At 43.6% G+C, this 144,179-nt stretch overlaps 3 protein-coding genes across 3 annotated transcripts in view; 1 reads left to right on the top strand and 2 right to left on the bottom strand.

Moving 5' to 3' along the window:
* LOC142736331 (EF-hand calcium-binding domain-containing protein 6-like) overlaps positions 1-44,913 on the bottom strand; it is a 159,577-nt gene extending 114,664 nt beyond the window's left edge. The window contains exons 1-9 of the mRNA XM_075849637.1: positions 44,705-44,913; positions 41,082-41,395; positions 11,959-12,068; positions 11,722-11,822; positions 7,042-7,119; positions 5,875-6,042; positions 4,683-4,820; positions 1,659-1,759; positions 533-675 (exon numbers count right to left, since the gene is read on the bottom strand). Coding sequence (XP_075705752.1) covers positions 533-675; positions 1,659-1,759; positions 4,683-4,820; positions 5,875-6,042; positions 7,042-7,119; positions 11,722-11,822; positions 11,959-12,068; positions 41,082-41,376 — 1,134 coding nt within the window. The 5' untranslated portion in view covers positions 41,377-41,395; positions 44,705-44,913. The remainder of the gene's footprint in view (positions 1-532; positions 676-1,658; positions 1,760-4,682; positions 4,821-5,874; positions 6,043-7,041; positions 7,120-11,721; positions 11,823-11,958; positions 12,069-41,081; positions 41,396-44,704) is intronic.
* Positions 44,914-72,947: 28,034 nt separating this feature from the next.
* Positions 72,948-83,235, top strand: SLC25A4 (solute carrier family 25 member 4). The gene is made up of 4 exons (XM_075849636.1): positions 72,948-73,131; positions 79,254-79,740; positions 80,051-80,191; positions 82,795-83,235. Exons 1-4 carry the CDS (start codon positions 73,021-73,023, stop codon positions 82,950-82,952), a joined length of 897 nt encoding a protein of 298 aa, XP_075705751.1. The 5' UTR covers positions 72,948-73,020; the 3' UTR covers positions 82,953-83,235.
* An 18,208-nt stretch (positions 83,236-101,443) lies between these two features.
* CFAP97 (cilia and flagella associated protein 97) lies at positions 101,444-141,122 on the bottom strand. Its single transcript, XM_075860185.1, has 6 exons — positions 140,980-141,122; positions 138,363-139,176; positions 137,997-138,068; positions 112,932-113,200; positions 109,962-110,121; positions 101,444-101,616 (listed from the first exon to the last, which is right to left on the bottom strand). Exons 2-6 carry the CDS (start codon positions 139,153-139,155, stop codon positions 101,507-101,509), a joined length of 1,404 nt encoding a protein of 467 aa, XP_075716300.1. The 5' UTR covers positions 139,156-139,176; positions 140,980-141,122; the 3' UTR covers positions 101,444-101,506.
* Positions 141,123-144,179: the final 3,057 nt, after the last annotated feature.

The raw sequence follows: 144,179 nt of genomic DNA, 5'->3' as shown, positions 1-144,179 counted from the left end.
TAATCAGTACTGTAGTCACTGTATGATCTGCAGTAAGATAACGGGTGGTATGATTTTTTTTTTTTTTGTGAGGCTGCTAGTGATGTAGAACAGCCAGGGGGATGTCAATCAAGATCGGAGGGGGGGGGGGGCGCGCCATTTAAATGTTTTAAACAGGCAGCAGAAAAGCTAGAATCGGCCCTGGTGAGAAATACTCATTGTAACCATTCTCCATTCTCCATTCGGACTAATAGTTAGTGGTCTTGAACGGGGAACTCCCCTCTATTTACTCAATACCCTAATATGACATTTAAAAAAGGGTTTATTAATCCGGCAATCCTTTGAACTGTTTCAAAAGCAATATATTGGATGACATTATTAGAATAGCATTTTTTGTGTTATTTTATTTATTTTTATTTTATTTATATGCTCTCCAGACCCGCATACTGTAGGGCAAGTGATGTTATAGCTGCATATCACTTTTAATTGCATATTGGGGATGCACACAGACTTTTGCTTTACAACACCTGCCTCTCTGTATACTGCCATGTACCTTGCCAATTCTTTGTGGATCATGTCTTTCAAATTCCTCTTTCATGTTCCGAAATCCTTCTCTGAATTTATCTTTTAGCCACTTCTCAATGTTGAGTGAGGCTTTCCGTTGTAGTTCTGCCTGAGACATTTCTCTAGATTGTACTATTGGAACCACAGGAGAGAATTATGAAACACAAACTGGTTGGGGACAACCGTTAACTACAGTAAATACAATAGATTAAAAAAAATACCACAATACAACAGGGTTATATGTACAGCAATCACATCTATAAAAACATACTGAGGTTTACATGTCTGTATTGTCTGACTTTTCTAGGACACGGTCATGACTAAGTAAGTGGCATATTATGGATCCATGGAGTACAGATCAGTAGTACAGCACCCATAATCTACCATGGGATTATACTGTATTTATGTGTGTCTTTATTTTACTGATTCTGTGGAATGCATGAGACAAAATAATTTCTTAATGTTATATTGCAAAACTGTAATGCCCGTTGCACACGACCTACCTAGTGCCATTCGGGCCGTTTTTCACGAAATCCGAGTGGTACCCGATAGTTTTCACGGACCCATTCAATTTAGCGGGTGAAGTCCAAGAAAACGGACGCAACATTTTGACCCGTGGAAAGATAGCACATGTCCTATCTTTCCACAGATCACAAACGGGACCCAGCTGGCACACACAGTCGTGTGCATGGGGCATTATGCACTATGTATTGTGCAGAGGCATCATGCAGCAGCACACAGAGTGTCTATGAGTCTGTAATATGGACCAAAAGGAATTTCTTGTGCTGCCATACAGGCTCCGCAAACACTCTAAAGCTACCGTACCTGTTCATCATTATAAATTCTATTACTATAACAATAAGTTAGCTGTTTCCTGTGTTAATGATGAGAAGAAACGCAATAAAAATAAAAAAGAAGTATTTGAAAACCCTACATGTCAAGTGGATCAAGACCTATTGCAATCAGTTTAGTCTATTTCTAAGGGGAGAAAGTGGTGACAGATTCTCTCTCCATGTTAATTCTTAATTTATTTCTCAAAGGTTCATTGCAACATAAGGAAAAAATTTTGGCGAGAAGTGAGTGGTATATAAAGGTGCCATTTTCTGTCTTTTTACCTTTAGTTTTTATATTGCTTGAAGACTGGTTTTGGATTTCATTTCCAAGTCTTTTCAGCAGATAATCTGCCTTAATCACACTAGTTCCATCGGCGTCGTACCTAATGTAAAGTTACATGACCAATTATAATGTAATCCAAATGATTTTACCACATACAGTAACACAATAACTATAGCAAATTGTTGAACAGCAACACAAATCATTTCTATACATATAGACATACAATTGCTGTGTTTTTAAATGTATCTGTAGACAGCTTTACATAGCAGTGATCAATAAGCTTTCCTATGCTTTTTACTCAGATTCCTCGGAAGTCAGAAGCTGCAAGTCAGTAAAGAAAGGTGAACTGATTTCAGCCTGTTTAAAGATGCTTAGTATGTAGGCAAGAAAAGTGGTCAATAAACCTTGTCAGAACAAAGCACTGGCCAAGATTTATGGAATGCTTTTGTCTATCCCCACAGTAGTCGACTGCGCTATTGATTCCGTCAAAACAACGGAAACCTTACAGAACGGTGACAAACGGAGACCATTTACAACGGATGCGTTACCATTGAAATCAATGTTAATGCAAACGGAAAGCTATGGTTTCCGTTTGGGCCCCGTTCATGGGTTCCCCTGACGGAAAGGTCCGATGGAACCCATGAACGGAACCCCTACGCAGATGTATACAAATGATTAGAGATAGAGGGGGGGTTGGAGTAGTGTGACATAATAGAGAGGTATATTGGAGATAACTGCAGTTCCAAATATTATTTATTTTGAGTGAATTTAGGCTTTTAAAACAAGTTAGGCCTCATGCACACGACCTTAGCCATGTGCACGGCCGTGATTTTCGGGTCAGCCGGCCACGGAGTGTCAGTCGCGAGCCGCCCGCAAATCGTGGACTGTGCACATGACCGCGGCCATTATTTTCAATGACCCTGGAATAAATGGGGCGGCAATTCTCCCGTGGATTTTCGGGGGAATTGCGGCCGCAAAACCATGTTTGTGTGCATGGGGCCTAGGATAAGATCTAAAGTTTTCAGAGAAGGATTTCCAAGGTATCTTGTTCATATGGGTTCCTCAGAAGCGTGTATTAAGAACGCCCAAGACACCTGGGAGTTCTTAAAGGTGTTTTACCAAAATTAATATTTATCACCTATCCACAGGAGTGTATGACCACTCTTAATCTTCATTAACCCCTTAACGACATACCACATACATGTACGGATGTAGCCATCTTTATCTTGAGTCTGATAACTTGCTGCAGCGTAATATCACACAACAAAAGCCATTGAAAAGTAATTTATCTATTTTTCTATTAAGCAAATAGTTTTTTTTCTAAAAGTGGTAAAACATAAAAAAAACATAAATTTGGTATCACTGTAATCGTATCAACCTGTAGAATAAGGTGAACGTGTAGTTTTTACCGCCGTAAAAACGAAATCCCCCAAAAATGTCGTAATTTTTTTTTATGCCCATTTTATGCTACAAATATTTTTTTTCAGCTTCCCAGTACATTATGCGGTACAATAAATGGTGCCATGAAAAACTACGAAAAACTACAACTTGTCCCGCAAAAAACAAGCCCACTTACGGACATGTTGACGAAAAAATAAAAAAGTTGTAGGTACCAGCAGTTGAACTTGCACCAATCAGATATTTATCACCTATTCTGTGGATAGATGGTAAATATCGAATATGGGAATACTCCTTTTATGAAGATTAAGAGTGGCCATACGCTTAAGATAACTTTTGGCAAACTCCACCATAAATGGTTCAGCCAAGCATGCATGTGTTTTTAACTGGTTCCCGACCGCTGGCTGTGATTTTACGGCCAGCAGTCAGGGTCCTTAAAACCTGCGCCATAGACTTTTTACGGCACGGGTTTTAACTTGCTGCCTGAGCGATCGGGCAGCTGAATGTCGGGTCTCCGGCTGTCAGTGACTGCCGGGGACCCTGAGGAGAAGATAGAAGCAGCTTTCACCGCTTCTGTCTACTCCGATCTCTTTTACATAGCGCTCAATGAACGCTGTGTATAGGAATAGAGGCAGCGGCCACGCTGCTGTTTTATTGGTCCCGGTGTTCATGTGACTGGTCACATGATCGCTGGGTGCCGTTAGTGATAGATTGCTGCTGGGTTTAACTAGACCCAGCACAGCCCTATTAGTGACAATCGTCTATATGAGAGGGCTGATTTCCCCTGTAACTGGGGCTGCTGTGCAGCTCCAGTTACAGTAGAAAGAGATGGTGTAAAAGAAAGAAAAATATATATAAAGTTCCCCAAAGGTCTTTTTTGACCTTTGAGGGACAGACCATAGTAATAAAAAAATAAAAGTAAAGTGCAAAAAAATGAATAATAAATACACATAGAATACCCACCCCAAAAAAACTTTTTCCCCCCCACCAATCATTGTCGTAACGCCAGCCCGGACCCAATTACCCTAATATAGACATGTAATATATTAAAATTTACGGTAGACAATGACAAATAAAAGGTCTATTTTAGGGTAAAACTATGTTATTACCCAAAAAAATAAATAGCTGAAATGTAAAAAAGCTTATTTTTTTACTATTATTTTCAAACTTTAAGAATAAAAATTCTAAAATATCAAAAAGGATGTGTATAAAAATGATAAAAAAGAAACCTGCATTGTCTACGGAAAAAAACATCACAAAAATCACGTCGCTAGCCCAACAAATAAAAAAGTTATAGCCATTTAACTAACGCATGCTAAAAAGGGCTAAACAGTGTCTGGTCCTGAAGGCTCAAAATAGCCCAGACCTGAACTGGTTAATTGGAAACAGGAATAAGCCACTAGCAGACTCCTTTGTCAGTGGCCTAACTCCCACAGGAGCAAATGATCGAGCATGTTGAATCCAACATGCCCAATCCTTCTTTAATTCGTTATCTGCCATTCTGGGTGAGTTGGAGATCCCCATCCACACTAGAAAATTAACCGATTCCACTAATGTATATGACCACATTAAGACAAACAAAAAATCCCTATTTTTTCGAACTATAGATAAAAATGGAGCACAACCTTTTATAAAGTTTATTAAATTCTTCATGTTCCATACAGAATCCAAGTTGTCTAAGAATATCTCTGAACTCCGGGCGTAAGATCCTTGTAGAACCATCAGGCTTCTTCTGTGATATCACTTCGGAAAGTTCTGCATACCTAGTTTTAATAAATAAAAGGAAAAAATAAATAAATCAATTGTATGTTGGATGTAAATTGTGCAGTTTAAACTTGTTTTACAATTATACTTTGCATGTGGGAACAATGAAAGCTTATTACTGCTTTGCCCACAAAAACATAAAAACGTGGTCAACCTCAACACAAAATTCAACAAACTGATATTGTTTAGTACAATCACTTCTACCTCCAGTTTGTTACGACTTTTAGTTTTTTTATATGCAATCATATCAGACCTGATAAATTGGACAAGGATTAGAAAAGTCATGTGATTGCATTAGGGATAACCTAGCTGGATAGTTAACCCATCCCTTCCTCAACACACTTATTTAGCAAAGGGATGGTTTATAAATGGACAAGTACAGACCACAGTATATCACATGACGGAGTTCTTTTTATGCAGCTCTGATGCAGCTTTTCCTCTACAGTAATTTTAGTTTACTGCTAGGTATATGGACTATATGGCTCAGCATGCCCTGCAGTGTTTAGTATGCTGATCAATCTCATGCTATGTAAAAGGGAATGATAAGCTAATGTTTTCTCTCCTCTTCTTTCTCCAAGTTTAACGCACCTCCTGCTGACAGCTTAGAAGTCCGTATTTTTTACTTTAATTTCCTGGTTCACCAAGAACAAAGGGGTTTCGACCAAAAAAAAAGAAAGAGTTAAATCTACAATTAATTTAAAAAAAAAAAAATTGTTACAGAATTACAGAGAATGTATTTTATGCTTCACAGGCTAAAAGTTGTCTAACAGTGTAGCTTCAACTGGTTGTCTGGTTCAGAAAACCTATTTTTAAATATGCCATTAGAGAATTCTAACTTTTAGAGGCGAGTCCCACATTCAGAACCTCCATCGATTAGAGTAGAGAGAGGCTACACAGATTGTCTTTTACGCTGGAGGATCCAACATATCCCTGAATTGCTTGGACAACATGTAATACTTCATTTCCCCTGTGGTGGCACTGCAGGGATATGGAACACTTGCTGCTGAGGGGTCCCTGTCTTTAGCTTGTTTAGCTGAAAGATGATGTTCCTACTTTTGTTTTGTTTTCAGTTGTGCATGGACTTGGGATGCTGTCATGAAAACTTCTTCTGTTTTCCTGTTAACTGGATCCAGCCATGTTGGACGTCCTGATGATACTGGATCCCTTACTGCTGCATACAACTCTTCAAACTTTATTATGGTTTTTTCATTGAGTTTCAGCCTAGAGAGAAGAGAGGTGAGTTAATTTAGAAATTGTCTGGAGATGTGCCACTTTTATATAGAAACTCCAATAGGAAAAACTGATCGTTTCAGTGAAAATAAAATGATTAAGTAAATAATCAGGAGCTGGGTATTTTAACTAATACCAATGTAACCCTGTTATCTACCATGTCAAAGGACTGGCATAAGGGCATATATGCCATGGCATAGATACAGACCGTGCAGCTGCTATTGGGCCCTTGGAGAGGGGGCCCTGCTCACGTGAGTCCCATCTCCTTTGCTATTGTTTGGCAAGTAACTGTGTATGACTTTTATCTACAGAGGAACTTTATTATATCAAACAAGGCGGTGGGGAGTTTGCCCAAAGGTCGCGGAAAAGACATGGAAACAAACCCCAGGCCCTTCTGTCCTGGGCAGCAAAACCCAGCACCATAACGGGGAGCCCAAGTTTGATCTTTGCTATGGGGTCTGCTCTCTTCAATGTATGGCAATTGGATTGGCCAGGTCCACCCGAGCAGGAGCAGCTGATAGTCAGTAACTTTCTGCTCTGGCTGATAGAGAGAAGTCCTGAGCAGGGGACCCCATCTATTACATCCATGTGCCCTTGCCTCAGAAGAAAAAAAAAAAAAGTAGAACATTACTGTCAGACAAAACAAGAGTCTGTTTTATTATTTAGATTTCTGTTTTACAGTACGTTTGAATGTCTTCTGGCAATTATATTATACACAAGCAGACACAATGGCACCAAGAGAATATAATGTGCTAAAAAATTCACACAATTCTGTAAAATACAAATATAATCTGTGCGTTTATGCTGAATTATTGATATAATGGCCTCTTGGTACATATTTTATTCATGTGAGTTCTGAAACAAGCCAGAATACCAAAAACCTGGCAGAAATGAAAAAGGATTTAAAAAATAAATAAATAGAAAAATGACAATAATTAACAAGTCACATATAAAAGAGGACGTAAATACATTTAATAATAGATCACATACCTTAAAAGAAGATGTTGAAATGGTCTGGAATTTATAGGTCTTCCAAGAAATTTTGATAACATCATAAGAAGAACATCCCTGGAATACAGAAGATACCATGTTGACAATCATTGGAGTATAACGTTAGTAAGGCCTCCTTCACATCACGTTTTTTCCTTCCGTAAGAGGTATATGTTAGAAGACTCCCGATGAATACCTCTGAAGAAGGGCTGCAACGTTTCCCAATGTATAGGTACACAGTGGGATAAGTTGCCCCATCCGCCTGGGCAGAGGGCTACTCTGTTAGGAGCTTACCCAGTGCCAGAATTCTCAGGCAGTGCACTCCGAGATGCTCTTCCTAGGACTCCAACACTGGGGAAGCTCGCCGACGTATACGTTTTACATATACCTGCCGATTGATGGCTGACAATGCCATTCATCACCCATAGGGTCCCATGTTAAAAAAACGTACTCCATCCTTAAAAAAAAAAAAAAAAAAGGTATATTAACATATACGAGCCCGACGGAGGCCAAAAGTACACTTTTAGCCTCCTTCGAGCTAATGAAGCTCTATGGACACATTTAGCCTGTACGTCCACGGCTTTCCAAACATACACGCTAAACGTAGGGCAGAAACGAAATGTGAAGAAGGCCTAAGGCTATATTTACACTGCATATGTTCAAACTAAAAAGATTTTGTCAATTTATTCATAGATTTCAAGGAGGAATTACAGAGGAACAGCACAACGCAGAGTTCTAAGAAAAGATGCTCCAGAATTGTTATTTTATGGGAAATGCAAGCAATTACTAAAATAGACATTTCAGGAGAGCTGACATATCCTCTTTAAGAGGCTAAAAACTTTTCTGGGGCTGACATATTGAAGGCACATACTCCCTCCCTGTATGGACTGTATAGACCAGGGGTCTCAAGCACGTGGCCCGCAGGCCGCATGTGGCCCCTGAGGCTGTCATCTGCGGCCCGCGGGACACAGAGCCGCTAGTATCGGCTCTGCTCCAGTACTCTGTGGGCGGTCTCCAGGGGCGGTGTGATCTGTGGTCGGGGTCCGATTTGGTGGGGGGCCGGCACAGGGAGTGAATGTTTAAGCCCCTGCCTGCATACAGAGTCTTCTCTGTGTGTATAGTGCTGCTATCCTGCCTTATCTAGACCTCCAGTAATACAGAAGAGCTGTCATTAACCCACCTATCTTGTAATAAAAATGAGATAATTCTGCACATATTGTCCCAATCTATACAGTAAAGATTACTATGGAAAACAGGAACTGTTAACCTACTGTAACTGCTCTAGTGGCTAGTGTAAAAACTGAAATATGTCAGATTGTTGTTTTTTTTTTTACTTGATTAAGTTTTTCATAACATCATCAATAGAGGAAAAGTGCAAGAAGCATAAAAGAACAATGGAAAGGCACTACATATATTTAAATAGGGAAATGCAGTTCCCAACCATATCGGAATCAACAACAAATTTTTTTTATGTAGTTACGTCGAAAAATGAAAAAACATATATTTTTCTAATAAACACCTAATTTAAATAATATGCCATTTTCTTTATTTATTTTTAAAAAAATCTATTTTTATTAATTTTGTACAAATAAACTTTGGAGAAATACCAAGCAAATAGAAAAGGATATAAGGTTGACATATGCAAGTTCAGAAAAAGTTCAGTTAAAAACTATGTACACCTTTGAAATGTTTTTTTTGTTTGTTTGTTTGTTTGTTTGTGTTTGTTTTTTTAATAAAAACGTCTATCAGTGTGTTAGGTGCAACTTTATAAAAACTTTTTTTTTTAAGAAAATGTTTTTACTTTTTGAGATACAGGTGCTTTGTATCTTGTATACAGAGCGGCCGTATCTTGCGCTGACACCTGAATCCGTCAGGTTACTGGGACTGACAGGGTTCGTGCCCCCTTCACGCAGAATCCACCAGTTATCAATCAAATCTAAGTTAGGAACTTAGCTGTGATAGATAAGAGCTCAACCCGCTGTTACCGAACTCGTCAGTGCCGTTGACCTAACGGATACAGGTTTCAGCGCTAGATACAGCTGCTCTGTATACAGGATACAAAGCAGCTGTATCTCAAAAAGTTAAAATAATAAAAATTAAAAAAAAGGATTTAGAAAGTTGCACCAAACACACTGATAGAAAATATTATTTAAAAAAAAAACCAATTTCAAAGGTGTACATAGACTTTAAGGCTTCCCTGTTGCTAAAAAAATTGACGTACGTGTAGATGGGAGATTATAGATATATGGTGTTGTGCCCGCAGTCGCTGACCACCAGCCCGTCAAATTTACCGGCAGCCGCGACCACAAAGGAAATCATCATCATCAACTGCCCTGATTTCCTGTTCTATAAGAAGGCTCCAGGCCTTCTGATCCTTGCCTGAGCGTTGTTAGTTTTCCCAGTCTGTCTTGCAAATGGTCCCTTAGTGTTTCCCGTTCCAGTTGTTACCCGTGCCTTGTTACCTGTTCCTGTATCCCGTGCTGTTATGTTTCTGTGCCAATTAGTGTCGGAGTCGTGTCATGTCCTGTGTCATCTGTCACGTCCGGAGGAATCCGCCACATCCTGTGTCATCTGCCACTTCCGGAGGAATCCACCACGTCCTGTGTCATCTGCCACGTCCAGAGGAATCCGCCACGTCCTGTGTCATCTGCCACGTCTGGAGGAACTCGCGACGTCTGGTGCAACCTGCGGCACTTGTGTCATCCGCCACATCTGGCGTTACCTGCTGCGCCCTTCTCCATCTGTACCAGAGCTGCGGCCACTGTCTGGACTACCCAAGTGCCCTTGTGCGGGACATTGTATTGCTGGGGTTTCCTGTTTGACCAGCTGCCTCCCCGCTATGGAGGTACGGCCTAGTGGGTCCACTGACCCGCCTCGTGACATCCCGTACAGTGCGCCATCCAAGCAAAGGCCGACCCTGTGAGGTAGTGGAGGGGTAGTGACCCCGCTCTTTACCAAGAACATGCATCAGGGCCATGATAACTATGTCTAAAACTCCTTCATGGATATCCCACATTTACGTTTAAATAAATCAACTATACTAATAACATATATTTGATATACTCTACCGTTCAAAAGTTTAGGGTCACTTAGAAATTTCCTTATTTTTGAAAGAAAAGCACAGTTTTTTTCAATGAAGATAACATTAAATTAATCAGAAATACACTCTATACATTGTTAATGTGCTAAATGACTATTCTAGCTGCAAACGTCTGGTTTTTAATGCAATATCTACATAGGTGTATAGAGGCCCATTTCCAGCAACCATCACTCCAGTGTTCTAATGGTACATTGTGTTTGCTAACTGTGTTAGAAGGCTAATGGATGATAAGAAAACACTTGAAAACCCTTGTGCAATTATGTTAGCACCGCTGTAAACAGTTTTGCTGATTAGAGGAGCTATAAAACTGACCTTCCTTTGAGCTAGTTGAGAATCTGGAGCATTACATTTGTGGGTTCGATTAAACTCTCAAAATGGCTAGAAAAAGAGAGCTTTCATGTGAAACTCGACAGTCTATTCTTGTTCTTAGAAATGAAGGCTATTCCATGCGAGAAATTGCCAAGAAACTGAAGATTTCCTACAACGGTGTGTACTACTCCCTTCAGAGGACAGCACAAACAGGCTCTAACCAGAGTAGAAAGAGAAGTGGGAAGCCCCGCTGCACAACTGAGCAATAAGACAAGTACATTAGAGTCTCTAGTTTGAGAAATAGACGCCTCACAGGTCCTCAACTGGCAGCTTCATTAAATAGTACCCGCAAAACGCCAGTGTCAACGTCTACAGTGAAGAGGCGACTCCGGGATGCTGGTCTTCAGGGCAGAGTGGCAAAGAAAAAGCCATATCTGAGACTGGCTAATAAAAGGAAAAGATTAATATGGGCAAAAGCACACAGACATTGGACAGAGGAAGATTGGAAAAAAGTGTTATGGACAGACGAATCGAAGTTTGAGGTGTTTGGATCACACAGAAGAACATTTGTGAGACGCAGAACAACTGAAAAGATCTTTCAAGCATGGTGGAGGTAATATGATGGTCTGGGGTTGCTTTGGTGCTGGTAAAGTGGGAGATTTGTACAAGGTAAAAGGGATTTTGAATAAGAAAGGCTATCACTCCATTTTGCAACGCCATGCCATACCCTGTGGACAGCGCTTGATTGGAGCCAATTTCATCCTACAACAGGACAATGACCCAAAGCACACCTCCAAATTATGCAAGAACTATTTAGGGAAGAAGCAGGCAGCTGGTATTCTATATGTAAATGAGTGGCCAGCGCAGTCACCAGATCTCAACCCCATAGAGCTGTTGTGGGAGCAGCTTGACCGTATGGTACTCAAGAAGTGCCCATCAAGCCAATCCAACTTGTGGGAGGGCCTTCTGGAAGCATGGGGTGAAATTTCTCCCGATTACCTCAGCAAATTAACAGCTAGAATGCCAAAGGTCTGCAATGCTTTAATTGCTGCAAATGGAGCATTCTTTGACGAAAGCAAAGTTTGAAGGAGAAAATTATTATTTCAAATAAAAATCATTATTTCTAAACTTGTCAATGTCTTGACTATATTTTCTAGTCATTTTGCAACTCATTTGATAAATATAAGTGTGAGTTTTCATGGAAAACACAAAATTGTCTGGGTGACCCCAAACTTTTGAACGGTAGTGTATATAGAAATATATTTACCAACCTGTTTACTTGCCCTTTTCCCTCAGGATCATTGTTCTTAAATAGTTGTCTGAGACTGAAATATCCACTGGACCTTAACTTCTCACGCAACGTATGTTCCAGCTGAAGAGAACAAAAATATAATTTAAGAAGTGAAATAATCTATACACTGTATTTTAGAAGTGATTTCAGATAAACATTCTCTAAAGACACAATACAGATGGAGTGCACTGCAGTGAAAAGGATATTAGCATTTTACCTCATCCACTTCAAGTCTGAACTGAGTTCCTGGCCGAGAAACAAAGCTGGACCTGCTGGTGTCAGTGCTCACTCCGCTCTCGGCACGACTCCCGATGTCAGCCCTTTGACCTGTGTATGGACATGAAGAAGTCATTCCTTAGCTTTCTAGTTAGAATAATATAATCTTTTACATAAAGAATTGAATGTTATGCTCAGATTTCGTTTTCATACTGTACTCACCTAACAGAAAAAGCCGAATTTTAAAGCAGCCAGGCATAGATGGCATTATGGTATTATCAACATTTAGCTGGCAACACTGACTCACCGTAAAATAACAATACCGGTGACTTATTTTGCATGACCTACTTGTCATGAAGCAGCATTACTAGTTGCCCAGCAACAGTAAAAGGTGCCGCATTCTGGGACAACCGCCTGTTGGTCAACCTCTAAACAGAAAACACGGCACTCACTGGCATTTAATCCAAGCCATTATATTACAGACTGGTGTGATGCACTGCAAAGGTCTATGGCCCCATTGGGATGCAATTATCACACTATGCGATGACCCTAATGGGAACTGGGATCAATATGTAAGAAAGAAGCTGTACTTCATCTTATAAAGTCAGGTTTAAATACCAAAATGGAGTTTAAAGAAGCTCTGTCACCAGATTATAAGTGCCCTATCTCCTACATAATCTGATCGGCGCTGTAATGTAGATAAGTGGTTTTTATTTTGAAAAACAATCAATTTTGAGCAAGTTATGAGCAATTTTAGATTTATGCTAATTTGTTTCTTAATGGACAACTGGGCGTTTTTTACCTTTTTACCAACTGGGCATTGTAAAGAGAAGTGTATGACGCTTGGTCATGCACTTCTCTCCATTCATGTCCATTTGTATTCACAGCACAGCGTGATCTCGCGATATCATGCAGTGCTGTCACATACACCCACATTTACTTTACTGAAGTGTCTTGAAAGTGAATAGGCATCACCTCCAGCCAGGACGCAATGTCTATTCACACTCCCAGCACTTCTGTAAAGTTTCTGTGGGAATGTGCTGTCATTCACAGCGTGATCTCGTGAGATCACGCTGTGCACTGAATACAAATGGACATGAATGGAGAGAAGTGTATGACGCTGATTGGTCAGTGTCATACACTTCTCTTTACAATGCCCAGTTGGTAAAAAGGTAAAAAACGCCCAGTTGTCTATTTAGAAATTAATTAGCATAAATCTAAAATTGCTCATAACTTGCTCAAAATTGATAGTTTTTCAAAATAAAAACCACTGTTATCTACATTACAGCGCCGATCAGATTATGTAGGAGATAGGGCACTTATAATTTGGTGACAGAACGTCTTTAAGGTTATGCTCACAGGCGACAGTTTGGTTGCAGAAAATTCTGCGACAATCTGTTTCATCTGAACGGGGCTTTCAGAACATTCACAACAGCGTGAGCACATGCTTCAGAAACAACCCAACTAGAATACAAAGATTCATTTTTTTTTAGTCACAGAAATTTCTACAACACACGGGGATACATTGCATTACTTCTAGGGGAGAATACCTCTGTACATATGGAGTCCGATGGAGCATGCCATTTGTTTTTTTTGTGTCGGATTCCATGTGAATATTGTTCAAGCCTCCATATGAAATCGTAAGCATACATAGGTACTGTAGAGAACTAATACACGTCTATGACAACTTTATGTTTCAATCGTTTTTATTGAAGGGATACGTGAAACACATATTGATATAGCATTGAAACAGAGAACAGCAAAATCCGCAGAGTCAACATATCCTCACAGGGTGAAGCATAAGAAACAAAACGTACGTCAGTGAGCAAAAGCACTTAGAGTTCTTCTGTAATTGGAGAGAAGATAAAAGTCGTTCCCTTGTTTAAAGACTATTAAATTGCAGCTTACTATGTAATCAGTGTAACAATATACAAGGTAAATAAATCATCCCCATTACCGACAAAGACCAGCCGGACCAAATGAGCAAGGATGTAACCAACAACCTTCAATATACTAACCTATCATTAGTGACCACATTAAGCAACGCTATATGGTGAATCGAGGAACTTGGCACCCTTGTAACTTGAAATGAAAGCATTAAAGGGGTTTTCCAGCCACTAAAAATTGATATCCTATCCTCAGGATAGACCATCAATAGACTTTCAGGACCCCCATCATTCAGCTGTTTCAAAGGGGCCGCAGCGCTTGTACGAGCATCATTTCTTTTTGCTCACTGTGAGTCGTCGACATGCATTTAGATTCACAGGTATTGCAGCCTTTTCTCCCATTCACTTCAGTGAGAGAAGAAGGCTGCAATACCTGTTAATCGCCGCTAAGTGAATGTCGACGATTCACAGTGAGCAAAAACAAATTAAGGCGAAGCAGCGCTGGTACAAGCGCTGCGGCCCCTTCAAAACAGCTGATCGAAAGGGATTCCGATAGTTGAACCCTGACCCTTCAGCTATTGATGGCCTATCCTGAGTACAGGCCATCAATTTTTAGTGGCATGAAAATCCCTTTAAGACCATAAGTACAGGACTGCACAATTTGTTTAATATATAGTTTGTTTTTTCTATTGTTGTCTATTGTGCATATGTGGGCAATACTTGAAAAATGTGCTAAGATGGGTCATAAGAAGGCATTGCCAGTCAACTGCAGACTGAGCACATCACAAAAATGTTTGCTGACAAATGTTTATATATTGTTGCTTATATAGTGGCAACTTAGTCCGCAGCGATTGTCACTGTCCCCCAAGGGGGCTCACAATCTAATTTCCTTATCTCACATACACACTAGAACCAGTTTCATAGGGCACCAGATAATCTATTAGGGTATGTTCACACGGCCTATTTACGGACGTAATTCAGGCGTTTTACGCCTCGAATTACGCCTGAAAAAACTGCTCCATTACGCCTGCAAACATCTGCCCATTGATTTCAATGGGTTTTACGATGTTCTGTGCAGACGAGGTGTATTGTCAAAAGACGGCGCGTAAAAAGACGCCCGCCTTAAAGAAGTGCATGTCACTTCTTGGGACGTAATTGGAGCTGTTTTACATTGACTCCATTGAAAAACAGCTCCAATTACGTCCGTAATGGACGCTGCGAAAAACACGTGCACTTGTAAAAACGTCTGAAATTCAGGAGTTGTTTTCGCCTGAAAACAGCTCCGTAATTTCAGACGTATCTGGCGTTGCCGTGTGAACATACCCTTAGCATGTTTTTGGAGTGTGGGAGGAAACCCACACAAACATAGGAAGAACATACGAACTCCAAGAAGATGTCGTCGGACAGATTCGAAACCCATGATCCCAATAGTTCCTTATATACCATAGTATTAATAAAACTATATCTATACCAAAATATATGATTTGTTTAAAAAAATAGGTTTATTTTCTACAATAAAGAAAATTACATTTTATTTATTCAAATTTCATGTAAATCAAGTAGAAAATCATACAGTGATAAAATATAAAAGATAGTACAGTTTTCGTGCAGTGTCATTTTGATTTGGGAAAGGATCAGAAGTAATCAGAGAATTTCCTTTTCCTCTATACGACCACTAGGGGGAAATAAAGTCAAATTGTAATGCAAGCATTTTGATTTGCGCCAGAATTAGGAATTTTCAGAGTTTTTTTTAATTGTGCCGTTTTACAGATTTTAAGCAGCCTGCGGATGGGGTAGACCTTTTTTTTCATTATTTATGTCGCTGTGCGTCCATACCACATTTGGGCAATTCAGGTAAAGTATAAGTTTGGCTTTTGTTTTTTTAAACAAATATATGCTGTTAAAAGGGATGAAAATGTATACAACTGTATGCTTATATAGATACACAACCTCGTTATTCATTTTTACAAGGAATAATTTACACCTTAGTGTATATTTCGTTTTATGGTTCTAAAAAGCGTAGAAGCCTGAATTTTTTAGTACCATAAAAAAGGAAAGGTATTCAGATGCACACCTGCCAAACATGTCCAAACGACACGCTTCTGTCATATGTCTGCACAATAGAAGTCTATGAGTACAATACATACATATATATATATATATATATATATATATATACACCAGCAAAGAGAATCAGCAGCACTCGGTTTTCAAACAAAATAGTCCAATAATAGAGGGTGCCAGCTAGTAGTCTTGATCCAAAGACGACGTAGATATCCCAGAAATAAATCCAACAGCCACTCCGGTAATCAAGGTGAAAAAAAATTTGGTTTATTGTGCCAACATGGCAAGTGCAACGTTCTGACCCACCTTGGGACCTTTTTCAAGAGTGCGGCTGGATTTATTTCTGGGATATATATATATATATATATATATATATATATATATATATATATAGTTAAAGATCCACATCTATTAGCCAGAGCAAGTAGCATTTACAAAGAGTGCCTCCCATTCTGGAGGACCCAGCATGTCCATGCATTACATGGACAGCCCATTGACTTCAGTGCCAACTGTGTAATGTCTCATTTCACCTGTGGTGGCACTGCAGGGAAATTGAACACTAGCTGCTAAATTCTTTCTTAGATTACAGCTGATTACTAGGGGGCCCAGCAGTGGAAAAACCTGTGATTCGCTTATTGTTTGGTGTCCCTTTTAACAAAATGAGGTTAGTCCAAAGTGGACAACCCCTTTAACTTAATGGTCTGTTTACACTGGCATCAAGGTTTAAGTATTTTGCCCGTGATGGGCAGTATGTGGCTGTCTACTTAATTAGTATATAAAAGACAAAAACGAAACCTAACAAACCCCATCTAAGTTATTTGGAGCATCAGGATCTATAAAAAAAAAACCCAGATGAAAATGGATCTGTTATATCCATATAGTTGTGTATATATATATATATATATAAATAAATATAAAATTATATATATAGTACCATCAGACATAGGTGTGTATTCACATATATGCCCATAGGAAATTGCCCCTGGTGTAACAAGACGAGACAGCTGGCTCCAGCCAGCTTATTGTTCTGCATTACAACCCGGGAGGAGCAGAAGATCTCTTTTGATCCTATGTCTCTTACCCTACCCAGGGAGGGCAATAAACAGTGGACACATCCTATAATGCATTCCTACGTCACAGGATGTTCCTATGCCCCCCCCCCTTCTCCTGCACGTGCATGAGTTTGACAAAGTGATGTCATACAGGAGTGCACGCACTGGGCTTAAATACTCCAGGGACCAACACTCCACCCCAGGGCCGCCATCAGGGCAGTACTAGGGGTACTGTCGTCAGGGGTCCAGATCAAATCAAACTAAGGAGGGGGCCCGTCTGCCTCTCGGCTGCAGATGGCAGAAGCCCGCCCCCTCTTCTTCTACTGAGCTCCTACTCCATGTAATAGCGCGTAGCTGTGTAACGTTATGCAGCGTATCAGCCCATGTGAACTTAGCTTAAGTACTAACATTAGGGTATGTTCACACGTAGCGTAAACACTGCAGATTTTACGCAACGGATTTCATTGCAGAAAATTTGCAGTGAAATACAGTAGCAGCAGAGTGGATGAGATTTCAGTGACCTACTTTCAATGTGAACGCTGGTAACCAGGTCACATTGAACTCTCCATTCTTAAGAAATTGATGGCCTATCTTCAGGATAGGCCATCAATATCTGATTGGTGGGGTCCGACTCCCGGCACCCCACCGATAAGCTGCTTTGAAGGATCAGCGGCGCCGATCAGCTGCTCCTTTATTCCTTGCTCCTACTGTGAATCGTCGTTATGCTTGTAGCAGGGGTTCCATCGGTCACATTGAAAGTAGGTCACTGACTAGTAATCCCTGTCACATAGCGAATGCAGGAACTGTCACTTTAGGAGTCCCTGCATTATCTTTTTCTGGCGCTTGGTACCTCCTTAATGGGCCAGCATTATTAATAACTTTTAATATTTGTGGCGTATCTCTAGGTCCTGTGCGCAACAATAGAAACTACAGTTCATTGACGTCTAATTTCTATTGCGGCGCAGGGGAAGACAGAAGTCTGCAGTAGGTGAGTATAAGTATTTTATTGATCATATTACTAATTTTATTTTTTTTGTTTTGCAGGTTCCACTGGACTGTTTGGACTACGCAGTAGATTGGTGGACTACTGCGATGATCTACGTTTTTGTTTTTTTATTAAAATAGTGAAAGAGGGTTGTGTGGGGGAGTTTTTATTTCAATTAAAAAAAAACATTTTTCTTATGTCTCTGCGTTTTTTAATACTTTATTAGCGCCTTAGTAATGGCAGTTGTCTGTATGACGACGTCCACGTCCATTACTAAGACGGGGCTTAGTGTTAGCCAGTAAAAAGGCTAGCACTAAACCCCCCCCCCTTGTTATTACCCCGATGCTTACCGCCACCAGGGGTATCGGGAAGAGCCAGGTACGATCCAGTACGCGACCATCTGCAGTGATGGTCCAGCACTGGGGTGGCCGCAGGTTGGCATTATTAGTCTGGGAAAGGCCAAAAACCGTAGTCCTTCCCACCCTGGTAATGCTAGGCTACTGCTGCTATGTTGTATTTAGCTGGTTGTGAAAATTGGGGGGACCCCACATCGTTTGAAAAAAAAAGAATAAATAATTGACGAATATGACATGTGGTCCCCCCCATTTTCATAACCAGCCGCCCCAGTGCCTGGCACTGCACATGGTCGGGTACTGGATTGTACACCGGCTCTTACCGATACCCCTCGTGACGGTGAGTATTAGGGTAATAACGGGGGGGGGGGTTAGTGCTAACCTTTTTACTGGCTAACACTAAGCTCCGCCTTAGTAATGGACGTCGTCATACAGACAACTGCCATTACTGAGGCGCTAATAAAGTATTAAATAAATGCACAGAGGCATAAGAAAATATATATTTTTAATGAAATACAAACTACCCCACACAACCCCCATTAACCATTTTGTTAAAAAAAGACGTAGATCATCGAAGCAGTCCAATGAATCTAGAACGTATTCCAAATGGGCCAGCGGAATCTGCAAAACAAAAAGAATAAAGTTAGTAATATGAAAAATTTAAAAAAATGATACTCCCCTATAGCAGACTTCTGCTCTTGATCTCACGCTCACAACGTCAAAATCTTTCAGGCCCGATGCACACGACCGTAAAAATCGTCCGATATTGCGGCCCGCAATTATGGACCCATTTGCTTCTATTGTCAATGGACACATTCGTATGAATTTACGAAAAAAGTGTCTGGGCCGTAGAAGTGTACTGCAAAAGATAGGACATGTCCTATCTTTTGTTTATTATGGTCCGTGCTCCCATACTTTGTATGGGAGCATGGGCCAAAAATTCGGGCATATGTCGGCGGCCGTCCAAGCCCATGTACATGAGGCCTTTATCAAATCAAAAGTTATTAGTTATGTATCACACAAAGAGCGTGATATAGTGCTGGACGGGGAACCGTTAATAGGCGGTGCCATGGGAGGGGGGCCCAGACAATTTGGCTGTATGGGGTCCTGAAATTCCTGATGGCTGCCCTGCTCCACCCCCCACCTGAGGAGAACTGCACATCAGCCCCCACCTGAGAAGACGCTGGATACCACAAAAGCAGGCCTGCTGAACGCACTCCAATAGAACCACCAACCATTTAAGCCACTAATAAGCCACAGGCCCTGTACAAGACTAGCAGTCTAAGTATCATTCCCAACCCTCCCTCAGCAGCAGACAGGCTGTTAACTGAATTAAAGGGGTTGTCCACTACCGGACAACTGATGATCTATCGACCGGATAGGTCATCAGTATATTATCGGTGTGGGTCCAACACCCCGACCCCTGCACGATTAAGCCGCTCCGGGTACCGGACGAACATGCAGTTATGCAGCACAGCCACTATGCAATGTACGGAGCCAACTGCTTCCGACTCTGTACATCATATAATGTGCAATAAGATCCGGTGCCGGAGCAGTTGAACTGTGTGGGGTCTAGGTGTTGGACCCGCACCGATGATATACTAATGACCTATCCAGTGGATAAAGCGTCAGTTGTCCGGTAGTGGACAACCCAGTTAACCCTTCCCTATCCTGCCATAACTACTCAACTGCTATATCCCTCCCCAGCAATAGCTTAACTCCTGCAACTCTTTCCCACTGCACTTAAAGAGGCTCTGTCCCCACATTATAAGTGCCCTATCTCCTACATAAGGAGATCGGCGCTATAATGTAGGTGACAGCAGTGCTTTTTATTTAATAAAACAATCTATTTTCACCACTTTATTAGCGATTTTAGATTTATGCTAATGAGTTGCTTAATGCCCAAGTGGGCGTGTTTTTACTTTAGACCAAGTGGGTGTCGTACAGCGGAATGTATGACGCTGACCAATCAGCGTCATGCACTCCTCTCCATTCATTTAGACGGCGCATAGGGATCCTGCTAGATCCTTATGTGCTGTCTTATACTAACACATTAACAATACTGAAGTGTTTAGACAGTGAATAGACATTCCACGGGATGTCTATTCACAATCTCTGCACTTCGTTACTGTTTCTATGGTAGTTACAGCAGAGGAGGTGTAATCTCGTTGTAACCTGTCATTTACTGCGTAATCTCGCGAGATTACGCTTCCTCTGCTGTAACTACCACAGACAGAGTAACGAAGTGCACGGATTGTGAATAGACATCCCGTGGAATGTCTATTCACTATCTAAACACTTCAGTATTGTTAATGTGTTAGTATAAGACAGCACATAAGGATCTAGCAGGATCCCTATGCGCTGAGTAAATGAATGGAGAAGAGTGCATGATGCTGATTGGTCAGCGTCATACACTCCTCTGTACAACGCCCACTTGGTCTAAAGTAAAAACACGCCCAGTTGGGCATTAAGCAACTCATTAGCATAAATCTAAAATCGCTAATAAATGTAGGAGATAGGGCACTTATAATGTGGTGACAGAGCCTCTTTAACCCTACTATAACCCTGCACTATAGCAACCCTGTAGTGACCTCTTTATTGCCATACTATAACCCTAGCCCTCAGCTCACATCCATAACCCACAGAACTTATCCGATTACACCCTTTGCCATTTCTCTTTCCCTACCGCCCCCTATTGCATTAGCCCCTTAGTTACAGGGACAGTTAGAGCCAGGTGGGTGCGGGGGTCACAGAAGTAAGCCTAAGTGTACTGTATTTTATATGTGTATTTAGGTACGTGGGTGGGTACTAGGATAGAATTGTTATATCGTGTTGATTTATTGTACCATGTATCGTGCTAGTGTATGTAATACATATTGATAGTTATTATATGTATTGAAGTATACTGATACTATACCGTGATTATATATATTTTGTTTATACTATGTTTTACATCTGAGCATGATTACTGTTAGTTAATAAACCTTGCTTTATTATACAATTGTGTCGTGAATCACCACGCACACACACTTAGCTAATAAGGCTAATAAAAAGCATAATACAAGGGAAAAGGTAGGGGAACAAGACATACCCCTAGCGAACCTAATAAAAAGAGGTAGTAACAGTGGGGGACACTAGCCCAGTGCATCCCACCAAATACAAGCCCTGTTACAATGCCATTTATTAATTTGACCCATGTCTTCAGCATATTCTTTTATGTCACATAACTGTCTCTTATAAAACAGACTTTTATTATACAGAAACAAGCGCGGCTCCAAGTCTATTTGTTAGGGCTGCAGTGGTGAAGCAGCTTTTCATACCTAAATTGATCTCCCATTGAAATGACAATAAATAAAAACAAATATAAGCACCATGCCATAAAAAAACATGCAGTTACTAACCACAGATGGGGAAAATTATCATAACTAGTGCAAGGGAAAAGTAAACTAGTTGCCATTTTCAGAAGCTTTTAAAAAAAATTAAATAGGCAACATGACGTTGCCCTTTTTATTTTAAAAAAAAAGTTTCTAAAAAATGAGAGCTGCAATCTGATTGATTATTATGGGCAGCTCCTCCACTTAGTTCTTGAACTAGCCATAGTGTGGCTTTAAGGGTAGGAACACAATGGGAGCATACACTGCAGATTTTCCACAACAGATTTCATAGTGGAAAATCCGCAGCGTAATACAGTAGCAGCAGTGTGTTTAAACAAATCTTATCCACACACAGCAGAAAAAAAATCAGCCGAAAATCCGTTCATAAATTGACCTGCGGTGCATTTTTTTTAATCTGCATCATGTGAATAAAACTTTTAATAAAAAAGTTTATACTTACCCCTTGGACATAGTGACGCAATCCTCTGTTCATTTCGCAGCCGGGCCTACTGGGATGACGTTTTATCTCATGTGACTGCTGCAGCCAATCAAAGGCTGTAGTGGTCACATGGACTGCAACGTCATCCCACGAGACCGGGCTGCACACAGAACAGAGTGGTGCGTCGCCATGACTATGGACAGGGTAAGTATAAACGTTTTTTTTTATTCCAGTAGGATTTCCGCAGCGAACATGCCATGCGCCCGAAAAACTGCTCCACAATTTGGTTAATTTTTTTTTCTGGCAGAATTCCCTGTGATTCCAGGACGGATACGCCGTGTACTTTTACGCTGTGTATCCGCGATGCTCAACCCTATGGGTGCTGTAGAGGGGAGGGGCATTTTTTTTTCTTAATAAATAAGAGGGTTAAAAAAATATATATTATCCAGGACAACCTCTTTAAAAATATCTTAAATGTGAAGCTATAATTTCTTGATCGGTAAGGGTCCGAGCACTGAGACCCCCACCGATCACTAAAACGAAGCTGCAGAAGCACTCGGGTGAGTGCTGTGCAGCTTTGCTTCTGATCGGCTTTCGGAAGCAATTCATAGACTTTCTATTGAGCCCGTTTTTCGCTCCAAGGGAAGCCGATCAGAAATGAAGTGTGACGGCGCTCACCTGAACGCTTCTGCCACTTTGTTTTAGCAATCTTGGGGGGTCTCAGTGCTCAGACCCCCACCGATCAATACTTCTGACATGTCACTATGACAATTCAGAAGTTTTTTTAAAGTTTAGTTAAACTACAGATAATAAAACATAAATGATATCATAACTTTATATCATTATAATAATTGTTACGTAATTCCTTATTCCCAAATATGCCTAGTTCACTATATATGTACTGCCAAATTATTCATAGGCCACCTTAGTAGATAAAGCTATGTAGTATATTTCCTTTTATCTTGTTGCTGGCCTACTTGTATAACTCACATATAATTTCACTAAACAAATTCTGTCTCGTGATCGAAGCGTTCACCCAGCACAATTCTAAAATAAGCGCTCTCCAACAGCCTCTTCTTCACATTGTGCTTGCATTTCGTACATGCTGAAACGTAATACAAACTCTCTGACCTCTGACCCGCTTCTTCCAGACTATGCATGTGAACTTCTCTGCGGTGCGTGTGTGTGGCGACCATTTTTGGAAATTATTATCTCATCAATGAAGAAAAAAATGCAAGAATATTAATCTAGTAATGTAGCAATCTAGGGTTTTAAAATAATTCTGTACTTTCACAGCACCACTCCCATCTTATGTTGGAACTCAGCCCCATTTAACTTTAAAGATTATATATATATTTATACATTATATTTAGATAAATATATATATATTGTCAGGATCTGTGCAGGGGGTTTTGATTGGCAAAAGCCCTGTATGCCGCCATATAAAATCCTAGGCATGTGCAGGTACAGTAAAGGCCCCGTGTATTTCTATGGATGCCCTATTATGGCTCCATAAAAGAAATACAGCTGTGCGCATGAGGCCTAAGTGTATGTTCACAAACGGCAGATTTGTTGCCATCATTTTGGCGAATGTCCCTTTCAACTGTATGGAACTTGCAGAACGCGCGCACGCTCTCTGCAGAAAAACAAGACTGTGTGATCGCGCAAGAGAGATCACACAGCACAAGCCGCTCACACTGTCCGTAGCTGATTAGACAGTGTCAGAGCGATACGTTACACGCCCTCATGCCATTCAGAAATAAGGAAACGCCCCATTGACATTTTAAGGGGTTATTTACATTTCGTGAGCCAAAAATTTAACGGCATCGATATCTAAATAACGGAGGAGGATAGATTTTTTTTTTTTTAAAGTAAGACAAGGTTTGTGCAGCAGTGCCTATTACATGGTTCACTCAGCTGCACATCTATGGGCAGGTGAAAGGTTCTCTTTAACTTGGAGTGGGAATATCCCGATCAGTGGAGTCGCTAGCATCGGTGCCCCGGATCCCCAAGCGACTGATGCTACAGTGGTCACAATTGCAAGCGGGCCGCAGCCCCCGGCACGGTGTCTATAAAAATAGTAACTAGGGCCTATGTAATAAAAAACACAGGCCCCAGTTACTACAGTAATAACACCATACTTACCCTCCTTCCTGACAGCAGCGGAAGGCCTGACGTCTTCTCGCATCATGACGTCACGACGCTGGATGGTGTCGGGACATCCGCTGCACCGGAGCCGTTAGTGTAACAGCACTGCCTGCTGGGGTCCTGTATCTAAGCCTATCTTGTGGTAGGCTTAGATGCAGGGTATAACAGACAACATCACACATGGACCCTGTATCTAAGCCTACCACATGTTGGGCTTAGATACATGACCAAGTATGATACTGCCTGATGAGCCCTCTATCTAAGCTTACCACATTACAGGCTTAGATACAGGGCCCCAGCAGACAGTAATCTTATACTGTATAAGATTACTGTCTGCTGGGACCCTGTATCTAAGCCTACAATGTGGTAGGCTTAGATACAGGGTCCAACAGACAATATCACACATGGGCCCTGTATCTAAGCCTACCACATAGTATATTTAGATACATGGCCATGTATGATACTGTCTGATCAGCCCTGTTTCCAAGCCTACCACATTGTAGGCTTAGATACAGGGCCCCAGCAGACAGTAATCTTATACAGTATAAGATTACTGTCTGCTGGGGCTCTGTATCTAAGCCTAACATGGTAGGCTTATATACAGGGCCCATGTGTGATCCTGTCTGATGGGCCCTGTATCTAAGCCTACCACGTACAGTATAAGATTACTGTCTGCTGGGGTCCTGTATCTAAGCCTGCCTTGTGGTAGGCTTAGATAAATGGTCTAACAGACAGTATCACACATAGGCCCTGTGTCACACATAGCCTACCACCTGTGTTACTAATGTTTTTTTTGTGTGTTTGTGTTTTTTTACAGGTTCGGTTGTTGGACTACGTCGGATTTGAGGACTACTTCGATGACAGCTTTTTTTATTTTCAATAAAATGGTTAGTGAGGATTGTGTGGGGGTTTCTTATTTCAATAAAATATTTCTTCTATGTCTTTGTATTATCATTTGAACTTCATTACTATCACCTTACTAATGGCCACTGGCTGATTGACAGTGTCCATTACTAAGGCAGGGCTTAGTGTTAGCCGGTGCAGAGGCTAACACTAACCCCCCATTATTATCCGGGTACCCACCGCCACCTGGGGTGCTCGGTAAGAGCCGGGTACGATCCAGTACCTGATCATCTGTAGTGATGGCCGGGCACTGGGGCAGCCGCAGGCTGGTATTACTAGGCTGAGAAAGCCCAAAAACATTGGGCCTTCCCACCCTGGTAATGCTAGCCTGCTGCTGCTATGTTGTATCTGGCTGGTTATCAAAAATGGGGGGACCCCACTCCATTTTATTATTTTTTTTAAATGGAAAAAAAGTTGTGCGGCCCCCCCCCCCCCTATTTTTCATAACCAGAAAGATACAACACAAAAGCAGCAGGCTAGCATTACCAGGGTGAGATGACCCACTGTTTTTGGGCTTTTCCAGCCTAATAATACCAGGATGCAGTCACCCCAGTACCTGACCATCACTACAGTTGGTCGGGTACTGGATCGTACTCAGCTCTTCCCGGTACCCCTGGTGGCGGTGGGTACCGGGGTAATAATGGGGATTAGTGTTAGCCTATTCCCCCGCTAACATTAAGCCCCACCTTAGTAATGGACGTTGTCAATCAGCCAGTGGCCACCACTAAGGCAGTAATAATGAAGTTTAAAAATAATACAAGGACATAGAAAAAATATTACATTGAAATTAAAAAAAAAAAAAACCCACACAACCCTCATTAACCATTTTATTGAGAATAAAGAAGCCGTAATTGAAATTGTCCACGAATCCGACGTAGTCCAACAACTGAACCTGTAAAAAACACAACACAACAAATAAATTTGTAACACATAAAAAAGCAAAGCAATTCTTATACTTACCTTCCTGGGTCCAGTGCTGGAGCCACAATGTCAGCGCGCTTGGCCCTATATCTAATCCTATCATGTGTGATACTGTCTGCTGTGACAATGTATCTAATCCTGTCCATAGCTATAGTGTTGTAGTGCTATAGATATCCTGGCTTATATATATATATATATATATATATATATATTGTGAGGGTTTAGCATCAGGAGAGGTTGGTACAGTGGTTTCTTTGTAGCCAGAGACAGGGACACCGTGCATTAAAAAGTCATAACAGGGCTTTGCCTGTGTTTTTATTCTTGTCAAAGAAACAGCCTCTTGTACAACAAGGCAAAATACAAAATAAATCCTGCTCGTCTGAGCACTAACTAAACAAGATATTATCTAACTATACCAAGTGCCTTCCTACCAGGCACTGGACACAAAGTAACACAGGTCTTTACTCACATAGAATACAGGCTACTCCAGCCTTAGTAGTCTCCAGTCTGAGTCAGGGGTGAGACTCCCACACACTGTGTCTGCACCTTTTTATACACAGGCTGCAGGTGCAGCTAATTGAGCAGCAGCCTTGTCCTACAAACCGAGATGGACTAGGGATTGGGGAACTCGCCCTGCTCTTCTCCAATCCAACTCCAGGCCCTTTTTCCGGCTTTTCCTTAAGCCGAGATTGGAAAACTAGAGCTTTCTATTGCAAGAACTACTCATTCCCTGGAGCCTAGGATACATATGACAGGATTCTAGGGGAAATATACCTTCCCTCAATGACTTTACCTGTCACTGTCTCACAATATATATATATATATATATATATATATATATATATATATATATATATATATATATATATATATATAATATATATATATATATATATACACACACACACACACACATATACATACACACATGTATCGTGTCTGATACTGTCTGCTGGGTCCATGTATCTAAGACTATCATGTATGATACTGGCTGCTGAGATAAGGTGGGTATGTGGGACTACCTACAGGGGACTGCATGGCACTGCCTACAAGTATGCATGTATGGCAGGGGGACTGCGTGTGCAACCATACAGGGGGGTTGTGACACTATATACAGGGGACATTGTGTGGGGAACTCTCTACGGGTGTCTTTGACTAGAGCCCAAAGACATAACTTTGCTTGGGGCCCCAGAAATGCCAAATTTGCCCCTTAGGTTTAGTACAAGGATACTTACTGCTGGGGCCTGTATCTAAGGCTAAATTTACACGAGCGTGACAGATTTTCGTGCGTTAAAAACACGCATAAATCTGTCCGTGTGCGTTGCGTTTTTGCATCAGTGTGCTTTGCGCGTGGCATGTGTTTTTCACGCCCCTTGCAAGCACTTTTTTTCCAGTGTAATTGATTTGTGAAACACGGACAGCACAGGGATGTGCGTTCGTGTGCTGTCCATGGTTTTCACGCACCCATTGACTTCAATGGGAGACTAGGTGCGTCAAAACGCGGCAATATAGGACAAACAGTGAGTTTCACGCAACGGACACTCGCTGCGTGAAAACTCACGCATGTGTGAGTAGCCCCATTGAAATCAATGCGTCCATGTGCTGTGTATTGTTTCAACGCAGACGGACGAGATTCACGCTCGTCTGAATGAGCCTTAAGTCTATCATGTGTGATACTGTCTGCTGGGGCCATGTATCTAAGCCTGTCATGTGTGATACTGTCTGCTGGGGCCCTGTATCTAAGCCTATCATGAATGATATTGTCTGCTGAGACAATGCATCCAATTCTATCCAGTGGTGTAGCTATAGGAGACTTAGTCTCCTTAGATATGCTACTTTCCGATATGTATGTAAAAATGTATTTATTTTTGGGGGGGGAGGGGGTAAATATATGTCTCGAGACTTGTGCCCCTGATCTTTTAAGACCCTTATACATGACTGGCGTAAGTAGAGTCCTGTGATGATTGATCCTGTTAACCTTTTATTCCCCTTTCCCTTCCCATAAAGACACGTGACAACCGAGGTTGGATGTGAAATGGCCACAGCAGCCGTTTATTAATTGTCCTTATTTTTAATGCAATTTAATCCGAAACATTCGGATAACTCCCTTAGGAATTCGACCAGAGAATTCCTCCTATAATTCCATGACCCAACATGGGTCAGAATCATAAATAACAATCAACATTATTAACACTTAACAGAGCAGGGGAAGTCCTTGAAGCCCTTTTAACACCGGATTTCCTTTAAGTTAGCCATCTGCAAACCACCACCAACTCTTTACCTCCAGCCGTAAACCAGCTCGGAGGCACCGCTCACCTCTGCAGATGGCTCCAACCACCAGAAGACCACTTCAAAGGGATAACACCCGATGAAGTCTTCAAAAGATATACCTTCCACCAGAAGACCACTTCAAAGGGATAACACCCGATGAAGCCTTCAAGTGATATACCTTCCACCAGAAGACCACTTCAAAGGGATAACACCCTATGAAGTCTTCAAATGATCTACCGTTTTGGGGGACGCATACCCCCGATGCGACCCCCCCACCATTTTGTACTGACCAACCTCAAGGACCCCCCCCCCCTTGCCAGCTGCCATGACACCCGGACCTGCTCAAAAGAAATAAAAGAAAACACAAGTTACATAAGCATACCTCAAAAGCACGATAAAATAGACAAACCCACCAACCAATCCAGATCCCCAACATTACCACCTAATTCAGGGCGGAAGGGTGGGAGCTGATTATATTACTTGCTGCTCCTCCCGCTGCTTCCGGCTCAATGCCGAAAACAGCGGGAAGAACAGAAACACCCCCGGCTCCTCCCCACTCCATCTCCTCCCTCTCCCTGCCTCAACTAACCCTCTCTTCCCCTATTGGCTGTCCCTCCTATGGCAGTCATGGAGGCTCCCCGTTAAGCCCTCCGTGCTGCCGTCCAGCCTCTTCTTGACTGGCCTAAGTAGAGTCCTGTGCTGATTGATCCTGTTAACCTTTTATTCCCCTTTCCCTTCCCATAAAGACACGTGACAACCGAGGTTGGATGTGAAATGGCCACAGCAGCCGTTTATTAATTGTCATTATTTTTAATGCAATTTAATCCGAAACATTCGGATAACTCCCTTAGGAATTCGACCAGAGAATTCCTCCTATAATTCCATGACCCAACATGGGTCAGAATCATAAATAACAATCAACATTATTAACACTTAACAGAGCAGGGGAAGTCCTTGAAGCCCTTTTAACACCGGATTTCCTTTAAGTTAGCCATCTGCAAACCACCACCAACTCTTTACCTCCAGCCGTAAACCAGCTCGGAGGCACCGCTCACCTCTGCAGATGGCTCCAACCACCAGAAGACCACTTCAAAGGGATAACACCCGATGAAGTCTTCAAAAGATATACCTTCCACCAGAAGACCACTTCAAAGGGATAACACCCGATGAAGCCTTCAAGTGATATACCTTCCACCAGAAGACCACTTCAAAGGGATAACACCCTATGAAGTCTTCAAATGATCTACCGTTTTGGGGGACGCATACCCCCGATGCGACCCCCCCACCATTTTGTACTGACCAACCTCAAGGACCCCCCCCCCCCCCTGCCAGCTGCCATGACACCCGGACCTGCTCAAAAGAAATAAAAGAAAACACAAGTTACATAAGCATACCTCAAAAGCACGATAAAATAGACAAACCCACCAACCAATCCAGATCCCCAACATTACCACCTAATTCAGGGCGGAAGGGTGGGAGCTGATTATATTACTTGCTGCTCCTCCCGCTGCTTCCGGCTCAATGCCGAAAACAGCGGGAAGAACAGAAACACCCCCGGCTCCTCCCCACTCCATCTCCTCCCTCTCCCTGCCTCAACTAACCCTCTCTTCCCCTATTGGCTGTCCCTCCTATGGCAGTCATGGAGGCTCCCCGTTAAGCCCTCCGTGCTGCCGTCCAGCCTCTTCTTGACTGGCCTAAGTAGAGTCCTGTGCTGATTGATCCTGTTAACCTTTTATTCCCCTTTCCCTTCCCATAAAGACACGTGACAACCGAGGTTGGATGTGAAATGGCCACAGCAGCCGTTTATTAATCGTCATTATTTTTAATGCAATTTAATCCGAAACATTCGGATAACTCCCTTAGGAATTCGACCAGAGAATTCCTCCTATAATTCCATGACCCAACATGGGTCAGAATCATAAATAACAATCAACATTATTAACACTTAACAGAGCAGGGGAAGTCCTTGAAGCCCTTTTAACACCGGATTTCCTTTAAGTTAGCCATCTGCAAACCACCACCAACTCTTTACCTCCAGCCGTAAACCAGCTCGGAGGCACCGCTCACCTCTGCAGATGGCTCCAACCACCAGAAGACCACTTCAAAGGGATAACACCCGATGAAGTCTTCAAAAGATATACCTTCCACCAGAAGACCACTTCAAAGGGATAACACCCGATGAAGCCTTCAAGTGATATACCTTCCACCAGAAGACCACTTCAAAGGGATAACACCCTATGAAGTCTTCAAATGATCTACCGTTTTGGGGGACGCATACCCCCGATGCGACCCCCCCACCATTTTGTACTGACCAACCTCAAGGACCCCCCCCCCTGCCAGCTGCCATGACACCCGGACCTGCTCAAAAGAAATAAAAGAAAACACAAGTTACATAAGCATACCTCAAAAGCACGATAAAATAGACAAACCCACCAACCAATCCAGATCCCCAACATTACCACCTAATTCAGGGCGGAAGGGTGGGAGCTGATTATATTACTTGCTGCTCCTCCCGCTGCTTCCGGCTCAATGCCGAAAACAGCGGGAAGAACAGAAACACCCCCGGCTCCTCCCCACTCCATCTCCTCCCTCTCCCTGCCTCAACTAACCCTCTCTTCCCCTATTGGCTGTCCCTCCTATGGCAGTCATGGAGGCTCCCCGTTAAGCCCTCCGTGCTGCCGTCCAGCCTCTTCTTGACTGGCCTAAGTAGAGTCCTGTGCTGATTGATCCTGTTAACCTTTTATTCCCCTTTCCCTTCCCATAAAGACACGTGACAACCGAGGTTGGATGTGAAATGGCCACAGCAGCCGTTTATTAATTGTCATTATTTTTAATGCAATTTAATCCGAAACATTCGGATAACTCCCTTAGGAATTCGACCAGAGAATTCCTCCTATAATTCCATGACCCAACATGGGTCAGAATCATAAATAACAATCAACATTATTAACACTTAACAGAGCAGGGGAAGTCCTTGAAGCCCTTTTAACACCGGATTTCCTTTAAGTTAGCCATCTGCAAACCACCACCAACTCTTTACCTCCAGCCATAAACCAGCTCGGAGGCACCGCTCACCTCTGCAGATGGCTCCAACCACCAGAAGACCACTTCAAAGGGATAACACCCGATGAAGTCTTCAAAAGATATACCTTCCACCAGAAGACCACTTCAAAGGGATAACACCCGATGAAGCCTTCAAGTGATATACCTTCCACCAGAAGACCACTTCAAAGGGATAACACCCTATGAAGTCTTCAAATGATCTACCGTTTTGGGGGACGCATACCCCCGATGCGACCCCCCCACCATTTTGTACTGACCAACCTCAAGGACCCCCCCCCCCTGCCAGCTGCCATGACACCCGGACCTGCTCAAAAGAAATAAAAGAAAACACAAGTTACATAAGCATACCTCAAAAGCACGATAAAATAGACAAACCCACCAACCAATCCAGATCCCCAACATTACCACCTAATTCAGGGCGGAAGGGTGGGAGCTGATTATATTACTTGCTGCTCCTCCCGCTGCTTCCGGCTCAATGCCGAAAACAGCGGGAAGAACAGAAACACAGCCGGCTCCTCCCCACTCCATCTCCTCCCTCTCCCTGCCTCAACTAACCCTCTCTTCCCCTATTGGCTGTCCCTCCTATGGCAGTCATGGAGGCTCCCCGTTAAGCCCTCCGTGCTGCCGTCCAGCCTCTTCTTGACTGGCCTAAGTAGAGTCCTGTGCTGATTGATCCTGTTAACCTTTTATTCCCCTTTCCCTTCCCATAAAGACACGTGACAACCGAGGTTGGATGTGAAATGGCCACAGCAGCCGTTTATTAATTGTCATTATTTTTAATGCAATTTAATCCGAAACATTCGGATAACTCCCTTAGGAATTCGACCAGAGAATTCCTCCTATAATTCCATGACCCAACATGGGTCAGAATCATAAATAACAATCAACATTATTAACACTTAACAGAGCAGGGGAAGTCCTTGAAGCCCTTTTAACACCGGATTTCCTTTAAGTTAGCCATCTGCAAACCACCACCAACTCTTTACCTCCAGCCGTAAACCAGCTCGGAGGCACCGCTCACCTCTGCAGATGGCTCCAACCACCAGAAGACCACTTCAAAGGGATAACACCCGATGAAGTCTTCAAAAGATATACCTTCCACCAGAAGACCACTTCAAAGGGATAACACCCGATGAAGCTTTCAAGTGATATACCTTCCACCAGAAGACCACTTCAAAGGGATAACACCCTATGAAGTCTTCAAATGATCTACCGTTTTTGGGGACGCATACCCCCGATGCGACCACCCCACCATTTTGTACTGACCAACCTCAAGGACTCCCCCCGCCACAGCGAAACAGGCCTTGACCACCTTAAGCCTGTGAGTCCCTCCAACCACCACCGCCCTCTCAATTCCGTCTGCTAAAGCCAGGATCAATTCCAACCTCGGTCAAATGTACCCCCTCACCCCTCCAATAATTCCCGACTCCTGACTCCAGGTCCATGTGACAAACACAAATGTCCCCGTTCTTGGCAACAAAATGTGACACCGCCCGGTTTACCTAACTGCGGGCCTTGTTCACCTTCTCGGCTGATCTCGCTAAACGCCAAATCTTCCTTGGAACTATGTCCGACCACACAATCACTAGGTGAGGATAAGATGCCCATAACACAATAAATTGCACTTAATTTCCCGCACCAACTCCCGAAGCGGGCGCACCCCCAGACATCCCCCAGTGCCCAAAGATTATCCCAAAAGCCCCCCCCCCTAAACAAGGGCGATGATCTGAAAAGAAAACAAGCACCTCATATGAAGACAATCAAAACACCATTACCCACACCCAACAAATCAGGGCGCACGTAAGAATTTTTAACATCTAGCACCAACTTGATACTCGGACAAAATCGAGCCATTCTCATGACGGAGTAATGGCGCCTCCGGCACCCCACCGCATGGCTGAAACCAACCATAAAAGCAACCGGACACATCGCCGACCCCGGAAGGGCAGAACCCTACCGACCCCCTTGATCAGTCTTGGACCGCCGCAAACAACTCTAGTCTATCCCCCCACAGACCCACATCTGGGTCACATCTTGGACACCGCCTGGAAACATCCTGGAAACCCCGTGATTTAAATCAAAACGCCCCACCAGCAACAAACTACTCCCTTTTGCCAGGGAAAAACTTTTTAGATACGCTTTACCTCGAGTTAGCCATCTGCAACCACCACCAACACCTTACCTCCAGCCGTGAACCAGCTCGGAGGCACCGCTCACCTCCGCAGATGGCTACAACCACCAGAAGACCACTTCAAAGGGATAACCCCTATGAAGTCTTCAAACCATGTACCTTTTTTAGGGGGACGCATACCCCCGATGCGACCCCCCCACCACCTCCCCAACATCCCCCAGTACAACCATGCTACCAACCGGTCCTTTTCCATACTGATGTTACCCCAACTCTTGCCCGCTCCTTCCGCTGCTGCCAGCAAGCCGAACAAATGCTACAAGTCACCCTAGCCAGCGACCGCCCCATCAACCGTTCCCCCGTATCGAAAACCCGATCCCAGACATGCTCCGGGCAAACCAAACCGAACAGCTCCACTGCCGGTGCCAATTAGCGAAATCGATCCCCCTGCGAGCGAGAAAGAGCATCAGCAATACAATTGGAAACCCCTGGTACCTGCAGTACAACAACTCGCGTGTTTAAGACAAGCCCCCAAAACTAGATGACACAAAACTGAAACCACAGGTGGAGACGAAGCTGATAAGTTGTTAATTGCTAACCCACCCCCATATCATTGCAGTGGGACCGAACCTTTTATCCCTGGGCCTGTCCCCCCCCCCCCACACATGGTCACCACGACCACCCTGGGGAGAGCTCAAGACGGGCCATATTCCACGTAAGACCCTGGTCACCCAGCTATCCGGCCAGTTCCCCGCACACCATTGACCTCCTGCCTATGCGCCAAAGCCGCCGGCCCCGCCGCATCAGTCCACGGCTCCAACTTGCCCATATCATTTACCGGTGACATCCACCGCGATCTATCGTTATATTGTCCTAGGAACGCATCCCCGACCTGCAGATCAGCCTTGTGATCCAAACCAATCCTCCCAACAAATAGCGGGATGCCAGGATACCCGCCGTTGCTGCCGCCAATCCCCTACTAAAATTCTACCCCTTGGCATAATCTGACAGGCAAATCTCAACTTCCCCAGCAGCTACTGGAGATCGCGCAAAATGATCTTCTTCAATCGTCAAGCCTGCCTCACCTCCTGCCGCAATGGCAGTAATTTCTTTCCTTCAGGAAGCCTGCCCTAAATTGCGACTGAATGCATTTCGATCCCTTAAAACAAATGGTAGAAACCGGGCCCCCGGTTGTACCAGGCGCCAGAGGGATTCCAAAATCCGTCGCAACCTTCTGCGATGAATACAATGCGTTACCGCAAACAGGGGAACCGCTAGAGCCGACGCCCGAACTCATCAAGCCAATGTATTAATAAATCCACCCCAGCTACGCCCTTCGTCACCCATTCCACAACTACTAACTGCTTCAAAGCATGCGCCGGACCGAGCACATCCCATTGGAAGCCACCTATCGACATAAAACCCCCCGTTCCGGAAGCCAACCCAACAACCGTTGGCTCTCTGGATGTACAGGCAGCAACTGGAACTCTGCCTAGCGGTCAGTTTTTGCCACCACCGACCCGGGCCCCGCCTACCGCACTAATGCACCGCCGTGTCGAATGACCCGTAAACAACCGAGCATAAGTCGTTATCTATCCCCTTATTCACGTACTATCCCCTGGGAAAGCAAATGCTGAATCAGCCGGAATTTATGAGGCCCCGCTTTTGCCCAAAACCCAAAGGGGAATACCACTAGATTCTCTATCGGCAACCGGCCCGGACCGCGACCCAACGACACTTCCTTCCAAAGTTTACCCGAGCCGACCGCCGAGTGCAAATAAGCCGATTCAAGGTTGTAACGGGTAACCGGAACCCCGTGTGGAGGAGGAGGGATAACAAAAACCACACAAAACCCTTCGTAAATTATCCTAGCTGCACCCCTATCCGGACACTCACTTAGATGCCGGGCAATCCTTTTCACCCTCACCGGCGCCGCCCCTGGACCAACGGCAGAAGACTGAGGGCCCGGCCGCCTACCTTTCGCATGCCTTTTCCGGCCCTCCGCCCAGACACGCTCAAATCTACACGTGGCACCAAACTTACATCGGCCATCGTGAAATTGCCATCAGAACCCCAACTTTGACCCAAAGCCCTGTCCGGACTGACTAGACTGACCACCTTGCCCACGCTCCCGGGAAAGGACTGCTTAACCGGGCCGCAACTCGTAACCACCGCGCAATATCCTTTTTGATCCCCTGATCGCCGACCGGACCGCAACCAAGCCTAACAAAAGAGGATAGAGGCCAGTCAACCTCTAGGACAAAAAGACAACACCGAGAAGTGGAGACTGCCATGTTTTTTGGTAGCGACGTACACCGTACAATGCCCCTGAACAATCTACTTTCCCCCCCGTATGCCCGATAGGCCAAACCGATGGCATACCAATAATAAAACAACGCCGAGCAATTTTTTGGCACCTTTCCTCCGATCACGCTTGCCAAATAGCAAAACTTGGGACCAATTGACGAACGTCTGCGGGATAAGCCTATACCGCCGACGTTCCTCTTCCCCCTTCTTACTCTCATCCCGCTTGCCATTCCAAACTGACTTTAGCAAGCGGCAGAAAAGAAAATTATCACGTACATTGTCCTCCAAATCCGGTCACGGACCTCCCCCCGGGGACCCCGCTGGAACTACAGGCGCCGCTGCCCTATCCAATCGCCTGACCAACTCGCGCAAACAACCCACTAAAACTGTTATGCATCGCGCCACCGCCCGCCGATACTTCCGCGCTCGCTGCCCCCACCCCCAACACCCGACATGAAAATTGCTGAATACGGTAAAGTAAGAGTTATACACTCACCAGGCTGCCCAGGCGCTGTGTTCCCGCCAGCCGGAAAATTCTGACCGCGTTGCGACTCATCCAGCACCCCCATCTTCCAGATCATCTCTTGCTGCCGATTGGTACTCGCACCGACATCTCCGCACAGGAATCCAGGCACGCTGGCAGATGAGCCGACACCTGCCGCCCGACCTCAGGGACCCAGAGTCCCGACCGAACCTGTTGCCGCGTCGTCGTCGCCGATCTTGACGTCCTCACCGATGCTCTTGAGGAAGCCTGCCCCCTGGCCGGAAACATCACCATGCGGGGCGGCCGTGGACTGCATGCCGAAAAACTGCCTCTGATTGCGGAAGTATGGCCTGCAACTCCCTGTTAACCGCCGAGCTCCGTCGCGGCTGGGGATTCCTGCCAGGACGCAGGCCCTGGGAGGAGGCGCCCGTCCCAGCAGCCTGGCCTGCAGCGTCCCTAAGGGCTCCCATTGCGACGTGGGCCCGCGGGGGCCACATCCGGACTCCCCCGATCAGGTGGCGGGACCTCCGGGAGCGGCGGGGTGACACTGAGCTACCGCCGCTCCCCTGACACCCCCTGCTTTGTCGGAGCAGGGGCAGTGATCCTCACCTCTCCCCCCACCGCCCTGTGACCAGCGTCTGAGACAGGGGCGGGGGAGGGGAGCGCATCCCTGCGGGCCGCTGACACAGAGCGCCGGGCTCGGCGTGAAGACGGGCCCGCCTGAAAGATCCGTGATCAGGTAAGCCGGAGCAGGGGAGCTGATTATTTTACTTGCTGCTCCTCCCGCTGCTTCCGGCTCAATGACGAAAACAGCGGGAAGAACAGAAACACCCCAGGCTCCTCCCCACTCCATCTCCTCCCTCTCCCTGCCTCAACTAACCCTCTCTTCCCCTATTGGCTGTCCCTCCTATGGCAGTCGTGGAGGCTTCCCGTTAAGCCCTCCGTGCTGCCGTCCAGCCTCTTCTGGATATAGTGAGAGAGTTGAGTTCATTAAACAACCTCAGTGGGACTGGAACTGCCAAATTTTGTAGGACGTATAAGCACTAAGGGAAAATTATATGAATAGGAGCTCTGGGACAATCTTATTTTTGTCTTTTATGTTCTTTAACTGTGTTTTACAGGGACACAGCGTTCCTGTAGTAGTCTGAAATCACTGTGTAGCGTCCATGGCCGCGGGCTGTCCGGTTTACTTACCTCCCGACGCCCGCAGCCATGGATTTGTGAGCGCTGGTCCCCATATACTTCCTAGGAGACGCCAGCGCTCACTTCCGCTCTGGTCTGCTGTGTCCCGTAGGGTGTGCGTGCACACTCGTGCCCGCTTTTAACCTCTTAACGCCGAAGGACGGATATATCCGTCCTCAGCAGCTGCTAGTTCGCGCAGGAGGACGGATATATCCGTCCTGTGATGGCGCGGGTACTGCCACTGTACTCACGCGATCAGCGGCAGGAGCACGGCTGTTATACATAGCCTGGCTCCTGCTGCAACTGACGGAATCGAAGCGCGCGCCGATTCCGGCAGTTTAACCCATTAAATGCCGCTGTCAATAGTGACAGCGGCATCTAATGTGTTTGACAGAGGGAGGGAGCTCCCTCTGTCACCCCATCGGCGCCCCCGCAAACAAATCGCGGGTCGCCGTCGGGTTTCCATGGCAGCCGGAGGCATGACCTAACAGGTTGCCTGTCAGTTTTACACTGACAGGCAATAATGCTTTGGTATACTAAGTATACCAAAGCATTATATATGCGATCGGCACATCACATAGTGAAGTCCCCTGGTGGGACTAAAAAAAAAAATGTCAATCAGTTAAATAAAGTTGGTGAAAAAAAAAAAATAATAATTACAGTGAAAATCAAATTTTTTTTGCCCAAAAAGTGGTTTTATTTAGTAAAAGTGTCAAAACAAATCACACATACACATATATGGTATCCCCGCGATCGTAACGACTTGAACAATAAAATGAACACATTAATTAAACCGCCGGATAAACATTGTCCAAAAAAACCCGCAAAAAATAACGGCAAAATTCTCTCTTTTCTCCAATTCCCCCCATAAAAAATTAAATAAAAATTAATCTATAAGTCCTATGTACCCCAAAATAGCACTAATGAAAACTACACATTGGCCCGCAAAAATCAAGCCCCCATACGGCCACATTGACGGAAAAATAAAAAACGTTACGGCTCTTGGAATGCGGCGATGGAAAAACAAGTAATTTTTTTCTAAAAGGCTTTTTATTGTGCAAACGTAGGAAAACATATAAAACCTTTACATATTTGGTATCCCCGTAATCGTGCCGACCCATAGAATAAAGTGAACATGTTATTTACGCTGCATAGTAAACGGCGTAAATTTATAACGTGAAAATCTATGCTGGAATAGCTGTTTATTTTCAATACTCTCCTAAAATAAAGTTAATAAAAGTTAATCAATATATTATAAGCATCTAAAAATGGTACAATTACAAAATACAACTCGTCCCGCAAAAAACAAGCCCTTATACGGCTATGTCGACGGAATAAAAAAAAAGTTACGACTCTTGGAATGCGACCATGAAAAAGCAAAAAATAATCCTTGGTCATTAACGTGCAAAATGGCCCGGTCATTAAGGGGTTAAAGGGCCAGCGTGCGTACATGAAAACAATCATCATCATCAACTCACATGATTTCCTGGACTATAAGAAGGCCTCTGCCCCTCTGATCCTTGCCTGAGAGTTGTTTGTCAAAGAAAATGGTCTCCTAGTGTTTTCCAGTTCCAGTGTTCCCTGTTCCTGTATCCCGTGCTATCCTGGTCAAGTGCCGAGCTGTGCTGTAGTTGTGCTGTGCTGTATCTACGCCTGTCCTGCTGCTCGACGCTTGGTGTCTACCCGCTGCCTAGTCCCAGCCGAGCCTGCCTTGCTACTGTCCGATCTGCAACAGGTACCCTATATGAACCATAGACTTTGACCTACCGCCAAGGTGGTACGGCCCAGTGGGTCCACGAACCCAACGTGACACACTGTTCTTTGGTTCCGATTGATTGATTGATTGATTGATTAATTGTTTGATTGATCGATTGATTAAACAGACTTAGAATTGTAAACCTCCTGTTTTGTTTTGTTTTTTTGTACAACTTAGCCAAAAATCACAAACAGCTGAAATTTTTACATGTAAAAAAACAAATCATAAATATTAACAGTAAAGTAGGTTTTATAAATGATATGTCTATAGCTCAGAATACTAATATCAACATATTATCCGCATTATTGACAACTGTAAAATTATGATTACAATCAAAATAAATTGCACAAGCTTCACCCCTGCCCTCAAAAACAGCATGCATGTATCTATAGTATTTTTTATTATGGACACTAGCAAAAAGTCCCCTATTTATATGTAGTGATTGAGAATTTACAGACAGTTACACATATTTTCTACTTTTTAAACATAGTTGCAGAGTATTTTATGTACAGGTGACTGGTCATATCATGTCATACTGTGGAGAAAGAAAAGACCTTTCGAGGCCTCTACAATGCAGTAAACATTGAAATCTGTACCACAAGTACAGTGTTTGGTTTTATTCACACTTGCGTACTATGGTCAGTATTTTGCATCAGTATTTGTAAGCCAAATCCAGGAGGGGATCCAAAACACAGAAGAAGTAAAATACCTTTCCATTACGTATTTTCTCTGTTTATATCAGTATATATCTAAATCATAAAGAGCTTGTACGGGGTTAGAAAAACATGGCTGCTCTCTTCCGAAAACAGTAACACCTGTTCACAGGTTTTATGTGGTATTGTAGCTCATTCCCATTCACCTTAACGGAGCATGAACAGGTGGGGTGCTGTTTTGTTTAAGAAAGCAGCCATTTTTTTTCTAACCTGGACACCCCCTTTAAGATATAAATATAAAAGTCATGCTTTTTCGACTGACTCACCATTGACTAGATAGTCAAGCCACTAGCACCTCTATCTTGTTAAATCTTCAGAAAAGCACAGAGAGAATTTAGATAGACCTCCTACACAATGTTTTCCCTATTCTCTATGGCAACACCCATCAAATGTCACTGACAAGAAAAAGAGGATTCGACAATAAAATGATCCTTTGGACACATTCTGGTGCATTCCCAGACAATGGATGTCTGCTCTGGAGGTAATAAAGTGGGTTGCTTTAGTCAACCTATTGTCATGACATCTCCTCCATGTACTCTTTTATTCACAGCTACCAATTCAAAGCCTAAAATAAGTGGAGTATAGGAGTATAGGTTATATTCATTGAATCAGTCCATCTTTAATTTTACAAATTCATACAGCTCTACCTGCTTCATATTTACTGCACTTTCTTACATTTAAGAATCATATAATCATATATAAAGCACAACCATATATACTATAATACACTGTAATAAAGATTCACAAAAAAATAAAATGGAAGATGTAAAACCAGGGTATTACAAAATGATAATAAACAGGATTATTAACAAGTACAGAATAAGGGCTCATTCACATCTGCATTGGGGCCTCTGTCAGGGGTCTCCGTCATAGATCCGGCCGAGATTATTGGAAACAATAGCGCAGCAAGCTGTGCTATTGTTTCCACTAAAACCACCGACACCGATTGAAATTCTGTTTTCCCTTGTTCTTCTCCTCTTACAGAGCAGAACAATGAAAACCCCTGAAGCAGGTGTGTACATAGTCTAACCCGCCAATTTTTTTATGTATTTAGTAAATATAAGACTTGTATTCATATGCCATATGTAGACTTACCAAATATTGGGAGCCTAGTCTTGTTTTGGTCAGTTGCAATGGCGACCAGCACATCTTCTGGAATATGATGCCTTAGAGGTGTAAGTGGCAGACTTCTGTCACTGTAGGAGGACAATGTTGTTTGAATGTTCCTTCTAGGTGGTGGTAATTCTTCATCTCTATGGCGTGCTACATCAGCCCTAGAAATCCCTCTTAATGACAAGGTCTCTGGGTCACCAAGACGGGACAATGGATGTTCAACGATAGGCAGTCTTGGCACTGAGGATCGAGGTGGGGACAGAAGATGACTAGACATCTTGCACAGTCAATATAATCTGGAAAACATAAAGATATAATCATAGCAAATGTCCCCATTCACATGTACAATCGATCTTATAGTATAATATGTATAGTTTAATGGGAGTCCAAGAGAATCACCATTAACATTTTATGTAGCAATTTTAGTCCCCAATGGCAGATTTCAGGAACTACAGCTACAGGTGCTCCTCTCCTTGAAATGCAAATCATATTTTCCCTATCTATGCATTCCTCCGTCATGTAAACAAAGAAATTTGCATCGGCCAAGATCTGGCCTTCAGGATAACACAAGAAGGATTATAATATTTTTCCCAACTGTTAAGGCCCTTTTACACAGGCCAATGATCAGGTAAACGAGCAGTTATATGAACACTCATTCCCGATCATTGCCCTGAGTAAATAGGGCAACGATCAGCCGATGAACGAACAAATACTCGTTCATCGGCTGATCAAATCGTTTATGCAGCAGAAAATATTATCTTTTTCGGCAGCACATCTCACTGTGTAAACTGGGAATGCATGGGGATGAACGATCGTAGTAACAATTGCTCTCCCCCATACATACTTGTGAAAGGAGCAAATGTGCACCGATCAACGAGCTGTCTCGCTGATCGGCGCTTGTAGTTACGGCCAAAATTGGCAGGTGTAAAATACACACATACAGTACCAATACATACAATTTGACTAGACATTTCTAATTATTTGTCTAGTTACTGTCAAGATTCTCTTATTGTTATTAAACAATAATTTAGATTAGAGGTGCCAAATCTGCAACTCTCTAATATGTGCAGTGTAACTCCGGCCACAGCAGAACTCATCTGGATAGGTTTTAGCGCCTTTCTCCTATACATTGAGAACTCTACCCAATCACAGTGATTAGAGGGGCTGTTAATTGACAAATACAGCTAAATATGGTTGTGTAAACTATATATGTGCCATATATGCGTGTGTCCATTCCCAATCATAACATGATATGTGGCCCTTTTTGTGATAATCTGCATTTGAGCCCCCCTTATTGTGGGAGGTTGACCACAACTACCGGTGCTGTACTGAGGATTCACTCATGCCAAAGTTAGAATAAAATGATTTAAAAAAAAAGATAATCTTCTCATTTCCATGTAGCAACAAGACATTTTTTGTATACACTGTATGGAGTAAATATGACCCGATAAACCTCAATGATATTGTAAGTTGGACTAGTACTTTGCAGAAAAGTTTGGCTGCTTTTTGTAACCCATTCCATTCTGTCTTTACTTTCTAGTACAATAGATCTCAATAGGTCATATGAAGGGCATAGGTAAGAATGTAATGGTTTGTGTCACCTGTCATGTTTCCAAGCCACAAAGAATTTGGTTGTCGGCATTGTATACTAGCAGGGAGAGTGAGGGATGTTTATTGGACACGTCTATAGTTATATACAGTTAATTTCCCCTATTCACACAGGATCATGCCAGATACAATCTATACAATAGGGGATTAGGATGTTCGTCCCCTCTGTTAGACTAGTTCAGTCCCTATCAGATATCAACAAATACCAAGAGAATTTGACAATTCTACAAATTCATCTACTCATTGTAAAGATCCTGTTAGATCCTGTTATTACTATTATCTCTCCAGATAGTCATAAAGGGAACCTGTCACCAGCATTTCACCTATTGAACTTATCCCTCACTGGCCGTGGCTATAAAAAGTTCATTACCGTTATCCCCTCTCCTAAACTCCTCCTCCGACTGTAAATAATGGTCTGCAAACATTTAGCGCCTTTTATCGTAATAATCTGGCGTCCCTCTGTGCGCGTACCCCAGAAGAGGACATCAATGCACAAGCGCGGGATAGTGTGTGCTCGGGAAGACGAGGAGCTGTCAATCAAATATAAGGAGGCGGGGTAAACTCGGAAAGACTTGAGGAATGAAGATTTGACTCTTTTCTGCTCCTTTGCATACGGTCTGGGAATACTAAAAAACTGAATACTAAAGCTACAGAGCCGACTAAGAAAACAATTATAGGTTATATAGAGATGATTGTTCACCCACTACCACCGGGTATTGCTGGTTTAATAGGTGAAATGCTGGTGACAGGTTCCCTTTAATTTCCTCTGTAGGGATGGGTAGCATCCCTGGTGGTCTAGGGTAGTGGGGAGGTTAATGGTAACACCCCTTCTGATCTAGCGAAGTAAATGGGTTTATGGTTACATTCCTGAAGGTCTAAGCTAGTGAAGGGTTTAATGGTAACAACCTTTGTGATCTAGGGCAGTGAAAGGGTTTTTTAGTTACATCACTGGTGGTCTTGGGTAGTAAAGGGAAATGGTAACATCACTTAGCCATCTAGGTATTGAAATGGTTAATGGTAACAGCTGCACAAGCTATATGTCTTCCCCTGCAACAGGCATTCCGGGCACCACAACCACCTAATAATTTAAGTTAAAGCTCGGCTTCTTTATTGACATATGTTTCAACAAATTTATAAATCTGTCACAACTTGCATCACTGATATTAATTTTCTTTCACACTGGCTAAAATTGTGCTACTTTTTTCTACGCCAGGTTCTGTGTGGAGTAGAGATGCTACTTTTCACTCCACTTTTACACCTGCACGGCACAAATGGCTCTAAATTCTGGTGCAAATGGTTAATAAACATGTCATAAAGACACTATTTTGGAGTAAAATGCTGAAAAAAGGCGCAAATACATTGATAAATGTGGGCCAAAGTGTTTATCATTTAAAACATTCTAATAAAAAAAACAATATTTCAGAAAGGAAAAAAAAAGAATAGTAAATTATCATGTCAAATATATTTCAAGTAAATCAATATAGTTATATAAAATATATATAAAATATATAATGAGGGAAAATCGGGAAAATACTAATTAATATGTATATCTGTTAACACAGAAAGTATAATAATTCCAACTATGTATTCTTGAAAAATAGTTACGCAGTTTACTTCACTTTATATATGTTTATCCCATCTGAGTCTCACACTTCCACATGAAATAATACTAAAGAATATATACATTTACCCCACAAAGTATATTACGTAACGGTTACGCTGAATTAAATCATGTTTAACACATTAGCTGGTTCAATATATTTCTTGTTAAACTTGTGTATTCAAAGAGTTAATAGACTATTAATCGACCAAAACATCCCTGCCTTTCATGTCTCAGGATCTGTGGTGTACTCTGCATTTAAATGGAATCTATTCAATGGCAATCGCTGTTTTAAACACATTTCCTACGACTTGATTTTACTTTCTAACTTAGAAAAAAAAACGTCAAAAGTTCTGAATTCTCCTGTTTAAGTGAAGAGATTCTATCCACTACTTACTGTGAGGCTGGTTATGCAGTTTTGCTCTTTAATTCCTTATTATCCGTGCTTGCTCGCTTTGTAATCCTCACAGTGTTTGGTGTAGTGTTGTTCTCTTTTATTGAACAGAGTCAGGTTGCTAGAGGCAACATGAAGAAACCTAAAATCCCCTGCCAATGCATTGTAACAGGAGGCAGCAGCCAGCTCTGGGAGGCCGAGCTGTCAATCAATGCACTAACCAAGCCCCTGCCCGCAGTCACATTGTGTATTGTGGTGACAGTCACATCTTTACTCTGCACCTAAAGAGTTCTCTACACTAATCAAAATGTGCACACAGTTATGTAAAGTCAGCCAGACCGTTCTCTCAAATGATTGGGATCCGGTTAACTATTTAACTATAATGTAACAATATTTACTGACACTTTGTCTTCGCCTTAAAGAGGTTTTCCCATCAGAGATAAATATGACATATCCACAAGATATGTAATAAATGTCAGATAGATGCGGGTACCACCTCTGGGACCCGCACCTATCTCTAGAACGGGGCACCCTAAACCCCGTTCTACTGCTCTATGTTGTGGCTGAAGTGTGTGATTTCCGACCCTGAATTACGTAAACAGAGGGGGTACCCGCATCTATCTGACATTTATGACATATCCTGTGGATATGTCATAAATCTCTCTGATGGGAAATCCCCTCTAAGTAAATAACCGCATTGCTAATTGATTTCTTTGAATCAAAATGTAAATATACTGTAATGACGGGGTAAGGAGACAGACAGATGAGCCCTAATCTACCCGCCACTCAGTCCCTACCTACTTGCACAGCCCGTCCTAGGCGACGGCGTACAACTGGGCGACAGTCCCTACGCTCAATACATGCACGAGAGACAAACAGACAAGGGTACACAGAAGCTAAGGGAAATGGGGCAGTTGCCCACGGCAACACCGTGAGCAACAGGCGTAGTTGAGTGTACGAGGTACCAAACGCAGAGCAGGAGCGTAGTCAGTAAAGCCAGGGTCAAAATGAAGCAAGGTCAATAATGATAGCAGGAGCAGCAGAGCCAGGAAACAGGAAAGAATCACAGGCAGAGACAAGTAGGAAATGAAGGTATAAATAGACCGAGGGCGGGAGCTAGAACCGTCTGGCCAGGCTGTGATAGGTGCTCCCACTCCTGAGCCTACCAGCCTGAGTGGTAGCAGATCGAGTCACTCTATGAGACTTAGGAGCAGGTGCAGACTGATTAACCACGGACATAGACACAGAAGCTGTGTCTGGCAGATTCTTTACACTGGGCTTCCATAACACCTCAGCAGTGCCACAGGCTGATCGCCTCAATGCCACGCCGCATTGATGCAGGAATTCATGCAAAAGAAGCCCCGACCTAGTATTGAGGGCATATACTGTACATATGTAAAGGGTTTGCCTGACACAGGTTCTGTGTCGACGCCCGGGGTTAATCAGCCTTCATCAGCTCCTAGGTCTGCTAGAGTGACGCGATCTGTTACCACTCAGGCTTGCAGGCTGAGGAGAGGGAGAACCTATCACAGCCTGGCCTGATGGTTCTAGCTCCCGCCCTTGGTCTATTTATACCCTCACTTGCAGCATGTTCCTTGCCTGTGATTCTCTTGTTTCCTGGCTCTGCTATTCCTGCTATTTACCTGATTGACAACTGTAACTTTTTGACCCTGGCATGCCCGACTATTCTCCTGCTCTGTTTTGCTACTACGTACTCTCCTGGTTTGATTTTGCTCGTTCACCACTGCCTGTTGCTCATGGTTTTCTGTGGGCAACTGCCCTTACTCCCCTTTGCTTCTGTGTGCCCTTGTCTTGTGTTGTCTGTCTTTCCACTTACTGAGCGTAGGAACCATCGCCCAGTTGTACGCCGTCATTTAGGACGGGCCGTGCAAGTAGGCAGGGACTGAGTTGTGGGTAGATTAGGGCTCACCTGTCGTCTCCCCACCCCGTACCATTACATAATCAAAGGCCACATACCTTTTCGTACCCTGGTCCCTGACTCTACTATGGATCCCCTTGAGGCTCTGGCTCAGCAAATGCAGGGTCTCTCCCTACAGGTCCAAGACCTGGCTCAGAGGTTCAACTAGCGTGATGCTACCCAGGTAGTACCCTTCACCTCACCTCTTGAACCACCCCTCAAGTTGCCTGACCGGTTCTCAGGGGACCAGAGGACTTTTTTCTCTTTTCGGGAGAGTTGTAGACTCTATTTCCGATTAAGACCCCACTCCTCAGGTTCTGAGAGCCAGCCAGTGGGTATAATTAGGTCCCTGCTCCAGGACGGCCCCCAGGAATGGGCCTTCTCCTTGGCTCCTGACACCCCTGAACTTTCTTCTGTTGACCTTTTTTTTCCTGCTCTCGGGCTCATCTATGACGAGACTGACAAGACTGCCTTTGCCGAGAGTAAGTTGGTGACCTTACGTCAGGGTAAGAGACCCGTTGAGGAGTACTGTTCTGACTTTAGGAAGTGGTGTGTAGCTTCTCGGTGGAATGACCCTGCCTAGAGGTGCCAGTTTAGATTTGGTCTGTCGAATGCCCTTAAAGACCAGTTAGTTAGCTATGCCACCTCGGACTCTCTAGATCAGGCTATGGCTTTAGCGGTACGTCTTGAACCAAGTCTAAGGGAAAGACGACTTGAACGTTCTGATGCCTTCACCTCTGGCTCCCCTATGATGGCTCCAGAGTTTCCGCTGCTTTGTTCTTCAACGGAGAACTCGGATGAACAGATGCAACTCGGGGCCTCCGTGTCCCCCAACAACATAGAGATTTCCGCAGGAAGAATGGTCCCTGCTTCTACTGTGGGGATGACAAGCACCAATTGAACTCCTCTCCCAGGTGCAAGAATAATCAGCCGGAAGGACTTCCGCGCCTAAGTGACCATCGGGGAGGTCGCTTGGGCGCACAGGTATTTCCCGTTAACATGAAGCCTAATAAAATCTTGCTTCCCTTTCAGGTCTCTTTTGATAGAAGGTCTGCCACCGGCAGTGCCTTCGTGGGTTCAGGGTCTGCTGCTAATATTATGTCTGTGGAATTTGCCATGTCTCTAGCTATGCCACTAATTGATTTGCCTAAACCTGTCCCGGTAGTGGGTATTGACTCCACTCGCTAATGGTTATTTTATGCAGCATACCCGTTGTTTTTTAACTCATTCTTGGCTCCATTCATTTGGAGCAGTGTTCTGTGTTGGTGATGCAGGGGTTGTCGTCCGATTTGATTTTAGGCCTCCCTTGGTTGCAGACGCATAATCCCTCTTTTAACTGGAATACTGGTGATCTTACTAAATGGGGTAATGAATGTATGATGTCATGTTTTTTTATTAATTTGGTTTCTCTCGCTGAGGAGGTGATCACTCTACCTGAGTTTATTCAGGACTTCGCGGATGTCTTTTCTAAAAAAGCCTCCGAAGAGTTACCTCCTCATAGAGTACGATTGCGCTATCGACTTGGTACCAGGAGCTAAGCTCCCTAAAGGAAGGATATTTAATCTCTCTTGTCCTGAACGTGAAGCCATGAGAGAATATGTCCAGGAAAGCCTGGCCAAGGGTTACATTCGCCCCTCTACTTCTCCGGTAGGTGCTGGCTTCTTCTTTGTGGGGAAGAAGGATGATAGTCTTAGGCCGTGCATCGATTACCGAAGTTTAAATAAAATCACTGTAAGGAACCAATATCCCCTTCCTTTGATTCCTGATCTCTTCAATCAGGTGAAGGGGGCCCAATGGTTCTCTAAGTTCAATCTTCGGGGGGTTTTAACCTTATCCGGATCAGAGAGGGGGATGAGTGGAAGACTGCGTTTAATACACCCGAAGGTCATTTCGAATATCTCGTCATGCCCTTTCGGTTGTGTAATGCTCCCGCGGTCTTCCAGAATTTCATAAATTAGATTTTAAGAGACTATCTAGGGGTATTTCTTGTAGTGTACCTTAATGATATACTTGTGTTTTCCAAAGACTGGTCCTCCCACATTGAGCATGTCAGGAAGGTGCTCCAGGCCCTTCGGAAAAACAAACTCTTTGCAAAAACCGAAAAATGTATGTTTGGGGTGCAGGATATACCATTTTTGGGTCAGATCCTCACTCCTAACGAATTCCGCGTGGACCCTGCCAATGTTCAGAATGGGTCCGCCCTACAGTGCTTCCTGGGGTTTGCTAATTATTACAGGAGATTTATTGCTAACTTCTCGGTCATCGCTAAGCCTCTTACGGACCTCACTCGTAAAGGTGCTGATCTCCTCCACTGGCCTCCGGAGGTGGTTCAGGCATTGTGATCCTTAAGAGGGGCTTTGTCTCTGCCCCAGTGCTGATTCAGCCTAACCAAATGGAGCCATTCATCGTGGAGGTTGACTCTTCCGAGGTGGGAGTGGGTGCTGTCTTGTCCCAGGGTACTAGGTCTCTCACCCATCTCCGCCCTTGTGCCTACTTCTCCAGGAAGTTCTCCTCCACTGAGAGAAACTATGACGTTGGCAACCGTGAACTCTTAGCCATTAAATGGGCATTTGAAGAGTGGCACCACTTCCTGGAGGGGGCTAGGCACCAGGTAACGATTCTTACTGACCACAAGAATCTGGTGTTTCTAGAATCTGCCCGGAGGCTAAACCCGAGTCAAGCTCGATGGGCATTGTTTTTTACGAGATTCAACTTTGTGGTTACCTATAGGGCTGGGTCAAAAAATATCAAAGCTGATGCTCTGTCACGTAGCTTCATGGCCAGCCCTCCTCCTGAGGAGGTACCCGCTTGTATTTTGCCCCCAGGTATAATCATATCCTCTGTGGATTCAGACTTAGCCTCCGAAATTGCGGCTGATCAAGGTTCTGCTCCCGAGAATCTTCCTGAGAACAAGCTGTCTGTTCCCCTGCAATTCCGGCTAAGGTTGCTCAGGGAGAATCATGACTCTGCACTATCTGGCCATCCAGGCATCCTGGGTACCAAGCACCTCATTTCCAGAACCTATTGGTGTCCTGGGTTGCTTAAAGACGTTAAGGCCTACGTCGCCGATTGTGAAATTTGTGCTAGGTCCAAGACTCCCAGGTCTCGACCTGTGCACTTTCTATGTTCTTTGCCCATTCCCCAGAGACCCTGGGCCCATATCTCCATGGATTTTATCACCGATCTGCCTCCATCCCAAGGCAAGTCGGTGGTGTGGGTTGTAGTAGACCGCTTCAGTAAGATGTGCCACTTTGTACCCCTTGTCTCCCCACCCCGTACCATTACAACATACTTTTCAGTAAGCCTACATTACGGTATTAACCCCTTAATGACCGCCGATACGTCTTTTTACGGCGGTCATTAGTGGGCTTTATTCTAGAGCGCCGCCAAACTACGTCGCTGCTGTAGAATAACGTAAACAGAGCAGGGAGCCGTGAAATCTCCCTGCTCTCAGCTGCCAGAGGCAGCTGAGGGCTGGGAGCGTCCCTGCTCTGCCGGGTGAGATCGATATTAGTATCGATCTCACCCGTTTAACCCTTCAGATGCGGTGCACAATAGCGAGCACCGCATCTGAATGGTTTTGGAGAGAGGGAGGGAGCTCCCTCTCATCTCACTGACACCCGGCGATAAAATCGCCAAGTGTCTGTGTCTTCTATGGCAGCCGGGGGTCTAATAAAGACCCCCAGGTCTGCCTGGAGCGAATGCCTGCTAGATCATGCCGCAGGCATGACCTAGCAGATGCCTGTCCGTTTTAAACGGACAGGCAGTAATACACTGCAATACAAAAGTATTGCAGTGTATTATAATAGCGATCGGAGGATAGGGAAGTCCCCTAGTGGGACTAGTAAAAAAGTAAAAAAAGTTTAATAAAGTTAATAAAAAAAAAAAGTGAAAAAAAAAAAAAAAAAACCCAGCTTTTCCCCTTACAAAATGCTTTACTATTAAAAAAAACTACAATAAAGCAAAAAAGTTACACATATTTGGTATCGCCGCGTCCGTAACGACCCCGACTATAAAGCTGTTACATTATTTAACCCGCACGGTGAACGTCGTAAAAAATAAAATAAAAAACAATGGAAAAATTGCTGTTTTCTGTTAATCCTGACTTTAAAAAAATGTGATAAAAAGTGATCAAAAAGTCGCATCTACTCTCAAATGGTACCAATAAAAACTACAAGTCGTCCCGCAAAAAACAAGACCTTATACAGCTATGCCGACGCAAAAATAAAAAAGTTACCGCTCTTTGAATGTGACAATGTAAAAATGTAAAAAATGGCTTGGACATTAGGGCCCAGAATGCAAGCAGGGGGAAGGGGTTAAAAATCATTTATATATATAGATTTTTTTTTATTATTGTTATTGTTTATTTATTGCTTTTACATTACACGTATGCCAAGTTTTTGCTAGTTGCTCTCTTCTTTGTTATGTGCCTTTTGCATTGTTTCAGCTGACAATTGCCTGTGAAAAGCTTGGCCGGCCTGTGTTTATACATGACCAGCAGGTGTATTTTTGCTGCTATGGTTCCCCAGTTGTGGAGGTAATAATTAGAATTAGCTCACTTTCAGTGGTATTCATCTAGTAAAGGCTGATGGAGATGACCTGTACGTAAAATGTCTACAGTTGTATCAGAACGACAATGTGCTCTTGTTACTTTATTAATAGCAGTGATACAATAACCATAATCTTGTACCGCAATCAAACTCCAGGGCACAAACAGGTATCTGAATTATTGAGTTATATGCTGTTCTGATAAGCACATATTTCTGATACATAATGCCCATAAAATCCATGAATAAAGAGAAATAGCGATGAGATGTCTATCACATAAAAATACCATATAGAATAATAAAAATTTTCCAACTTTACTATATTAGCAGTAGAGATAAGCAGCTGATCGACTCAATTCGAGTTTTGACGATTTGTTAGTCAGTTTATAATTTATCTGCTGCTATTATGCATTAGAAAAATCGATTATGGAGTTTTAAGAATCACTTTTGGCGCTTCACCCATTGTTTTTTATGGACTGGAGAATCTGCAAATCCGTGAATCAGACAAATCTGAAATTATCATATAAAACCTACAAAAATATTCTCTCCTGTAATAAACCTGGACGCCTACACTACTACACTCCTCAACATTGAAATTGCAACACCAAGAACGAAAAGTTTTGGAATTGTGGAAATCACAGAATTGATAGATATAATGATAAAAAAAATAGGAGCATAATATTCCAAACATCTTGTTTTTTTCAGTATTGAGTATGAGTGCCATACACAGGAATACATGCACATACACACCTTGGCATGCTATCAATGAGGTTATTAATGGTTGTCTGAGGAATATTATGCCACGCTGAATGCAATTGGGCACGCAAATCATCAAGATTGACTGCTGGCAGCTCCCTTTGCAATTGCCGACCAATAACGTCCCAGATGTGCTCGATGGAAGACAAGTCCGAAAAAGCTACAGGCCATGGTAGCATGTTTGGGCCACGCAGGCTGCTCACAGTAGCACAAGCAACATGCAGCCTAGCGTTGTCCTGTTGAAAAACGGCATCTCGGACACTTTAGAGAAATGTCTGTATCACTGGCTCCATGACCAAATCAATGTAACACCGATCTGGTAGTGTACTTGAAATGATGACTAGAGGGGTCCAGCTACCGTACATTATGCCACGCCACACCCTAATTCTTGAAGTAGGACCGGTATGATGTTCCCTTGTGAAGACCTCTTCATGGCGTTGCCTACATGGTCTCCAGTCCAATCTTTGGCTATCATTGCATCTGAGACAAAATCAAATCGGGGCTCATCCCTGAAGAGGATAGACCTCCATTCCAGCCTCTATTGCCGTTTTGCTGTGCACCATGATAGCCTTTGAGAGCAGTGGCGTGTGCTCAATGGAACACCTGTAGCTGGACGTCTGGCACCAGGGGCGTAACTAGGAAAGACTGGGCCCCATAGCAAACTTTTGACTGGGCCCCCCTCCGCTGGGTTCCACACACAGCCCCCCTTGTAGATAGTGCCCCCTGTAGATTCTGCCACACAGCGCCCCCTTGAAGATGCAGCCCCCCTGTAGATTGTGATATACAGCCCCCCCTGTAGATAGTGTCACACCCACTTGTAGATAGCGCCCCCATCTCCCCCTTGTAGATAGTGCCATACCACCCCCCTGTAGATAGCGTCATACAGCCCCCTGTAGATAGTGCCATACAGCCCCCTGTAGATAGCACCATTCAGACCCATCCTGTAGATAGCACCATACAGCCCCCCTGTAGATAGGGCCATACAGTCCCCCCCCCCTCTTGTAGATAGCACCATACAGCCCCTCTCCTGTGGATAGCACCATACAGCCCCCTTCCTGTGGATAGCACCAAACAGCCCCCTCCTGTAGATAGCAACATACAGCCCTCCTGTAGATAGCACCATAGTGTCACCTCCCAGCGATAAAATCCGCCTAACTGCTCCATGAGAAGCATGGGACTTCCGGGGTCTGTGTCCAGCTTGTGTGTCTGGAAGCTCCATAGAAATTAATGGAGCGCCGGTCACGCATGCGCACAAGCGCGACCTGCGCTCCATTAATTTCTATGGAGCTGCCGGACACAGACCCGGTAGTTCCATGCTTCTCATGGAGCTCTTCAGGGGACTTTCGGTTCCCCATTCTCCTTATCGCTGGGGGTCCCAGTGGTCGGACCCCCCACGATTACAGATGTATCCCCTATTCTGTGGATGCAGATACTAAGGACGCAGATACTATTAAATGTGGCGTCGCTACCGCTGTAGCAGCCATAGTGGCTGCTAGCAGCTCCACAGGGCATGGGGGCAGTGACGGCAGGCAGCACGGGTACCCTCATGCCGTGGGCTCCGTAGCGGCCACTACGGCTTCTACAGTGGTAGTCATGGCACTGTTGGCTCGTAGCCCAATGTGATTGTTTATGTCGACATTGGTTGCCGCCCTAGGCTTGGGATGTGACGTTTAATGTACAAAATGAATCACTACGAATCAGGTGATCCATCCGTGTGGAGGTTTGCCTCCGCACACCTCTTGTTGTCATTCCCGTTTGTTGTTGTTCTCCCAACCAGTGGGACACGCAACGTTGAACAGTGCTGACATCTTGGCCTAGGTGTGTAGTGATCTGCCAGAGTGATAAACTAAGGTCTCTCAGTTCAAGGATTCAGTCCCGCTCAGTTTGTGACGAGTGGCGATAACTGGCACGTCGACGAACAGGAGGCATCGAACAATCATCGCACACTGCTTGACCCGATTTTTGAGGTTTCATGTTGCTTAACAACTTTTCTTTCAATCTGGCTTTTATGCACCTCCCACATGCCACAGATTGGAGCTAGGTGCTTGAAAATTTGCAGATCTTAGCGGCACCTGCTACTTCCTCGAATTGCATAACCTTATGGCTTCCCCTTCTTGTGTTCCAATTTCAATGTTGAGGAGTGTAACGTGATCAGAACAAAAGAAAGAGCACAGAGGAAAAAGAATACCCAAAACAGTCCAAAAATAGAATCAAATTTTATTACATTACAGATACATACATAGTAAACAGTTACAAAAGAAGAGTAATGGTATAGAAGGGTATAGCTCACTATTATACAAAATGTGGACAACAAAACCCTCGGTACCACACCAAGCCATACACAAACACTCATGTAAAGGGTGAAAATTCATTTCATGCAAATGATATGACACAAAGTACATAGATGGCACTGAGAATAGAGTATTTGCTAAAAACTTGTATAAGGGGACAGGTACATAGGAATAATAAACAATGTGATATAAGTGTTCCAATGTCTAACTATTATTATCTAATATAATTGGAAAAAGACCATGCTGATAGCTCAAAATGTCAAGCAGAAGTACATACTTAGCTATGAAAAAAAATTAAAAAATTATGTCTGTGAAAGTCTAGGTGTAGTACAGGCCACATCCACACGTTTATGCTGTGTATGCACATATCTTAATTTTGACCTTTGAACTACACCTCAGTAATGATATAACATAAAAGGTACTCAGGTACAAAATCATTGGTGAGCTCTCCTTTAAATATCATGTGGAGTCCTTTTAGAGCAAGCCAGGATTAAAGGGAATCTGTCACATAGGACATTTTGTCGGATCTGAAGGCATCGTGTTATAAAGCAAGAGGAGCTGAGCAGATTTATATATATAGTTTTGGGTGAAACAGTTCAGTATAACTTGTGTTTTATCAATAGAAATCCCTGTTAACTCTGAGCTGGAGTCCAGTGGGCGGTCCTACTCAGTGATTGATAACTATTTCTTTATACTGGAGTTTAATTAATAAAATAACATATTTTTCATGACACGGAGTGCTAGACTATTCTAATTGTAGTTTTTCAGCTTGTACCTGAGGAGTTAATACGTGCACCGGGTGATATCAGACTTGGAGCGAAAGAATATCAAGTCAGGTGATTTGATTTTGTTTGATGTGTCCTCCCCCAACTTATCCCTAAACCCAAACCCAACATATACCGATATGTATAGTGCCCATCGACTACTATGTTAAAAAAGCTTAGACGTTTCCTGTATAAGATTTTTACACTGGGTGTGGCTTGGGCATGGCGGCATGAGGCAGCACTGATTCGGAGCTCCGGACACATCAGCGTACCTAACAGTGAATACTCACCTATTACCGGCACGAGAAGTCATGCCAAGGGGCAAATCTAAGCCCGCCACACCCAGAGCCTCCCGTGAACCCTCTCTGGTTCGTTTCTTGCAGCCAGCGCCAGCCCAGCAGCAGAAGCCCGATGGCCGAGCAACTGCAGGTGTCATGGCGCCCTCCACTGCTAAGACCACGTGCGTCCTGCCAGAGCTATCGCAGGACTTTCCGGCAGTTCCCCTGTCGGCCTCTCCCTTGCTGGTAGTGCCCTCCATGGGGGATCAGAAGCTGGGCACACAGGTGGACCGTACCCTCGCTGGACTATGGGAGATGGTGAGAGCTCTCCCCACACGAGCCGACATGGCAGCGCACATGTCTCAGCTGGAGGAGAAACAGGCCAAAGCTTTGCTGGAAGTCTCCCAATCTGTGCGCTCTCTGGATGATCGAGTCACCTGACTAGAGAACAACAACCGGACCTTAGCCTCTGAGGTGTCAACGCTCTCCACAACCGTGAGGAATCAGGCCTTGCATCTGAAGGACTTTGCGTTTCATGTGGATGATATCGAAAACAGAGGCAGGTGCAATAATCTTAAGTTACGGGGGATCCCTGAGTCAGTGCCCTCAGAGGAGTTGCAGGAAGTGGTGTCCACCATCTTTAATAAGTTGATGAACCATGCACCTGGAACGCCGTTGGAATTGGAGAGGGTATATCGCACGGCGAGCCCTAGAATCAGGGACTTCGACCGCCCCAGAGACGTGATATGTAGAGTCCATTTCTACAGACAAAAGGAGGACATTTTTCGCAACGCATGGGACCGCAGCTCGGTCCCTTACTACGGGGCTGACGTCTTGATCCTGCCTGATGTTTCTCGCCTAACACTCTACATGAGGCGTATCGTTAAACCTCTACTGGACACGACTAAGCGGGACTTGTGGGTGGTGGAGGTCATGTTCTTAACGTTATGACATAAGGGAAGGGGTTTGGGTTATCTCTCCGCTGGGGACCTATGTTAGTTTGGGGTTATGGCTGTCATTATGTTACTGCCTAAATATGACATGCAGTGTGTTGTCGAGGCGCTCCGGATGCCTTGTGTTGCTGTGTCTTTCTACGACTCCACTTTGTTGACCTGTGGTCTTGCTCGTCCTGTTTTTGGGTCTTGCAACTCACAGTAGTCCCTTGGAGCATTTTTGCACTTCTTTTTCTCTTGCTTCTGTCCACTTCTTTGTACCTTTTACCTTTTCCCTTTTATCCTCTTGTTTGACCCACTTTTCCCCCCTTGCTCCTCTCCTCTCCTCTTATACTCAGGGTCGTAACACCGTCTGCATCATGTCTAACTTAACTATTACCTCTCTAAATGTCCAGGGTCTGAATATACCGGAAAAGAGATCTTCACTACTACGTCTTCTCTGGGAAAAACAGGCTCAGGTGGTCTTCTTAGAGGAGACGCATTTCCGCTCATACCAGCTTCCGTCACTCCGCAACTCAAGATTCCCAGATGTATACCACAGTTCCACACCGGACTCTAAAACCAAGGGCGTATCCATTCTTGTAGCGAACTCTGTACCTTGGAAGTGTTTGGGATGTCACACAGATGACACGGGATGATACTTGTTCGTAAAAGGTAAGATTGCAGACTGCACCATGACTTTTGCAAACATATACCTCTCGAACTCGGGTCAACTGACAGTACTGGAGGAGGTCCTGACTGCATTGGACGACTTTGCAGAGGGGACGTTGGTTATGGGCGGTGACTTTAATATGGCCCTAGACCCCATAGTAGATACCACGTCAAACCAGCCTGCCGTCGCTAGACCCTTCACTCGTCGACTACAGCGTTCGCTCCATTCTCATCAATTAGTAGATCCCTGGCGCATACTACACCCAAATGATAGGGACTATACATTTTTTTCTCACCCGCACAATATGTACTCAAGTATAGACTATTTTCTGGTTCAGCACTCCCAGCTTACACTTCTCTCCTCAGCCTCTATAGATTGCATATCATTTTCGGATCATGCCATGATAACTTTAACCCTGTCCCTCCCCTCCTTGCACTCGACTCCATGGCAGTGGCGTCTGAACGACTCAGTGCTTCAGGATCCTGCGGTCTTGTAGGAAGTGAGGTCTGAACTCCGATTTTACTTGGACGCTAATGTTACGGCTGATTCTGATCCTCTTTCAGTCTGAGAAGCCCATAAATGCGTTCTGAGAGGAGTTCTCATACGGATTGGCTCCAGACTAAAAAAGGAACGTGCTGCGGTATTCACAGATCTAGTGGGGAAAATACACGCCCTGGAACTCACTCATAAAAGGCTATTAGACCCGGGTTCGGGAGCAGAACTAATAAGGTTACGGGATAAATTGCGTACTTTGACACTCTCAGCAGCCAAGGCCTCTCTCACTAAATGGCGTAGACACTATTATGAATTTGGCAATAAGCCGAGTCACACGTTAGCACGGGCTTTGCGGGCGCAGAGGATGCGCACATACTGTATGTCCCTTGCATTTCCACACCAGAGGGCACAAAGGTACACTCGCCGGGACAAATTGCAGAAACCTTTCGTTCCTATTATTTAAAGTTATACAACCTAAGAGACTCTGAAGGCATTCCTCTCCCCAATACTAGACGTGACGTCATCAGATCTTATCTCCAATCCTCGGGATTAAGTAAGATTCCGCAAGAGGTGGTGACAATCCTAGACACCCCGATTACGGCAGATGAGTTTAGCTCTCAAGACCACCGCCTCTGGTAAGGCCCCAGGGCCTGATGGTCTATCACTGGCCTACTACAAAAAACTTACCCCTCTCCTCACCAGTCCTTTTTTGGCGGCCTTTAATTCCATTCCAGAAGGTAGATCTCTGCTTACAGACACATTGAGAGCTCACATCACAGTAATCCCCAAGGAGGATAAAGATCCCTCCGAATGCAGTAGTTACCGGCCCATCTCCCTTCTAAATTTAGACTTAAAACTTTTCTCAAGGATTTTGGCTACCCGAATCACACCATTTTTATCGAAAATAATTCATGGGGATCAGACGGGCTTTCTTCCTACGAGAGAGTCTAGGGAAAATACCATTCGAGCAGTCCTCGGTCCCAGCGTTTTTGCTCTCCACCGATGCCGAGAAAGCGTTTGACCGGATTGACTGGTCGTTTCTCCAGGAGACTTTATCTTATATAGGTCTGGGCCAAGGTATGCTCAGTTGGATTTTGAGTCTGTACTCCTCCCCCTCGGCATCGGTGAAGGTTAACGGTCACCATTCCTCCTCCTTCCCCATTTCTAACGGAACCTGCCAGGGCTGTCCACTATCTCCTTTGATTTTCACGCTATGTTTGGAACCCTTCTTAAGTCATGTCCGAGCCAACCTAGATGTTCCGGGTGTCCAGGTGCGGGATACGACCCACAAAGTCGCAGCATACGCGGATAACTTATTATTTTTCCTTTCACGGCCCCGTATTTCGGTTCCGAACCTGATGGCCGAATTCCGGTCATTTGCAGCGCTGTCCAACTTTAAAATCAATTTCCAAAAGTCAGAAGCTCTTAATGTCTCCCTCTCACCCCAGGTGGTGGCAGCCTTGGTGGATTCCTTTCCCTTTAAGTGGGTAGCTAGTTCCATTAAATATCTAGGCATTCGGCTCACAAGTCGGCCCTCACACCTTTATGCATGTAACTATCCACACATATTACGAACACTTCAGGGAGATCTTGAAATATGGTCGAAAGGGACCTTCACTTGGTTTGGTCATTGCACCATATTCAAGATGAATGTGTTGCCTCGGCTGTTGTACTTCTTTCAGGCACTCCCAGTCTACATACCGCGTCTTTTCTTTACCTCGCTCTCTTCTTTAATGCTTACGTTTATTTGGTCTAACAAACCCGCACGCATTGCACGAATGACTCTGACCCACCCGAGATATGACGGTGGTTTGGGCTTGCCTGATATTCATCGCTATTACCAGATGGCACATTTGACGCGTATTATGGATTGGTGTAGACATGCCGGGTCCAAACCATGGGTCAAGTTGGAACAATCCTTCATATCCCTTCCTCTCTCGGCGGCTACGTGGCTACTGGATCAGATATCAGCATCGGCAAGATCGCATTCTCTTATACGTCCCACCCTGCGAGTCGCGACGCAAGCGTTCAAACATTTCCGGATCTCCCCGTCACCATCACCATCACTATATCCAGTATTAGGCAATCCCTCTTTTCAGCCGGGTTGTGAACCCGGGCCATTCTCCCGCAAACGTTTAGTGGGGGCGACACAGGCCCGCCATTATATCAGTGATGGCAGTTGGAAGACAACATCTCAATTAGCGGACAGTGCGGATCCGGGATAACTTCCGCTTTGGCAGGCCTCCTAGCTCCGTCACTTTCTGTTATCTCTTGCTCCTGCGTCCGAGTTTTCACGTGATCTTACAACATTTGAAACGCTATGCACAATGTCGGGCACGGTCAGTCATGCCCTTTCGGTAAACTATAGTCTCATAAATTCCCCAACGGCAAACTCACACCCTTCATAATTGGTTAAGTGGGAGACGGATCTTGGCATAAGTATTACCGCTGATGATCGTACTCGACTGTATACCATGACTCATCAGTCTTCTATATCAAGTAGAATTCAGGAGGCGGGCTACAAGATTCTGACGAGGTGGTACAGGGTCCCTTCCAGGCTTAATAAATTTTATCCAGAGGTGTCTCCTTTGTGTTGGAGATGCGGGGTGGGGGTCGGTGATCTCTTGCATACTTTTTGGCATTGTCAGTGCTTAAAAACATTCTGGGAGACAGTTTGGAATATAGCATCTCGGTTCACTGACTACACGTTGCCCAGATCTCCGGGCTTCTTCTTGATTCATCTGTGTGACATCCTGATCTCCACATACAAGAAGTCAATTGTACGACATCTGATCAACACGGCACGTGCTTGCATTCCGGCTATGTGGAAACAGGTAGAGGCCCCTTCGGTGCGCCTTTGGTTTCAGAAGATCCAGGAAGTGAAACGGATGAAGGAGCTTACGGCTTCCCTACGGGACACTCATGATAAGTTTATGCAAGTATGGTCTACGTTGATAAGCTTTGAGAATTCTTCGGAGCATCTTGATCTACTGTCCTAATAGTGCGTAATTGTATTTACATATTCCTCCTACGAGACGTCTGCTTATGGGGTGGAAGCTGAGGATAAGTTCCCCCTCTATACCCTTCTTTCCCTCCCCCTCTTTCCTTCCCCTTTCCGGTTCACTCTCTTTCTTTTGTGTTCTCTATGACTGTATAATTTTCATTGGTGCTCACATGTCATAACTATGTATCACAGAGTCGTGAAATGTTTTATTTCTCTGTCATTCACCTTTGATAAGTAAATAAAAACAGAGTTAAAAAAAAAAAAAAAGATTTTAAAAACTCGATGGCGCAAGATTGTAATGAATTGTTAAATTAGAAGCAATGGTTTCATAAAATGTACAATGTAGACACCAATTAGCGGTGCAAATATTATCAACCACTGAAGTCTCAGCTCCTTTTGCACAGGGGCTGAATTTGTTTTTCATATCTTGAAAAACTTTTGGGTATAAAAGTGGAACGGCAGCAGTTTGCACTCCGTCTTTACATCTGTGTGGATCACTACTTAGGACTGCAACATCTCCCAGCTCATCTTCGTTCCGTTCAAGTTCAATTTATACCATAGCAACACAGATCCTCAGTGTGCTGAACTCCTTGTACCCAAGTGTTCTTCTAACCAGTGGCATAGCTATAGGGGTCGCAGCAGTTGCAATTGCGACCGGGCCCTGAAGCCAGGGGGACCCGCGGCCCCCCCCGCACCACATCAATAAAAAGTTACTATAGTAACTCGGGCCGCGGGCCCCTATTACTATAGTAACTGACAGTACTTACCTTCCTGGTTCCGGAGTGCAGCAGAGGTCCTGATGTCACAGCGCTGTGCGCAGCGCATGACGTCACAACGCTATGTGCAGCGCACAACATTGTGATCCTGGATAGAGTAAGGACAGAACTTCCGCCGCAGCTGAAAAGTAGGGTAAGATTAATATCCCTGTCTGCTGAAGCTGATTTGCGGGGTCCGTCTCCCGGGATCCGGCCAATCAGCTGTTTTGAAGGGGCTGCAGCACTCGTACGAGACCTGCTTCCCCTTCATTCCGGTCACTTGCTCACACTGTGAATCCGTGTCGGCGATTCATAGTGTGAGCAAGTAAGGGAAATTAAGGGGAAGCAGCTCTCGTACGAGTGCTGCGGCCCCTTCAAAACAGCTGATTGGCGGGTCTCGGGAGACGGACCCCGACCCATCAGCTATTGATGGCCTATCCTGAGGACAGGCCATCAATGTTTAGGGACTGGACAAGTACTTTAAGCCTACGATGTGGCAGGCTTAGAGGGACCATGAGACAGGATCAAAGATTGTGTGATGCTGTCTGCTGGGCCCTGTATCTATGCCAATCACATGGTAGGCTTAGATACATGGCCCATGTGTGATCCTGTCTGATGGGCCCTGTATATAAGCCTACCACACGGTAGGTTTAGATATAGGGACCCAGCACACAGTAATCTTATACTGTATAAGATTACTGTCTGCTGGACCCTGTATCTAAGCCTACCTTCTGGTAGGCAGATACAGGGTCCAACAGATAGTATCACACATGGGCCCTGTATCAAAGCCTAACACGTGTTACTAATCGTTTTTTTGTGTTTGTGTTTTCTTACAGGTTCGGTCGTTGGACTACGTCGGATTCCAGGACTACTTCGATGGCAGCTTCTTTTATTATCAATAAAATGGTTAACGAGGGTTGTGTGGGGTTTGTTTTTTATTTCAATAAAATATTTTTTCTATGTCTTTGTGGTTTTTTTTAAACTATATTACTACCGCCTTAATAATGGCCGCCGGTTGATTGACAGCGTCCATTGCTAAGGCGGGGCTTAGTGTTAGCCGCTGCAGGGGCTAACACTAACCCCCTTTAAAACCCCAGTACCCACCGCCACCAGGGGTGCTGGGAAGAGCCAGGTACGATCCAGTACTTGACCATCTGTATTGATGGTGGGGCAATTGAGCGGCCGCAGGGTGGTATTATCAGGCTGGGGAAGGCCTGGAACAGTGGCCCTTTCCACCCTGGTAATGCTAGGCTGCTGCTGCTTTATTGTATCTGGCTGGTGATGAAAAATGGGGGGGACCCCACGTCATTTAAAAAAAATACAAAATAATTGGAAAGAACGATGTGGGGTCCCCCCCCAATTTTCATATCCAGCCAAATACAACACAGTAGCAGCAGGCAGAATTACCAGGGTGGGAAGGGCCACTGTTTTTGGCCTTCCCCAGCCTGATGATACCAGCCTGCGGCCGCCCCGATGCCTGACCGTCACTACAGATGGTCGGGTACTGGTTCGTACCCGGCTCTTCCCGGCACCCCTGGGGGTACCAGGGTAGTAATGGGGGTTAGTGTTAGCCTCTGCACCTGCTAAAATTAAGCCTCACCTTAGTAATGGAGGTTGTCAATCAGCCAGCGGCCATTACTAAGGCGGTATTAATAAAGTTTAAAAAATACAAGCACATAGCAAAAATATTTTATTGAAATAAAAAAACAACCCACATTAACCATTTTATTGAGAATAAAAAATGCTGTCATTGAAGTCGTCATCGAATCCGAAGTAGTCCAACAACCGAAATTGTAAAAAAACACAAACACACAAAAATAATTAGTAACACATAAAGAAGCAAAATTATTATTCTTACCTTTCCTGGGTCCAGCGCTGGAGCCGCAATGTCAGCGAGCTGAATCCTATATCTAATCCAATCATGTGTGATACTCTACTGCTGAGCCACTGTATCTAATCCTTTCATGTGTGATAATGTCTGCTGAGCTACTGTATCTAATCCCATCATGTGTGATACTGTCTGCGGAGCTGTGTATCTTATCCTATCATGTGTGATACTGTCTGCAGAGCTGTGTATCTAATCCTATCATGTGTAATACTGACTGCTGAGCCACTGTATCTAATCCTATAATGTGTGCTACTGTCTGCTGGGCCACTATCTAATCCTATCATGTGTGATACTGTCTGCTGAGCCAATGTATTTAATCCTATCGATAGTTTATAGGGTCGTAGTGCTATAGATATGCTATGCTGTCTCCTATACATACACACACATTTTTTTGGGGTGGACACATATGTATCGGGGCTATTTCCACTGACATTTTAAGTTCTTAGTGACGCCCCTGGCTGCTAGTGCTGCATTGTTGGGTCACTTAGGAGACCCAGCGATGCAGCTGAAAGCTGCGGACCGTCGGCCATGAGAAGTTTTCGGCGGGGGGAGGCAATAAGAACTTTTGCATCGGGGCCCATGAGCCTTTAGCTACGCCCCTGCTTCTAACCCTTCCCCTACTGACATCTCTTATTCTCCAATATCCACTTTAAGTTCCTACTTACTATAAAAATAAATAATGGGCGAAGTGGTTTCTAAAACACAATCAGAGATTTTTGAGGGCTCAGTGCTGGGGTCCCTATCTGAGAACTGACCTTGGATGTTATAGAGATCTATAGAGATGTTATTGAGAACATGACATGCTTGAGAAAGACCCTTACATGGTTGAAACGTTGCAAGGTCATGCTTGGTGAATAAATAAGAAACACTTTTTTCTACTGGAGTGCTGCAGTATCTCTCTTTTTTATGGATTTGATAATTGTCTCTCTTTTTTATGGATTTGTGAATTCCCTTGGACTGGGGATATCTTGCTTCGTGCGCCTCCCTGAGTTTAGGATTTTTTCTTGTCAAAGCTGGTTGTGCTGCTGAATATCTGTTAGCAGCAATATGATTAGAATCATATGTGTCCAATCAGGAATCATACAGTATGTAGGGGACAAAGGTCGACTGTGAGTGTACTTGTGTCACCAGGGGTCACATCAGATCCAGGAGTCCAATTTCCTTTGATGTCTGTCACAAGTATAAAGGTTGAGTTCAATTTAAAGCCCGTTCTGTAGCAATGGATGCCCCTTTAGAATGAATATTCAGGCAGAGACAACTAGTTGCCCAGACTCCGAGCAGCAGATTGTACTTCCAGGACATTAGTCTTGATAGTTCCGAGTTTTTCCGGCATTGCGGGGGTACTTTGCTGGTATCCACTGTGCATTTCTGTCACACTCAGTCCAATGTTTTTTAACTTGTCATTGGCTACTACAGTGGTTTTGACCTATTTATTTGTGCAACTCCCTGAAGGTCAAATATGACTTCATGTGTCCATATTCATTAAATGAGTTATAAATTGATTATGTTCTTGGTGGTCAACTTACGTTTAAAGTGGATCGATCAGATATTTATGCTGCCCTATCTGAGGGCAACCTAAAGAAGTGACACAGTTGTTATTTCAGCACGGTCACTTATTAGTTAATAAGTATAGAACGTATACCTGCGGCGCACAGCCAGCAGCGGAAGTAGGAGTCCAAGTACCTTCATATATTTATGCTCCTTCCACCCTCCAGCTGCTGATTGACACTTTTCTCCCTATTACTGTGGATAGGGAGAAAGTGTCAATCAGCGGTTGGAAGTTGGAAGGGACAAGGGAAACATGAATTTACTTTGACTCATTCTTGCGCTGGCCATGCGCCGCAAGTATGAGTTGTAAATACGTAATAAGTACTTAGCATTAACTAATAAGTGACAACACGCTCAGACAGGGCAGCATAAATATCTGACAGATCGGTTTTATATTAAAGGGCATTTCTGACTAATGTCTCCTCTTTTAATAAGTTGTTCAAAACTTAATTTAACCTTTTCTATTATATATTTTTCTATACTCTTGAATGGCAGATCTGCTTATATTGCATCGGAACGGGGAAGATATGTCATTCAGGAAGAATGAAAGGAAGAGTGAAACTTAGAGGAAACCCTTGAGGGAGCTGTAATGCCAACCATGGTGGTTATCACTCAGTTTTCCAAGAAAAAAATAAATAACAAAGAAAGTTTATAATGAAGAAAGAAATCGTTCTTGGACTACTATATGGTTGTGTTCATTCTGATGTTATGCAGGAGTGATTTCTATTACGTCATTGCAAACAGTTTTTTTCATCACCAGGACCAGTGGCATCAGGTAGCAGCAGCGCAGAATCAATAAGGTAAGCAAATTAAATAGAAAAATTGGTTTTACGGTAACTTTTTCAGCGTGTTTTCAATCCTACATGTATATAACTTTACTCTTCAGTCTTTCAGCACCTCTACTAAAATCATTAAGTTACTAAAATCCTCCGAAAATATCTAACTGGCTGAAAAAAAATGATACCATGTTGGTGTACAGTAGTACTGAGAATATAACTGTAAAGGATCTGCCAGACCCAACTTCTGTTTCGACGCCCATAGGTAATCAGTCTGCACCTGCTTCTATGTCTGTGAGACTGACTCCATCTTCCACCAGCCAGGATGGCAGGCTTAGGAGTGGGAGAGCCTATCACAGCCTGGCCAGACGGAGCTAGCTCCTGCACTCTGTCTATTTATACCTGCCTTTCCTGTTCCTCCTTTGCTTGTGATTCTTCTCTGTTGGTTTCCTGGCCCTGCTGCAGCTTCTTGAACTACTGATCCTCTGCTTGTGATTGACCTTGGCTTTACTGACGATTCTTCTGCTCTGCGTTTTTGTACCTCGCTCACCTCCTGGTTTGTCTCGGCTCGTTCACCTCGCTTGTTGCTCACGGTGTTCCCGTGGGTAACTTCCCCATTTCCCTGGCTTCTTTGTACCCTTGTCTGTTTGTCTGTTGTGCACCTATTGAGTGTAGGGACCGTCGCCCAGTTGTACCCCGTCGCCTAGGGCGGGTCGTTGCAAATAGGCAGGGACTGAGTAGTGGGTAGATTAGGGCTTACTTGTCTGTTTCCCTACCCCGACATTACATAATCACAAGCCCATATACCTTGTCTACCCTGGTAGTGCCCCTCACCTCACCTCTTGAACCCCACCTCAAGTTGCCTGACCGGTTCTCAGGGGACCGGAAGACTTTTTTCTCCTTTCGGGAGAGTTGTAGGCTCTATTTTCGCCTAAAGCCCCACTCCTCAGGTTCTGAGAGCCAGCGGGTGGGTATAATTAGGTCCCGGCACCAGGACGGGCCCCAAGAATGGGCCTTCTCCTTGGCTCCTGACGCCCCTGAACTTTCCTCCGTTGATCTTTTCTTTTCTGCTCTCGGGCTCATTTATGACGAGACTGACAAGACTGCCTTTGCCGAGAGTCAGCTGGTGACCTTACGTCAGGGTAAGAGACCTGTAGAGGAGTATTGTTCTGACTTTAGGAAGTTGTGTGTAGCTTCTCGGTGGAATGACCCTGCCTTGAGGTGCCAGTTTAGATTGGGTCTGTCGAACGCCCTGAAAGACCTGCTAGTTAGCTATCCCTCTGCTGACTCCCTAGATCAGGTTATGGTTTTAGCGGTACGACTTGACCGACGTCTCAGGGAACGACGACTTGAACGTTTTTGTGCCTTCTCCTCTGACTCCCCCATGATGCCTCCCGAGGTTCTGTTGCTTCGTTCATCCACGGAAGACTCGGATGTACCTATGCAACTCGGGGCCTCCGTGTCACCCCAACAACGTAGTGAGTTCCGCAGGAAGAATGGTCTCTGCTTCTAGTGTGGGGATGACAAGCATCAAGTGAACAACTGTCCTAGGCGTAAGAATAAGCAGCCGGAAGAACTTCTGCGCCTAAGTGATCATCGGGGAGGTCACTTGGGCGCACAGGTATTTCCCGTAAAGATGAAAACTAATAAAATCTTGCTTCCCTTTCAGGTCTCTTTTGGTGGTAGGTCTGCTACCGGCAGTGCCTTCGTGGATTCAGGGTCTTCTGCTAATATTATGTCTGTGGAATTTGCTATGTCTCTAGCTATGCCATTGATTGATTTGCCTAAACCTGTCCCGGTAGTGGGTATCGACTCCACTCCTCTTTCTAATGGTTATTTTACACAGCATACCCCTGTTTTTGAACTCCTTGTGGGCTCCATGCATTTGGAGCAGTGCTCTGTACTGGTGATGCAGGGATTATCGTCCGATTTGGTTTTAGGCCTTCCCTGGTTGCAGTTGCATAATCCCACTTTTGACTGGAATACTGGGGATCTTACCAAATGGGGTAATGAATGCATGATGTCATGTTTTCCTGTTAATTCTATTTCTCTCCCTGAGGAGGTGAACACTCTACCTGAGTTTGTTCAGGACTTCGCTGATGTTTTCTCTAAAGAGGCCTCCGAAGTGTTACCACCTCATAGAGAATACGATTGCGCAATTGATTTGGTACCAGGAGCTAAGCTCCCTAAGGGTAGGATATTTAATCTCTCTTGTCCCGAACGTGAAGCCATGAGAGAGTATATACAGGAATGCCTGGCCAAGGGTTACATTCGCCCCTCTACTTCTCCGGTAGGTGCTGGCTTCTTCTTCGTAGGGAAGAAGGATGGTGGTCTTAGGCCATGCATTGACTACCGAAACTTGAATAAGGTCACTGTAAGGAACCAGTATCCCCTTCCTTTGATTCCTGATCTCTTCAATCAGGTTCAGGGGGCCCAATGGTTCTCTAAGTTTGATCTACGGGGGGCTTATAACCTTATCCGCATCAAAGAGCGGGAGGAGTGGAAGACTGTGTTTAACACGCCCGAAGGTCAGTTCGAATACCTCGTCATGCCCTTTGGGTTGTGTAATGCTCCCGCGGTCTTCCAGAATTTCATAAATGAGGTTTTAAGAGACTACCTGGGGGTATTTCTTGTAGTGTACCTTGATGACATACTTGTGTTTTCCAAGGACTGGTCCTCCCACATTGCGCATGTCAGGAAGGTGCTCCAGGCCCTTCAGGAAAACAAACTGTTTGCTAAGACCAAAAAATGTGTGTTTGGGGTGCAGGAGATACCATTTTTGGGTCAAATCCTCACTCCTCATGAATTCCGCATGGACCCCGCCAAGGTCCAGGCTGTGGCGGAATGGGTCCAACCTGCCTCCCTGAGGGCGTTACAGTGCTTCCTGGGGTTCGCTAATTATTACAGGAGATTTATTGCTAACTTCTCGGTCATCGCTAAGCCTCTTACGGATCTCACTCGCAAAGGTGCTGATCTCCTCCACTGGCCTCCTGAGGCTGTCCAGGCTTTTGAGGTCCTTAAGAAGTGCTTTATCTCGGCCCCAGTGCTGGTTCAGCCCAACAAAATGGAGCCATTTATCGTGGAGGATGACGCATCCGAGGTGGGAGTGGGGGCTGTCTTGTCCCAGGGTACCAGGTCCCTCACCCATCTCCTCCCCTGTGCCTACTTCTCCAGGAAGTTTTCGCCCACTGAGAGTAACTATGATATTGGCAACCGCGAACTCTTAGCCATTAAATGGGCATTTGAAGAGTGGCGCCACTTCCTGGAGGGGGCTAGGCACCAGGTAACGGTCCTTACCGACCACAAGAATCTGGTTTTCCTAGAATCTGCCAGGAGGCTAAACCCGAGACAAGCTCGATGGGCGTTATTTTTTACCAGATTCAACTTTTTGGTCACCTATAGGGCTGGGTCTAAAAATATTAAGGCTGATGCACTGTCGCGTAGCTTCATGGCCAGCCCTCCTTTGGAGGAAGATCCTGCTTGTGTTTTGCCTCTAGGTATAATCATTTCCTCTATTGATTCTGATTTAGTCTCTGAAATTGCGGCTGATAAAGGTTCAGCTCCCGGGAACCTTCCTGAGAACAAGCTGTTTGTTCCCCTGCAATTCCGGCTAAGGGTACTTAGGGAAAATCATGACTCTGCACTATCTGGCCATCCAGGCATCCTGGGTACCAAGCACCTCATTGCCAGAAACTATTGGTGGCCTGGGTTGCTCAAAGACGTTAAGGCCTACGTCGCCGCTTGTGAAGTTTGTGCTAGGTCCAAGACTCCCAGGTCCCGACCAGTGGGCTTACTATGTTCTTTGCCCGTTCCCCAGAGACCTTGGACCCATATCTCCATAGATTTCATCACCGATTTGCCTCCATCTCAAGGCAAGTCGGTGGTGTGGGTTGTAGTAGACCGCTTCAGCAAGATGTGCCACTTTGTGCCCCTCAAGAATCTACCCAATGCTAAGACGTTTGCTACCTTGTTTGTCAAACACATCCTGCGTCTCCATGGGGTTCCTGTCAATATTGTTTCTGACAGAGGGGTACAATTTGTTTCATTGTTTTGGAGAGCCTTCTGTAAAAAGTTGGAGATTGATCTGTCCTTCTCCTCTGCCTTCCATCCTGAAACTAATGGCCAAACTGAGAGGACTAATCAGTCTCTAGAACAATATTTAAGGTGTTTTATCTCTGACTGTCAATATGATTGGGTCTCATTCATTCCCCTCACCGAATTTTCCCTTAATAACCGGGTCAGTAACTCGTCAGGGGTCTCCCCCTTTTTCTGTAATTTTGGGTTTAATCCACGGTTCTCCTCCATTTCACCTGGTAGTTCCAACAATCCCGAAGTAGATGTTGTTCATCGGGAACTGTGCAGAGTCTGGGCCCAGGTTCAGAAGAACCTAGAGGCGTCCCAGAGCATACAAAAGACTCAGGCAGATAGAAGACGTTCTGCTAACCCCATGTTTGTGGTCGGGGATCTGGTGTGGCTATCGTCAAAAAATTTGCGCCTTAAAGTCCCGTCCAAGAAGTTTGCTCCCCGGTTTATAGGGCCATACAAGGTCATTGAAGTCCTTAACCCTGTCTGCTTCCGACTGAAGTTGCCCCCGTCTTTTCGAGTACACAACGTGTTTCATGCCTCTCTCCTTAAACGCTGCTCCCCGTCCTTGGCTCCCTCGAGGAAACCTCAGATCCCTGTTCTCGCCCCTGAGGGGGTAGAATTCGAGGTGGCCAAGATTGTGGACAGCAGGATGGTCCAAGGCTCCCTCCAGTACCTGGTCCATTGGAGGGGATACGGGCCTGAGGAAAGGACTTGGGTACCCGCCCGGGATGTTCACGCTGGGGTATTGCTCAGGAGGTTCCACCTTCGTTTCCCCAATAAACCAGGTCCACCTAGAAAGGGTCCGGTGGCCCCTCATAAAAGGGGGGGTACTGTAAAGGATCTGCCAGACACAACTTCTGTGTCGACGCCCATAGGTAATCAGTCTGCACCTGCTTTTATGTCTGTGAGACTGACTCCATCTTCCACCACCCAGGATGGCAGGCTTAGGAGTGGGAGAGCCTATCACAGCCTGGCCAGACGGAGCTAGCTCCTGCACTCTGTCTATTTATACCTGCCTTTCCTGTTCCTCCTTTGCTTGTGATTCTTCTCTGTTGGTTTCCTGGCCCTGCTGCAGCTTCTTGAACTACTGATCCTCTGCTTGTGATTGACCTTGGCTTTACTGACCATTCTTCTGCTCTGTGTTTTTGTACCTCGCTCACCTCCTGGTTTGTCTCGGCTCGTTCTCCTCGCTTGTTGCTCACGGTGTTCCCATGGGCAACTTCCCCATTTCCCTGGCTTCTTTGTACCCTTGTCTGTTTGTCTGTCGTGCACCTATTGAGTGTAGGGACCGTCGCCCAGTTGTACCCCGTCACCTAGGGCGGGTTGTTGCAAGTAGGCAGGGACTGAGTGGCAGGGAGATTAGGGCTCACTTGTCTGTTTCCCTACCGCGACATTACAATAACATTTGTTTCAGATTTTTGTCGATCATCAAAACCTTTTATCATTCGTAGATTGAGAACAAACTAAAACAACTATTAAAATGTCAAACAACTGACAGCAAATCTACTGGCACTTGATAACCTTGGAAGAAGGCATTTTTATTCAGGTGACAATATACGGTGGAAAAGACTCTGGCTTCTCTTGCATTGACTCTTCCTGTGGTGTCGTGTGCAGATTTATTTGTAGCACCGGTGTCCTGTGAAGCTATAGTAACAGCTATCCAGCTCCGGCACAGAGCAGCTTGTGCTCTCCAGTCACATCAAGTGTCACATGGTGACTTTACTTTGATTGGCATTGAAGTTGTATCTACTAGGAAGGTCTGCAATGTCATACGGAAGTGGATGTCAAGGTGACTTGTACATAACTATGGTCACAATTGAGGAATAAAACATCTGTATCCAGTTCTGATTAAAAATCTATCCATTTGCATAAGAGACAAGAAAAGCTTTGCATGAAGCCAGTAAAAAGAGAATCTGAAGTCACTAGATTTCTGCTTGCATGTTCTTAGGGTACGAGCAGGCGGCAGTTTTTGCCAATCAGAAAATATCTGCCTAAAAAATTCTTTCAGGATTTTAGAGGCAGATTTTCAAGTGCAAGTGTTTTTCGACACGTTTTTTTTAAGTGTTTGACGCGGGTGGCTTTCTGGTCAAAAACGCCCCAAACGAACTCCACATTTTTTTTCTGCCTCCCATCGATTTCATTGCAGGTTCAGAGGAGGAAACCGCCCAAAATAGAGCACGACCCTTTATTTTCCGTATGCAGACAAATCTCGCCAGGGAAAAAAAATGCATTTACCTCCCATTGATATCAATAGAGGAGGATTTAGGCCGCTTTTTGGCGCGGATTCCAACACGATTTCCGCATCAAAATTAGTGGCAAAAATCTCTGTGTGAACTGGGCCTTATTGTTAATGTAATAAACTAAATAAAGCTAGTTATAAGACCCCATGCACACGGACCACGATTGCGGGGAACGGCCGGCCACGGACAGCCGCCCGCATTTTTGGGCCGTGCTCCCATACACAGTAAAAAGCAAAAGATAGGACATACCGTATCATTTGCGGTACACTTCTAAGGTAAACAAACGTGAACGTGTCCGTGGACAATAAAAGTGAATGGGTCCGTAATTGCGGACCATAACTGCGGTCCACAATTACGGACAATTTTTACGGTCGTGTGCATGGGGCCTAACAGTATTTGCACATGACAGTTGCAAATTAACCAGGTATAGCATAGAGAAAGAAATCAATGATAGCAAAGCAAATATATGCTAAAGCTTTCTTTACACATAGATGTTTAAAAATGCATCAAAAAAGCAATTAAAAACACCATGAAAGATGCCATGAAAAACGTGCAAAACGCTGTGTGTGAATCCAGTCTACAGAGGGACATTTAGAGAGGAAATTCCATAAAAGAATACAAATAGGGTAAGCCCACCAGTAATGGTTTGTTACCTCACCCCTATATGAGAACAGGAGGGCCCCTTGCTGTCCTGGTTCACATTGTCCATGGAGAAGGGGAATAGTTCCAACCTTGACTGGGGCCTCCTTTCTCTATGGGCCCCTAACAGCAGCAGGGGCTGTCTCTTTGATATGTAAGCACTTGCTTTGTTTGTTTGATTGTCTAATAAAAATCCACAACCACTATATTTAGTGTCCCTCACTGTAAAATAATAAAATCACGTGAACTAACACTTTAAAAGGGTTAACATTTTTCAGTCTGGTCATAATAGTTCATTATAGTTTAAGTCAAAACTCTCGTTCTTACAGTGGACAAGGACTCATCCCTATTTGATCAACATTATTCTAATTTCTTAATGTCCCTATCCCAGCATGCTATTAATATTTTGGGTACATGCTGTGACAAAAAGCTGTTCACTCTGGAGCAGATAACATTAAAATGTCCTTTAAATGTCCCTATGTGAATCATGGTGGTCTCCATGAAGTAACATGTCTCCCATGCCCCCTATGCCCTCTGATCTGGGCACAACAGCCAATTACAAGCATCCCCCAAGATCCCACCCCTGGGGAAGATCTAGTGTCTTTATAAAGGGGAGTTAGTCACTGTCACTCGTCCTATTTTGGCTGTCAGTGCAGACAGGGAGCTGCCTGGAGAAGGATTGACGTTATATTGTAAGGAAGCAGGTGCTTCATCTCCACCACATTCAAGATGAGTGACCAAGCTATGAGCTTTCTCAAGGACTTTTTAGCTGGTGGCATTGCTGCGGCTATTTCTAAGACTGCTGTGGCTCCAATTGAAAGAGTAAAACTGTTGCTGCAGGTAACATCATTAATATTATTATTATGACTGATAGTAGTAGTAGTAGAAGTAGTAGTAGTAGTAGTAGTAGTAGTAGTAGTAGTAGTAGCAGCATTTATATTTGTACTCTATAAAATGCATATAATTCAGATTCTGTAATATTGGGGTAACAGTTCATTGATCCTTATAATTCGATGTATATGTTTTCTTCTATAATGTTTATATTGCTATATATTATATTGCTATATGTGAGGTTAGTAAATGTTTCCACTACTTTATAATAGCCTTTAAAACATGTTGGTAGCAATGTACAAGCAGCTTGAAAGGTCACAAACCACCTTCTAGTGTCAGAATACACGTGATCCAGAACGGGCAGTGGAATAGTCTACGGGGAGGGCACTCCATGACATATGCCAGGCCAAGCTTTGACTGACTAAATATGGAAAGTGTCCCCTGCTCGGCCCATTGACTGTTTTTAGATCTGACCTGTCACATGGTTGCACTGAAACACTTGCCAAGTCACTCTTCTAGACGCTGGCTTCTTACACGTGACACTGCTATGCAATAAATAATGTCTTCATTATTTATGTGAATTGTGTGCTTTGATAATACAAGTAACTGTAATAGTAGAGAACAATTGCTCCTTTCATTGACCTAAAATTTCCGTGCATTGTACATTACAATTATCAACACTGAATCATTTCTATCAACTGCCGTGTAAAATAAATAAGTTAAATGAAAATCAATATAAAATTATTTGTTCTCTACTATAACCAATACAGTTTATCTTTTAATTTAATTCTTAAGCATCATACACACACATACTGTATCTGGCGATGGTAAGGGGTGACGTTCTGGCAGGCAAGTGGACAAACTGAAGTTGCACAAGGTATTCTAGTAAATCTAAAAGATTATGGCCAACGGATAGTTGCGACTATGGTTTTCAATGGTACAATATCCACTACTTGAGCCAATGACAGATAACAACCAGACACCTACATCCACCTATAGGAGTTCCATCTTTGACAGTCCTACGAGAGTTCAGCTGACAGATAGACCGTAGAGGAGCAAAATGTCTGTAGTGTTTTGCAGTGGGATTACTAGAAAAATGAGAAAGGAATACAAAAGAGTACATTATATATCACATTATACTATCTGTCTATCTCATATATACAGTATGTCATATCTCTATCTTTCTTTCTATTTATGTCATATCTATTTATCTATCTTTTGCTATTGTACTGGTTTGGACCCTTCTTGAAAAAGGAGCAGCAATATTTATTACATCGCCTTTCTGTTGGGCCTTTCCCACTGTTTCACAACTCATAGGCCATCCCACAATCATAAAGCCATTTCCTTTAGAACATATGGCCAACGACATCACGCGTTATGGCTATCATTTCTTTGGACATACAGCAGCACATAAGATTGCTGTTTGTGACTTACTGGCTCGCAACATATTACTAGAAAGTTCTAGATTGTGACAGCAGGGCAATCCATGTAAAGGTGCAAAGGCCAAGAAGTGGTAGTGGTGACAACAAACCTACAGTTAGATATGGGGAGACATAAAGTGTGTTACGCAATGGAGGGCCCCAACACAATTTCTGGGTTCCTTGATATTAGTAGACTAATAAAAAAAAATCCACTCCTGTTAGGCCCAATTCACATCGCGCTTGTGCTATCCGCCGGGCGTATACGTTTTTAAACACTAAAAAAGGTATAGCTCGGCGTATACATAGACTATAATGACTGTTTGTCATGGTTTATGTTGGGATACTGTTTTTTGATAGTACTGAAAAGCATAGTGTGCTATGCTATTCTGTACTTCAAAAAAACGTATACGCGAAGTAAGGTGTTTTTTTTAGCATTGATCTCAATGGACGACGTATGCAAACGTAATGCTATACGTCGTTTGTATCCGTTTACATGCAGTAAATCTATCAGTTTTTTTCTTTTTCTTTTTCCATCAGTGTTTACCTTAAAAAAAAAAAGGAAAGTTTTTTTTAGGTAAAAAGACAGACAAACGTATACCAACATATGAGTATGTACTAACCATACACGTTATAGAAAACAGACGTAAACAGAAAATGGTACACATGTGTATACGTTTTTAATGGTACAAGTTTTTATTTAAACAAACGTATACGCTCTGAAAATAGAACAAACGCGATGTGAATGGGGCCGTAGAAAATTTTCCATTTCCTTTTTACTATTCTATGATTTTTTTTTAGCACTTTTATACATCCATAACTCTTTAAATGTAGCAGCCCATTGTGGCCCACAGTCAAGACCTTCTATAATGCTGGTCAACAAAATAGGTTTAATGCAATGCAGCGGCAATTCGAAACTGAGAAGATGCTAAAAACTGAATTGCCCCCCCAAAATCTCATGTTGGGACAACACAAGCAATGGTGGATTATTTGTTGCCTATGCTGAACTGTTAAACCCAGCTCATACTACGGTTTCCAAAAGGAGTTCTATAGTGTCTTCTTTTGAAGATGCTAAGTCATGGCAGTCATCTAGTGATAAGTTACATGGCGACTATAAGGCCATTCTGAGTTAATAAAGGGGAACCCTTCAATCGAGACCTTCATCCATTAGCTAAAGCAAAAAGAAGCAACAAAGAGCGTCTCTATTTGGAGGACTCAGAAAATCCATGCATTACATGGATAGCCCACTGATTTTAATAGGGTCCATGTAATGCTTAATTTGTCCTGTGGTGGCACTGCAGGAGAACTGAACACTTGCTGCCTGGTTCCTACACAGATTACAGCTGATTGCTAGGGGTCCCAATAGCAACATAATATGGAATTTGTAGGGGTTGTAATACTTTAGAAAGGCACACGCCTTTTGTTGAGCTAAAATCTGCAACTTTTTACATCTCTCGCCACTTTCTAAAAGTGCTGAGAAAAGGGGCAGGGTTTATCCAACGAGTAGGGGCCACAACCGGACTGACAGTTTACCTTTTTTGCAAATTTTTGGCGCAAATCTACACGTACTCTTAGCAGGTGTAGATTTGAATTTCTGTCGCATGGAATGCCAATGACACGTCAAATTTATTAAGTGTGTGCACCTCTTAATAAATTGGGCGCATTCTCCGACGTCAATTTTTTAAAGAGGCTCTGTCACTAGATTATAAATGCCCTATCTCCTACATAATCTGATCGGTGCTGTAATGTAGATAACACTGGTTTTAATTTTGAAAAACAATCATTTTTTAGCAAGTTGTGAGCAATTTTAGATTTATGCGAATAAGTTTCTTAATGCCCAACAGGGCGTTTTTAACTTTTGACCAAGTGGGCGTTGTAAAGAGGAGTGTATGACGCTGACCAATCAGCGTCATACACTTCTCTCCATTCATGTCCATTTGTACTCAGCAAAGCGTGATCTCGCGAGATCAAGAAGTGATGTCACATACACCCACATTAACTTTCCTGACGTGTCTTGTAGAGTGAATAGACATTGCCTCCAGCCAGGACGCGATGTCTATTCACACTCCCGACACTTTGGTCTTTAGGACTGCCGTTTCAAACGCCAGTCTTACTATATTCCCACCAGTGTTCTTAGGCTGGGTTCACACGACCATGTTACGTCCGTAATGTACGGAACGTATTTCGGCCGGAAGACCCGGACCGAACACACTGCAGGGGGCCGGGCTCCTAGCATCATAGTGATGTACGATGCTAGGAGTCCCTGCCTCGCTGCAGGACAACTGTCCCGTACTGTAATCATGATTACAGTACGGGACAGTAGTTCCACGCAGAGGCAGGGACTCCTAGCGTCGTACATCACTATGATGCTAGGAGCCCGGCCCCCTGCAGTGTGTTCGGTCCGGGTCTTCCGGCCGAAATACGTTCCGTACTTTACGGACGTAACATGGTCGTGTGAACCCAGCCTTAGAGTGTTGCATTCGATTTTTAGTAACACAAAGTTATGAGCCATGTCAACGGGATTTAATCGCTATATAGAGCACTTTCATTCTAGAGATGTGTGGCTTCCTGAGATTTTACAAAAGGGATCATGTGAGTCTATGAGGTGAAAAAAGCTGTATCGGAACATCTGTTGAGGGAGACTTTAGGTCAGGTTAGTGGCTTATTAGTTTGGAAACTAGAGGATTGAATGAGGAAAGGAGACACTTGACAATGTTTATATATAAGATTGTGAGGAGAGGATGAGGTTATAGTCAGAGCAGAGGTTTCATGTAAGTTTGTGCCTAGAGATTAGAGAAGTTGTCTGACGTAAGAAAAAAGGTCTACTTTTTCTTCCATATACAGTGCCACTCTTTCCTATAGACTGTGTCGGGCCTTGCAGCTCAACACTATGCAAATGGAGGTGGATAAGTCAAGTGTTAAATCAATAAAGAATAAATTGGACAGGGGCCAGTCTGATCTTTAAAAGGTCACAGAGGATGGCATGGCAGTGATCTAGCTGGGATACGATAAGTATATGGGCTAGCATTTTGGTTGTCTAAACATTTTTTATTTTTTTTTTAGTTGAAGACTGCAGTCGTTGGCGAGTGTTAGGCTGGGTTCACACGACCTATTTTCAGGCGTAAACGAGGCGTATTATGCCTCGTTTTACGTCTGAAAATAGGGCTACAATACGTCGGCAAACATCTGCCCATTCATTTGAATGAGTTTGCCGACGTATTGTGCAGACGAACTGTCATTTACGCGTCGTCGTTTGACAGCTGTCAAACGACGACGCGTAAATGGACTGCCTCGGCAAAGAAGTGCAGGGCACTTCTTTGCCACGTAATTTGAGCTGTTCTTCATTGAACTCAATGAAGCACAGCTCAAGATTTACGAGCGTCTCAGACGGCTCGCAAAATGCGAGGAGGAGCATTTACGTGTGAAACGAGGCAGCTGTTAACAGTCTGTCTTTTCACACGTAAATGCCTCTCATCGTGTGAACATACCCTCAATGTGAGGTTTCAAAAACACAGAGCAGAATTAAAGCAGTACATGAAGTCACGATTCATGGGCAAAAATGATGCATAAGGGTATGTGCACACACAAAATAAAAAACTTCTAAAAATACAAAGCTTTTTTCAAGGGAAAACAGCTCCTGGTTTTCAGACGTTTCTTAATCAAAGTCGCGTCTTTCGCAGCATTTTTAATGGCCTTTTTGGAGCTGTTTTTCTATAGAGTCAATGAAAAATGGCTCCAAAAACGGCTTCTTTTTGCGGCCGCTTTTTTACGTGGCCTTGTTTTGAAAAACAGCCGCGTAAAAAATTGCCCCGTTGGAACAGAACACCGTTTTTCCCATTGAAATCAATGGACAGATGTTTGGAGGCATTCTGCTTCCGATTTTTCAGCAGTTTTTCAGGACTTTTACAGCCCGAAAAACATCTGAAAACACTCCGTGTGAACATACCCCTACATGATGCATATAAATTGAGGCACTAGACATGTTCTAATAATGAGATTTACTTTGAATGATTAAAAAAAATCCTTAAAACATCAAAGGAAAGATATGCAGAAGTGCAAACATGATATTATATAGCAAAATGTTCAAAGTGAGAAAAAGATCAGCACTGCTTTGCCTCCTGGAGCAATACAAGTCCCAATAATCAGATGACCACATAGGTCTAAACGGGTTCAATTGAATCCACCACAGGTGGTGCCAGTGGTGTGATTAGACAAGCACAGGTATAATAGTAAAAAGTAGAAAAATATCCACGGCACTCACCATTCAGTAGAATTTTCATTTAATGTTGCGGCAGGCAAACAAACGCAGTATGTATGGGGAGCACAAGCCTACGGCCGTTTCGTGTATACCCAAGCTATGGGAGGCCTTAACAAAGAGTGGGTACACGCGAAACAGCCGTAGGTTTGTGCTCCACATCCATACTGCCTTTGTTTGCCTGCCACAACATTAAATGAAAATTCTACTGAATGGTCAGTGCCGTGGATATTTTTCTACTTTTTACTGATATTATATGCAATGGACATTATGGGATATTTAATGTTCAATCCTAAACATGTAAATGCTTATGTGTATTGCTCATGTAATGAATGTAATTCGCACTGTAACATATATCCTGCAATGTATTGGCACCTTATATTTAGACTACTATTCGCATGAAAATGTAAACTTTTTAGCATGCATGTATACTTACCTCCTTCAACCTTTCTCTTTAGGTCCAGCATGCCAGCAAGCAGATTTCAGCGGACATGCACTACAAGGGAATCATGGACTGCGTGGTCCGAATTCCCAAAGAACAAGGCTTCATTTCCTTCTGGAGAGGCAACCTTGCTAATGTCATCCGTTATTTCCCAACCCAAGCTCTCAACTTTGCCTTCAAGGACAAGTACAAGCAAATCTTTCTGGGGGGTGTGGACAGGCACACTCAGTTCTGGAGGTTTTTCCTTGGTAATTTGGCATCTGGAGGAGCTGCTGGTGCCACTTCTCTGTGCTTTGTGTACCCTCTGGATTTTGCCAGAACCCGTCTAGCTGCTGATGTGGGTAAAGGTCCAGCCCAGAGAGAATTTAGTGGCCTTGGAGATTGCTTAACCAAGATCTGGAAGTCAGATGGTGCCAAAGGTCTCTACCAGGGATTCAATGTGTCTGTCCAGGGCATTATCATTTACAGAGCAGCCTACTTTGGTGTCTATGATACTGCTAAGGGTAAGAGAAAACCAATGATAATGTTTGAACGTAGATACTAAATTTTTTTTTTACTAACATTTAATTCATATACGGCTCAGAAAGTTCCTCCTGTCCAGCCTGAGCTATGCGATGTGCTTAATGTTATTTTAAAGGGGTTAGTTTTCCTTTAAGTGAGTGGGATGTTTATAAGATTTAACTGATGAGTTAAAAAAAATCTTAACAGGTCTAATAACATTAAATCCATAACGAACTGCATTAGTTCAGTTACATTTAGCGTGGCAATATGCCATTATCTCATACTAAGCCACTGTTTGTGATTTTCTTAAAGGCATGCTGCCGGATCCCAAGAACGTGCACATTATGGTGAGCTGGATGATTGCTCAGTCTGTCACTGCCGTAGCTGGTCTGGTCTCCTATCCCTTCGACACTGTCCGCCGTCGTATGATGATGCAGTCCGGCAGGAAAGGAGGTAATATAAGTCTGGTTAAAATGAAAAAGGTTTAATTTGGGACCAGTAGTCCATAAATTGGGACCGATATGCATTGAGACAAGAGGTCATCTCCAAATTCCTCCTACTTAGGGCTCATCCAGACGAGCGTAAAGCTCGTCCGTGTTCGGTGCGTGGAAATCACCCACAGCACATGGACCAATTGATTTCAATGGGGCTATTCTCACATGCGTGAGTCGTCATGCAGCGAGAGTCCGTTGCGCGAGACGCACTGCATGTCTGTGTTTTCATGCACCTAAGCGCCCAATGAAGTCAATGGGTGCGTAAAAACCAACGCACAGCACACGGATGCAAATAATGCAGATTTACGCATCAATTCCATTTTTTTTAAAAAGCGCTTTGCGAGTGCGTGAAAAACACAGGCCACTCGCAAACACACTGATGCAATAACGCAATGCTCACGGACAGATTTACATGTGTAAATCTATCACGCTCGTGTGAATGTAGCCTTAGGCCTTATTTACACGAGCGTGTTAAACGGCCGTCCCGCGGACCTTCGTAATTCAATGTGGCCATTCACACGGCCGTTGTTTCAACGGACCGTGTGAAAGGTCTGTGAGAAAATAGGACATGTCCTATTTTTTCACGCTGCACGCATCCCTCCATAGACTCTAATCTATGGGGGATGCGAGACATCGCGTCCCGCAGCACAGAGCACGGATGCACCTCGGATGTGAACTGCAGTTTTTCAAGTCCGAGATGCGCAACGGTCGTGTAAATAAGTCCTTAGAGTAGCCTGTAGTCTTGCTGGTTAAAGGGGTTTTCCAGCTTCTGACAACTGATGACCTATCCACCGGATAGGTCATCAGTACATGATCTGTGTGGGTCCGACACCTGGGCCCCACACAGATCAGCTGGTCCAGTACCTCCGTGCACCGGACGTACAAGCCGGAAGCAGTTCGCTCCGGCCATGGAATAGCGTCCGAGCTGCAGTACGGCCGCTATGCGATGTACAGAGCCAACTGCTTCCAAGCTCCGTACATAGCATTATGTGGCACAACATCCGGTGCCCACAGGCCACCGAAGCGGCTTATCAGTGAGGGGTCCGGGTCTCGGACCCGCACCGATGATATACTGATAACCTATCCGGTGGATAGGTCATCAGTTGTCAGAAGGTGGAAAAACCCTTTAATGTTGCTTCCTGGGACACCATCAGTTAGCCATCATTTTCTGCAAATGTCTACTCTACTCTACTTTATCAGCCTTTGGCTGTTTAACTAAGGTAATCTTTTAGAATCTCCATTTAGTACCTACAGCGAGCGTAACATATATACCGTGAGCTGGGCCAGATTATGTAAAATGTCATGTTGTATTCCCCTATAAAACACAGCATTCTTCCCATTGCTGCACAGTTTAACCCTATATAAAATGTCAAACACTTCACTGATATTTTTAGACTTTGGTTTACATACACTCATTGTCAGACACTTGTTATTGTCCTTTGAATTTTCACTTTAGTAACACAAAAAATAATTACATTTACTGTTGGATTTGGTCAGAAAATATTAAACCGCTACCTTTTTAGGAAACAGGACCACTCTTGTCCATGGGCTGCGTTTGGCATTGCAGTTCAGCTGCACTCAAGTAAATTAGATGAGCTGCAATGCCAGAACGAATTGTGGAGCTGTTGTTTTTTCTTATAATCCTGAACAACCTATTAGACTAGATGCACACGTAGCAAAAAACTCCCCGCAAATCAGTCTAAAGATTACACGTGGATTTTGCTGTGGATTTCATCCCTCTAAATAAAAGGGGTAAAATCAACTATTAAAATCTGCAAGAGAAATTGACATGCTGCGGATTTCAAAATCCGTATAGCAGGAAAATTTCAGTGCAGGAAAATTCCACAGCCTGTAAATGCGATTTTTTTCAGATCTGATCTAAATGGCTAATACTGTATTCCGCTGTGGATATTTCATTCTATTCGGGCAGAGCTGTAATCCTTGACTACGGTTTAGCTACAGGGAGTCTGAGGTAGTCTGACATCCACCTCCTGTCTCATCATTGGTTCAGGCTGCTGCTCTCTCCCTCCCCGCTGTAGCTCCGCCTCTTCAGATTGGCTGCTGTGTATAAACACAAGACCAGCACAAGTGTTCATGAAAAGTGAATTTATATAATTATTATTATAAAAACGACTTAAATCGCCAATGTAAAGATAAACATTGGGTAATTACCACACCTATACTGAGGTTAACGAACCGAAGAGTATATTCAAGCAGTACGTCAAATCGTGGTTAACTTCTGCGATTACAGCAAAATACTTGTTGATGCTAAATGGCAGCAAACCTGCGGCTTATGGCAGTAATTGACCGCGATTTGACCGCACCTTCTGACTATACCGTTAACAAAATGCAACCAAAGTCACTATGGTTACAAAGAAGGCATTTGAAAAATTGCTGATCTTGAGATAGAGATTTATACGATGAAACAACGTGGAGTATTCCTGTAAATTATTTATAGAAATGTACAAACTGGGTTTATGTGTAATTCTATTCATAACCTACTAGAATCTTTCCAAGTTTCTGCTCTCTTCCTAATATTTTGAATGTTTGTGTCCCAATCAGCCGATATCATGTACACGGGAACAATTGACTGCTGGAAGAAGATTGCCAAAGATGAAGGATCTAAAGCCTTCTTCAAGGGCGCTTGGTCCAACGTTCTGCGAGGCATGGGTGGTGCATTTGTACTCGTATTGTATGATGAAATCAAGAAATACGCATAAACTAATAAAGACGTCATGTTTATCCTTTCTATATACTCCATAAAGACTCAGTGATGCATCTGATTTCAGGGACAAAAATCCTATTTCCTAGGGAAATTAGAGCGTGAAGGGCAGGTATGCAACAAGTACAAGTTTCCCAACCTGTGCGGATGTACACATTAAGACGCATAGTGTGTACATGGGTAGAATTCGTCAAATCTCATGTAATGTACATTGTTGCATTTTGTATGCTTGTTACTGGATCCATGGAAACACGTGAAGGGATGAAGTTATGTAATTTATAAATACAGTGAATAAAAACGTATTACAAAGAATATAATAGTCCCTGTTTACTAAGGAAATGATATCCAAACTTATTTAAGCAAGGAGAGGCCATCAGTGTGTAATGTACGGTAATAGAGGACATCTAATATTGGATGTTCTTATACAACCGCCTCTCTCGTGCCCCCGCCTGTGCACAGTGCCTTCAGCATATAATAGAAACGTAATTTAGATTATTACAACGGCTTCTTAGAGTCATAATAAGATGCTAGAAACCTATTTTTGAAGGGTTCCCTTTCCCCTGTGAAACATAATGATTGGGGCGTTTAATATGCAAAATTACATTACCTGCTTTAATGTTCTCCCGCACGCAGGAGCACTGCACCCTGTACCCCAGTCCACCATTCTGTTCCTTCTTCTACTGCACTAGCAGAGGTTCTGATCAGAGTCCCGGGAGAGCTTCCCATGTTCTCCTAGCCTAAATATTATAATCATTCCCTTTCTGCGAGAAAAAAAGGGTCAACCCCATTAATACAGAACATATATTGGAAAATTCCTCATGGTTTTCAAGATCTCTGCTTGTGGTTATGTAGTACATTCATTGATTACTCATAGGGAATAACATTCTATCCATGGTCATGTGATTAACACACTGGGATCGTTACAGTAAGGGCTCATTTAGATCAGCGTATATGTAGTCCGTGTGACAGCCGTTAAAACAATATTCTTCAATGGGGCCTATTTTACTGCGTGTCACGCATCTCTCCATAGACACTAGTCTATGGGGGATCTGTGACAACTGGCCCTACACAGGTGCACCTCGGACATGAAAAACTGCAGTTTCACGTCCGAGGTTAGCTACACTCGTCTGAATATAGCCTAAGAGCATCAGGGCTGTGGTTTGTAATGACCTCAGCACCCCTGTGTCCATCACATGACAAACACGAGAGAAACTTATTAGTAGACGTGAATTTTAGTGTCCAAAAACCCTGCAGATTCCCACATTTTAGTGTACCTAAAATACGCAAAGGTACGCTTGAAAGGCCACATAATAGTGCCCGGTATAGATGGCCTATCACAGAACATCAGCATATACGTAGACAATGTACTGCGGGACTTTGTCCAGGCTCTCCCCTCTTACGTAAGAGATGCTACTGACATCTTAAAGAGTTTAGAAGGGATAGAGATTCCATCTGGAGCAATGTTAGCAAACTTGGATGTGGAGGCTCTTTATAGCTCCATACCCCATGACCAAGGATGTAAAGCTGTGCGGTGCTTACTTGAAACTCGGGGCACACAATTCAAAGCCCACAATGAGTTAGTCAGAATTAAGTTCAGCATAATGAGAACTAAGAACATTTTTCTATTTGGGGGACAACTCTCACTAAATCAGAGGGACTGCCTTGGGCAGTCCCTGTGACCCCTGTGATGCTAATCTCTATTTGGGCTGGTGGTAGGACCAGTGGTCTTCTCGGGCAGCCTTGCATCATATACCTCACCCATAATCTTATGGGCGAGGTATATAGAAGGACATTTTGATTATTTGGGACGAATTGGTTGACCAATTTAATGAACTTGTGAGCACATGAAATATAAACTGACTGGGTAAATTTCTTACCGCGGAAATACACGCAACATCAATCAACTTTCTAGACATAACCATCACCAAATCGGAAAGGGGTAAGTTCACAACGCTTTTTCATAAATCTACGGCATCGGATAGCCTCCTAGCACGGGACAGTCATCATCCAACGAGTTTGAAAAGAGGGATCTACGCCAAAGGTTCCAAATAAGAGGCTTTCCGGACAAAATACTGAGGTATGCATATCACAATGCATTATCAACAATAGAACCAAGTTAACCAAAAAAAATCATGGGGGGGGGGGGCGGCATCGTCCCCGATTAGAATAGTGGGAACTTATGACAATAGACATTGAGATCAGGACTATATTTCAAAAGTTTTGGGGGATTTTAACTGCTGACAAAGATCTCAACAAAGCAGTTGCCCCTCACTCACGGATCACATTCAGGAGGGGAAAGAACCTCCAGGACCGCTTAGTTCACAGCATTTTACCGAGTGCTCACCACTGGTAGGATGGCTGCCCAATATACCAATGGGAACATTTAAATGCGGATCCTGCAAAGCATGTAAATACATAACCAAAACATTTCAGAGTGCGGTCACAGAACACATTTTTAAGAATAGGGAATTTGGAAACTGTAAATCCAAGGGGGTTGTTTACATTGCAACATGTACCTGCCGACAAAATTATGTTGGCAAAACAATCTGGGAATTCAGGAGAAGAATCCTGGATCACATTGGAAATATCCGTAGAAAAGAAGATACATGTCTAGCAAGACATATGCAAGAGAAACATAATAATAGAGAGGAAGCAAATACATTACAAATGAAAGTCATCAGATCATCCAATCTAGACAGACTCCTACTTCTGGAGTGTAGGTGGATTTACCGACTCAAAACATCAAGCCCAGAGGGTATTAATGATTATCGGTCATTTACCAGTTTCATATAAACATATAGACTTTAACCCCTTCCCGCCGCAGCCATTTTTCAGATTTTCATTTTCGTTTTTTCCTCCCTACCTTCCAAAAGCCATAACTTTAATATTTTTCCGTCGATATAGTCCTATGAGGGCTTGATTTTAGCAGGACGAGTTGTAGTTTTTCGTACGATCATTTATTGTGCCATATAATGTACTAGGAAACGGGAAAAAAATATTTGTGGGGTAGAAAATGGAAAAAAACTGCGATGCCTCAATTGTTTGCGCTTCGTTTTTACGGAATTCAATGTGCAATTAAAACAACATGTTAACTTTATTCTGTGGGACAATACGATTACGGCGATACCAAATATGTATGTTTTTTTTCTATATTTTACAACTAAAAACCTGTGTAAAAAATATAATTTATTTTGTGTCGCCAAATTTTTTATTAGTCGCCCTAGGGGACTTCAACCAGCGATCGTTGGACCGCTTGCACTATATACTGCAATACTAATGAATTGCAGTATATCGTGATTCTGACAGGCTTCTATTAAGCCCTGCCGGAGGCAGCGCTTAATAGGAGCACAAAGATAGCGGACCCAGGGGCTTTCATTAGGCACCCAGGCAGCTATAGCAACCATCGCCACCCCGCGATTGCATGGTGGGGGTGTAATAAGCTGTTAGAGGGGGTCGCTCCCCTCTTTCTAACGATTTAAATGCCGCGGTCGATTTTGCCTGCGGCATTTAACGAGTTAAACGAGCGGGATCGCGCTCGAGCGCGTTCCCGCTCATTACTTTGAAGTGTCGGCTGTAACATGCAGCCAACACCTGCATCGTATGGAGCGGGTTCACTCCGTGAGCCTGTTCCATACTTCCCCTACCCGACTTTGGCGTATGGATACGTCAAATGTGGGGAAGGGGTTAATACAGATTGATCCTCTACTTAGGTCCTATAGATGGGACAGGTTATTTACACAACACTCATCTACTCTCTATATACAGTGAAGGAAATAAGTATTTGATCCCTTGCTGATTTTGTAAGTTTGCCCACTGTCAAAGACATGAACAGTCTAGAATTTTTAGGCTAGGTTAATTTTACCAGTGAGAGATAGATTATATTTAAAAAAAAAACAGAAAATCACATTGTCAAAATTATATCTATTTATTTGCATTGTGCACAGAGAAATAAGTATTTGATCCCTTTGGCAAACAAGACTTAATACTTGGTGGCAAAACCCTTGTTGGCAAGCACAGCAGTCAGACTTTTTTGTAGTTGATGATGAGGTTTGCACACATGTTAGATGGAATTTTGGCCCACTCCTCTTTGCAGATCATCTGTAAATCATTAAGATTTTGAGGCTGTCACTTGGCAACTCGGATCTTCAGCTCCCTCCATAAGTTTTCGATGGGATTAAGGTCTGGAGACTGGCTAGGCCACTCCATGACCTTAATGTGCTTCTTTTTGAGCCACTCCTTTGTTGCCTTGACTGTATGTTTCGGGTCATTGTCGTGCTGGAAGACCCAGCCACGAGCCATTTTTAATGTCCTGGTGGAGGGAAGGAGGTTGTCACTCAGGATTTGACGGTACATGGCTCCATCCATTCACCCATTGATGCGGTGAAGTAGTCCTGTGCCCTTAGCAGATAAACACCCCCAAAACATAATGTTTCCACCTCCATGCTTGACAGTGGGGATGGTGTTCTTTGGGTCATAGGCAGCATTTCTCTTCCTCCAAACATGGCGAGTTGAGTTAATGCCAAAGAGCTCAATTTTAGTCTCATCTGACCACAGCACCTTCTCCCAATCACTCTCAGAATCATCCAGATGTTCATTTGCAAACTTCAGACGGGCCTGTACATGTGCCTTCTTGAGCAGGGGGACCTTGCGGACACTGCAGGATTTTAATCCATTACGGCGTAATGTGTTACCAATGGTTTTCTTGGGGACTGTGGTTCCATCTGCCTTGAGATCATTAACAAGTTCCCCCCGTGTAGTTTTCGGCTGAGCTCTCACGTTCCTCAGGATCAAGGATACCCCACGAGGTGAGATTTTGCATGGAGCCCCAGATCGATGTCGATTGACAGTAATTTTGTATGTCTTCCATTTTCTTACTATTGCACCAACAGTTGTCTCCTTCTCACCCAGCGTCTTACTTATGGTTTTGTAGCCCATTCCAGCCTTGTGCAGGTCTATGATCTTGTCCCTGACATCCTTAGAAAGCTCTGTGGTCTTGCCCATGTTGTAGAGGTTAGAGTCAGACTGATTAATTGAGTCTGTGGACAGGAGTCTTTTATACAGGTAACCATCTAAGACAGCTGTCTTTAATGCAGGTACCAAGTTGATTTGGAGCGTGTAACTGGTCTGGAAGAGGCTGAACTCTTAATGGTTGGTAGAGGATCAAATACTTATTTCTCTGTGCACAATGCAAATAAATATATATCATTTTGACTGTGTGATTTTCTGTTGTTTTTTTTATATAATCTATCTCTCACTGGTAAAATTAACCTAGCCTAAAAATTCTAGACTGTTCATGACTTTGACAGTGGGCAAACTTACAAAATCAGCAAGGGATCAAATACTTATTTCCTTCACTGTAACTTTTTGGACTGGATAGTTGCCAACAATGCTCAAATTATAAATATAGCAAATTTTGATTCCATCAACATCGGTTCCCAATAAGAATAACAGCCTACACACATTGAATAAAATTTTAACCCGTGCCAGACGGAACTACGATTGACAATTCAAGTCACAGCTCATACATTAGTCATCCATAATACAGTATGTCCCGACATCACTCCATCCCTCCTGACGTGGAGGAGGGGTTGGAGCAATGTCTGATCCAAGCCAGCGATGTGGATGGATCATGCACGGTTACACAGTGCAGCACCGATACTCCAATCACTACCCCGAACGTCATCCAGGGGAGGCCGGGTTCAAGCCAGTCAGTGATTGATTTTATTTGTCGAGCCCCTTACGAACGGGGCAGGACATGCACTACGTGCTGTGCTCTTTCATTGGTTAGAAGATATAGGGGGGAGTGCACTTTGTCTCTTAAGACAGAGTGTTTGGCCGCCAACAGCGGCTAGCAATCTACCGTATGTCCACGTCATGCATGAATCGATGCTCCTAGTACATTGTACACTTAGACTTGGAGAATGCTAGAATATCTAACAGATTAATTCTGCAAGCCCTGAAGATTTACGGCAGACATACAAAGTAAAGACACGCGTAGGGCTGATATATGGTAGACATATCGACAAGTGTGCTCCAATAGCACAGCAGCCATTCACTCTGTACTTGGTGCAGGTGATCAGGATTGTAAAACATACAGGAATAGCCCAGTGCTGACGACTTTACAAGTGGGGTTACCAGTCCCTACTTGGAACAATGATATTGTAAAGGAAAATATCTACTATTATTTATAGCAAAATCCAAGATACAAGATAGTACTTCAAACGTAGTGAAAAATAGGATCACTTTAATCACCCCTTGCGACGTTTCAGCCCTACTCAAGCAAGAGAAAGGCCCCATTGAGTAGGGCTGAAACGTCGCAAGGGGTGATTAAAGTGATCCTATTTTTCACTACGTTTGAAGTGCTATCTTGTATCTTGGATTTTGCTGGTTATTTGGGACACTGGTTGTGTGTCTGAACAGGAACTTTTGCGCCCTACACTGACGGAACGGTGCTGCTTTTTACTAATATATATATGCATATATATATACATACATACATACATACACACAATATTGTCTACTAAATCACTTTAATTAAATAAGTGTCAATGTAAAGTGCAAAAGCACTAAACAAATGATTATTGATACATTTCTATCATCAGTCAGGTCATGCAGACATACTGATCGAACCAAACATCAACGTTTACGTGGTAACCAGAAACAAATATATCCCTAATGGGTAAAAGACTCAGTGAGAAATAAATTATATGTTCTATGGAAAATTAACAGGAAATTAATACAACTAACAGTGACAAAATCACATGACAAGGATAGATTTTTATTCACTGGAAATAAACTATGAATGTACCAGCTGAACAACAACAAGCAGAGATCTTGAAAACCATGAGGAATTAATACAGAAAGTATATTGTAAAGTTGTATAACTTATACCAAAAATAACATTAATTTGATGGAAACTGGACAACCCATTTAAGTGTAATTTATGGTTGTCTGGGCATGGGGGGGGAATCATACTGATGACCTTTCCTCAGTATATGATCACTGGGGGTCTGACCCTCTTCACTTGAATAGGAGCAGTGCTGCAGTACAGCTGCTATAGTGGTCAAAACCTTCTGCTTACAGCACTGGCCACTGCATAACTTGCGGTGCCGGAGTCAGCTGATTGGTGCAGGGGTCGGACCCCCTACCCATCATATACTGGTGACCTATCCTGTGGATAGGTCATCAATATGAAAAACCAAACTGTGACCAGACAACCCCTTCTACCCACTGGAGAAAAGGGTGGTTTATGGGGTATAAAAAAAATATATATATTTTTTTTTTTAATTGTAAAGAGAATGGTAAAAAAAAAAGCCAGCTTTCTACTCGAATTAGATACAATATGACTATTAATTCATCTAAAAGGCATCAAGTGTTCATTCTGTGACTTTCTGGTAGACCAGTAAGTGAACCCTGATCCAGAGTTTCTCCTCTTTGGGGCAAAAACATCATATGTCTCCATAAGTGCCCTAAGAGGTGCAACCACTAAAGCAACTTTGAGGGAATTGTGGCAGTCACTGGGCAATACAAGTTAGATCTATGCACTAAAGATGGAGTAATTTATAGGACCATTCAAGAATAAGTATATGGTGGAGCGCTTTGAGGCTGCCTGGTACATGTGCATTTTTAATGTTACTTTTCCAGGCGTTATTAGTATCCACATTTCTATGAAATACCCGCTTGTACATGGCCACAATTTAAGAAAAGGAATGAACGAGACTGCAGGATTATTAAAATAAAAAGCGCGAAATGTTTGCAGACCGTTATTTATGGTCGGAGGAGGACTTTAGGAGAGGGGATAGAGGCAATGACCTTTTGACAGCAGTGGCCAGAAAAGGGTGAGAAGAGTTCAGTAGGTGAAATGCTGGGGAAAGGTTCCCTTTAAGTACTGTGCAAAATAAGAGACCCCATTTATATAAGTTCCAGCCAAAATGGCCATTGGGTACAAGTTATAGTCATTCTTCAGCTAAAAGAGCTGAGAAAATTTGATTCAAAACAGGTTTTCCTTCTGTTGGGTAATGTAGTGAAGTGAAACCACAAACATGTGAGACCAAGAACCATAGTCAGAAAAGTGGTTGTATGTCTTTTTTAAAAACACAAAAACTAACATTTTCAAAATTACCCTATTATGTAATTCTGAGTTAACAGAGGGGCGGTCATATGTTTAGCACCCTCGTCCATTAGCCATAGTGGAGAACAGCTACAAAGCCATCTCTCTCTCTGGATGACCCAACATGTCTATACATTAAACGAATCTCTCACTTATTTCAATGAGAACTGTGTAATGCTTAAAGGCTTTGTACACCTTTGAAATATTATATATATATATATATATATATTATACATGCGCGCGCGCACACACACACACACACACACACACACACGTGACTGGTGAAACTTTCAAAATACTTTTTATTTTTAAAAAAAAATCTTTTTGAGATACAGCTGCTTTGTATAAGGTACACAGAGCAGCTGTATCGTGCGCTAAGACCTGAATCAGTTATGACTTTTAGACCTTCAAATCAATAGCAGCTCGATCCTGTGTGTCAGAGACCCACAGCACCGGCTGTCACTGAAGCAGATACAGGTTTCAGCGCTAGATACAGCTGCTCTATATACAGGATACAAAGCAGCTGTATCTCAAAAAATAAAGAGTGATTAGAAAGTTGCACCAATCACACTGATACACATTATAAAAATAAAACAAAAAACAAAGACGATTTCAAAAGATGTTATGTACGTTATAGGCTTTTAATTTTTTCCTATGGTGGCGCTATAGGGAAATTCAGCACTTGAAGCCTGGTTCGCCCACTGATTACAACTGATCGCTAGGGTCCTAGCAACAAGAATCTTCTAACAAGGGATTGTCCAAAGCGGACAATACCCTAAAAGATTTGTTATATAACTTAGGAAGAAAAATAGACATGAATATTTAGAGTATTTCTCCCTCTACAGAAAAAAACAAAAACACTTACAGTTGTACAGAATTATTTTCACGTAGGATATACTTTCATTATACCATCATGAAACAGTTCAAGGTTTACCAAGTCATTAAAAGACGAGATCTTTAATCCGAGCACATTTTTTTACAATATAAAAATTGGGTAAAAAGATACAGACGCAAAAGCAAAGACAATAGTTGCTCAAAACAGCCCCAAGCCTGCAGCTATGTAAATGAAGTATATCGATATATAAAAGCAGGTATGTGATAAGTAATAAAAGCAACAGCTCTATAGGAGCAGCATAATATACATACATAATGCAGAACTAAAAAGGTCCACAGTCCACAGAATGTTATCATCACTGCATCATCCTGGCCCCTAGGGTAAGATATGCACAATAGTGTGGGTCGCTTTTGAACATAGAATAAACCATTAAAGGGGTACTTTATCAGACATAGCCTTCACATGTATACGAGGAAATTGCATGTACAAAAACCTCGTATTCTCAGAATTGCTGTGATATAATATGCTAGCAGATACAGCAGCTGATATCTATCTCTTTTGTTAATCCTTGGTCCCCATATACTCATTAAGACTTGTCAACACATTCTATCTTTATGGACACAACCCCTCATTGCTTACTACATGCACTAAAGAAAAACTCCATTCATTGAGATTCCCATAGGACAGTAGTGATTTTATATTTCAGTTAGGTCGCTCGATACATAATTTCCACGCTAGGCAGAACATATGAAAATCTGTCAGCGGACACCTGTGTAGAGAATGCAAATCAACATACCGCTGAAACTTTCTGGCGTAAGAAAAAATAAATAAATAAAATAAAATATATTATATATATATATATATATATATATATATTCAAACAGAGAAAGCAGCAGCACTCAATCTCAGTAAGAGAAAGCTTACATATGTGAACGGGTGCCAGCAAGCAGTCCAGATCCTAGGACTGTATCAATATTCAGGTGAAAAAAATCTTGCAGCACTCCAACAGGATGAATGAAAAAAACTGTGATTTATTCAAGCCAACATACAGCGGTGCGACTTTTCAGTCCAACATTAGGACTTTTTTCAAGCATAATGGTGTGTACAAGAGTCATGGTTTATATAGTGTGCATCAAATACAAGCAATCAAGCTCATTACAATAGTATCAAAAATACAAACAGCATTTAGTTACGTGTAAAACAAAAGTTACGGTATCAAAAAATAATACATTGATACAGAAAGTGACAAGTGACATATTAAAAGCATCTAAAAACGTCTATATATTAGAACAACTTAATATAGACCTAATTACAATTTAATCAAATATTCAACAAGATGTGTATCAAGTTACGGCTCGCAGACCACTGACCAATCAAAAGACTGATATTTAATTTATGCAAAGGGCTCGTATGTGTTTGACTCAAGTCCTCCCTATCAGGCATTTATTGTTAGCAGGTGCGCATGCGTCAGGCTGACAGCACCAGGAAGTGACGTCTATAGTATGCTGCCTGGTTACAGGTAATCAACAAACTCCTGACGCCATTGTGCACACATTCGACTAGCGAGAACAGGAAAGAAATTCCGGAACACGTTGCCAAGTGACAGGTAACAATCAATATTATTGTAAATAGCTTATCAAGCAAAATTTTTCAAAAATACATATAGACACAAAATAAATCGAACCACGGAATGACAGAATTTATAAATATTCAAGACATATATATGTCCGAAGATGTCCAGGATCAGTATCAAGAAAAGGTAAAAAACCTGTATATACAAATGTATATGTATGAGAGGGAAGCAGCAACAAAAACGAAGTGCAGCAAATAAATCCATTCATAAAAATGTAATAGAAATTCTATATAATCGATGCCAGTTATAAGGTATATTAAACTGCGGATAAAGGATTCACACGAAAGTGGAGGGATCAGGGTCAGTTATGTGCTCCATGAAAACCTACACCAAGGTTAGTAGAACGACAGTATCACACTCCCGTGTGCCAAGTCCAACCACAATAACCAGCAATCATGTATCGAACCCATGAGACCTCCACAGTAGTTTATTAGATCAGTCAGTTTATACACTAATATTTAAATTATTGCTGCGCCCCTTTCACATACATTTAAATAAATATTTTCCAAAACATTAATACATGAAAACTATTCACAGGACATCAAAATTTGAATATCCAATTTCCATCTTCCATTTATTCTTTGTCAATTTTGTATCTTGTGGTCTGAAGTGGTCTACATTCACCTTATGATCTAAAAAATAAAGTGTCAAAGATCAAGGTATATATATATATATATATATACATCTCATATAAAAAAATACAAAACATAAAAAAATATATTATAATAATAGACAAAAGAAGGACATTGCTAGAGGATGAATGCAGATGTCAGAGATTAGTCTCAGAGAGTAGCCCTAGCGACATTAAATTCAACATTGAGGCCTTTCGGTCTCAATGTTTCCAAAAGGAAAATCCACTTTAATTCACATTTATGTAGTAATACATTCCTATCACCCCCACTCTGGGGAAGTGGAATATGTTCCAAAATCATACATTTTAAATCTCTTTCGGTATGTCCTAATTCAAAAAAATGTTTCGCTACAGGCAAATCTCGTTTATGTTTCCTAATGGAATACCGATGGTTATTCAACCTAGTTTTGAAGTCGCAGGTGGTTTCACCAACATATAATAACTGGCAGGGGCACCATAACACGTAAATTATCCAATCAGAATCTCACGTAAAGTGCTGTCTAATGTTGTACTTTCTGTGTGTTTGAGGGTGCTCAAATACATTGCCCCTACACATGAGTGGACAATTGATACATTTATAGCAGGGAACATTCCCTGGTTTTAACGATCTCAATAAGGTCTGTTTACCACTACTGGATATCTTACTTGTCTTGGATTTAACCAGTTTGTCACGTAGTTTGTCAGTTTGGGCTATATATCAAGGATACGGATCGAAACACTCTCTTAAGATTTGAAAGTAGCCATCCCAAAAATATGATAAGATCATTACCATATAGTCAGATGGTTAGACTTAAACGTATTGTTGATGACCCTACTGAATTGGATTCATCCTTAGATCGTTTGGTATCTAATTTTGTAGAAAGAGGATATCCTAAACGGTTACTATATGCTCATAAAACAAGAGTTGATGGTATCCCTAGGGATAAGTTAATAAAAACTACTAAAAAAGTGGACAAACATCGGATACCATTTATTTCCACCTATGATTCTGAATAAACATTGGCGAATTATTAGTAACAGTTATGAACATATTGGTGAGCTTAACAGCCCACCTCTTATGTCATTTAGGAGACCTCGAAATCTACGTGACAAACTGGTTAAATCCAAGACAAGTAAGATATCCAGTAGTGGTAAACAGACCTTATTGAGATCGTTAAAACCAGGGAATGTTCCCTGCTATTAATGTATCAATTGTCCACTCATGTGTAGGGGCAATGTATTTGAGCACCCTCAAACACACAGAAAGTACAACATTAGACAGCACTTTACGTGAGATTCTGATTGGATAATGCCCCTGCCAGTTATTATATGTTGGTGAAACCACCTGCGACTTCAAAACTAGGTTGAATAACCATCGGTATTCCATTAGGAAACATAAACGAGATTTGCCTGTAGCGAAACATTTTTTTGAACTAGGACATACCGAAACAGATTTAAAATTTATGATTTTGGAACATATTCCACTTCCCCAGAGTGGGGGTGATAGGAATGTATTACTACATAAATGTGAATTAAAGTGGATTTTCCTTTTGGAAACATTGAGACCGAAAGGCCTCAATGTTGAATTTAATGTCGCTAGGGCTACTCTCTGAGACTAATCTCTGACATCACAAAACGAAAAGATTCCACAGCACTGGACTGCAAGTGGGTGCACGCCTCAAATAGACCTGGTCCGCGGTCCTGGATATCAAGCAGACAAAAAACGGACAGAGGCAGCACTTCCAAAAAGAGCAAGAGCTATTTATTCACCCATGCGACGTTTCAGTCCAATGCTTGAAAAAAGTCCACTGGACTGAAACGTCGCATGGGTGAATAAATAGCTCTTGCTCTTTTTGGAAGTGCTGCCTCTGTCCATTTTTTGTCTGCTTAATCTCTGACATCTGCATTCATCCTCTAGCAATGTCCTTCTTTTGTCTATTATTATAATTATATATTTTTTTGGGTTTTGTATTTTTTTATATGAGATGTATATATATATATACCTTGATCTTTGACACTTTATTTTTTAGATCATAAGGTGAATGTAGACCACTTCAGACCACAAGATACAAAATTGACCAAGAATAAATGGAAGATGGAAATTGGATATTCAAATTTTGATGTCCTGTGAATAGTTTTCATGTATTAATGTTTTGGAAAATATTTATTTAAATGTATGTGAAAGGGGCGCAGCAATAATTTAAATATTAGTGTATAAACTGACTGATCTAATAAACTACTGTGGAGGTCTCATGGGTTCGATACATGATTGCTGGTTATTGTGGTTGGACTTGGCACACGGGAGTGTGATACTGTCGTTCTACTAACCTTGGTGTAGGTTTTCATGGAGCACATAACTGTGACCCTGATCCCTCCACTTTCGTGTGAATCCTTTATCCGCAGTTTAATATACCTTATAACTGGCATCGATTATATAGAATTTCTATTACATTTTTATGAATGGATTTATTTGCTGCACTTGGTTTTTGTTGCTGCTTCCCTCTCATACATATACATTTGTATATACAGGTTTTTTACCTTTTCTTGATACTGATCCTGGACATCTTCGGACATATATATGTCCTGAATATTTATAAATTCTGTCATTCCATGGTTCGATTTATTTTGTGTCTATATGTATTTTTGAAAAATTTTGCTTGATAAGCTATTTACAATAATATTGATTGTTACCTGTCACTTGGCAACGTGTTCCGGAACTTCTTTCCTGTTCTCGCTAGTCGAATGTGTGCACAATGGCGTCAGGAGTTTGTTGATTACCTGTAACCAGGCAACATACTATAGACGTCACTTCCTGGTGCTGTCAGCCTGACGCATGCGCACCTGCTAAGAATAAATGCCTGATAGGGAGGACTTGAGTCAAACACATACGAGCCCTTTGCATAAATTAAATATCAGTCTTTTGATTGGTCAGTGGTCTGAGAGCCGTAACTTGATACACATCTTGTTGAATATTTGATTAAATTGTAATTAGGTCTATATTAAGTTGTTCTAATATATAGACGTTTTTAGATGTTTTTAATATGTCACTTGTCACTTTCTGTATCAATGTATTATTTTTTGATACCGTAACTTTTGTTTTACACGTAACTAAATGCTGTTTATATTTTTGATACTATTGTAATGAGCTTGATTGCTTGTATTTGATGCACACTATATAAACCATGACTGTTGTACACACCATTATGCTTGAAAAAAGTCCTAATGTTGGACTGAAACGTCGCACCGCTGTATGTTGGCTTGAATAAATCAGTTTTTTTCATTCATCCTGTTGGAGTGCTGCAAGATTTTTTCACCTGTGTATATATATATATATATATATATATATATATATATATATATATAAACGTGTCAAATTATTATTTAAAAAGTGTAGCTAAACATTTAACAAATTTTTGACATGTAAAAAGTTTTGATTGGTGGGGGTCTGAGCACTGAGAGCTTCACCAGTCGCTAAAACGAAGCAGCTGAAGCTCGCTGTTTTGGCCTTTTCCGGAAATCCAATGTATCGTACTCTGATACATTGATTTTTGGAAAAAGCCGAACAGAAACGAAGCACTTCAGCTGCATCGTTTTAGCGATTGGTGGGGGTCTCCGTGCTCAGACCCCCACCAATCAAAACTTCTGACATGTCACTATGACATGTCAGAAGTTTGTTAAACGTTTAGCTACACTTAAAATTTTAGTACTTCCCACCTTGTGGAAAAAAAAAATAAAAAATACAACCAAAAACAAAAATGTAATTCACAAAACATTCCCTTTAGGGTATGTTCACACGGCCAAATTTCAGACGTATACGAGGCGTATTTTGCCTCGTTTTAAGTCTGGAAATACGTCTCAAATACGTCGTCAATCATCTGCCCATTACTTTCTATGGGTATAACGCTGTATTGTCCACACGACGCGTAATTTTACGCGTCGTATGGCAATTACGACGCGTAAAATTACGCCTCGTAAAAAGAAGTGCAGGACACTTCTTTGGACGTTTTTGGAGCTGTTTTCTCAGACTCCAATGAAAACAGCTCCAAAAACGGACGTAAAAAACGCCGCGAAAACGGCGTGAAAACGCCGCGAAAAATGCGAGTTGGTAAAAAAAACGTCTGAAAAGCAGGGTCTGTTTTCCCTTGAAAACAGCTCTGGATTTTCAGACGTTTTTGTTGACTACGTGTGAACATACCCTTAAAGGGAACCTGTCACCAGCATTTTGCCTATTAAACCAGCCATACCTGGTGGTAGTGGGTGAAAAATAATTTCTATATAATCTATAATTGTCTTCTTAGTCGGCTATGCACCTTTAGAATTCAGTTTTTAGTGTCCCCACACCGTATGCTAATGAGCATAAAAGAGTCAAATCTTCGTTTGAAAAGAGTCAGATCTTCATTCCTCAAGTCTTTCCGAGTTTACCCCGCCTCTTTACTTTTGATTGACAGCTCTTCGCCTTCCCCCAGCACACAAAATCCTGCGCTTGTGCATTGATGTGCTATTCTGGTGTGTGCGACCAACAGGACACCGGATTATTACGATAAACAGCGCAAAATGTTTGCAGACAGTTATTTACAGTCGGGGGAGGAGTTTAGGAGAGGGGATAACGGCAATGAACTTTTTATAGCAGCGGCCAGTGAGGGATATGTAAAGTTCAATAGGTGACATGCTGGTGACAGGTTCCCTTTAAGACCTGTTAATTTAAAAAAAGAAATTAAAAAAAATGGGGGGGGGGGCTGAAAATCACACTGATAATCTTCTTAAAACCACGACATTCTTTGTTTATTTTTCTGGAGTGATGGCGTGCCGTGCATCCTCGTGACCGCTGTAACCAATCATTGGCTTCAGCAGTGATGCTAGTATGTACAGCACATGACTGTTGAGACCATTGATTGGCTGTAACTTAGAAATATGGCACACCAGGTAGCTTGGTTAAATAAGAGTTCCAGTGACTCACAGTAGCCATGAAGACAGATTATTACAGGTTCCACAGAAAAAGTAAAATTCATATTCAATAAGATCTCTATAGCTTCCTGCGTTTTTTTTCTTCTGATTTAATAAAGCTGCATGTGCATTATCCTCTGATATAGCATAGATCCTGTGAGAATAAAATATTGTGATGTCTGAAAATGAGGTGTAAGATCAGATTTGAAGAGCTTTATAGAAGGGTTAAGCCCCTTTGGTACTGCTCAGAGATTTCTGGAAATCTGACAACAGCCTTAGCAGATGGTCCTTCAAGCCAATGGCAGTTTCAAAATTTGTTGTGTCAGGTTTCCAGTAACAGAAAGCTCTGAGCAGTGACAAAGGGTTACTTATACCATAAAGCCCTTTCATTCTGGAAATTCATTCTGAAAAGTCTGTGATCTCAAAGCACCATTACAATTATTATGTATTTATGACATATCAGAAGATCAGTTTGACTGGAATTCCCCTTTAAGAAATGAATGTGATCTTCTAAACCGTTTAAAAAAAAGAGTGCCTATAATGAAACATTTTATGTGCAAAAACAGTTCTATGGAAACCATTAGAAAGCTTGAAGTACCCTTTTATTAAAAGACTAGTCCAGTACTCCAAAACTGTAAGACCTCCAGATGTTTTGGTAGGAAGCAGTGAATATGTTAACTATATACATTATGTTGAACTTTTCACTCCAGAAATGATAATATCACTCATTAAAGTGTCCCTCTCCAGTCTAAGCTACCCTATCGGCGGGCAGCAAAGGATAGAGCGGTAGACGCGGAGTTTGGAGATATATAATTTTCTATGATTTCATTCAGTATTTTTATGTAAAAAGCCGTTATATCCAACTAGGACTCCTAGACAAAGCCTGTGAGTCCTTCTTCCCCACCCACACACAGTGATTGACAGACAAACTAACATATGAAAAGCTGTCAATCACTGTGTGTGGGCGGGGAAGAAGGACTCACAGGCTTGTTCTATGAGCCCTGGCAGCACTTGCTTTTTACATGAAAATACTGAATCAAATAAGGCAATTATATTCCGGAAGCGATATTCCGTTCGTAAGTTTGGAACTGTCTCAAAATGAAAGATTTAGGCCTCATGCACACGACCGTAAAAACTCCCGTTATTACGGGTCGTAATCACGACCCGTAATAACGGGCTCATAGACTTCTATTGGCGACAGGTGCCTTCCCGTTTTCTCACGGGAAGGTGCCCGTGCCGTTGAAAAAGATAGAACATGTCCTATTTCAGGCCGTAATAACGGCACGGACAGTCCATAGAAGTCTATGGAGCTCTCGTAATAACGGGTGGCTACATGTGTGCACCCGTCATTACGGCAGCGTTGCTAAGCGACGTCAGTAAATAGTCACTGTCCAGGGAGCTGAAAGAGTTAACTGATCGGCAGTAACTCTTTCAGCACCCTGGACAGTGACTACCGATCAGTATAAACCTGTAAAAAATAAAAATAAAAGACGTTCATACTTACCGACAACTTCCTGCTTCCTCCAGTCCGGTCTCCCGCCCGTTGCCTTGGTGACGCGTCCCTCTCGACATCCGGCCCGACGTCCTGGATGACGTTTCAGGCCATGTGACCGCTGCAGCCAATCACAGGTCAATCACAGGCTGCAGCGGTCACATGGACTGCCGCGTCATCCAGGGATGTCGGGCTGGATGTGAAGAGAGGGACGCGTCACCAAGACAACGGCCGGGTAAGTATGAATTTCTTTAACTTTTATTACAGAAAAGGCTGTCCCTTCTCTCTATCCTGCACTGATAGAGAGAAGGGGCTGCCGATTAGTGCAGTGCTATTTTGCCGCCAAAAACGTGCCCGTAAATACGGGTGGAATACGGGTGACACCGGACCCATATTTACGGGCACGGGTTCGTAAATACTGGTGCAAAACGGGTGGAATACGTGTGACACCGGACCCGTATTTACGCCAGTATTTACGGGTGGGAAAAAATACGGTCGTGTGCATGAGGCCTTACTAGGTAAAAAAAAAAGTCACGTTTCAAAACGTGGGACTGGAGCTGTACATATAAAGAGGAATCAATGCAATAAAATTGTTAAATCAGAGAACTTTACAATATCAAGTAAACTTATAAACAGTTTGAATGTAGCATATAAAATGACCATTTTGTAATTCTCTCCATAACATTAAAATGAAATAAGAGAAACACAACGTAATATTTAATACAACCGGCAACACTAGAACAGCCGCCTTCTCCTAAGTGCATTTTAGAATATACTTATTTTTATCAAAATATATGTATAAAAACAATATAAATAAACCTTACACCACATCAAGACAAGGAATTTCACCATAGCAGCAGGAAGCTTCATTTACAAAATAATTTAATTCATGAATTAGAAGACTTTAACAAAATTCCTGATTGGGTCATCACATCCAAGCTGCTCGGACATTGCTGGACTTTGTGGGTCTAAGAAGAGCTGCGCTATTTCCCATGCGACTACTTCGACTGCTGGCACTTGACACCCGAGAGACACCACCTTAAAATAAGATACAAAATGTTCAACTAAAAATAACAAAATGTAAAAAAACAAAAAGAAAACAAAAAACAAACCCACTTCTAATAATATTTGCAGTAAACATAACAGAAAATAACATTCCACATTAACCTCTTAAAGGACACGGACAATTTTGGCCATGAGGACCGAACAATTTTTTTATATTTCCGTCTTTGCATCCCGGCGCTCGTAAGTTTTTCATTTTTTGCCCGACGTAGCTGTAAGAGACCCCCTTCTCATTTTAGCTTTGCATGCCAAGATCAGCGTAGCTGTAAGAGACTTTGTTTTTTGTGGGACGAGTTGCACTTTATGAAGGTACAATTTGTTGGTACATTTACATTATCGCTTAATTTACATAATTTTTATTTTGGCAAAAATGTAGAAAAAAAAAAAAGAGAAAGCAGTTCTTTATTTTGTTTACACCATACACCATCATAAATAACATTATGCATTTATTGTACAGGTTGTTACAGATGTGGCCATACTAAATATGCATATATTATTTTAGGTTATGGGACTTATATTTTGAAAAGTTTATTTAATGTGTATTTCTGGGTATTTTCTTTTTTTTATACAATTTTTTTATTTAACATAATTATTTTTTTTTTAATCCCATAGAGGGATTTTATTTTTATTTTTGAACTGTAATGTACTGGCATATATCTATATGGCAGTACATTAGCCTGTGTACTGATAGTACACAGGCAGTTGTTAGGGCATACTGAGGTATGCCCTAACAAAAGGGAATATGCTTCAACGGACCCATGGCGGTCTGCCCACACCAGGGTGTAGCCATTGATCGCGTCACAAGGATTTCCTGTGATTCGATCAAAGGGGAGACCCCCTTCTCATTTTAGCTTTGCATGCCAAGATCAGCTTTGATCGCGGAATTCGAGGGGTGAACCGCAGAGAAAAGAGTTTTCTCTTCTCTCCACCATTAGAGCGGGGCTGCTGTTGTCTATTACAGCCATTGCCCCGCTCATCGTGGCGCACGGACACTGGCTGTCACACAGGATGAGAATACTCGTCCTGATGCGCCAAGTACCCGCCGCTCAGGATGAGTATGCTCGTCCTGTGTCAGCAACCAGTTAATTTAAAAATGTGGTTATGAATACATACACAGTCCTGGCCAAACATTTTGAGACAGACATGAATTCTGGTTTTCACAAAGTTTGCTGCTTCAGTGTTTTTAGATATTTTAGTCAGATGTTTCTATGGTATAATGAAGGACAATTATAATAATTTCATAAGTTTTTAAACTTTTGTTAACAAATACAGCAAGATTATGCAAAGACTCAATATTTACAGCGTTAAAGGGAATGTGTTGCCAGCAAAACATGTTTGTTTTTTTTTAATTAAACATTTAGTGTGTAGATGATTAAACATTGTTCAATTTTTTTTTATTTTTTTCACGAGTCAGGAAATATTATAAATTAGATTCTAATTTATAATATTTCCCATTGCTGGTCACTAGATGGAGCTATTCCCAAAATTGCAGCATTGCATGTGGTAAAGCAACCACATTGCTTTTTGCTGCAAAATTAGGAAAAAAGCACTCGCTCTAGTGAGCTCTCAGAATCCCCCCCTCCTTTATCCTGGCTAGTGCCGGGATAACGAGGGGTTTGAACGGTCTAACCTCCTACACTGTGTGTCGCCATTTTTTGAGCTAACACACAGTGTAGTAGGTTTAGATACAGTAGTAAACACACACAAACACGAACATACATAGAAATCTCTTACCTGCTCCTGCCGCCGCGGCTCCCTCCGGCCCGTCCGCTCCGTCTGCTGCCGCTGGTCCAAGTGCACAAGTCCGGAAGCCGCGACCGGAAGTAGTAATCTTACTGTCCGGCCGCGACTTCCGGTCCACAGGAAAATGGCGCCGGACGGCGCGCATTTCAAATTGGACTGTGTGGGAGCGGCGCATGCGCAGTTCCCACACAGACGGCGTACACAGAAGTGGATGGGACGGGACCCGTTCGCAGTCCCTATGGGACTGTGGCTGCCGTATTCCATGTCTGTATGTGTCGTTAATCGACACATACAGAAATGGAAAAAAAAATGGCAGCCCCCATAGGGAAGAAAAAGTGTAAAAATAAGAAAAAGTAAAACACAAACACAAATAAATATAAACGTTTTTAATAAAGCACTAACATCTTTAACATATAAAAAAAAAAATTGTGATGACACTGTTCCTTTAACCCTTCTTTTTCAAGGCTTCTGCAATTCGCCCTGGCATGCTGGATATCAGCTTCTGGGCCAAATCCTGACTGATGACAACCCATTCTAGCTTAATATGTGCTTGGAGTTACCACAATTTCGGTATTTTAGGAAATTCTCGAGCACTTCATGCTTCCCTTTGCCGACAAGCTTTATGGAGATGTGGATTCATTTTCTAGCAGGACTTGGCACCTGCCAACACTGCCAAAAGTACCAATTAGAGATGAGCGAACTTATGAAAAGTTTGATTCGGGTGGTTCGCAGAATTTCATGAAAAAGTTCGATTCTGACCGAACCTGTAATACAAGAAAGCCCCTAAAAATCATGTATAACACTGTTTAAAAGCCCTAGAAGCCCTGTATAACACTCTTAGGTCACCCATGAGTGTATCCAAGTACTTTTGAGCTGTCTTTAAGGCAAAGTTACGCCAACATGTATGGCTATAGGAAAACGGATGGGACACGGTGATGACTAACAGAAACCACTGCACTTGTGCATGTTGTATGCTTAATGCATTGTTAAAAAAGGTATAAAAATTAACCATTTTTGGCGGCAGATGCCTGCCAGGGTTCATACATATAAGGTGGTAAAAGAAGAAGCAATGGCTTTTGACAAGACCTCCAAAAATTTACCCTTTTTATTGGCAGATGCCTGCCGGGGTTCATCCATACATGGATGTAAAAGCAGCAAGCAATTGCTTTTGACAAGCCCTCCAAAAATTTACCCTTTTAATTTATGCCTGCCGGGGTTCATCCATACATGGATGTAAAAGCAACAAGCAATGGCTTTTCACAAGCCCTCCAGGCCTGCTTGTAGCAGACGGCAGTGGAGGTGTATTGATTGTAGTAGAGGTAGCCAACAGACAGCAAGGGTGGTAGTAGTAGTAGCAGCAGCACATTAAAAGACACTGGACAGTCACAGGACAAAGCCCTGTGGTGTGGCAGGCCTCAGGCCTGCTTGTAGCAGACGGCAGTGGAGGTATATTGGTAGTAGTAGAGGTAGCCAACAGAAAGCACGGGTGGTGGTAGTAGTAGTAGTAGCAGCACATTAAAAGAGACTGGACAGTCACAGGACAAAGCCCTGTGGTGGGGCAGGCCTGTTTGTAGCAGACGGCAGTGGAGGTGTATTGGTGGTAGTAGAGGTAGCCAACAGACAGCACGGGTGGTGGTAGTAGTAGTAGTAGCAGCACATTAAAAGAGACTGGACAGTCACAGGACAAAGCCCTGTGGTGGGGCAGGCCTGCTTGTAGCAGACGGCACTGGGGGTGGATTGGTGGTAGAAGTAGTAGCAGCACCAACAGCGGCACATTAAAAAAAGAGTGGACAGGACAGAATCCCGTAGTAGCAGGCGGCAGTAGCAGGCGGCAGCGGCAGCAGCAATGTCAGATCTAATCAGTGGCATCAGGCACAGGGGTTTTAAAATCCTCACCGATCCACGCTTGATTCATTTTCAGAAACGTGTGATTTTCCAAGCTGTTGGCGGACAATCTTGTTCGCTTAAGGGTGACGAAGCCCCCTGCCGCGCTGAATACCCTCTCTGACGCTACACTGGAGGGTGGACAAGACAATACACCCATGGCAAACTGGGCCAGTTCTTGCCAATGATCCAATCTGCTGACCCAGAAGTCCATGGGGTCTGGGATCAGGATTTCTGACGGAGAAAGGGCACAGTCCAGGTACGAATGAACCTGGTTCTTTAGGTGCTGGACCTGGTGATGGTGAACATCCCTTTGGTGACTACGATGTGTGTCAGGTAGGGGTATTGGATGTAAAAATGTTGTCATCATATTTTCCAAACTGAATTGGCTGCTGCTGCTGCTGCCGCCTATTGCAGAGGTAGCTCTGCCAGAGGCGGTGGAACGATGAGACAGTGGGGAGCGGAGAGTGGCCCCCCGGTCAGACATGCTTGCAGCAGGTGTTTGCCGTTTGAAAGCCGTGACAAGCTGGCTGCGTAGCTTCTCTTGATAATAAGCCAATTTTGCCTCCCTCTCGGAAGGCGCAAAAAACTCCCCCATTCTGGCTTTATACCGAGGGTCTAAAAGTGTGGCTATCCAATACTCATCTCTTTGCTTAATGCTAACAATACGACAGTCAGCGCGCAAGTAACGAAGCATACAGCTCGCCATCCTGGCCAGCGTTTGAGGGCCCGGTTGGTTTCATCTCCGCCCCATACTGCCATGGTTTTCCATCAAGGTCGTCGTCAGACTCGTCATCACCATCACTGTCATGTTGGGCGGCTGCCTCGTCCCCTATCCCTTCCTGTGATTTCATCTCCAAATCCAGCTCCTCTTCAGGTCCTGTTTCCTCATCCTCCTCCTCCTCCTCCTCAACATCCATAGCCAGATGTGATCCTTCCTCCATCCTTTGCTGAATCATCGCTGTGAGCGTTTGCTCCATAATGAATATCAGCGGCATAACATCGTTCATTCCGCTAGCGTCACGGCACACAAATCGTGTGGCCTCTTCAAAGGGCTTCAAAACGCGACATGCGTCTCTAACCAGCTGCCAGTGCCTGAACTCGAAATTACACTGGCTCCAAACGCTGCCCGTCTGCTGCATCAGGAAATCATTCACGGCTTTCCGCTGTTCGTACAGACGGTCCAACATGTGCAGGGTGGAATTCCAGCGTGTTGGAACGTCGCAAATCAGGCTGTGTTCTGGGAGATTGCTTTGACGCTGCAAGTCCAGGAGGGCGTGCTTAAATGCATACGAACGTCTAAAGCGAACGCAAACCCTCCTGGACATGGCCAGCACACCCTTCAAACCAACATATGACTTTATGTTTATGCGTGTTATGACCAGATTGATCACATGTGCCATGCAAGGAGCGTGTGTCAGGTGACCTAGACGCAGTGCAGCCACAACGTTCTTCCCGTTATCAGAGGCAACATTGCCCAGTGTGAGTTTCAGAGGAGACAGCCAGCGTGCGATTTCCTCCTTGATGCACAGCAGCAGCTCCTGCCCTGTGTGGCTTTTCTCGCCCAGGCTCAGCAGGTGTAAGACAGTGTTGTGGCGCTTCACCTTGCACCTATGAAAAGAGGAGGGAGGAGGAGTGGAAGATACGCTGTGTCCTGTCGGGGACGGGAAGACCTCCATTGAGGAGGGCAAGGAGGAGGAGGATGGTAGGCGCCTGGTGTCCGGAGTTGAACCAGAAAGATACAAGCGTGGAGGTGGTAATGCCTGGCATTGCTGCGGTGGTGCATCGGACTGCAAAATATTGACCCAGTGGGCCGTGAAAGACATGTACTGTCCCTGCCTATAGTTGCTGCTCCACGTGTCGACGGTGGCATGTACCCTGCTGCACACGGATAATTGCAAGGACTGGCCCACCTTTTCCTCCACGTGCTTGTGCAAGGCAGGGACAGCTGTTTTGGAGAAGTAATGTCGGCTAGGGATTCGCCACCTAGGCTGAGAACACGCCATCAATTGCTTGAAGCCGACGGAGTCGACCAGGTGGTACGGCAGAGACTGCACCACCAACAACTTAGCCAGGTGTGAATTAAGCCGCACGACAAGTGGATGACTGGGTATATATTGTTGCTAATTGGACAACGATTCCGTAATGGATAACTGACGGGACGTAGGAGGAGCACTAGATGACAGTGATGATGATGATGACAACGACATGGTGGATAAGGCCTGGCTACTACTTAGATGACAGGGACTCAGAGAAGCAGCAGCAGCAGCGGCAGAGGGGTCTTCATTAGATGTACATGATGGTGGGGCATGTCGATTGTCCCACATGGCCTTGTGATGCCGCTCCATGTGTTTACGTAGAGCGGTAGTTCCTACATTGCTGCCCTGCCCACGCCTTACTTTCTGCTTGCAGATACAGCACTGTGCCATGTTTTCATCCTCCGGGAAGGTACAGAAAAATTGCCACACGGCAGAGTACCGTAAAGAGGTAGTACCACGTCCACCACCACCCCCCGAGCTTGCCCCTTGTCTGGCAGGCTTTTTTCGGGAGCCTACACCAGTAGCATCAGTGTCGCCGTCACCGGCTGCTGAGCTGACCCTACAACTGCAACGTTTTGCAGATTGACTTCTGCCCCTACCTCGGCTTGGCTGTTTATCACTGCCAGTGCCGCCACTACTACCCTCCTCCTCTGACGCCGTCATCACCTCGTCACCTGGTTCCCACGTCCTGTCTAAAACAACATCATCATAGCCCTCATCATCCCCACCACTTCTGTCACTGTGTTGTGAATGTGATGTGACATCATGGCGGGCTCCATGCCCCCCCTCTAAACTGCGTCTGCCACCACGGCTACCACCAACACCCCCACTACCACAGCTATGCGTCTCGGACACCGCTTCCACCTCCACCACAACACACTCCGTTGGCTGACTCGCGGAAAACAAATCATCATCACTATGTTGTTCAGTATCTTCCTTCGCACCCGAGGAGATGTCTCTAAGGACTTTCATGAATGTTGGCTTCCCGCTAGGAAGGGGGAGTGAAGACATAGATGATGGAATGGAAACGCTAGAAATACCCATATTACTACTGTCACTGTGCAAAGGAACAGTAGAGGATCTGGAATCCAACGAAACCTGGCTTGAAGCCAGATCGTCAGAATCTTCCTGCTGAGATGACCGCGAGCCAGCCAACCAGTCCACAATGGCCGTATTGTCTAAAGTAACCCGCCCACCGGAGGAGATGGACAAGTCTGGCTTGCTGATAATGCTACTACTACCAGCAGGCACATGGCTGCTGCTACTAGTGGAACTGGGCACATGTCTTGTGCCACAAATGCTGGTACTGGGTCTGGCACCAACAGATCCAACATTTGGACTGGAAGAGGACACGGCATGGGTGTTTTTTCCTCTACCCCGTCCTTTCACAACCTTTTTTTTACCAGACATTTCACTGCTGGAGTGCAGCAAGTTGATTCAAAACCCCGGGGATGAGCCCCTTCTAAAAGCGTATTCACACACTGGCTTGGCAAATGGCAATGAATGAGAATTTCTATCAGCCACTGCACTGACTCAGGGAATGCTGGGCGTTGTAGTACTACAAAGGCTGCCTCAGCTGCCTGTATTGCAAGTTGGATGCAACGGCCCGGGATGAGCCCCTTCTAAAAGCTTATTCACACACTGGCTTGGCAAATGGAGAATTTGTATTGCAATTTGGATGTTGAGAGTAGACTCCCGCTGTAGTGGATGAGCCCCTTCGATTGCTGGATTCCTAAAGGTTTTCCTAACTGCACAGAGATGCTATCCCTACAGCTCCTGTCTGTAAAATGGCCGCTGAGCTCCGTGCATAGACTTTTATTGCAGGCTTGAGCCCGCCCCTATGCTGCCTCCCGATTGGCTGGGAGAGCCGTTTGCAAGGCATTATGGGGTAGCCTGATGTCAGGTGATATTGTGAAATCCTCCATTTTACATCTAACATGTGGCAGGCGCCAAAATGTAGCCGGGTTCGGCTGAACCCGGTGAAGTTCGGATTTGAGGCGAAGCAAACTTTTCACGATGTTCGGACCGAAACCGGGTTCGGTTGTCCCGGTTCGCTCATCTCTAGTACCAATACCTGGTTTAATAACCACAGTATCACTGTGCTTGATTGGCCAGCAAACTCGCCTGACCTAAACCCCATAGAGAACCTATGGTGTATTGTCAAGAGGAAGAGGAGACACCAGACCCAACAATGCAGACGAGCGGAAGGCCGCTATCAAAGCAACCTGGGCTTCCATAACACCCCAGCAGTACCACAGGCTGATCGCCTCCATGCCACGCCGCATTGATGCAGTAATTCCTGCAAAAGGAGCCCCAACCAAGTATTGAGTGCATATACTGTACATACTTTTCAGTAGACCTACATTTTGGTATTAAAAATAATTTTTGAAATTGGGCTCATATAATATTCACATTTTCTGAGACACTAAAGTTTGGGATTTCATAACGGTTACCATAATCCTCAACATAAAAAGAAAAAGGTGCTGGAAATAGATCACTCTGTGTGTAATAAATCTATATAATATATGAGTTTCACTTTTTGAATTGAATAACTGAAATAAATTAACTTTTTGATGATATTCTAATTCATTGAGGACTAGTATATATACATACACACACATATATATATAGATTTTTTTTTTAATGTATGCTTGCCTGATGAGACACTGCTGAGGCGACTGACAGAAGCCTTTCCTGGTCTTGGAGATGTTGCTGTTGAGCTCAAGAAGCCTGCTTGACGTTGGTAGTCCATTAGTTGCTCAGAACGGGTCATACCGACTGTTGGCTTTACGGACTCTAACCTCTTCAGCAAGGCCTGGAAGGCAAAAACCTCAGTGTGACCAGAGATGACAAATAAGTATGAAGCACATACACAATCACAGATTTTACTCTGAAATGTACTAGAACATGGATGCAATATGCAGAAGACAACATTTCCCGTCACCTCTACATGATGCAGTAAATTGTTGATTGTTGTCTTTTAGGTCAATGAATTATTTCATTACAGTTTCAGCTTGGGATTAAGAAGTATTCAGCAAAGTGCTAAATTCTAAGATCTACGAGCTCCCAGTTCTTTCACTTAAAACTGAGGAGCTCTGCCCCCCCCCCCCACCTCCCACCCCCCCTTCATGAGCAATTACAACCTGTATGTACAGAGCAGCAGAAGATGTTGTTACAATAACAGCAAAAGGGAAACAAACAGTACAAAGTCAAACATTATCCGGAACCATCTGAGCATCCAAAATTTTAGGATGCCGAGACGTACAACTAAGCAGCAGGAAACGATGACGGAGTGCTGAGATATTTGAGGAAGAAGAAGAAAGAAAGAAGAAAGAAGGAAGAAGAAAGAAGGAAGACCAGTTTCTTTTTATTCTTCTTTATTTTCATGTGCCAGATAAAAGAAATTGTACTTCTGTATAAACCTGGCAGAATATCAGGTTAGGAATCAGTTTCCAGTCTACGCAGTCTCATCCACAGCTTCTTGTTCTGCACTTCGTATTGAAGCTGATGCTTTTCTCCATTCTTCAACCTGAACGAAGTATGAATTGCTATGGAATAGATTATACTAAAGCTGTGAACCCAAGTTCATCCAAATTCCATCCAGCTCTTACGGTGGATGGGGAGCTGTAGACGCACATTCATTGCATCACTGTGGCCAGACAGCTGGACGTGCCACCTGTTCCTACTTATTTATATGACACACATCCTTCTTGAATGTCACTTTCACAAGGCGGTTGGGGCCTTCGCTTACATGTGTATCCTTCCAGATTATAAAGTAAAGTGCAACAGATCCAGAAACAAAAAAAAACAGACTATAAAAACTCTAAAAAACATCAACCCTCAAATGTGGGTAACTCAGGACTTCAGGCCAGAATGAAATTAGACATAGCACATGTGCAGCAGACTTTAGTTTCTTCTCTTTTGTTAGGATGCATGTGGTCTTTTAACAGGAACTTAAGAATCAATCATCTAAATACTGCAGCAAATACTGCATCAAAACTGCTGTGTGAACTTGGGCCTAATGCAAATTTATCAATGTGTTACAGATGACTTGTACTACAATTAGAACAATGGTTATTTGAGCCCGATAATGCCACATCAACGAACCAGGGAAATACAACAGCTTAGAAGGATTTGCCACATTGGGTATTACCCAATGGAAACATTGTGGCACATTGATGGGGAATGGCATACCTGGTATACCTTTGCACTGCATTCACCAACACTACACATGCAGAAAACTGACGTAAACGTATTGATAAATCTGGCCAAATGTATACAAACGTCTAAAATGGACCATCTTTGCTTATTTTTAAAGGTTTCAAAACAATAATATGCAAAAATAATTCTATCTATTTCATAGACACGCATGACTCAATGTATTGCAAAGGGGCAGGTAATTGCTACTATGATACTCTGATGCCCCCTACTGTTCATTCTACTTATTACATTTTAATTTTTCCAAGATCTCAACTGTATATTGCGTCAAGGACAATGCATTAACTTTTATATTTCCACAAATTAAAGTTAAAGAATCGCTTTTCAGATAATACATAATTTACTTTGACATTTTGTTTTTCATGACAACGTAATTATTACATTTAGATATTATATTCATCTGAGACATTTATGGTATAACCTACAGGCTATGGCATAAAATGTCTGATGGGTGGGTGTCCTACTTCTGAGGCCCCCACCGATCATGAGGTGGTAATAAAAAAAAAAATGTGAGTAGTGTCTAGTCTGCTTTTTGATAGTTTCCAGGTAGCCCCAGAGAAAGATGATTCCATAAATATCCGATAGATGCAGGTTCCACCTCTAGACTGTGTCCCCCTGAACCCATCCCACCCCCGCTGCTCTCTAGCCACTGTCTGATGAGGTGGTCGGGAGTACGGAAACAGCCGAGCTCACTGAGCTAAGCCGTTTCCTTAACTTCCATAAAAATGAGTGGGAGTTACGGAAACAGCACAGTATGGTGAGCTACGCCATTTCCATAGATTCCAACCACCTCATTGGGCAGTGCCCAGGGAGTAGCGGGAGTGGGACAAGCCCCATTCTAGAGATCGGTGCGGGTCCTAGAGGTGGGACCCGCATCTATCAGATATTTATGTCCTGTGGATATGCCATAAATGTCCTATAGCATAGTTGCCAACATTTGACTTTTTTTTTCCAGGGACACTTAGGGAGTGGCTTCTTTAGTGGGTGTGTCTTGTGGGCTTACCTGGTGGGTGTGGCTAATGGGGCATGGCTTTATTCTCAGAAATTCTGCATACAAATAAACAAACAAAAATGTCTGCATTCTGCTACAGGCGCCCCTGACGTCACTGTCCATATATGGACAGTGATGTCAGGGGCTCCCTCTAGGAGCGGAATACCCGGCCAGAGCTTCGGCAACTCTCTGGCCATTGAGTCCGCTCCAGAAGTGAATTGCAGTGCAGGGAGCGGATAGTATCCCGATTTGCAATAGTATTCAATTGTATTTGCGTCCCGGCAGTCGCCAGGACACGCATCCGCAACAGTAGTTTGACGGGGCTGTCTGTAAATTTGGGACGGTTGTCGACTATGCTAGAGGGTAAAACACTTTTAAATGTTCAAGTGAAATAGTAAACTGCACAAAGCTCTTACTAAGTTTTCCCTTTCGATGCGTTGTTGTTCCTTCTGGCGATTGAGTGTGCTGTGGTATAGTCGAGTGGGGGTCATGTTCAGTTTCTTCGGAGTTAAGCTCTTGCTTTTAGATTTTGTGGTATTTCTGGACAGTTCTTTGAGCAGCCTCTGGTTCTCTCTGTCAATCTGTCTCACTTCATCATTTGTGAAAGAGTAGTTCTTCTTGAGTTTGAGTGAAGGATCATCAAGAGAAAACCTTTCCTGATCCTTCTTGTCAAGATGCATAAATGCTGCAAAAAAAAATAAGAATACATAAAATGTTTATCATGGTTTTTAACATTTAATCTGTACAGATCATTTTCTTACAAGGATGTTATTCAATCTTAAACTTATTTCTATCAAATACCAAAAATAATTTGTTAGAAAATCACTGTGCACAAAACTTGACTGCTCATAGAAGACTGTCCATCACATGAAAAGCGTGAGACGGATTATATCCTAATGTTGGGTGTATACATTAGATAAAAATCGGTCATCCAATGTAAGACTGTTTTGTCCTACTACAAATATTTCATTCAATTGACTCTTTCCGAAGCACCTAATAATCTCTGTGGAGATTGTCCCGCTAAAAACAGGGACTTGGATCGGTTTAGTTCTCTGCAATGATGGGCACCCCGGAGGTGGGATCCTCAGCGATCACTCTTTTTTGACCCATCTAATTAACAATGCAAAAAAGTAGAATAGTAAAGTTCTTGTTATATATGTTACGCGAAAGCAGCAGCAGCTATGCCAAATCTGACTAGTTCAGCTAATGGATGGAAGGACAAGTATCCCTGCATAACCAGACAGGTTTGCTGTCCAGAAGAATGGGAAAGTTGGGTAACAAGCACACAGATTTATTTGTAAAGGCAGAAAAAGAAAAAAAAAGAAAATTAGTTATCACCCGGTTTTCAGAAAAAAAAATGATGGAAAATATTTTTTTATGTAATGGCAGATTTACTTTTTTATTATTTTAAAATAATTCATATTTAAACCAAAACTGGGCACAATTCTGTGAACAGAATGACATGATAACTATGTACAAAGCCAAAATGCTACAACTGTTAACCCAATAAACTACAAGTCCCAAATTGCTTTGTGAAACCAGAGCAAAAAGCGAATGGTTGCCTAGATACGTTCTGAGTGCGAACAGAAGTAATAGCGTCTCGGACAACAAACACATGATTTTATAGTCAAATATGTGACTCACCTCCTCAGTACCGACAACATTAGAAGCAGATGAACAAGAATCCACGTATATGCCTCAAGAAAACATTTCTACAAGACACACTACAAGCTAAAACAAATAATGGGATGTAACTCTACACCCAGAGCCAATCTTACACACGCAAACGTCATTTTACACGGCCGGACGTGGGCTGTAAAAATGAGCACCAATCAATGAGACGGCTCGTTGATCGGTGCTCGTTTGCTTCCTTCACAAGGAACAACGATCGGTTATGTATGGGGGATGAGCGCTTGTTACTACGATCGTTCGTCCCATAAATTTCCATCATGTCGACAGCGCATCTCCTTGTTTACACACAGAGATGTGCTGCCGACTAGTAACCTTTTTATTGGCCGAATAAACTAGCAGATCAGCCAATGAATGGGCGTTTTCTCGCTCATCGGCTGATCATTGCCGTTTACACAGGGCAACGATCGGGATTGAAGGTTTATATGAACGCTCGATCATGTATCTGTGTAAACGGGCCTTTAGTTTTGCTGTTTAATGTACTCTATTGTTCTCGTTCTATTGTGCTGGTGGCCATTCCATAACTGTGACTTCCCAAAACTATGACTTAGTTTCATAAACTACAGGTTTTAGGTTTAGTCCCGCTTTATGTATAATCCGCCCTGAATTCATAGACCTAAAACACATGGCCACCAACAGCACCATAATCTGCACTGATCGTGTATAACATAGGATTTGGAGAACCAACACAAATCCCGAATCTCACCACTGGGATAGAGAATTAATTGTAGACGAGAACATAGAAAGGTGTTCTAAATTTATCATAATGTCCAATATCCATGTAAGTAACTTTCACTTGTGGCAACAATAAGCCTCCATTAGCAATGTAGAAACATTGTGTTCAGTGAATCTTATTTATACCCGAGCAGCTCCTCACTGAGTGCTCCGTTAAAGGCGCCAGGAAAAAGATATTCTAATAATGTGATTACTTAACCCCTTAACAAAATGTTTTTCCACAAGGAATAAAATAGAAAAAGGCCCCCTAACAATTGTAAAGCAATTTCTCCAGAGTACGGCAATACCCCAGATGTGGTCATAAACTAGTGTCTGGGCACACGGCAGGGCTCAGAATGGAAGAAGCACCATTTGGTTTTTGGGCACCATGTCACATTTGCAGAGCCCCTGAGGTACCAGTACAGTGGTAACCCCTGAGAAGTCACTCCATTTGGGAAACATGGAACAGTTAAAGGTGTCAGCATTTGAAAGCACCACTGCTGTGTTCCAGGCAGCAGCTCTTCTCACTGAGCTAACTGGTACTGCTGCCACCTGGGAGTTTCCCAGGTAACTACATCCCTTTAGGAGTTCATCAAGGGGTGCAGTGAACATTTTGATCCCACAGGTGTAAATTCGTGCACAGGGAACGTTGCAGAGTAAAAATGTCAATTTTTCCATAGAACGGCCATTTCAGTCCACAATATGTGGTGCCCAGCTTGTGCCACTGTGAAAAAAGACAGCTCTCTAATTATGCTGCATTTCCCGGTTTTAGAAACACCCTGCATGTGACCCTAATCTTTTGCCTGGACATATGACGGGGCTCAGGAGTGAAAGAGTACCATGCGCATTTGAGGCCTAATTTGGCGATTTACAAAGTGTTGGTTCACAATTGCAGAGGCTTGCAGAGGCTCAGATGTGAAATAATTAAAGAAACCCCTGAGAAGTGATCTTATTTTGCAAACTACACCCCTAAATGCATATATCAAGGGATGTAGTGAGCGGATGATACAAAGTAAAACTTGCATTTTTTTTTTCACTGATATGCCATTTCAGTGCGCAATATGCTGTGCCCAGCTTGTATCACTTGAGACATATACCCCATAAATTGTTAAGCAAGTTCTCCTGGGTATGGCGATGCCATATATGTGGATGTAAACTGTTGAATGGGCACAATGTTGGGCTCAGAAGGTAGGGAGCGCCATTTGGCTTTTGTCGGTAGTAGCTTTGTTTGGGGTTTTACATGTGATTCAGGTTTATAATGTGGGGGGAATATGCAAGTTGGGAGAAAGTACATAAGGGCATGAAGGGGGTTATGATGTTTAATTCCCCCGGTGCATCAGTCGAAAGCGCCACTAAGACGTGCACTTCATGCATAAGTGCTCCTGGCTCTCCTCACTGCATGCTGCCAGCCCCTCCTCTCTCAGTAACAGATCTAGGGGGTCACCTGATTGGTCAGAGTTGCATTTGAGATTATGGCGAAGGGTGAAATAAAAGTTGCAACTTGCATGACCGAGAAAGAAGGTGTCGTTATAATGACCCCTATTATTCCCCTCTATTATTAGCCTACAATATGTATACCTACATGCATGTATGGGTGTGTATAGATACATGTGTTTGTGGATAAAGGCGATCTCTTTTCTATACGTATATATTTATATAGAAAGCAGTAATTGCTCTTTTATGTGAAGCACCAGGGCATTTAGTCTCCAAAGTGTTGTAGCGATGGAAGCATGAACACAGATAGGTGTTTATTAGAACCTCAGCGTGGGTGTCATGTCACCAGCCCACTATGAAGCACAGGAGCGAAGATTATTAGGTATAGCCAGCAGTGAGGGGGAGGGAGATCTAAACTACAAACTCTGAAAACCTGTCACTTCCAGGAGCAAAATTCCAATGTAGTTTATTCAACACAAATCTACAAAGAAGTCATTCTTCAAGCATAGTACTGAAATATACAGACAAAATGACATCACTTTATGCCATGACCATGCACCTGTACACACAGGGCAGCCGAGAGCCGCACCATTACCACAATGCAGGGAAGGGCGAGTATTTACTGAGATTTTGCAACAATTTGAGGTAAATTTCTCTGGCACAAAAATGTAGTGGCCAGATAATAGTAAAAAGTATTTCTAAGCACATACTGTATAGTCCCGTTCACACATGACGTATTTACTGCAGGTTTTTATGTGAAGATCCCCTTTATCAAATTAAAGAAAAAAATCTTGAGGAAAGACAACGTATAGGTTTGCATTTTTTCAACCTCCAGAGCGGAAAACTGTGGTAAACACCCATGTAGATCCAGGTTAGCAATGGATTAGTCTAAAGTTTCCTCACTGATCATATCGGGATCCAGAAAAGAAATGTGAAGTGGTCTTAATAGATGCCAAAATTTTCTTTATAGCAAAGTGAAAATTTCATTAGATGTAACGTTATCTTTCATGCATTATAAAGAAAAGAAAAAAAATATATAAAACGTACTTTAAATGGCGGTGTCTCATATGTAACAAAAAGAAAAAAGTCCAGCTCACCCAATTGCTGTATCCCAGTATGCATAGGAGGTGCTGGGCAGTACAGGATGTAATATAGACGCAAAGGGGTTCCAGCATCCACTTTATAAGGCCTCATGCACACGACCGTAGTGGTGTGCACGTGCCGTAAACTGCGGCTCGGACAGCCGTGGAGTGTCACCCGCAAATCATGGGCCGTGCAAATTACCGTGTACATTAATTTCAACGAGTCTGGACATGTCCGTTCTTTTTGCGGTCCAGGCTCCTGGGCAATGCACGGACCGTGGAAACCACCACAGTCAAGTGCATGGGCCCATTGAAATGAATGGGGCCACAATTCACACGCAGATTTGCGGCTGCAAAAATACGTACGTGTGCGTGGGGCCTAAGGAATAAAATCACCTCTTTTATTAAGCAATATTAAATTCCATTGTAAAGTGCAGGAATAGAGTATTCCTCTTAGAGGTCTCGTTGTTTTTCTCTGCAGCAGGACAGACATTTCTTCAAAATGTTTAGATACAGTTCTTTTATATTTTCCACACTCGCAATTTTTCAGATTATCAAACTACTTTTAATATTAGACAAAGATAACCAAGGTAAAACACAAAATGCAGCTTTTAACCCCTTGGAGAGACAGACAATTTTAATTTTCCTTTCATTCATTCTTGTTTTCTTTATGGGGTGGCATGGGGAAAAACTGATTCCTCCAATGTTCTTCAAATCTCGTTTTTACCGCGTCAATGCGATTACCTGGGGGACTTTACCATGTGATGGTTAGATCGCTCATGAAATACACTGCAATACTTATGTACTGCAGGGTATTGCCTTTGTGTGTGCTCTACTATTAGGCCGGATTTACACGAGCGTGTGCGTTTTGCGCGCGCAAAAAACGCTGCGTTTTGCGCGCGCAAAAGGCATTTGACAGCTCCGTGTGTCATCCGTGTATGATGCGCGGCTGCGTGATTTTCACGCAGCCGCCATCATAGAGATGAGGTAGTCGACGCCCGTCACTGTCCAAGGTGCTGAAAGAGCTAACTGATCGGCAGTAACTCTTTCAGCACCCTCGACAGTGAATGCCGATCACAATATACACCAACCTGTGAATAAAAAAAGACGTTCAAACTTACCATGAACTGCCTGCTTCCTCCAGTCCGGTCTCCCGGCCGTTGCCTTGGTGACGCGTCCCTCTCTTGTCATCCGGCCCCACCTCCCAGGATGACGCGGCAGGCCATGAGACCGCTGCAGCCTGTGATTGGCTGCAGCCTGTGCTTGGCCTGTGATTGGCTGCAGCTGTCACTTGGCCTGAATTGTCATCCCGGGAGGTCGAACTGGAGGAAGGAGCCGGGACTTATCGGTAAGTCCGAACTTCTGTTTTTTTTTTACACGTATATGTATATTGTGATCGAAAGTCACTGTCCATGGTGCTGAAACAGTTTAAGTCTTTGAGCACCGTGGGCAGTGACTGTCTCCTGACGTCGCGTACCCGAACATTTTTTGCCGGGTTCGGTCAAAACGAGTTCGGCCGAACCCGGTGAAGTTCGGTGCGCTCATCTCTAATTTGACACTCCGTTTGGATGTTTGTAACCAGAAAAGCACGTGGTGCTTTTCTGTTTACATTCATCCTTTTGACAGCTCTTGCGTGATTTTCGCGCATGCAACGCAGGACCGTCCGTGTGGCATGCGTTGTTTTCACGCACCCATTGAAGTCAATGGGTGCGTGTTGCGTGAAAAACGCAAGAATATAGAACATGTCGTGAGTTTTACGCAACGCACTCACGCAGCGCAAAATTCACGCATCGTCTAAACAGCCCCATAGACTATTATAGGTGCGTACGACACGCGTGAAAAGCACGCGCGTATAATACGCTCGTGTAAATGAGGCCTTGGGTTTTGGAGCGCAGATTTTGCTTGGTAGCAGTCTTGTTTGGGGTTTTACTGGTAAGGCTTCGTTCACATCTGCGTCAGGTCTCTGTTCCGACATTCCGTCTGAGCTTTCTGTCGGAACGGAGCCCCGACTGACACAAACGGAAACCATAGGTTTCCGTTTCCAATCACCTTTAATTCAATTAAATTACAGTAGACTACGAAGACAAACGGAAACCATTGGCACCGGATCCATCACCATTGAAATCAATGGTGATGGAAACGGAAAACCTATGGTTGCCGTTTGTGTCAGTCAGGGCTCCGTCCCGACGGAAAGCTCCGATGGAATGGAGCCCTGACGCAGATGTGAACGAAGCCTATTTAAATTTATGATGTGGGGGCATTTGTGAGTTGTGCCGAGTCCATACTAAGTCTCTGGCAAGGCTTAATAGAGGGGCACTGATTGCAGACCTGGAAGCCTTCAATAGGCCTCCAATTGCCATGGCAACCAATTGGCAACTTGGTCGTGGTGGGCAACAGGGTACAGAGGGTCCTTTCATGGAAAGGCATCTGAGGGGTTAAACAGCCGGGATTGAAGTTCTCTGTTCCCGGCCGTTGCAGTTCCTCAGCCTGCACCATATTAGGGTAGCGCACATTCAACGTCATAGTACCTTAGATCTTGCTAAGGACTTAAATTATATCATTTACTGAAGGAGAAATGCTGTTTAGCCATACCTGGCCCTATGTGAAAAAGTAATTTCCCCCTTAGAAACTGAATCAACCAGTTAAGCCAATTCAATTGACAATTGGGTTAAATTTCGTTAGCCACACGTTGATTAATGCCAGACCTGTTCAATCTAAACATGTTGAAAGCTAAATCTACTTGTCTGGAAAGCGTTAAAAAAGCCATTGCTAAGGCTTTGGGACTCCAGAGAACTACAATAAGAGACATTATCTCCACTTGTAAAACTTCCCAGAAATGGCCGGCCTACCAAAATTTCACAAAGAGCGCATCGACGACTCATCCAGGAGGTCACAAAAGAAACCAGACGAACATCTAAAAAAACCAGAAGGCCTCGTTTGGCTTGCCTCAGATAAGGTCAATATACATGATTCCAGAATAAGACACTGGGAAAAACTGGCATCCCGTGGAAAGTTAATGCAGGTTTCTGGGAAAACCCCTTTAAAATTAGTTGGATGATTTAAGATGTTTAAATGTGACAAATTAGCATAAATAGAAAAGATTGGGGGACATATTTTTCACAGAACTGTATGAGGATAAGATAACTTTTTACCTACTTGTAGAGCGGAGATGACGTGGTCTGATAATTCTTCCTTTTCAGAATTATCCGTGTAGGGTTTTGTTTGGACACTTGATTGTACCCGGCCTTAAAGGGTAACTAAACGTTCAAACGTCTGACATATACTGACACGTCAGAACTTCTGATTGGTGGGGGTCCGAGCACTGAGACCCCCACCAATCGCTAAAACAAAGCGGCAGAAGTGCTTGTGTGAGTGCACAGCCGCCTAGTTTCTGCTCTGCTTTTTCCCAAAATCAATGTATCGGAGTACAGGCTCAATAGAAAGTCTATAAGCCCGTACTCCAATATATGCGCTTACCGGAAAAAGCCGAACACAAACTAAACGGCTGAGTGATCACACGAACACTTCTGCCGCTTTGTTTTAGCAAAAGGTGGGGGTCTCAATGCTTGGACCCCCACCAATTAAAATTTCTGACATGTCAGAAGTTTGTTGAACGTTTAGTTACCCTTTAATCCTTCCAGACAGAGAAGACTTTTTAAAGGATATTCCAGAGCAAGATCTTTGCACAGACCGAACCGACTCAAACTCCTCTTGCACCATACAGGGGTCACTAGAATTACCTGGATTTTAAGATTGTATCTGTGCAAAACCATGTGAATAAGAGGAGGAAAAGCATAGGCTTGAAACCCCAATTTTGGCCCAGAGAATCTACTGCCATAGGATTTGCTCTTGAATTCAGGGAGAGAAACCAATTGGTCTTTGATCTTTGTTGTGGCGAATAGATCTGTACGTGGATACCCCTTTCTGTTGACCTGAAGACAAAACATTTTGTAGTTCAGAGACTATTGTCTGTGACTCAGGAAATCTGCCACTTGGTTCTCTACACCTTATAGGCGAACCGCCGTTAGAGAGAGGATGCTCCTATCTGCCGAACTGAAGATCTAAAAACAGCGCTGTATATAGTGGTTATGTGGCAGTTACGAGATAGAGATAGATAAAATCTAATATTTCTCAGTTATACATGGCAGTTAGACAGGGAATGAGACAGGTGAACTAAGCAAAGTCGTTTAGATCACAATTATAACTCATTATTTGTCTGTTTTCTCCTAAGACTCCTCACCTTGGTCACTGCCTCGGACTTCATTTTAGCTGTTTGCTTTCAAACCTACTGCTTACTTTTGCTTTTGGTGGATTTAATCCACATCGGTCTCTCTCGCTCGCCCATGTACAGCTCACACGCACTAGTCACTCTCCTCAATCACCTTAAAGAGGCTCTGTCACCAGATTTTGCAACCCCTATCTGCTATTGCAGCAGATCGGCGCTGCAATGTAGATTACAGTAACGTTTTTATTTTTAAAAAACGAGCATTTTTGGCCAAGTTATGACCATTTTTGTATTTATGCAAATGAGGCTTGCAAAAGTCCAAGTGGGTGTGTTTAAAAGTAAAAGTCCAAGTGGGCGTGTATTATGTGTGTACATCGGGGCGTTTTTACTTCTTTTACTAGCTGGGCGTTCTGACGAGAAGTATCATCCACTTCTCTTCAGAACGCCCAGCTTCTGGCAGATCACGCTGTGACGTCACTCACAGGTCCTGCATCGTATCAGACGAGCGAGGACACATCGGCACCAGAGGCTACAGTTGATCCTGCAGCAGCATCAGCGTTTGCAGGTAAGTAGCTACATCGACTTACCTGCAAACGCCGATGCTGCTGCAGAATCAACTGTAGCCTCTGGTGCCGATGTGTCCTCGCTCGTCCGACACGATGCAGGACCTGGGGCAGGAAGTGAGTGACGACACAGCGTGATCTCTCGAGAACACGCTGTGTGTCTGCACTGCCAGAAGCTGGGCGTTCTGAAGAGAAGTGGATGATACTTCTCGTCAGAACGCCCAGATAGTAAAAGTAGTAAAAAACGCCCCGATGTAACTCACATAATACACGCCCAGTTGTACTTTTACAAGCCTCATTTGCATAAATACAAAAATGGTCATAACTTGGCCAAAAATGCTCGTTTTTTAAAAGTAAAAACGTTACTGTAATCTACATTGCAGCGCCGATCTGCTGCAATAGCAGATAGGGGTTGCAAAATCTGGTGACAGAGTCTCTTTAAATCGACAACTATCCACGGCCATTACCTTCACACAAGCGATTAGCTGCAGGGGACATCTCTCATAACCCTATTACTGCTAGGTTTAACCTCTTAAGGTCCATTGACACAGGCTAATAATCGACCGAACTAGCGTTCTCACACTCATTCGTCGGCTGATCTCATTGTTGATGTAGTCTATAAAATCATTGGTGTTGGCAGGGGGGGGGATGTGCTGCCGACAATGATGTGGCCCGTGTAAACGAAAATTTACAAGCACTGCTATTCTAGCAATCTGTAATTCCCATTGCCCCCACGGGGTTTGCTCTGCAGCTATTGCCACGCTTCTCTCGCTCAGTTTGTGAGCGGAAAAGCAATAGCGTTTACTGTCCTCAGAATCCCCATGCTCTGTTATCACAGAGCGTTTCTGACGGCATACGCTATAGTCCTCCTCCAGTCTGCCACTTAGTCGGTCATTTTTCCCCCACTCGATACACGAGCGGAGGAGTGACAGCGCTGGTCAACGGCGCACTCCTCCAGCCCTTATACCAACCATAGCAGCTTTGATCTATCCACATCGTAGTATCCAGACAGCCGACTTTTTGGTCGCTGCTGTGCCTCCTCCATTTGGCACACGAGCAGGGGAATAGCAGTGCTTGTTCATTTTTGACAGGCTATGTATTGGCATACAATTAGAATGTAAGGCAACTGGCTCAAACACAACCACACACAACTAATAAAATGTTTATTTATTAGCTGTTATTCCATCTCCACACACTTTTCCACCTTTCCCTTCCCCTATCAATTGTTATCAAGGGTGAAAACAGACAAGTGCTGAGAGCTGCTTGAGATTATATTCATATATAATTTATTTTTTTCTCAAAAAATTAAACTATATGACCTGACTTCCTGGCGATAGGGTCCCTCACAGGGGAAGGGGGCATATACTATTGTACTTAATTGTATCCGCATTCTTAGGACACAGATACAATTGAAAGCTCCGGCGAGGCAAGGGAACCATCTGTTCCCTGCCTTGCCATTTGGCGCTTTTCTTGTAATGCAAGCGGTGCTATAACATCACGTGACCTGCATAATTTAACTGGAGCAAGACTGGTCAGAAGAGAACAGGCCTGCACCACTAGGTTACAGGATTGCACAGGAACGGCAACAAGGTAAATGATCACTAGTAACCTGGTTACGAACGATCATTTACCTACTTTTATAAAAGTAGTCGAACAACCACTAACAACTCCTAGCACAGGGACCTCCTTTGTAACTGAAGTAGAGTTGTCACGACACCAGAATATGGACATCTATACCGATACTTCATGTAGTATTGCGATTTCGATACCAAAACGATACTTTGCCAACAGTAATAAAAAAAAAAAAAAGTTCTTCCATTTTCTAATGTGAGGCACGAGGTGTGATGAATTTTGAACCTCCATGTGCCTCACATTAATAGAAATTAACTCCATCATGTTTCCCAGTCATAATGGGTTAATGTGTAATGTACATGATAGGGTTAATTACTATTAATGTGAGGCACATGGAGGTTAAATTCATCACATCTCGTGCCTCACATTAATAAGTGAAAGCAGTTGGTTTTTGTTTTGTTTTTTACAGCGTACACATCATAAATGACTAAAAAAAAAATGTTGTGCAGGTCATTACGGCCATGCCAATACCGAATGTGTATATTTTATGTATTGAGACTTATTTTAATGTTTATTGTAAAAAATGTGTATGTGTATTTTTTTAAATTTAATATTACTTAATGTTTTTACTTTATTTTTAAACTTTAATGTACCGGCATATATCTATATGCCAGTACATTCACCTGTGTACGGATAGTACACAGGCAGTTGTTAGGACATACCCAAGTATGCCCTAACAGGAAATATGGTAGGACAGCCCTGGGGCCTGTCTGCCCATATATGGTATGACCCTCAATCGCGTCACAAGTATTCCTGTGACGCGATTGTGAAAGGAAATGTATTTTCCAAAGTGTTTTATACCTACTGTATACCTTATATACTCATATCCTTATATGCTTTTACAAGTTAGTTATATTAGAAGGGAGATGCTCTGGGACTTTAAGGCAGTAGTGCCGTGTGCAAAACACTATGCAGCAATAAAGACTCGTTACGATTCATGATTGCACGAGGGAACGGCCCCTCTAAGAACCAATTAAGTTGTGGAACTATATCTAAAAACTTTGACTCATTTGTTATTGTCCGACCATTCTTATCAGCAGCGGATATTTATAAACTATAAGTATTTCCATACAGTAACGTGTCTGTGTGTATTTGCTCCTCCGAGCTGCTCTTATTCATAAGTTGATTTTTAAAAGCCAAATTTGGAGCTGGATGGAACTCAAGGCGTAGCGGGTTGTTAAATTGCGCTCACACAATCCAATGGGCACCCCCCCCCCCCCTTCTCCTTTTCCCCTGAATGCTGCAGTCAGCTTTGATCGCAGCATTCAGGGAAATAGCGGGGGAGATAAGAGGTTTCTCTGATCTCCGCCGTTATGGAGCAGGGCTGCGGTTGTGTAAAACCACCATTGCCCCACTCCTGACATTAAGTGCGCGTGAGGTCAGCATGCGGTGATGCGGCTGGCGCTGCACTAATTAGCAGCGGTTCAGGCACTGGAGACAGAACATGGGGGTGTTTTGCAGAGCTCCCGTTGTGTTCTGTCTTCAGTGCCGCCGCATCGCATCATGCTGACGGCGCAGGACTCAGGAGCGGGGCAATGACTATCACACAGCCGCAGCCCCGCTCATACATTCATGTGTTACTATACTTAGCTGTGCGGCCGCACAGCTAAGTATCGAAATACCTGAAATAACGGTATCGAACAGTTTGGGGGTGCACCGTATCGAAACAGTATCGAAGTTTCGATGCATCGTGCATCCCTAATCTGAAGTAGTCCCCGCAGTAGGTTAATTTAGTGGCGCACGCACACGAGATGCGCCAAAATTCTAGCGCATCTCGGGTGATCCTGCAACCCTTACAGGCCTAGGTAAACTAAGCAGTGACCGCTCTAAGCAGTCATTAATGATTCTACATCACGTGGTGTCCGGTTAACTCAGTTCATTGGCCTACTTTTAAGAGTAGGCCAGTAGGCAGGGCATAACCTGGAACCACATTATGTAAGCGAATCCAATGGCAGCTCAGAGAAGTCACTGCTTAGTCTGTCGCAGAGGACATCCTTTGTGTGTCACTGTTTGGTGTCCATCTGTACTGTGGTAATCATCTCTATTTTTTTTTTTTTTTTTTTTTTAAAACTCGTTTTATTGAACTCCAAGCTTGCAGTACAAGAATAAAAAATAACCTTTCATTGGTACTATATATCTCATAACATTGAACACAGAATTATTACATGGTATTCCAGACATGACATACATCACAAAATACAATTCAAACATTGCATCTTCCCGTATAAGGGTAGGTGGTTATGATATCGGTCAAGTTAACACCATTTATACATACATTGATAATAAAAAGGTACAAACGTTGAATTGTTTACCACATTAGTTCACTAGATCTCCTTCCTCTCTCTCCTCATCTCCTCGACGATCAATGTAATAAAGAATGCATATTGTTTTCGATACCCAAGGTCCCCGATGATGCAAGCCAAATCTTCCCAAATTTATTAACACATTTCCTATTTCTGTACACCACTCTCTCAAATGGGATAACATTATCAACCAAAGATTTCCACTGCGCAACCGTGGGAGGTCTATCCGCCATCCATCTCAGGGCTATGGCTTTACGAGCTAAGAATAGTGTTTCCCTAAGGAACACTTGGGTATGAAATTGCCAATCCTCCTCCCGCAACAAACTCAACAGGCACAGTTCCGGCGTCTTGGGTATAGGCACCGACACAATATCCTTCAGAACCTCAAGTATCCCCTCCCAGAAGGAGCTGATGCGTGAACATTCCCAAATGAGGTGTATAAAGTTTGCCCCTGAAGAGTGGCACCTATGGCATTCTGAGTTCGGCATCTGACCCATTCGATATAGAAGTGTTGGTGTAAGGTAACACTGGTGTATTATATATAGTTGGGTCAGCCTATTATTGACAGAAGGAGATACCATCATATGAGACTCCAGGGCCTCTGACCAGTCTTCCTCGGACAAGCCGGGGATAATTGCTTTCCATGCCGATTGCACCGGAAGCTTGTGCGACTCTGTTCGTACATTCAGGAGAGGAGTGTACAGTGCCGAAATAATGCCCTTGGGTCCCTGTGTCTTTAGAACTCCAATCAATGGGAACTTCGAAAGAGACGGGGACTGCGTGTTAAATTGAGCGTTCAGCGCATGTCGTAGTTGCAAATATCTGAAGAACTGGGTGCGGTGTAAACCATATTCTTCCATCATCTGAGTAAATGATAGCAACACATTTTCTCTATAAACGTCCCCCAGACACAGCACCCCATTCACCTTCCAATACTCCGAACCCTCCATCATTTGTAAATGTGTGAACATGGGATGTCCCCACATCGGTGTCCCCTCCTCCAAGGCCCCAAAGCCATATATCAACTTAGCTGCTTTCCATACCTGATAAGCTAATCTATGAAGTAGGAGTAGTCTCCCTCTAAACAAATTGGGATTCTCCAACACCGGCCACATGACTGATGTCCCCAGCACCTATCCTCATCTAAGTTGTCTTTATGCTCCTCTGCCAACTGCGGGAATGTAATCCCTTCCAAATATTCCATTAATGAATCTTCCGAGTAAGCACATTGGGATGTATATAAATCAGTATAAAATCTGCGGAACCTATGCCCTATTTGTTCAGCGTCGTTAAGAAGTCGTCTCCCCTCATCCATGATCTCTAGAATGGCCGGAGATGACTGGTTAGAGTGTACGATTTGTGATAATAATCTCCCAGACTGATTACCTAGTTCAAAGGCGTTTTAAGAAAAAACAGCTTCCTATCCCCCTTCTCCCTGAGATGTATCTGATACAATCTGCCCGCCTGCAGCCATTGCAGTCTGTTGTCCTCAGTCGGCTCATCAATATATGCCTGCTCCAAGTCCCTGCACATCCCTGCCAATCTATCTTCCTCTACCCTTGATGTCTTTTTGATAAATGAGATAGTGGACCACAAACAACCCCTCAAATATGTTTAAACATGTCCCACCTTAGGGAGATATCAGTCTCCTCTTCGTGGATTTCAAAGAATTGGTTTAACTAATCAGGAATACGATCATTAGTCCCTATCAAAGAGAACCAAAATGGGTGAACCCTCCAGTTTAATTTGCTAGCTTCTCTATCGTATAAACGAAATGTCGCCTGCAAGGGAGCATGATCCGAAGCACTGGGAGGGGCGTATTCAATATCAGTTACCCTAGGACCCAAGGAGGCCGATCCAAACATATAATCTATTCTAGATAACGCCCCCCTAGCAGGAGTAAAACATGAGAACTCAAAAGATTGGGGATGTCTCAGTCTCCACAACTCCACCCATCCCATCTCATTTATCAGTCGCTGCAAATTTGAAGGTTGGTGCATCTCCCCAACCTCGTGCGGAGGTACGAATTTGTCAATATACGGGTTCAGTAAAAGGTTAAAATCTCCCATACATATGACTTTGGCTTCAGGGTAATTAGCTACAAAAGTAACCGCTGTCTGCAGTATTGACAGGTTTGCTGGAGGTGGCGCATATATCCCTATGACAACAAATGGCACACAGTTAATATATGCATGGACAAATACATATCTACCCTCTGTATCCTTCACCATCTTGGTTGCATTCCACCGCACCGATCTATGAACCAGTATAGAAACCCCTCGAGAATATGACGTGTGCCACGAGTGCTCTGCCCATTGGACCCAAGGTTTTTTTAGACGGTGAATTGTATCAGCCGTGAGATGGGTCTCCTGGAGGCATAGAATGTGCGGTCCAAAATCCCTCACGTGTGCAAACACAGTAATTCTTTTGCGAGGGGTGCCCATGCCTCTAATATTCCATGACATTACTTTCAGATCAGCCATACAAGCAATCCCTTACATGTTTGCAGAGGGTTCCCCCCCTTATCCCTTGTATATAATACAATTTATGTACCAATATTGTAAATTCCGTACATTGCATAGATTGTGTAGCAAGCTGTGTAACTGTTATCCAACAAAACAAAACTTCCCCCTGTGGGGACTTCCATGAGAGTACACCCCTCCCATAGGCAAACTTATCAGTAACCTGTAAAGGTATAAGTGTAGCTGTTATACCGTGGCTAATGGTTACGGGGTGTCCGTGCATACAATTAAAGATGGTAATGTTAACCTACATAGAGATAAAACAACTGTAGCAACCCACATTTCCCCGCTATCTCGCATCAGACCTCTTCACATTATCAACAAGAAATACCGACCAGTCCAGAAGGTTAACGGATGTGTCGACTTCCCTGCGACATGGCTTCGGATATTCAAAATGGAGTATCCAGTTCCAGCTTCCCAATCCTTTCACCAAGAGGGAAATTCGCGTTGCATATCTGGAAATACGGCATCTTTATCAGCACAGCGAGTCCCGCGTGGCCCGACTCAAGCCCTCCGGTCACCTGGTCTCAAGGATAAACATTCTTCAGCTTCCCTCGGATCTCCAAAAAAAGATCGCTTTCCCTCCGTCAGTGATACGTAAACGAGCCGGATAGGCCATTGAGTAGGATATATTCAGCTCCCGCATCTTTCTCTTCACAGCAATAAATGTAGCACGCTTATTTTGTAGTTCCGCCGAGAAATCTGGAAACAGGAGCACTCGGGAATTCTCATGCTGGATATTAGGGTGCTGACGAGCAATCTGTAAGATCTGATCCCGATCTTTCCAATTAAGTAAACGTGCCAATAAGGGCCTTGGCGGCATGCCTGGCAGAGGAGCTCGTGCTGGCACTCTGTGTGCGCGTTCCACCACGAATGCTGCTGAAAAATGCGCCTCAGGAAAGGTGGCACGGAACCACTGCTCAATAAAAGCGCCTGGCGCCCTTCCTTCTACTCGCTCCGGCAAACCAATAATTCTGATATTATTCCTGCGTGAGTGGTTTTCCAGGTCATCACATTTCTGCTGCCATATCTCCACTTTGGCCTCCATTGCTGACAATCTCGTGGGAACGCGTAAATTAGCATCTTCAATGGCCGATATTCTGTGTTCCGTGTCCCTTACCCTTTCCCTTAGCTTCTGCACATCATGGCGTACCAGGCCCAGATCCACCCTCACCTCCTCTATCTTCCCCGTCAGCGACGTAGTGGACAGAGTGATAGCCTGCAGCAGTTGTTCGTATACCTGCTGCAGGGTCAGCTCTGGCTCAGGCTCCGTCTCCTCCTGCTGAGTTGTGCTGGTGCTCTGACCTCGTGGTGGCCTGGAGCGGTGTGCCGGAGACTCTGCGGCGCCATTTTGAGCGCTGTCCCGGGCAGAGTTCTTCAATTTCTCCGCCGCCGACGTACCTTTTGTGGGACCCATCGGTGCCATGACTCAGTGCCATTCCAGGAGGCTATAAAGAGGTCTGTCTGTCTCAGGATATTATGCAGGATCACAGATATTGCGGGTTACCGGCCGGAGCTCTCACTCAACACATCCTCTCATGTTGCCTGCTGGCCACGCCCTCAATCATCTCTATTTTTAATTGGTTTTTGTTGGTTCAATAAAATTTATAACTTTTTATTTAGAACTTAAGATTTTTAGATTGTTGTTTTCAGAGGCTGCACGTAGTCACGGGATCCCGCACAGCACTCTGGGAACAGTGGGAAGGGAGGAACCAGCGTGATTAGTGCCGGAAAGAAAGATAGAAACCCCTCTACAGGTTGTAACATTTATCTACTTCTGAGGTAGATACTCACTGGGCTGAGTTTAGTTCATGGCTCTGCAGTGTCGGAGGGCATGGCTGACCTCGATCCCCATGTTCCTGGTACAGGCACATGAAAAACAGCAACAATCCGAGCTCAAATGCAGACCCCAGATGAAACGTCTGCATTGGTGCTAACTACTTGCTCTGAACGCAGGTTAGCCTTGGTTCACGTCTCGTTTTGTACACACATTTGTGGTATACTACGATGTATAGGTTTTTAAAGTTACAAAAACGTATGCATTTGTGACATGTTGTCCGTTTAACATATAATACACTCGTCTGAATAATCGCTTACTCTGAACTCACCTGGTTGAATAAAAAATAAATATTACTGTTCTTATACTACTGAAAACCAAGAAACAGTTAAACATGTTTGAATTGAATTTTAACCCCTTCCCAGTCCTGGACGTACTATTAGGTCATGATTAGTGCAGCGTCCTCGCTCCATGACCGAATAGTCATTCAGGCCCCACTCCCGACACATACAGGAGCTGTGACAACTGCGGTCTCGTACAGCAGTTGCCGTAGCGCCTTCAGAAGGGACCGATCGCGATGTCCCCGCTGATTAACCCCTTAGAAGCCGCGTTCTGTAACGATCGTGGATTCTTAGGAGTTAACACCTTCGACGTCCCGCAACATGATCGCGGGCGGAGATGGTTACTATGGCAACCGGAGGCCTAAAAATGGCCTAGAGAGTCCTGACAAATTCGAAACCCACTATGCTTGTGAGTAGCGGACAGCTCTAATAGACTGCAATACGCATGTAGTGCATTGTAGGGCTGTCACGATACCAGAATTTGGACTTAGTTATAGATACTTTGTGTAGTATTGCGATACTAGATACCAAAACGATAATTTGCCAACAATAATAATAAAACAAAAGTTCTTCAATTTTCTGATGTGAGGCTCGTGGTGTGATGAATTTTGAACCTCCATGTGCCTCACATTAATAGTAATTAACCCAATCATGTTCCTTAGTCATAATGGACAACATTGTGAGGTACATGATGGGGTTAATTACTATTAATGTGAGGCTCAAAATTCAGAACACCTCGTGCCTCACATTAATAAGTGAAAGAAAGCAGTTTTTATTTTATAACAGCGTAAAACCTCATGAATGACGCTATAAATTTGTTATTACGGTCGCGACGATACAGAATGTGTATATTTTATGTATGGAGACCTATCTTAACCCCTTAACCCTTATCACGTACGTACAGCTCGCTCCATACACAGCGGGTGATGGCTGTGCTACCCAGCCGACACTTCACTGCAACGGGCGGAATCAAAGTCTACTTTGATTCCGCCCGTTTAACACCTTAAATGTCACAGTCAATCACAACCACAGCATTTAAAGTGTTAGAATCAGGAGGGCGCCCCCTCAAACAAGCAATCGCTCCCCCCCCCCCCCCCCGCGGCATGATCGGCTGGTAACAACGGTTGTTTTGGCAGCCTGGGGGCCTAACAAAGGCCCCAAGGTCTGTCATCTTTGTACTCCTTTGAAGCTCTGACTCCGGCAGGGCTTCAATAGTCTGTCAGAATCACGATATACTGAAATACATTAGTATTGCAATATATCACGCAAGCGATCCAACGACCGCTTCTTCAAGTCCCCTAGGGGGACTAATAAAAAAAAAAAAAAAAGTGTTTTTTTTTAGATGTTCCAAAAAAATAAAAAAGTATATATATATATATATATATATATATATATATATATATATATATATATATATATATATAAAACACGCAAATTGCTGGTTTTTGGTCACCTTAGCGCTCCAAAAAAATGAAATAAAAAGTGAACAAAAAGATGCATATACCCCAAAATGGTATCAGTGAAAACTACAGCTCATCCCGCATAACTTAAGCCATCACATTGCTAAATTGATGTAAAAATGAAAAAAAAAAAAAAAGTTATGGCTCTCAGTACATGGCAATACAAAATACTTTTTTTTTTTAAATTTAGCAAATAGTTTATTTTTAAAAGTGGTAAAACATAAAATAAAACATAAATTTGGTATCGCCATAATCGTATCAACCTGTAGAATAAGGTGAAAATGTAGTTTTTACCGCCTGATGGATGCCGTAAAAACAAGATGGGGTCACTTTTAAGGGGTTTCCCCTGTACTGGTACCTCAGCAGCTTTGCAAATGCGACATGTCGTCCAGAAACCAATCCAGCAAAATCTACATGCCAAATAGTGCTCTTGCCTTTCTAACCCTGCCGTTTGTCCAACCAGCAGTGTATGACCACATATGGGGTATTGCCGTAATCGGTAGAAATTGGTTTTCAAATGTTGGGGTGCTTTTTCAGAAAAAAGTAGATTTTCATCTTCACAGACTAATTCCAATAAATTCAGCAAAAAACTTGTGGGGTCAAAATGCTAACTATTCGACTACGCTATAGCTTCCGGCAAAACGACGGTGCACAACAGACACAAACGGAAACCACGGGAACCAGATCCGGCACCATTGAAATCAATGGTGATGGAAACAGAAACCTCTGGTTTCCGTCGGTTTCAGTTTGTGTCTGCTCAGGGTCCCGTTCTGACAGAAACCTCAGACGAAACGTCAGAACAGGACCCCAATGCAGATGTGAGCGAAGCCTAACAGAGTTCAATGTGTCACGAGAAAAAAAAAAAATCTGAATGGCTTGGATGGGTTTAAGCATTTCAGAGTTATTACCACATAAAGGGACACGTCAGATTTGAAAAATGGGCTCTGAGCCTTAAAGGGAACCTGTCACCAGCATTTCACCTATTGAACTTTACTTATCCCTCACCGGCCGCTGCTATTACAAGTTCATTGCCGTTATCCCCTCTCCGAAATGCCTCCTCCAACTGTAAATAACAGTTTGCAAACATTTTGTGCTTTTATCGTAATACTCAGTCGTCCCTTTGTGCGCACACCCCAGAAAAGGACATCCATGCACAAGCGCAGGATTTTGTGTGCTGGAGGATGGTGAGGAGCTGTCAATCAAAAATAAAGAGGCAGGGTAAACTCGGAAAGACTTGAGGAATGAAGATCTGACTCTTTTATGCTCATTAGCATACGGTGTGTGTGAGCAATTAAAAACTGAATACCAAAGTTACAGAGCCGACTAAGAAGACAATTATAGGTTATATAGAAATGATTTTTCACCCACTACCACCAGGTATTGCTGGTTTAATAGGTGAAATGCTGGTGACAGGTTCCCTTTAAGGCTAAGCCCATACATACAGTATTTTATAATATATACACACACACACACACACACACACACACACACACACACACACACACACACACTAGGGATGTCACGATACCAGAATTTGGACTTCGATACCGATACTTCGTTTAGTATTGCGATTTCGATACCAATTTCGATACTTTTGCCAACAGTAATAAAAAAAAAATTCTTCCGTTTTCTGATTTGAGGCGCGACGTGTGATGAATTTTGAACGCGCCTCACATTAATAGTAATCCCATCATGTTTCTCAGTCATAATGGGTTAATGTGCGAGGTACATGATGGGGTTAATTACTATTAATGTGAGGAACATGGAGGTTAAATTCATCGCACCTCGCGCCTCACATTAATAAGTGAATGAAAGCCATGTTTATTTCATTTTTTTACAGCGTACACATCATAAATGATGCAAAAAAATTGTTGTGCGTGCCATTACTGAATGTGTATATTTTATGTATTAGACTTATTTTAATGTTTATTGTAAAAAAAGGTGAATGTGTATTTTTTTTTTTAAATTTAACAATACTTTGTTTTTACTTTTATTTTTAAACTTTAATGTACTGACATATATCAGATATGTGCCAGTACATTAGCCTGTGGACAGATAGCACACAGGCAGTTGTTAGGACATACCCAAGTATGTCCTAACAACATGAAATATGGTAAGACAGCCCTGGGGTCCGTCAATAGACCCTGAGCTGTCTGCCCATATATGGTATGGCCCTCGATCGCATCACAGGAATTCCCTGTGACGCGATCCAGGGGCATCCCCCCTGCTCATTTTCTCCTGAATGCTGCAGTCAGCTGTGATCGCAGCATTCAGGAGAATAACGGCGGAGATGAGAGGTTTCTCTGATCTCCGCCGTTATAGAGCGGGGCTGCGGCTGTGTAATACAGCCATTGCCCCGCTCCTGACAGGAAGTGCGCGCGCGGTCAGCATGAGGAGGTGCGGCCAGCGCTGCACTAATGAGCGGCAGTTCAGGCACTAAGGACAGAACACGGGGGTGTTTTGTAGAGCGCCCGCCATGTTCTGTCTTCAGTGCCGCCGCTCATTAGTGCAGCGCCGGCCGCATCGCATCATCCTGACCCCGCGAACTTATCATGACTCAGGAGCGGGGCTGTGGCTGAATTACACAGCCGCAGCCGCTCTCCCATACATTCATGTATTACTATACAGAGCTGTGCGGCTGCGCAGCTCAGTATCGAAATACAGGAAATAGCGGTATCGAACCGTTTAGGGATGCACAGTATCGAAACAGTATCGAAGTTTCGATGCACCGTGCATCCCTAATACACACACACTACCGTTCAAAAGTCTAGGGTCACTTAGAAATGTCCTTATTTTTTAAAGAAAAGCACAGTTTTTTTTTCAATGAAGATAACATTAAATTAATCAGAAATACACTCTATACCAAGCGTGCGGCCCGTGGGCCGCATGCGGCCCCTGTGGCTGTCATCTGCAGCCCGTGGGACACAGAGCCGCTAGTACAGACTTTGCTCCGAGACTCTGGAATTCCCTGGCATCGCTGTCCTCATATGGACAGCGATGTCTGTGGCTTCCCCAGAGCCGGAATCCCGTGCAGAGCGCTAGTATCGGCTCTGCTCCGGGACTCTGTGGAATTCCCTGACATAGCTGTCCGTATATGGACAGTGTGTCAGGGTCTTCCCCAGAGCGGAGTCCCGGGCAGAGCGCTAGTATCGGCTCTGCTCCGGGACTCTGTGGAATCTTCTGACATCGCTGTCCACACATGGACACTGATGTCTGGGGCTTCCCCAGAGCTGGAGTCCCGGGCAGAGCGCTAGTATAGGCTCTGCTCTGGGACTCTGGTGAAGCCTCTGTCATCACTGTCCATACATCGACAGTGATGTCAGGGGCTTCCACAGAGCAGGAGTCCCAGTGATGTCAGGAGCACAGCTGGAGTCCCAGGAAGAGCCTACTAGTGCTCTGCCCAGGACTCCAGCTTTGGGGTTGCCCCTGACATCCATGTCCATATACGGACAGTGATGTCAGGAGCAGAGCTGGAATCCCAGGCAGAGTGCTAGAAGCGGATCCCCTGCCGTCACTGCGTATGGATAGTGACGTCAGGGGCTCCAACAGTAGAGGAATCCGCAGCCAAAGCGTCGGCAACGCTCTGGCTGGGGATTCCACTCCTAGAGGGAGCCCCAATGGAGCTAGCTACTTGGGGTGTGTGTTGCATTATCTGCAGAGGGCACTGTGGAATTATCTAGGGGTGTGTTGCAGCATCCGCAGAGGGCACTGTGGCAGCATCCGCAGAGGGCACTGTGGCAGCATCCGCAGAGGGCACTGTGGCAGCATCCGCAGAGGGCACTGTGGCAGCATCCGCAGAGGGCACTGTGGCAGCATCCGCAGAGGGCACTGTGGCAGCATCCGCAGAGGGCACTGTGGCAGCATCCGCAGAGGGCACTGTGGCACTATCTAAAAAGGGGCTGCCCAATCTTGACGTGTGTCTGCCACACACTGCTAACTGAGCTGCCGGACTGCATTTAGCGACACTAAAACTGGAAAACTGTATTGTTGAAATAAGCACGTGGAGAAATATCTCAAATTTTAAACCTAGCGGTATTATTATAGTAATGTAGTATTATTATAGTAATATAGTGTTACAGTAGATCAAATAACTAATTGATTAACAATAATTTTGTATTGTATCAAATTTGAAAGTAATGCGGCCCGTCAACTTCCCATTTTTTCTATATGTGGCCCCCCTACCCAGCCGAGTTTGAGACCCCTGCTCTATACATTGTTAATGTGCTAAATGACTATTCTAGCTGCAAACGTCGTTGTGTTTGCTAACTGTGTTAGAAGGCTAATGGATGATTAGAAAACACTTGAAAACCCTTGTGGATTTATGTTAGCACCGCTGTAAACAGTTTTGCTGTTTAGAGGAGCTATAAAACTGACCTTCCTTTGAGCTAGTTGAGAATCTGGAGCATTACATTTGTGGGTTCGATTAAACTCTCAAAATGGCTAGAAAAAGAGAGCTTTCATGTGAAACTCGACAGTCTATTCTTGTTCTTAGAAATGAAGGCTTTTCCATGCGAGAAATTGCCATGAAACTGAAGATTTCCTACAACGGTGTGTACTACTCCCTTCAGAGGACAGCACACACAGGCTCTACCCAGAGTAGAAAGAGAAGTGGGAGGCCCCGCTGCACAACTGAGCAACAAGACAAGTACATTAGAGTCTCTAGTTTGAGAAATAGACGCCTCACAGGTCCTCAACTGGCAGCTTCATTAAATAGTACCCGCAAAACGCCACTGTCAACGTCTACAGTGAAGAGGCGACTCCGGGATGCTGGCCTTCAGGGCAGAGTGGCAAAGAAAAAGCCATATCTGAGACTGGCTAATAAAAGGAAAAGATTAATATTGGCAAAAGCACACAGACATTGGACAGAGGAAGATTGGAAAAAAGTGTTATGGACAGACGAATCGAAGTTTGAGGTGTTTGGATCACACAGAAGAACATTTGTGAGAGGCAGAACAACTGAAAAGATGCTAGAAGAGTGCCTGACGCCATCTGTCAAGCATGGTGGAGGTAATGTGATGGTCTGGGGTTGCTTTGGTGCTGGTAAAGTGGGAGATTTGTACAAGGTAAAAGGGATTTTGAATAAAGAAGGCTATCACTCCATTTTGCAACGCCATGCCATACCCTGTGGACAGCGCTTGATTGGAGCAAATTTCATCCTACAACAGGACAATGACCCAAAGCACACCTCCAAATTATGCAAGAACTATTTAGGGAAGAAGCAGGCAGCTGGTATTCTATCTGTAATGGAGTGGCCAGCGCAGTCACCGGATCTCAACCCCATAGAGCTGTTGTGGGAGCAGCTTGACCGTATGGTATGCAAGAAGTGCCCATCAAGCCAATCCAACTTGTGGGAGGGGCTTCTGGAAGCATGGGGTGAAATTTCTCCCGATTTACCTCAGCAAATTAACAGCTAGAATGCCAAAGGTCTGCAATGCTGTAATTGCTGCAAATGGAGCATTCTTTGACGAAAGCAAAGTTTGAAGGAGAAAATTATTATTTCAAATAAAAGTCATTATTTCTAACCTTGTCAATGTCTTGACTATATTTTCTAGTCATTTTGGAACTCATTAGATAAATATAAGTGTGTGTTTTCATGGAAAACACAAAATGGTCTGGGTGACCCCAAACTTTTGAACGGTAGTGTATGTTTGTGTATATATATATATATATATACACACACACACATACACACACACACACACATATAGTATAGGATAAAGACTGTTAGGGCAAACTTACCCTTTAGAAGCTGGTTCAGGTCCATAGCATCCTGTAAAGCCTTTGGGTCAGATTTGCCATCAAACTCAGGATCTGTGTTTCAAAAACAGTGAGGTGGATTGATAATGAGACTGATAAGATTATATATATAAATATATATATATATATATATATATATACACACACACATACATACACACACACACCTACAACCCATATACTATATAACTACAACCCCTATATTGTTTCTTACTCTCCCACTTTACATAAACTCCAGTCAAAGGATATTTCTGCTATTAGAGATATACAGGATGATATGCTATATATATAAAATGACTAAACGTAGAATAGTAAAAAAATAAAATAAAGGAAAGTTATAACAATTACCACATGACTCCTGTTTGACATTCTCTTGCCGTTTTACTTTAGCTTTTAGCGCTTCGCTAGTAGCTGCTATGTCAAAAGACTGTATGGGGCTGATGTCAGGGGTGGAGAGCGGGGTCACATCCGTCACGGTGTCCTCCGACTCATCAGCATAGTCCCTGAGGTCTCTCACAGGTGGTCTATGTAACCTGCGTTCAGGAGAACGCACAGAGGAAGAAGGAGCTCTATCTTTAGATAACTGATAGGATCTTGAGGTGCGGTCATCGGATGTAGTGTCTGAAAACTCTGTATCGGAGCTGGAGATGGAAGAAGGAAAGTCTCGGCTGTATTTTCCTGTGGTCTTCTTCCCAATGTTTGTTTGTTTAGCAGGTTTTGGTCTGTTTCTGGTCTCCTCCTCACTACTGTCATCTTCATCTGGGTAATAATTATCCTCGAAGTCTCGTCTTATCCTGGGGAGTCCTGTTGGAATAGTTGCTTCTATTCTAAGGCTCTGTGCAGAGCTCCTACCGGATTTGACAGCACTGCTGGGTCTTGGGGCGTCCAGAGACAACACAGGCTCGGGGGACTTATGTCTGGTTTCCTTTGAGAGCTCTTTATTCTCTTTGCCGCTTGCCCCTTGTTGTGGATCATCTACTTCTTCACTATCCTCTGATTCAGAATCATGTTTTTTGGGTTTATGCTCATGCATGCCGGAAACTGATGTAGTGACAACTTGTCCTCCTGTGTCCTCGTCATCACTGTCAAAAAAGGAGTGATCCACTTCACCATCATCAGAAAGATTTCCATACCGATCCATGATGCTGTAAATGCTTACAATCTGGAGGCAGAAGAGAAAAGAAACACAACTGGATCAGAGCCACAATGCTATATGTGAATTTAAAAGAGTACCTGTCACCTCTTCTGACATGTCTGTTTTAGTAACTACTTGCATTCCCCATAAAATAACGATTCGGGAGCATCTTTTCTAAGAACTCTGCATTGTACTGTTCCTCTGTTATTCCTCCTAGAAATATATGAATAAATTGACAACTGGGTGTTAACAGTTGGGGTGCGACCCATGGTAACACCCAGTTGGCAGTTTACTCAAATTTCTAGGAGGAATAACAGAGGGAGAGCACAATTTAGAATTCGAAGAAAGGATGCTCCAAAATTGTGATTTTATGGGGAATACAAGTATTCACTAAAACAGACATGTCAGGCAAGCTAACAGGCTCATACTAAAGGGGTTCTTTAGTAACGTGACTCCCAGTCACACGTGAACAGTAAATTATACCGTCTCCATTGGACGTATCATCCTCTACTTATTATTAGTTACGCAGAAGGCCTTATTCAGACAGGTGTATTGTACCCACATTTAACGGACCATATTCCGGATGGAACAATCAGATCCCGTGATTTCATACTAAAGGTTCACACCAACACATTTTCAATTCATGTGATCTTAACAGGATTTAATACATAGAAATCAAGGTGGTTTCCCAGAAGATACTTTTATGTCAAGTCAAGTCATAAGAGTCACATTACTGGGGGGTCTGAAAGATAGGACCACAATCCCGATGAGCGGGTTCAGTCATCTCTAAAAAGGTAACCACGCAATGGCGGTCACCGGACTCCTGATCATACACATGAATAATAGTTATGGAAATCTATGTAAGCGCTGACTGAAAAAGGACTGGACCCCCTTGTTCTCAGGAATATAGAGACTGCCACAGAGTCTGTCCCTGGGAAGACACCTTTTAGGGCAACAGAGCCACAGATAACACAGCCAAAGAACGCTGTGATCACTGCCTGCGGCACAGGCACTGAAAATCAATGTGGCAACTTGCCACGATCGCAACATCACAGCGGCAAGAAGTCCAGCGGGTTTAGATTCCTTGCGACATCACACTCATTTATGGGTCGCAAAGCGATCACCACTGACTTTCATTACTTGTGTAGCCCTAAACTAAAGGGGTCGTGGAATATATATATATGAAATTAACGCATACAGTTTTCTATTCTAAATTACTCCCTGTATAGTAGGATATGACGGACATTTTGCCTTCCATTCTCCATAGAGGGTAATAGTAAAAACTGTAAAGCAAGTCAGACCTAGTCCCAGGATTTCCATCATGCCTCATCCGATAGATTTATACACAAATATAAACACAGACAAGGCTGCATCGGGGGTCACCGTCGCTGTTGGTCATATTGTAACTAGTCTATTATCGCCAGATGATTAACTTAGTCATCATTAGCCATATAAGAAAAGGTGGGCACACAGCTCTGCCCAAACATATCCCCTGCTGTAATGACGTGACATCTCAGTGGGCAGACTTCAGATGAATCAGATCTCGGTCAGTATGGGGGGAATGTACGGTAAACACATGACAGCTGTCACTCACTGCCGTGAGGTGAGGACGCATCAGGTCTCCATGGAGACGGCGGGAGGGAGGTGCGCTGCTCTGTACAGCCCTGGTCAGTGCTCCGGCTGGGTACACAATCACTAAACATACATAGTACGTGAGGAGAACAAGAATTTACGTCCACTGTAAACGGCAAAGCAAACAGTGCCCCCATTGTTAAGCCCAATGCTATAATAACGAGAGGGGAGGCTCGTACCCCCCACACCCGCTGTTACCTGCTCAGATCAGGCTCCGTACAGATGCCGCACCACAGTACTCGGCGCTGTACGCTGCACACGGCTCCTCCACTGCGCGCGCTACTCCCGTCTCTAGCTTTCGCACAACATTGCTCCAGTCTACCACAATAGCCACGCCCCCGTAACCAAGACTTCACTTCCGCCAGGAGGAAAAGGCTAAAGCGAGAGTAGACATTTTTCTTAAGGGCACCGGAGGCATAGTTTAGCTGGACTTTTGACATATACCCGCGTTTCAGGCATCCTATTGGTCTACGGTGCCCTCAATGCCCGTCCGATTTATTTGTTGTTCCGCGCCATGGTGAGCGGACCTTGCCCACCCCAATGGTATATACAAGGATGATGAGGGTAATATAAATGGTTGATGGGGGTTATCTCCGGATCATGCACACGTGGTATAGATGAGGCTAGATGTAGTGCTGTGTACACGCACATTTACGTCACATAAAGTCTCTGGTGATTACTACTCGTCATTGCCGCCTTCTCACCTCTCTGCCTGCCATCACCCCTGTATATAACCCACATCCAGGGCTGGGCTTAGGATAGATGGCGCCCCGTGTGAAATTATCTTTTGGTGCCCCACCCCACGTTAAAAAACGCCCCATAAAAAAGTATAATGGCCCCCACAGTATAATGCCCCTTTAGTGCCCCCCATACAGTATAATATAATGTATTATAACCCCTTCAAGGACACAGTATTTTGTCTTCTAATTGTGCCCACACAGTATTATGCCCCCTGTCGTGCCACACACTATATTGCCCCCTGTAGTGCCCTTACACAGCATAATGTCCGCTTCCACTGGCTGCCATACACAGCCCTCCCCTTGTAGATAGTGCCCCCTGTAGATTGTGCCATACAGCCTCCCTGTAGACAGTGCCAGAATCCCCCACCTGCCATACAGCCCTTACCTCCCCCTTGTAGACTGTGCCACACAGCCCCCTTGTAGATAGCACCCCCCCCCCCCTTCCTATCATGCGCTCTGTCCAGGAGCAGAAACCCCAGCCACAGGGGGATTCCGCTCCTTCAGGGAGCTACAGTGGCACTATGTACAGGAAGGGTGGGTGGGGGGTGCCATCTACGGTGGCTGAAAAAATCTAACATGCACTTCACGCTGTGAGGAGGAGGAGAGGAGGGCACGGCCGTAGTTCAGAGGAGTGTCGCGGCACCCCGGTTGGGAACCACTGTCCTAGTAGATAGCGGAGCAGGGAGATACCTTAGGACGCAGATACTTTTGAATGTGGCTTCGCTAGCGCTGTAGCAGCCACAGCGGCTGCTAGAGGCGCCGCTGGCCATGGGGGGTGTCCCAGCGGGCAGCACGGGCGCAACCATGCCCGGTGTCTCCGCTAGCAGCTGCTTTGGCTGCTACAGCGGTAGCGACGCCACTGAGGGAAAAAGCGCCAGAGCGGAGAGGCAGCTGCTGAGTCACCGGGCCCGGGCATATCTGAAACGGTTGCCAACCACCAATTCATTTATTTTTTGGACAAGATGGCCCAAAATCATGGACCGACAGAAATTTTTACGAACAGTTTAGAAAATTGAGTATAACATGTTTCTCGAACTTAAAACCTTAATATAACCAGGTTAGCAATGTTAATTGTGAACTAGAAAGTGATAATAGTTAAAAATCATAATAATAGCGTCAGGTCAACTCAGTCTGCATTTTTACTTTTTATAATGTTCTGTTTTAGTTCAACTAGGCTGCGGCACTAAAACTAGCAGACAGGACGCACCCAGCTCTAGGAAGATCGGTGCAATTTATAAAGAGAGTGCGACATGAATCACAGGAAATGTAGCTACATACTACATATACACACTGCACACACTACGTATACACACACACACACACACTACACACATACTACATATACATACATATATACTGCGCACACTACACACGTACTACATATACAAACACTGCACACACACTACATATACACACACACTGCACACATACTACATATACATACATATATACTCCGCACACTACACACGTACTACATATACAAACACTGCACACACACTACATATACACACACACTACACACATACTACATATACATACATATATACTCCGCACACTACACACGTACTACATATACAGTGAAGGAAATAAGTATTTGATCCCTTGCTGATTTTGTAAGTTTGCCCACTGTCAAAGACATGAACAGTCTAGAATTTTTAGGCTAGGTTAATTTTACCAGTGAGAGATAGATTATATGAAAAAAAAAAAGAAAATCACATAGTCAAAATTATATATATTTATTTGCATTGTGCACAGAGAAATAAGTATTTGATCCCTTTGGCAAACAAGACTTAATACTTGGTGGCAAAACCCTTGTTGGCAAGCACAGCAGTCAGACGTTTTTTTGTAGTTGATGATGAGGTTTGCACACATATTAGATGGAATTTTGGCCCACTCCTCTTTGCAGATCATCTGTAAATCATTAAGATTTCGAGGCTGTCGTTTGGCAACTCGGATCTTCAGCTCCCTCCATAAGTTTTCGATGGGATTAAGGTCTGGAGACTGGCTAGGCCACTCCATGACCTTAATGTGCTTCTTTTTGAGCCACTCCTTTGTTGCCTTGGCTGTATGTTTCGGGTCATTGTCGTGCTGTAAGACCCAGCCATGAGCCATTTTTAATGTCCTGGTGGAGGGAAGGAGGTTGTCACTCAGGATTTGACTGTACATGGCTCCAGCCATTCTCCCATTGATGCGGTGAAGTAGTCCTGTGCCCTTAGCAGAGAAACACCCCCAAAACATAATGTTTCCACCTCCATGCTTGACAGTGGGGACGGTGTTCTTTGGGTCATAGGCACCATTTCTCTTCCTCCAAACACGGCGAGTTGAGTTAATGGCAAAGAGCTCAATTTTAGTCTCATCTGACCACAGCACCTTCTTCCAATCACTCTCAGAATCATCCAGATGTTCATTTGCAAGCTTCAGACGGGCCTGTACATGTGCCTTCTTGAGCAGGGGGACCTTGCGGGCACTGCAGGATTTTAATCCATTACGGCGTAATGTGTTACCAATGGTTTTCTTGGTGACTGTGGTCCCAGCTGCCTTGAGATCATTAACAAGTTGCCCCCGTGTAGTTTTCGGCTGAGCTCTCACCTTCCTCAGGATCAAGGATACCCCACGAGGTGAGATTTTGCATGGAGCCCCAGATCGATGTCGATTGAC

The sequence above is a fragment of the Rhinoderma darwinii genome, chromosome 1, assembly GCF_050947455.1.
Source record: "Rhinoderma darwinii isolate aRhiDar2 chromosome 1, aRhiDar2.hap1, whole genome shotgun sequence".
In the NCBI taxonomy this organism is placed as follows: domain Eukaryota; kingdom Metazoa; phylum Chordata; class Amphibia; order Anura; family Rhinodermatidae; genus Rhinoderma; species Rhinoderma darwinii.
This window is presented reverse-complemented; position numbering and strand designations above follow the sequence as displayed.

Excerpts from the sequence above, each read along its gene's own strand:
- CFAP97 (XM_075860185.1), bottom strand. The coding sequence starts at position 139,155 with ATGGATCGGTATGGAAATCTTTCTGATGATGGTGAAGTGGATCACTCC. Across the intron at positions 138,069-138,362 it reads TGTCAAACAGGAGTCATGTG|ATCCTGAGTTTGATGGCAAA; the intron begins GTAATTGTTATA and ends TTTGAAACACAG. Across the intron at positions 110,122-112,931 it reads GCATCGAAAGGGAAAACTTA|GCCTTGCTGAAGAGGTTAGA; the intron begins GTAAGAGCTTTG and ends TTTGCCTTCCAG.
- SLC25A4 (XM_075849636.1), top strand. The coding sequence starts at position 73,021 with ATGAGTGACCAAGCTATGAGCTTTCTCAAGGACTTTTTAGCTGGTGGC. Across the intron at positions 73,132-79,253 it reads GAGTAAAACTGTTGCTGCAG|GTCCAGCATGCCAGCAAGCA; the intron begins GTAACATCATTA and ends CTTTCTCTTTAG. Across the intron at positions 79,741-80,050 it reads TGTCTATGATACTGCTAAGG|GCATGCTGCCGGATCCCAAG; the intron begins GTAAGAGAAAAC and ends ATTTTCTTAAAG.